A 144,179-nucleotide genomic window follows, 5' to 3' on the forward strand; every position below is an offset into this window, starting at 1 on the left:
AAAAATGAAAGTGGTATATTAGCAGAACAGCTGGTTGCATTGCCTACCACGCTGGTCTTTCATAGGTTTCTTATCAGATGACAAATTTATCCACAATGCCCATGGACAAACAACCAGAAAAAAGCTCATGGCCTCTTAGCTTGACAAAAGCTAAAGCCATTGGGTGATATGTACTCACCAAATGCTGGCCCAATACAGGTTCCAGTGCCTCATAGCATCAGGCAGACAGTGTTGGGAAGGTTACTTTTAAAATGTATTCCACTACAGATTACAGAATACATGCCCCAAAATGTATTTTGGAACGTATTCCGTTATGTTACTCAATGAGAGTAACGTATTCTAAATACTTTGGATTACTTAATATATTATCATGCTTTTTACAACTACATGAATGTACTATTGCTGTGTAATTTATTACGATTACTGAAGGTCCGCGGCTCTGAACCATATAGGGACCTCTGGCTAATACGTTGGGTTCATATCCGAAAAATAGCTTTACTTCGTGAAATTGAAAGGCTGCTCCAACGGAACTTATTGTTTCAGAGGAAAACACGAACACAGTGTACAGTCGAGTCTTAATAGCTTACTTACAACTGGGCTCGTCAGGCACTCTTCTTGGCTGCAGTGGTTATTATTATATTTACATGCTTCCAGCTCCCGTTTTTGCTCCGTGACAGCTCGGACTTTTCCTTTCTCTCCCTCCCTCGCTCACAGACACATAACGGGTATGGCAGTCCATTCTCCCTGCAGCACGGACTACACTGCCCATGAGGCTACATTCTTTAGGGCTATGCCTGTAGCATTCTGCCTATTAGCTTAGCACAACAACAACAACAAAAAGGTGCTCTCTCACCCAGGAAACACACAGTCGCAGAGAGAGCGTCACCCTGTAACCATGGCAACCGTAACGCTGCCGCCTGGAACAACAGAACAACAGAACAAACAAAACCCAAACAGTCCTGACCCGCGACAATATGAAACAGGTTAATACCGCCGTGTAATCCATTTATTTCAACAAAGTAACTGTATTCTAAATACCACCTTTTTAAGCAGTAACTGTAACGGAATACAGTTACTCATATTTTGTATTTTAAATACGTAACGGCGGTACATGTATTCCGTTACTCCCCAACACTGCAAGCAGAGTTAATTTTGCTTTCAGAGACAATGGCCAGCTGCGGCCATAAGACAACCTTATAACAGCTTTATAACATTAACATTTGAGCTTAAAGGAGAGCAATTCTCTTTACTTTGGTATGAATTAATTGCTATCAATTTTTAGAATTTACTAGCCAAGCACTGTTTGTCTTTCTTGCCTTGACAGAACACCACTCACAGAAAGCTTACACTTGGAAAAAAAAAAGGATATGTGAAAAGCCCAGTCTCTCTCCCTCTTTGGCATACATGCATTTAGTCAAGACATCATCACATTTTAACACACTATATACCCTTTAGGGTCTCAGACCAAACATGAAATTTAATGTCTTAGTTCATGAGAAATTGTCCCCTTTCTTTTATGACAAATTAAAGCTGTGCATTTCATTGGAGGTATGTTTCATACATGTTTTGAGCCATATATAAAGGTTGCTAGCATTTTCACAGAAAAGGACCTACTGAAACATTTCGTAATCACTGTACTTTAACCTATGATCTTTCCAAAAACAAGTTGTTATTGTATCTATTATAACTAAATAGTGAATGACAACCAAAGTAAACCTCAAGTGTGCTTAGTGACCTTGTGTGAGATTCATATTGTAGTCTAATGATATGGTAAGTTTAACTTACTGTAACTTATGGCACTGCCACCACCTCCTGCTTCCACATGTGGCATTTGCTGGCCAGGCAAATTGTAAGCTATATCATTTATGTCCATGATCATTAATGAAAGGATGATCTATGACATGATGATTCATGATTCCTTTTAGTTTTGAGTTTTGCTCTTTATTTCTTTTGAGAATTAGGTTGTATGTATTGTTCATATTTCTGTGCTTTATTTATTTTACCTCTTCTCTGTTTGTATGAGTCTTTTTAGGTTCTAGGTTATTCTTTGTTATTTTTGCTCTCTGTGTGCCTGGCTTACTTCATAGAATTGTTGTTCTAACTTAGTGTTGTGTGTTTAGAAGTTTTCAAGTCTTGTTTATTTCTCTTTGACTTCTTTTTTTCTATCTTAGGTGTCTAAGTCTGATCTCTTTTGCTTTTCTTTATACACTGAGTTTTCAATTCTTGTTATGGATTTCAATTCTTAGTTCAATTCTTAGTTATGGATGCGTCTTTCTGTGTTTTCTCATCTCTGGCTTCATCTGCAATGTGAGTCTCCTGTGTCACATTCAGTATGTTTCTTGTTGCTGTTGTTAAGTGTCTGTATTCCTGTCTGTGTCTGTTTCCTTTAGTTACTTCCTCTATTTTACTTTAAAAAGTTACATTTTCTTTCATATCTGGTGTATTTTTATTTCCTGTGCCTGCTCTCCCTGATTTTCTGATTGTTTTCAGCTGTTCTCATTACTCACCTGTTTTCTGTTAGCCCATGCGCCACTATATAAATAAATAGCACCAGTCCTCTTTGTTCTTCTTTGTCATGTTGTACTTTTGTAGTCTGCTTACATGTTTCCTGCCTACTCCCTTAGTGACTTCCTTGTATCCCTAGTGTTCTTAGTAATCCTTGTGATCCTCATTCAGCTTTTTGGTCTGCATTTTTTCACTCTCCAGAATATGCCACTGTACCTTTTTCCTATCTTCAGTGAATGCATTTTGACAAAAGTTTTCAATGCATTCTTTTTAATATATTACAGCTTTAGGGATCTCAGTTTTCCTTCTACAACAATAATATGATCACCGAGGCCTACTGTAACACATAAAACGTACGTTTTATGTGTTACATGTGTACGTTATGAGTACGTTTGCCCACACAATTAGTAAAACAATGATCTATGCATGCTGAAGACATTCATAACAATTCATATTAATTCTGGTAAATTTACATTTGGGGATTTATTACACACAATAGCTAGGTCATTTTAATTTTTTCATCAAGATACAGGTACAGAAGAAACAGTCAATATTAAGGTCTTCAATAAAATGTATCTCTCTCTCAGTATCAGTTACTGTGTAGCATTGTTCATATGGCCTCAAGGTACAGTATATTACAACTTGTATATATACTATAACATCAGAACAATAAAATAGGTTTCAGATAAGGTAAATGGACTACAATACTTCCATCCCTGGTACACTTAGGTGTACCTTCTTATTTTGACTGGTACATGATCTTGAACATAAAACATTACACTTCCACCACATTTATTTCTAACCGGTCTATAGTATACTATACCCTTGTATTGCAATCTCAGTATCATCCATAGCGCTGTGATTCAAAAAGATAAATATTATGTAAAGTAATTTCCAAACAGCACAGATTTAATCATTGGCCTTAAAAGGAACTGCCAAGGTTTTTCTTTGGTCTTAAAATGAGCTAAATTCATCTTAATTACAGTGTAATAATTTGGCTTCTCAGGTAAAAGCTAAACTCTTTTCTTCCTCAGTTGTCCTTATTTATGTACACAGTGGCATTTTTAGATGGCCTCTCACTTTTTTTCATGAATTTGATTAGTTTCTCATCCTTAATTGGTTGTTTCAGTATGACTCTTCAGACTCTTTCTGAGTCTCTTCAAAATTTTCCCAAAGGGCTGATGATACTTTTAAATTGTACGCTATGATATACACAGTTGTTAGATTGCTTAATTGCCCTTTGGGAAACATGGCGGCACTCCTGTCAAGTTAGAAGTGTGGCTCATCAGTAACAGGCTACTGACAACAAATTAGGAGTTGGTGTTAGTATAGGTCACAGATGCCCCATAGACCTGCCATGTTGATCTCTGTAAATAAATGTCTGATAAATAAAAATAACAAAAGCTGCTCTGCACCTGTCTCTGCCTGCAATGATTGTAACCTAACTACTCAATGGTCATTTGTCAGAAACTCCCAGATATCTTATTTTTGGTGTATCCTGAAATCTTTAAATCATGTTCAGAGCCCCAAGGACACATTAACCCAAACACCCTGGAGAGGACAAAGGAGAAAACAGGTGAGAGATTGCCAAAGCATAAATCCACTTGTACTAAAATCAGCACCCTTATTCACAATACATTTAACCAAACGTTTTTCCCCAACCACATGGTATTAAGTTACATTTGTAGCTAATATTGTCTTTTTATCTTACAACATCTGTCCACCATATACTGCTCACGCAGCCAGAAAACAGAATCATACAAATTACTGAAATGCTCAATAAGTGTGCCTTTCTCTTGTTTTGTATATATGCCCCTTGATTGTATATATTTCTAATGTTTGTTATTTATTCCTGCTGTCTTGCTATTTTATTCCTGCACAGTTGGTGTGGAGAATTTCGTTGTACATGTACAGCAACAATAAAGAGCTATTCTATTCTATTCTGTTCTATTCTGCTACTCTAGTTAGTCAAGTGTACTTATTGAGTTTTGAGTTTAAGATCTGCCAATTTATAGTTTGTAATGTTAAAACAGTTTTTTTCTAAAGTGCAGATTACCAACTAAAGTGTGAATATGCTGAGAAAAGTGTTCACTGTTACTTAAAACAAAATACAATTTACTCTGAACCCGTAACAAACCATTTCTTTGTTGCATTGCAGCGTGATGACCTTCTGTCTACCTGAACACAAAGGAAAGGAAAAAGAGGAGGAAAGGTATTCAGTTTTAAACTGGCTCTGACAGATGTGCCTTTTCAGAAAGAAGAAAAAGCACCTACCTGATGAAATGCTGCAAGAGAGAACAGAGCAAAGTGTGTATACGTTTTTATGTTTTAGTTAAAATTGTGTTTTACAAAACATAAAAACTCAGAAAGAGGGAAAAAATGACACTCTTATTTTTCTTAAACAACGCCGTAGGAAGTGGAAATAACACGTCAGAATCTCCCACTTTCTCTTTATCCTGCCAAAATGCAGCCTAAGAGATTTGATGCATTTAGAGTTGAAAATTTTCACAGACTCATAGAAGTGCTATTGAGGATGTTGTACCTCTGAAGTATAATAGCTACGGATAGCTTTAATGGCACAAAATGCACCACTATGCAGTTACGCAGCAAGTGATATATAGACCTGTCAGGAAAATATCCCAAATCAGGTCAGTTTTGCACTCAAGGCAAATGGACAGCTCTGGCCTAGACAAATTTAATCAGTGTCTGATTTACAACCTCTAACCACTTAATGTCCCAGCGCCACATTCACATCATATAGCCATTTGTTTTTCTATCAAACAACTACAATAAATCTATTGAGAGAAGAGGATGGGGATGCATTTCATTCTTTTCCTTTCTGCTCTCAGGTCAAAAAGACAGAAAGAGAGAACACAGCCTGACATACAGCATCATGATGTGCTGGTCTAAGGACTATCTTTTTTTTTTTTTACATTTGATACCTGGCAGTTACCTTGTCTTTGAACATTGGCAGCTAATTTACAGGTAGTGGAATTACAAGCTACAGAATACATTACCAAAAAAACACTGAAATGTGAAATGATGGATTCTAGTCTTTGTAGCAGTGTCCAAAGGTAATAATCAATTTATTAGCTTCTCTGGGTTTTTTTTTACTAACTATTGATGTCATATTTTATCTTACTGGTTAACTTGTGTGTAGCCAGGGGGGAAGGATGCTGCAGTTTTTAATCACACCCTAGATGGCACTGCTACATTTGGGATACCCCTGTGAGGAACAGTGTAGAGAAAGCACAACATTATTTTGGTATGAGATTATCATGATGTGCCTTTCAGGGTCCCAGCCTCTCACCCTATTGTAGCTGGAATCGACTTCAGCCCCCCACATCCCTGATAAACATAAGCAGAAGAGAATGGATAGATCGACGGATGGATTAACTTCATGTGATGTTTCTGAGAATCATGGTTAAATATCCTTTCAAACTGTCGTTTTCAACCAATAAACATTTAGAAAGCTGAATTTGTGCACACTGTAAGGTTATGTTAATGAATGTGACTATATTTGAGTGCTCTACTGCTTACACCTACAGAGCTCAAGCAATTTCTGATGTGTGGTGACTCTTCTCCACTGAGTCAAGAAAGCAACCCTTGAATTTGAATTTCATTTGATGGAAAAGACAAAAGTCAAAGGGAGACAAATGTGGTGCAGACCTGCAGAGTAGATAGTGAGCAATGATTGTTAGTGCAACAAAGATACTCCTGCCCTGAATGTATTGAAAGCAAGTGCAGGATAGCATAACTGTATGGTCATCTGTACTGAATTCCTCAAACCCTTCAAAACGTTACAGTATAGAGTTCATTAATGACAGGCATAATCTTTGGATCACATTTATGGAGTAAAAATATGTCATAAATGTGAATGTCCAAAATTGAGACAACCATGCTGTTGGTAATATGATGAGCAGCCTTTAGGCTTGGTTACTCCAGGTTCTTCCACTAAAACTGCTTTAGTCTGGAGACCCAGCTCAGTTTGGCACAAAAGCAGATGTTTACTCTCTGAGGTTTCAGGTCTGTTGTGAAATGCCAGTGGTTTAGAACTGGACTTCCAGAGAGTCATCCAAATATAGCTGTAAAAATAAATTTCATTACATAACTTTCACCAGAACAGCATGCTGTTTTTTAAATTTCACTTTTGCTCTAAAATTTGTATTTTGTAATTCTGAACAGAGCCAGCTTAACCTATTGATGGTTTACTGTCATCAGTCTAAGCTAATGACAGTGACCAATAACCTGTAGCCTTAAATTAACTGGAAAGAGAATGTCATTTGTTCATTGATCCAACCTTCAGCAGTAAAGTATCTCTTTAAGCTTTGATTACTACAATCACAAAAGTAATTTTTATGTGAGTAGGAATTGTTTGAACAACGTGCAAAAACTGGGATTAAATGTTGAAAACATGAAAAGAAGACACAAATTGTGTTCTTGTGAATCGTGCATTATTTGCCAAATCACAGATCACACTGCAGCTTATATTCACAGGCAGGGCCACATCAAGCCAGCATTAACGTGCACACACACAGACACACACACACACACCTGGAATCACATCAGTAAACAAAGACCTGGAGCAGAGCCAGCAGCTCCATTGTTTGAGATTTGATCATCTCTGCTGCTGCCGCTGTGACCCAAACCCATTCCGTGTCCTAATGAAAAGTCCATTTGGATGGCAAGTAATGTTGCCTCCTCCTCTTATGTGGGCTTATAAAATGGGGTTCTGCACAAGGGGATTGAGGAACACTTGTCCTCTATTTTCAAATAAAATGAAAAAGACCAACGCGATGCATCAGATTAGACATTCACTGCAGCCATTAGCAGCTGTATGCAGGGGAATCTCAACAGAAACTACTGGAGCAAATAGGTTAGACAGTATTTAAAAAAAATCCAGGTCTCTGGAAGTGAGTTTATTTCATTAGGGATCCACAGAAATAGCCTCAATTCAGGTGTGCCGATCAGAGAAAAATAATAATACAATTTAAATTTGATATTATGGTGTGGCACTACCAAATATCTTTAAAACATGCCTTAGATCACATGGCGCTCTTTCTGCTTCAAGGCTTAATATATCTATGGCTACTACAACAGTAATAGACTCATGGGAAATAAACTCAGCAGTTCCATAACCGTTTCTGCTTCACCCATGGCAGTTTGTTGGAATTACTCTCCATTTTGAAATAGGGTCATTATAGGCTGGTTTTTTGTGGGGCTTGATGGAACATCTGTGGCTTACGTGAGGTTATGTTTTTTTACCATTTGCCAGATTTAAAGAATTTAACATTCATTTAATTTGGTGATGGCTCATTCTGACTGAATTGCTATTTTAAGATAAAACAGACATTAAAATTATTGAAACATATACTAATGATCATTTCTGGCAACATTCACAGGTTTTTAGCTGGTAGTGTCACTTTCAGGATGCTAATGGCAAGCAATTTTCTCACATGAACTCTGGACAATGTTAAGAGAATCATTCACTGGCTGTGAATTTGCTGGATAATTGCCTTGGCTATTCTCACATGGGGGTAATCAGACATCACACCGATTCTGAATTAAGGATCTGGCAGGTTAAAAGTAGCTTAATGTCTGATCCAACTGCTGAGTAGTGCCTTTGACAGTTCAGGGCTGCAGTGTGTGCATGAAAGCAGCTTCAGGCTGTCCTTTAATCTGTCCTTTGGGCCCATGCTAAATGACTGGTAACTATAAATAAGAATGCATTTTTTTCATCATATTCCAAGGAAGATTATTCCTAATGAGTTTGTTAATTCCCAGATTTCTGACTAATATCACCATAAGGCTGGTAGTTTTCTCCTTTTTCAAAAGAAGAGACAAAAGAAAAAAAACAGCAATTCTGTTTTCAACTGATCTGCTAACAAAGTTGCCACAATACAATTAAACTCACATTGTTAAGCATTTGAGTGTGAAACAAACATCCAGTTGTAAACTGCACACACTTAAAACAGAGTTTGTAATTCTATCTTTGTGTTTCAACACTAACTGACCTCCAGTTCTACAGCATTGGTTTATTCAGTTAGCCAAGCCAAATAACACTGAAACAATCATACTAGGTTTCACTAATGCAAACAATGTGTGGTTTTAAAAGTAGATCTACCAGATTCTTTTCTTTTTTTTAAATGAATATCACATCCAATATCAAAACACTGTATTAATTTAAATCATTATTTTAGTCTAAAGAGTTGAGCAGATTTCACAGTATATCCAAGAGATGACATTACTGTGTTCAACAACAGATTTGTTTTCTATCACTTTTTACTCATTAACTAATTCTTATCATTTTCTGTGAGTTCTAAGTGATGACTTTTTTGATGTGAACTTTGATGTGTAGGATTTCTCTTTTCAGCTAATCACGTTTCTGTTTCATGAAGTATTTATTACAGCTTTTTGAAATTTGGATAAATTAAATGTAATTCCTGAAGCCTTGTGCCATTGTTTCAGGTTTGGTGTGGTTGTTGGCCTCGATCATATTGATTGATTCTGTTTTGCCTTTCATCGCTTCATCATGTTTAGGGTTACTCTTCATGTCTCATTTCCTTTTTTTACAGTGAAGATTCGTTTTCTTTTGGCTCTTGTTTTGATTTTACTTCCTGCCTTTGTTCCTTTCATTCCTTTGTGATTGTCCAGCTTCACTAGTTTCACCTGTGTTGGTTTATTTCCACCTGTTCTTTATTTATAAATATAAAGTTGTTCTGGATGAGGGAAAATCTTTTGGTGTTTCATTCTTTCAGTAAATATCCAGAGATTTGAAGAATCAATCCCAAGGTGCATTGAACCTGCCCTGGAGGCATGTAGTGGTCTAATACTCTAAGAGAATTCATCTTTTCCTTTAATTTGTCTTCTACAGAGTATGGAGTATGCACTGTCAGTTTTATATAATCCCCCTTTGAGAACTTTTTAGTGCCTATTCATCTCTCATTTCCCCAGTAACTTATAGATGAATGGATTCACATTTTTCCAGCCCACCTTTTTTGTGTGTATTTTTGTGCTGAAATCAATACACCCTTAGTGAGCTTTAAAAGGTTGATGATGCAGAAACACAATTGATCCATTAATAAAACTGTTGAGCTCAATCCATACTGAGCAAGAGAGTGAACACTGGCCTACTACATGCATTCAAGGACGCGTGCACACACAAACACACACACACACACACACACTATAGTCACACAAATTATTTCTTGACCCTGGTGGACCAAGCAAATGCTTGAATAATACATAAAAGGTCAATGATAATGAGATGTCCCGCCAATGTACACTTATTGAACTAATTGTACTTGTTCCCTCTCTTCACCAAGTATTCCCAATCTACCTCCCTCATCGACCTTCTCTTAATAAGATAAGATAAGATAAGATAAGATAACCTTTATTAGTCCCACATGTGGGAAATTTGTTTTGTCACAGCAGGAAGTGGACAGTGCAAAAGTTATGAAGCAAAAATTAGAATAAAATAAAATAAGAATAAATACAGTACACAACTGTACAGAATAGAATAAAATAAAATACTATATACAGTAGAATAAAATAGAATAAAATATGCAATAAGATAAAAATAGAATACAAGTGCTATATACAACTCAGTAAAAATACAACGATACCAGAAAAGATTATTGCACATGTGTGAATGTGTGTGTTGATCAGTTGGAGTCTTTGTTGTGCAGTCTGACAGCAGTGGGGAGGAAAGACCTGCGAAATCTCTCCGTCCCACACCGTGGGTGCCGCAGTCTCCCACTGAAGGAGCTGCTCAGTGCTGTCACAGTCTCATGCATGGGGTGGGAGATGTTGTCCAACAGGGATGACAGCTTAGCCACCATTCTCCTGTCACTCACAACCTCCACTGGGTCCAGAGGGCATCCTAGAACAGAGCTGGCCCTGCAGATCAGCCTGTTCAGTCTCTTCCTGTCCCCAGAAGAGATGCTGCCGCCCCAGCAGACCACACCATAAAAGATGGCTGAGGCCACCACAGAATCATAGAAGGTCTTCAGGAGTCGGCCCTCCACTCCAAAAGACCTGAGTCTCCGCAGCAGGTACAGTCTGCTCTGCCCTTTCCTGTAGAGGGCGTCTGAGTTATGAGTCCAGTCCAGTTTGCTGTTCAGATGAACACCAAGGTACCTGTAGCTGTCCACAGCCTCAATGTCCATACCTTGGATGTTCAGTGGTTGCAGTGGAGGATGTTTGTGCCTGCGGAAGTCTACCACCAGCTCCTTTGTTTTACTGGCATTGATCTGGAGGTAGTTCAGCTGGCACCAGTCCACAAAGTCCTGAGTCAGTCCTCTGTACTCCTTGTCGTCCCCATCAGTGATGAGGCCGACTATAGCAGAGTCATCAGAGAACTTCTGCAGGAAGCACTGGGTGGAGTTGTGGGAGAAGTCTGCAGTGTAGATGGTGAAGAGGAACGGAGCCAGAACCGTTCCCTGTGGGGCCCCCGTACTGCAGACGACCCTGTCCGACACACAGCCCTGAGTCCTCACATACTGTGGTCGGTCGGTGAGGTAGTCCAGAATCCAGGTAGTGAGGTGATGGTCCACTCCAGAGTTCTCCAGCTTGTCCTTCAGAACCGAGGGAAGAATAGTGTTGAAGGCACTGGAGAAATCAAAGAACATGATTCTCACAGTGCTTCCAGCGGTCTCCAGGTGAGCGAGGGAGCGATGTAGGAGGTGAATGACGGCATCATCCGCTCCAATGCCAGGCTGGTAGGCAAACTGAAGTGGATCCAGTGATGAGCTCACAAGGCGCCGAAGCTGAGCCAGGACCAGCCGCTCCAGGGTCTTCATCAGGTGGGATGTCAGAGCCACCGGCCTGTAGCTGTTGAGGTCCTTGGGGCGTGAAGTCTTTGGCACTGGTACAACACAGGAGGTTTTCCAGAGCTGTGGGACTCTTCCCAGCCTCAGGCTCAGGTTGAAGAGGTGCTCCATCACACCACACAGTTGGTCTGCGCAGGACCTGACGACCCTCGAGCTGATGCCATCTGGACCCGCTGCCTTCTTGGCTTTAATCCTCCTCAGTTCCCTCCTAACCTGGGTGGTTGAGAGAGACAGGCTGGAGCCTTGTGTTGATTGTGTATTGGATGCTGTTGTTGGGGGTGGGGAGGAGTGAGCAGGGTGAATAGAGGAGGTGTGAAGTGTCTGAGGTGTCAGAGGTGGAACAGCAGCAGTGGGGGTGGGTGAGTCTGCAGCCGATGTTGAAGACTGCCTCATGGCTGAATCAAATCTGTTGAAGAAATGATTCAGTTCATTTGCCCACCTCACATCCCTCCCAGGCAGAGAGTTCTGATGTTTGTGGCCTGAGATGGTTCTGAGGCCTCTCCAGACTTCACCAACGTTATTTTGCTGAAGCTGGTTCTCCATCTTCTGCCTGTAGCTGTCCTTCCCATTCCTTATCAGTCCCCTCAGCTCTCTCTGCACCCTTTTCAACTCCTCTTTGTCTTTGGATTTGAAGGCCCTCCTCTTCTGCTTGAGGACGGCTTTAATTTCTGGGGTAATCCAAGGTTTGTTGTTGGAGAAACACCGTACAGTCCTGGTAGGTACGGTGTTATCCACACAGAAATTAATATAGTCAGTAATACATGTAGTAAGGCTGTCAATGTCCTCTCCGTGGTCGTCACAGATCACCTCCCACACAGTCGACTCAAAACAGTCCTTAAGAGCCTCCTCGCTCTCCTCCGACCATCTCTGTACTGTGCGGGTGGCTGGTGGCTCCCTGCGCACTAAGGGCTCATACACAGGGACAAGGTGCACCAGGTTATGATCAGATCTGCCCAGGGGAGGGAGAGATGATGAACTGTATGCCTCTTCTGCATTGGCATACAGTAAGTCCAGTGTTTTATTGTCTCTGGTTGGGCAGGTCACATACTGGGTGAAGGTGGGCAGTGTGGAGTCCAGTGAGGCATGATTGAAGTCCCCTGATATTATGAGGAGGGCTCTCGGAGATTGTGTTTGCAGTCTGCTGACCACTGAGTGGAGAGTGTCACAGGCTGCATCCGCGTTGGCCGAGGGGGGGACATACGCTGTTATCGCGATAACATGCGAGAATTCCCGGGGCAGGTAGTACGGACGCATGCTAACGGCTAACAGCTCAATGTCTCTGCTGCAGAGTTGTTCTTTCACAGTGATGTGCCCAGGGTTACACCATCTGTCATTCACAAACACTGCCAGTCCCCCTCCTTTCCTCTTACCGCTCTCTCTCGTCCTGTCCGCTCGCAGCAGCTGGAATCCCGGTAGTGTCACGCTCGTGTCCGGAGTTAGCGGTGTTAGCCACGACTCCGTTAGCATCATGATGCTACATTGCCGGTACTCCCTCTGTGACCAGGTTAGCGACGTGAGCTCATCCAATTTATTGTGCAAAGAACGTACATTTCCAATAATTACAGAAGGAAGAGATGGTCGATAACGTCTCCTTCTCGGCCGACGGCGCTCCTTCCCAGCACGACACCCCCGTCTTTTCCTCCTCAGCTCACTGGGAATGTCAGGTCTGTCCGCCGGCAGTACCGCTGCGGGACGCAGCGCTAACAGCTGATCCTTACTGTAAACAAAGGATCCCTGCTCTGGGTCCCCAGACACGGGTGAAAAAAGTAGAAAAAAACTAAGAAAAACGACCAGAACTAGCACAAAACGGTAGAACATGGTTACAGAGTCTAATTACTAATACGTTAGTTATAGAAAAATTACGAGAAGAAAAGATAAGAAAGAAAGAAACTCAGAATGAGCAGAGCTGCTGTAACAGGCTGCCGCACACGGGGGGCAGCCTTTCTTTTTCCTTTATGGGCTGAGCCACACAGAAATAGCTGGCCAAAAGCTTCTCGTGTCTTATTCTGATTATATGCTTTTATAATAGTTCATATTCTATAAATGGCATAACAGCATGAAGACTACCAAAGCAAACTACTAAACATACACAGAAACAAAGCAGTTTTGTCAATTTAAAATCTCCTAATGTAGGCTTATAATAGTGCCAACCTTTACAATATATCCAACTATAATGATGAATGAGAGTATTTATTTATACCAATCTGATGGTTACTTTTTTGGTGGTGAATGTAGCTGTGCATCTTTCTGCTATGTCTCTGAGAGGTTTAGCTTTAATATGAGCTTCACAAACATCGACAGTGGTAAACATTGAAATCTTTAATGTATAAAGGTTATAATTAAGTTCATTAAAATGAGGAGGCGTTTTATTGTCTTTGTTTGGCAACTGACAGAAACTGTGGGGGAGGGGAGGGTGTTGACATACAACAAAGGCCCTCAGTGACAAACCAAGGGCATTGTGCTACATTATTCAGTTGCTGCTTAATTAGGCAATTTTCCAAGTAATTAGCAAGGCATTAAACAAGGTAACGTATATAGCTAGCAACCATCAAGGAGATACGCTTGTTATTTTCAATACTGTGAGGCAGTTTGCTTTCTACCAAATACTGATATTGTAAAACATTGATTTTCTCCCACCTTAATGTATAAAATCCAGATTTACATTAACTGCAGTAACATTTGCATTTATACAGATTCACAATGTAGTCAAAACAGGTGAGATGATATGTTGACAAAATGCCATCTGTTTTATATTTCTAAAGAAGAAATATTGCCATCCTTTTGGTGAAAATGTCTGATGACATCTTCCCTCAACAAATTTGAATTACAAGCAAGAGATGGACAATGTGTGTTGCTTTTCACTAAAAAAAAAAATAAAATCCCAAGCGTAGGAGGTCTTTCAACAGACAAAGTGCATTCTGAGAGGCTTCAGTCCTCTTAAGACACCACACAGTGGGAGGTCTATTTTCTCTCAATCTTCCCTCTCACCACAGGGAAGGTTGAATTCATATGTGTGTGTGCAGTGTATGTGTGTAGGTTAAAGTCTGGGCCAAAGGCGGGTGGCAGAGTCACTTCACATTATCAGATCCCTCTACAGATTATAAGAGAGAAAGTGTTTTCATTCTTCAATCGCTGACACTTATCGAAATGATAGGAAGTAAAGGAACAGGTCACACAGAACTCCTCTTATTGTGGCTTCGATGATCCAGTGCCTACACCAGGTAAAATATTTATCTCAAAGCAAATCTTTCTTTTATTTATTCAGATGAACTTTAAATAAGCATGTTACCTTCTGAAACATCTCTTTGAATATTAGCACAATTGCCAGAGATATTTTAATATTAATAAGTTGAAAAAAATGTGTAATAATGTAGTTCATTTTCAAAAGTAAAGTAACAAACCCTAAGACTGTTGTAATCTCTTATTGTAAACTCACTCTAATATCTCAAAAGAGCAGGACAGTCTAAATTTAAGCTTGTGTCACAGCACCATTTCACAACCCCAAGGTGAAGAGTGAGCAGGCTGGTTTGTGTGTGATGGTGGTGGCCCGTGAGGCGGGATCACGAGCTATCACAGCGTACCAAATATAGAAGTCACTTGGTCTCAGGAGAGGCCATCAAGACACTCACTCTTCTTTTGCTCTGCCCACTCCAGTTGATGAACCAAGCACAGAGGGCAAAGCTTTTTTTCCCCTCACTGCCTGAGAAGAAACACGGTGTGAATTTAAAAAGCGCCCATGTTGATGTTAAGACGAAAATAATCCCATGACCATATTGTAGATGTAGGTTATTTTGGTGCAGGTATAAACCAGCTTGGTTGTGGAATAGATGAGCTAGGCTTAATATTACATATATATATAGATAGATATATATATATATCTATCTATATAGATATAGATAGATATATAGATAGATATATATAGATAGATAGATAGATAGATAGATAGATAGATAGCTGACAATGGCCTGTGTGTATTGTGGCAAGTACGACTCTATCAGAAAAAAACAGTGATCTAATGTGATGATGGGCTTAAATTTGAAGCCCTCGGTTGCTCTATGTCTAAATACTTGAGGCTAATACTTTTAGGATATGCTGTATATCTCATTTGGTCATGATATAATATGTTGGTGTTTGCAGCAACTTGTGAAAATACACTGTACACTGCTATTTGGTTTGACTTACAGTGTTGTAATCTACATATCATAATAAACTGTGATGTTTAAGGTGCAATCTTATATTCGGTCATGTTTAATAGTGTCGTATAAAATCATCGATGGCACACAGTAGCAGCCAAGCCAGTGCAAAAGATCAGCATTACATCCTCTGAGTAACTTTGACACTCAAAGACACTGAACAAGTTTCTGTTTTGAATTTATCCTGGTAAATAGAAGGGCAGAAGTTCCCATCAGTGCAATGTGAAGTGTTTTGCTATGAAGGCTGGGCCTTTGTGCATAGAGCCTGAGGGCAGCAGAACATGACTCTTTTAGGGTTTGATTTATAATTGAAAGCTGTGTTTACATCCGCTCTCCAGCCACCACAGCACAGAGTGCAGTTCATAGCCTGGTGACAGAGAAGACCAGAAAATTGAACCCATTAAAAAGAGAATTTTGGGGGGGAAGTTGGAGGAAGGGGTGTAAGCTGGAGTGGTCATAGAGCCTGGTGTTTACATCTGGCTGTACATCACTATGTACACTAGTGTTACTCTGTAAGCAAGGCAAGGAAATGTTAAATCACTTCTGACAGCTGAGAAATTGACCGCTTCTTGGCTCTTATACTTGTCTTATGGGAAGTAAGGAGGCTTTCTGTGCTGAGAAGTTGCTGGAAGCTAATAAGTGAGCCTTACACATTGTCTATTTTGTGTAGTTACATGCATAAACATGACATTTGAGAACACACTGATATGTTTGTAATGCTGCCAGTGACTCAAAAATCCTTCCTAGTATGAAAAAGCCACTATCTCTTTGTGCATTATGGGCTGTAAAGGGAAAAAGACAGCCAATGTGCAAATATCAACTTGAAAGACTAAAATGCAAAATACAAATGTAGGTTTGCAAATCCACCAGTTTGTGACTCTAAGGTATCTGCATACGGCCTAAAAGGGTGTTCGTGAATTAGGGGGAAAAAAATGACCATTTCATTTGTTTGTTATTATTTACAGTGGAGAAAATAATTATTTGATCCCAGATAAATTTGTCAGTTTGCTCACTTGCACAAGTGAGCAAAGTCCTAACTATGGCATTACTTCATAGTCAACTATGTAGCCTCATAGTGGAGATGATGGGGTTGTACTTTCAGAAAGTCAGTTGCACTATTTAGCATTTCTCATTAATGAATGAATGGGAAATATGTTATTTATCCCATATTTGTAATATGCATTAAAGACATTTTGAATTGAGCAGTTGCCTCTAATAGTCACTGTAAAGGACCTGGGTCAAAATCAAAAGGATGTGACATTTATCCCAGGGATGAGTCCAGAGTAAAATGACCCTCAGACATCAGTCTAATGAACAGCTGACGTACCTGAAACAAGGTTTTGTGGTGAAATAGTTCAAATTGGACTTGATCATATCAAGAAGATAACTCGTTTTATCTAGCAAAGCCCAAATGGGACCGACATCAGGGCAAAACTTGCAGTCAACATCAGCAGGCCCTAGCATTCATGGAGATGGAGGGACTTTCATTTCAGGATGTGAAACTCACCCTAAGATGGCTGTCTTCTGGCTTAGAGAGACTAGAGTTAGCTTGAACTAATGAACAGTACAATATATAGCACAGCAAAACACTCTCTTTAGTGGCCCAAACAACAGGGTCTGATCTGACGGGCAAGTTAGATTATTGTTTTTATATTACTTCAGCCAATGAAATGTCATTTTTTCAATCCATGGTATTAACAAATGGTTTTCATTTGAGCCAGCAATAAATTATTTACTTGTACAAAGTAAAGGTATATACCACTTTCTACAGCACTAGCCAAGAGCAATGCAAGGCAAAAGGAAATAACCAGATATGTGTAATTTGTGCAGCATTCATCAAATTTTCAGCTTTGTTGTCAAATATTTATACTTAAGGTATAAAACATGCCGGTCTCTCAGTCAGTGTTTTGGCTGATGGTGTGCCCGAAGCAACAGGATGCTAAATAATAACAATAGTTGTACCCATGTTGGCCAGACAACATTAAACTGATAAATAATGCACAATAGTAAAGATAAAGAAACATTTATTAATCTGCAGGCTGTCAGAGTTTCCTGAAAATCTGTGTTTTTCCTTAAAGTCTAAATCAGCAAACGGAATCATGACGTTTCCTGTGGTATAAAGAAAAGTATCATCTATGTATGAGGTTATTAAGTATTAATGAGGCTTGCCCCATTACCTGTTTTTCTCTTTCTAGGTATTAAGAGTAAACAGTTAAACTGGATGGAGCTTAGGGCTTTGGTTTCAACCAGTTGGGGTGAGAGGAACACGGATAGCATAATAGTAGTTTCATTCACTGCTCTTCCCCAGACTCTCATTTTCTGTCTCTCTTTAACTGCAGTAAGCTCTCTTCTTATAATTTTACATATTGCGACATTCATTATTCTCTTGTGCAACAGTTGCGACCTAGACTCTAGACCCTCCCTGAGGCTGTGGGAAATATTGCATTTAATTAAATCGTTATTGCACAAATATTATTTATTTATATCAGGCACTAAATTGTCTCTAAACCATGTAATGGCTTTCCAGCTGCGTTGAAAGCCTCAGTAACACCATTACAGACAAATTCATTAAAGTCCACCTGAGTTCTGCACAGAAGACAAAACACTGAATCCCCTCATCTAAGATGTTTGGTGGAACAGTTAATCTTGATAGACGTTAGAGTCACTTAGCAGAAAAGGGAGGAAAAGAACAACTGAGTCCATTTTCTTGTTTGTTTTTGCTTAAATTTTCACAGAAATTCAGCTTATCAACGGAGGAAATATGTGTCCAAACGCATGAAACAAAAAACCCCACTAAAGATAAAGTGGATGTATTAATGCCAGGCTTAAATTTCCAATTTAAAGCAAAATAAATATCCATATGTTTATAACAAAATGGGTGGCATTCACCTTTAAACGCTTTCCATAACAAACACAGTTCAGGGTCTCGGTTGTTATCTTTTTAAGGCAGGAGTGCCACCAAGTGGTATGTCTGTGCATCAGGTAATGTCTTTTCTTTGTTTTTTTTGTTGAGACGAGGCGATTGTGTAAGCACCTTAAGAATTTTTTTAGGGATGTGCTAAACAATAGGAGGTAGTCATTTGTCTTTTGGGGGCTATGATGTGGAAAAGAAATAAATGTAGAGAAGTAATAAGCTTAAGTAAAGCAGATCATATTTAAAGTATATAATAAATGCTTCCTATTTCTGACACAAAGAAAACTCTGTAATATCTTTGGAGACTTTGAAATACTGAGAACTCTAGGACAGACTTATAGGATGATTAATATCACTTTTTTATTTATAATAAAATTTTCTCAAAATTGCAGTTCTTTGCCTTATGAGTCATACTAGAGATTATGAAATATTTAACACCCCCAAAATACACCCACATCTTAGCTAAACTTTGCCATTGCAGTCTTCCTTTGTACTTCCCTTCCAGTAAAAAATCTCCATCATAAATAGATGCTCTGTTTTGATGCAGTAGGAATCGACTCTTCCTCTGGTGTGATCCAGGACTCCTCTGAGATCATCAGCTCTTTGATTCCTCTATTCAACAGCACAGTGCAGCCAGATGGGCAGAGGAGCTCCTCTCTCTCCAAGGCCAGCAGATCTAAAAGGTACTGCTGGGGATCGTGGTCCATTAGCACCAGATTGATGCCATCACTGGTACCCTGATCAGACTCAAGGAAAGAATTTAATGTTGGGATGGCCTCAGCTGAGCTGCGTGTAAAAACCTAGAACTGAGGACGTTTGGAAAAGTGAGTAATAGAGAGTTATTTTTTAGAGATATTTTAATCATATTCTGGTTTAGAGTCCTCACTGTACCTGGGATTGCTTGAAGCCAGCGACCAGGATGATTTCCTCTCCAAGATCTGCTGTGACTGGGTCCAGCACCACTGTGATCAGTCTGCCTCCATGGGGCAGCAGACGGACAGAGCTGTAGCCACAGTGCATTCCCAGTTCCAGCACCCACAAAGGGCGGACACTTTTCACTACCTCATCCAGTATCTCACCTGAATCCACAGGAACAACAAACTTTACTTTCTTTGCACACGCCTGGGAGCATAGTTGACATTTGGAACATTTTGACATTGTGGAATGTAGAACAGTATGCACCCAATAAATAAGTTAGATTACATTACAATAACTTATATTAATGAATATAAAATACAAAAATGTATTAAATAATAAATTAAAGGAATGGTTACTAAACCAAAGGTAGGTACCTGCTGCCATTTCAGCCAAACTTGCTTTTTAGCAAAATATAGTAATTGCAGACTAATAACATTTAGTAAATGAAAGAAAATTAAATAAATGAAATGATTTAAAGCAAGTTCACGATTTACCATTGCATTGCTAAATGCTCAGTGTTCAAAGAAAGGTGTTATATTTCTGATTTTTGTGGAAAAAGCACAAGCAAGTTGGTTAAAATTGCAAGATGTTGTGGTATGAAATGCTCTGCAAAAGCAACATAGTTTGTAGAAACTGACCTAATGACTGCTACTTTGATTGTTTTCCTCTGACAAAAGTGGAAAATATCCAAAAGCATGAAAAAAAAATATTTTCCAGAAGTCTTAAAAGAAAGGCAATGGGAGGCATCTCCAGGGAGATGGCCACAGGCAGGAATGATTTCCTGTGTCGTTCAGTGGTGCTTTTTGGTAATCTCAGTCTCTCACTAAACGTGCTCCTGTGGCTAACAAGCATGCCACGGAGTGGGTGGGAGGTATTGTCCAACATTGTCTTAATCTTGAACAACATCCTCCACCACACCACCTTAAGGGAGTCCAGCTCCATCCCCACAACACTACTGGCTTTATGGATCAGTTTATTGAGTCTGTTGGCGTCTGCAACCCTCAACCTGCTCCCCCAGCATGCAACAGCATAGAGAATAGCACTGGCCACAACAGATTCATGGAAAATCCTGAGCATTACACAATGAGACTGAAAACACAAATAGCCTAAATCCACAAAAGGCCTGTAGCAAGTTTTATAAGAGTCTTGGAAATCCTACCCACCAGAAACTTCCAGAAAAAGGGGGAACTGTAGCAAAGAGAAAAGTTGCTGCTTTAAAAGGAAATAGTGGCCACACTAAATCTTGATTTAGTTCTTTTCTGTAGAATATATGTAATTATTCAGAATTTTGTACAATCCACACTTGATTATGTCTCTTCATAATTAATTAATAAAGGTTGTTTTAAAATTGTGTTTGAGCTTTACCACTTCTTAAACTCCCATTTCTATTACAGCACCATGCCCACAACAGGTATGTCATGCATTATATATCCCATGTGCACTCACCCTACAAGTGAGACACCTTCTAATTTAATGCACTATCAAGGTAACTGTTTCTAATGCTTACATACCAATCTGTGGAACAATGTGACTGATGTGTCTCAGCATAAAGGTCAAAGGACTCCAGGATGCTGTCACCTTTGCCGTGGGTGCAATTAGAGAACACAAAGGCGTGTGTGCTCTTGACACACGCTCCCCCTTCCACCAACCTCAGTGCCCAGGCCAATGCTCAATGGCACAGGATAGAAACTTTACCACGATAATGGCTGGACACTATGAAGATGGTGGGAAGCAGTGGCACCAAAAGAGCAATCAACCACATGTGGTCAGCTGCTGTAAAAAGTCTTCAAATCTGTGGGTCAAAAAGCTGTTATTCTATATTTTTTTTTTTTTTCAAAATGACCTTCGCTTTCAGTTTCATTGAGTGTAGTTTTGATAACAAATTTGTTTTTTTTTTATTATGGTCCTTATTAAATCACAGCTCTTACTCCTGCCATATTACTTTATGGGAAAAAAAACAACAACTTTTGTCTTGCATTGCTCCTGGCTAGTGATGTAGAAAGCAATCATATACTTTTCCATTCTTTCGGCACAGACTTCTTGTAAATAAATTACACAACCTTTACTATTTTACCATCAAGTCGCAAATGTAATTTTATATCTAAATAAAAGAGACTGCATCTTATTTATTAATGTGAGCATTCACAAACTTTTTTGCAACAATATCATCTTTATTAGAGGCCTTATTCTATAAATGTAGCCTACTGCATCATTGCATAAAAATAAACAAATAAATGAGTACAGCCTACATTCTTTATCCATTATATTTAATTATAACCATTATCACATCCATAAACATGTGATGTTCTGTTTTTTAGTTCAGTTTTCAAAGTCCTTGAAACTATTAACGCAGCTAATTAAAATTGGTGAAATAGCATTTTAAGCAATGAAATAAAACCCATTTCTTCATTAAAATGAGAAAAAAATAGTATTAAATGGTAGACCTATGTCCGTACCATCACCTTGACCGTTCCACTTCAAACCTGCCCACAGGTTGCTTGCATTGAAGCAGGCCGTGAGGATAAGCGGCAGAAATGAGGTTCTTCTGCTGCTGGGTGTCTGGTTGTATGGTCTTAGGTAAGGAGCTCATTCAACTCGGAGTAAATAAGTCAGCTGAGGTGCTTCGGCTACCTGTATAGGATACCTTGTGGACGCCTCCCAGTCCCTGGTCAAGTTTTTTAGGCTTGAGACACACACAGAGACACGCTGCTGGATAGAGTATGTACGTTTGTATTTATATGTATGTATTATACACGCTCCCTGGTTTGTAAAACCATTCGGGGATAATACCCCCAGGGAAAGCCGAAGACAGGACAGGTCTTGGCACCCCTGCTTACCCTCCTGGATAACGGATAGAAAACTGATGAATGAATGATTAAAGCAGTACTCGCCAAATTTCAATATTGCTCGTCCAGGAGCAGAGTCCCTCCTGTCAAACACAGGTGCTCTTGCCTCTTGTGGAAGTCAAGCAGGTGGTCAGCATAAACGGATCACTTTTTTTTCTCTCTTACAGATTCTCTGTATGATTAAAGTCTGAAAGACAACAACACTGTATGGTGGCATCCAGGAAGCAGGTGTGGTGAGCAGTAATGGGAATAACGGCGTTACAAGTAACGGCGTTACTTTTTTCAGTAACGAGTAATCTAACTAATTACTATTCCTATCGTTACAACGCCGTTACCGTTACTAACAAGAAAACAGACGGTTGAAGCTTACCGCATCTTATATCAGTTGCATGGAAGTAGCTGTAAGTAATCTGGGCGCTACAGCTTTAAGCAGCTGCGCGCGCTCCCGCAGGCGGCAATAACTTTCTGCCAGAGGATCACTTTGTAGGACAACACCTGGAGCTAAGGGGGCAAAACAATAGCATGAGTGCTGCTGTTTGACTGAGGAACAATAAAGTAGTCGTGGTAAGCCAATCACATGACCGCTTTACGATGACAAAGCAACAAGGTGATATATACCAGTTTTTAAATTGTGTTGATAGGCCACGTAAAACCAGAGTCATGATAAACAATATATACCTGGTGTTTGTTCCTGAATAGTTTTGTCACGTTTACAGTCTAAGGACAGCGCTAGCAAGCATTCTCTGCTTATGACAGAAAAAAACCCCAAACAAGCAAAAAAAAAAAACAGCCCTTTCGTGTTGGTGGAAAAATGCACCATGTTGACCAATCAAAAAATGATATGGCAACATGACATTTAGATGTTTAGAAAGAGGGGGAAGTTTTAGGAGTGACTGCGAGAGAGAGAGAGAGCAGAAAAAGAGAGAGAGCGAGTTTTGAGATGTGAGAGATTTGTGACGTTTAGCGTGTTTGGAGTGTGTAGTTAATGTGTTGTCTTGTGTAGTTAGTGTGTAGTGTTGTGGATAGTTTTGTGTCGTGTGTCAGAACAATGAGGTGACTGCTGTCTCCAGGTATCAGGCTGTGATGTTCTCTTTCATAGTGGACAGAAATTATTTTTTTGGAGTGGCACAAATAATTTGTGTGGCACGTTATTGAATGCAAAAGACCTGATTGTTCTGTAAATAGTTTGAAATGGTTATTTAAAAAAGGGTAAAAGGTAAATGGCTGCAAATAACTTTGTTTGAAAAACTTGTGCATATGATTTTAAAATTGGCAATTTATATTTGCATTTAAAGTTATGAAATATGATTAAATAAACATGTTTGTGGTTGTTACAGTAAAAAACCTTTTCTACTTGGAATTTATGTTTTTTGTCTGATTTTAGATCAATTTTGTTAATACAATATGTCAAAATGAAAACATAACTGTAAATTTAGACACGTGAGGTTGTGCTGAAAAGAATGATACCAAACAAGGCAAAGTAAATAGTTTTTAACGGCGAAATGTAGAGGTAAAATCAAAAGTAGTGAAAAATGGCCAATTATACCCTGGACCCCAGAGGGTTACAATTTTTTTAAAAGTAGTTACTTTTCAAGTAATTAATTACTTTTAGAATCTTGTAACTCAGTTACTAACTCAGTTACTTTTTTGAAGAAGTAACTAGTAACTATAATTAATTCCTTTTTCAAAGTAACTTGCCCAACACTGGTGGTGAGTGCACCTAAACTACAAAAAGAACATACAGTCAATGGTGCTGTCTGGAAACTCCTCCTCCTCCCTGTCTGCACCACTGCTTTTTTCCACAAGAGGTCAGCAGAGATGAAGGTTAAGAATGCCAGCAATCATTTGGAAAAAGAGTCTGTGGGGCTTTGAAAAGTTTCAAGGGGCGTCATCGAACTGACATGTCTCAAAGTATACAAGGCATGGGATGCGACTCCAAATGTTTTTGTGTGGGATCTGCCATTTGATGAATAAATAATTTCACTCATTGCTGGTTGTTTTGGCTCCAGGTGGACAGCTGGTGAGATGCCAAATTCAAGCTGGACACTCACCAGATTGCAAAATATTTTCCTAAGGGTCAAGGACGATCCTGCTTATGTTTTAGTGTCAGCCAGTGAATATTTGGTAGTACTGAGCAGTTACAACTTCCATTACAAACACTGATGTGGCAGAAGTAGAACTGCCTTAAGGAAAACTCTGACAAATGGATAAAATAGGTGAAAAGAGAATAACCCAGCAGTTGCAAAAGCATGGAAACATTGCTGAACTTTCGTTTACTTATATTTACAAACGTGTTCTTTTTTTAAAGACTAACACAAGTCTCAGAAGTCTGTAACAGAATTAAACTGATAAATATAAAGACATTATATCATAGAGCCTGTAGAGTTTTGTTAATGGAAAATTAAGTTAATGGATGAGCATTAATGTTGGCCCTCAGTTTCAGGCGCCTTTGCTCGAAATCTGTGCACTTCCTCTTTTCTAAGTTGCCCCATATAATGAAAGTGGGTGTGAGATCCCCAGCGTGCTGCTGCCCTCGTTGGCTGCCGGTGAAGCGGCGCTGCTCTGTGTATTTTTGGCCGTTGGAGCTAATCATACTGCAGTGTGCAAGTCCATCAGTCCAGCGGAATCAAGCTGCTGGATTATAACCGGAAGCAAAGCACGGTGCCATCAAAATAAGAGCAAACACAACATACCAGAGTGGATGGAAGCCTGTAACCATGGAGATGACCAGCTCTAGAAAGAAATGAAAGAAATGAAACATACTTGGCAACATATTGTTGAACCATTAATGCTATCAAAATGAAACATTGTATCATCATGTTTATTTGATGTGTAAATCATACATAAGTGAATAAATATGCACTTTTTGTGTTTGCATTGCCAAAATAATGATTAATGTTTACTTCTGATTGCCATTATGTTTAACTTAAGAAAGAGGACTGCGACTTTTTTAAACTTCATTTAATTTCAAAAGCTGGGTTAGTGTATGATGAATCAATCTATGTAACCGGATATTTATCTTTGAGAAACACATGCTACCTTACTCTGTATGACTGTAGTGTAGCACTGAACTCTGTCAGCCAAAGGTGGGATGTAGAAATTATGACTGAACAGTTACAGGACAGGCACGGACAACGTTTTCCCTTTAAGCCTGGTTAAAAGTGAGATATTTTTCAATCATATCAGTTTGTCATAACTCTCAGAAACAATGTTAATTTTGAAAATAAGTAGGCTGGAGTATAAATAAATAATTCTAATAGCGATAAATAATGCAATTTTATGGTGGGTTTATACTCAGTTTACTGGACTGTATTATTATTTTTTGATAAATTTGAATTTCCTGGTCCTCCACTAAAGCTTTTATTCTGAGATCTCCCACCGGAAGTGCTGTGTTGGACGACTCTCTCTGGCTTGGAAGCTGGTTGTTTGCCCACAGACTCTCAACAGGAGCGATACGGGAGCAGCAACTGGTTCGTCCGTCTTACCGGTGCTGCTTCTGCTGCTACAGCACCTTCTACAGTCGGGGGAAAACAGACTGGCCGACGCATTTGACGACCAATTTCGGTGGAATAACGCTGCACCAAGCTGCTTTCACACATATCTGCAGGCTTTGATACTTGGAGGACACAGCTTCTTCGCCAATGGCAAGTCCGGTTGCAGACATAGGACAGTCTCATCAGCATCACCCCGTGAACGAGTCGGCCGCACAGTCCGCGTTTCTGGAGGCGCAGAAATGGATAGAGGTGAGTCACGGAGTGCCAGCAGCGAGCCCAAACGTTGTGTCACCTCCCCACCACTTTCCTTCCCTTTCGCGCAGGTGTTTCGTTAATCGCATGGCCCTAGTTACTGTTTTTTACCTGCAGCGTCTGCCCCTTTAAAAGACAGTTTATTTTATTGCTTCGTCACCTGTTGAAAGGTGACAGTAATTTGACTCAGATCCTAAAAACACATCGTCACTGTGTTCCTGTGAAGTCCCCGGCATGGGTTAGAGTTCCCTTGCAGTTGTGCATATTATGTCAGTATCAGCTGTTTAAATTATTATTATTTTAACAATTATCAGTACATATGAGTTAAGATAACTGTCCTCAAAATAAAATGAAAAAGATAATTCTTTCCTATCTGCAATAATACAGAATTTTTCCAAGTGACACAGGCTATTTTTTGTGCGCATTTTCACCAGACCTTCCTAAATGTTGAAGAAGGCTTTCAGTTGTTTTTTGGTGAGGGCCTGTGTACAGTAGCTTTGGTCGCTATGAGGCCTGGTGCGTGTTTGGCTGCAAACAATGAATGCATCATGTGGAATGGATTTTTGCCTCATTGCGAGCCCGGTGAACAATAATCACACAAACGAGGTTTTGTTCTGGGAGAATTTCAATCACGACACTTGCCTACCCCCATTGCATTTGACTTTGTCATCATGAGCTGTCCTCCTGTCAGGCTTCAAAACACTGATGACTGGGTGGTTATAATTTGCATGTTGGTGGAGTGCAGGCGTGACTTTGTGTGTTTCCATAAAGGGATAACAGTTCGGAGTGGCACAGCGCTTTTTCTAAAGTTTGTGATTCAGGGTAGCAGGTGTGTAGACTGGGATTATGGGGCCTCTATATAACATTTTTGTCAGTTTTGATGATATGATTTATAATTTTTTTTTCTTTTTTTAAACATTTTTTCTGAAGGGTATCAATGTTTTTGTTGTTTGTTTTTTGGAATGATCACATCAGTTTCTTAAAGCACCTTCATGTTGGTCCATCATTGTCCTTAAGGTCAATAATACTAGATTTAAATGTCAGATTAACATTTGAATTAAACAATGAAAAACTACCTGAAACACACAAAACAGCATAAAAGTTAGTGGTAATGTTTTTCATAGTAAATGGGAAGCAGTATGAAGTGAAACTTCCTTTTTTAATACTTCTGTGCCCGTTGGTATTTTAATACACTGACTAACCTGCGTATGTCATTGACTTCATTAAAAGTGACAGATCCTCTTTAAGCGGGCGCCATTACAGGCCTATTTAGTAGTTCCAGAGTCCTCAGAGGCTCATATCACATCTTTAAAAAGCCACTACTGACCTAGAATTTCCAAGGTGGATCAGGGGCAAAAGCTGAAAAGGTGAGAGTGAAGTGACACCACTCCTGCATTTTTCCTCTTTCAACCTTTCCTCATGGGGACTGATTATCCACATACACCTGTGACAGTCCTTAAGTAACCTCAAGGAACAAGAGACCACTCACTAGATCCAGAGTGAAAACAGCAACACAAAACCTCAGTCCAGATCCTAATTACTGCTCATATTCAACTGCTGTGCCCTATATAATGTCCGGGCTTGAGGCTAGAGGTTGTAAAAAAGGTTCTCTGTTTGACATGAATTGTCAGATAGAAATTTACAAAAAAGCAAAGGGACTGTTAAGACCTGTGGTTTTTGTTTTGTGCACCTTTGCAACCACTCACCTCTGTTTGGAAACTAAGCCTTTGCTTTTTTTATACTTATTTTTGTATATATACACTACCAGTCAAAAGGTTGGACACATCTTTTCATTTAATGGTTTTCTTTATTTTCATGACTATTTACATTGTAGATTCTCACTGAAGGCATCGAAACTATGAATGAACACATATGGAATTATGTAGTAAACAAAAAGTGTGAAATAACTCAAAACATGTTTTATATTTTAGATTCTTCAAAATAGCCACCATTTGCTTTGATTACTGCTTTGTACACTCTTAGCATCCTCTCGATGAGCTTCAAGAGGTAGTCATCTGAAATGGTTTTCTAACAGTCTTGAAGGAGTTACCAGAGATCACAAGTACTTGTTCTGCGATTCCATCTCATCCCAAACCATCTCGCTTAGGTTTAAGTCAGGTGACTGTAGAGGCTAGGCCATCTGGTGCAGTACTCCATCACTTTCCTAGTTGGTCAAATAGCCCTTACACAGCCTGGAGGTGTTTTGGGGTCATTGTCCTGTTTAAAAAATAAATGTTGGGACCAACCATAAAGGCCCGATTCCCACAGTCTCCTCTGAACAGTTGATGTAGACATGTGTCTGCTACTGGAACTCTGTGTGGCATTTATCTGGGCTCTGATCTGAGGTTAACTTGCGGTTTCTGAGGCTGGTGACTCGGATGAATTTGTCTTGGTCTTCCTTTTCTGGGGCTGTCCTCATGTTAGCCAGTTTCGTCATAGCGCTTGATGGTTTTTACGACTGCACTTGGAGACACATTCAAAGTTTTTGAGTTTTCCAGACTGACTGACCTTCAGTTCTTAAAGTAATGATGGACTGTCATTTCTCTTTACTTAGCTGATTGGTTCTTGCAATAATATGAATTCTAACAGGTGTCAAATAGGGACGTCAGCTGTGTCCCAACCTGACTTCTGCACAACACAACCGATAGTCCCATTAAGAAGGCATGAAATTCCACCAGTAAACCCTGTTTAACAATGCCATTCATTGTTAGACCAGATGATAGAGACTTGTCTTGCAGAGCTCTTAATATCCTCCTTGTACTATTTTAGGTCCAAATATATAGAGAGTAATATATATTATATATATATTATATATATTATATATTATTTTCTTATGTTGTAGAGCAGCTGATATTCAAGTGTGGTTTGTTTTAGCCAGTGAGATTAGTTTAAAGTCTTTGCACAAGATAAGCATACAGAGGTCCTTGAAACTGCTGTTGAATTCCAGATTTATGCCTCTGTGTCAGCCTGTTCTGCTGGTCCCACCAAAAATGCATTAACAGTAAACTGATTTATAGTTCAATGTTGGGTTTTACTCTGTTGATTGCTGATGCAAGCACCATAACCATGTCGTGCATTTATTGTACACTTAAATTAATTCTTCGTGCATGTTGTGACATGGGAGGGCTTGCACTGACAATTACTTTGCTAGATAGAAAACAAAACAGTCTTTTGTAGCAAAAGAAAATGAATCAATTGTGATACATGTAAATATTTAATGAACACATTAGTGTTAGAAAATGTTTTAAGGGAAGATTAATGAATCCTCATGTTGTCACATGTTTTCTTGAGTTCACGCTCAACAATCTCCAACAGCAGTGGCGACATGCCTGAAAAAACGAGCAGACTCAGCTGAACAATCATATTTGAAGTGTTTTCCACATAGTTTATATATATAGTGTTAACACACTTTTGAGGACGTGAATTTCAAAATTCAATGTACTTAAGTATATTTTTCAATCACAGTTATGCTCAAAGGCAATGTTTAACTGGGAGGGAGGCATAATTTAGATTTTTTTTTTTCAAAGCAGCAAATCTATATTGTTCAATTTTAATGCATCTTCAACAAAGGTCCTATCAGATGGCATCCAAGAGTAAAAATCCAACATCTTAAAGAAGCATTCACACCTGCACTTATTGTTTCCTTGAAAGTGGCAGCCTCTCACCATCTGTCAGTAACACTGTTGCCAGTAATGGTGTTTAGGCTTCTCTGAACTTCAGAAGACTGACGAGCCCTTTGATGAGGGCGAAAGCTTTCAGTTGGTTAAGTTGATTGATTTCTGTCATGTAGCCACAGGCTGTTTGTGTGAATGGAGCCCCGATGATATTATCTGACTGGGTCTTTTTCTCAGAGGCCTCTTTTTGGTTTGATTAATTTGCTTCCTTGTTAACAGTGTTTGAGGAGTACTTTGCTGCTGGCAAATTCAAAACAAAGTGTAACTATGAGTGAATACCAGAGTTGCGTAATTCCATCACTTTCCTTATGTTTGAAGACAAACATTCAGCTGATAAATGAACATGAAGAGTGTCCACTGGAACAATTTGAGAAAAAAAAAGTTTAAATTATACAGCCAAAAAGTTGCCAAAAAAAAGTAAGCTTACTTTGGCAGATGGAGTGTAATAAGATATCCTGTCAGTTTAAAACCAATCCAAGTGCTTTAGATTATCTCACTGATGCTTTTTTGTGGTGGTGGATGGTTTTTCTTGAGGTGTTAGACACAGTAAAAAATTCATAGTAATCTATGTAAACTGGCAATTACCCCTCATCACCTGAGAGCTTGTCTTGTACTGTTTAGCACAAACTATATGATTTAAAACCTGCATAAACTGGAAAGACAGCTGGGTCCTTGGAAGGACCCAGCTGTCTGGAAGGTCAACGTGGACTTTACATTGACATTTACACTCACCAGACACTTTAGTTGGGTACACCTTGTCAGTACTGGGTTGGAATGTCATTTGCCTACAGAACTGCTTTAATTCTTCATGGCATAGATTCAACACAGTGCTGGAAACATTCCTGAGAGTTTGTGATCATATTGACATGGTAAGATCATGCATTTTGGATGATTTAAAACTGGTTTCCAATCATCACACCACATAATCCTGGACTCTGGATACAGCCATCAGAACATATGTAGATTCTCAGGTAGGCTGTAGTTTTTAATAAGTGCTCATTGGATAACAGTGGGCGCAAAGTCTGCCAAGAAAATATCTCCCATATATTGATTCAAGGCTGGATGGTTCTATGGTTTCATATTGTTTACACCAAATTCTGAATCTGCCATCCAAATGTCACAGCAGAAATTGAGATTCAACAGACGGGTAACATTTTTCCAATCATTTATTATCCCATTTTCATGAGTCCTTATGAATTGTGGCCTCAGTTTTGTATCCACAGTTGACAGGAATGGCCCCTGGTGCTTTCGCCCATCTGCTACAGCAGTAGATTTGACATGTTGTTGCTTCACAGATGATCTTCTGCATACCTTGGTTGTAACAAGTGGTTATTTGATTAATGTTGCCTTCCTATTAGCTCAAACAACTAGGATTTTTCACCCAGAGAACTGCTACTCACTGGATATTTTTCAGCAAGTTGTCTTGACCATGTCTACTTGCCTAAATTCACTAAGTAACTGCCATGTCATTGGCTGATTAGATATATGCATGTGGTGTTACTAATGAAGTGCTTGTTGGGTATTTTTCCAAGCACTTGTCTCAACTTGTTTAGAGTCTCTTCTCTCGTCTACTGCCTAAGTCATAACATGTTTAAGCAGTTGAGAATAATAAAATTCCATTGTGAAATGGAATTGGGAAAATGATATCATCTATATGTCAAGGGTTGATACCATGCCAGTGATACTACTGGGTCAGACAAATCAGCAGTCTAAGCAATGTACTCAGAACATCTTTACAGTATAGATATTACATCAGTGGAGATTTAATCCTAACTAACTAGCTGCAGTATGTATCTGCAGTGGTATTTTACCTCAGAACTTGGATAAAAGTGTTTTTTTTTGTTTTTGTTTTTTTAATGCATTCATTGTTAAAACATATATCTGTATTCAACAAACCTGCACAAAATTGCAAAATATCATTCAGCTAGAACAAGCATCTATGGTGGTGTTCTTTGAAATGATAACAAAAGATTTTGCAAAGGCATGATAAGTCCTGTGCAAAGGTTCAGTGGAAGACATCCAATACAGACTAGACTGCAAACATGTTTACATGGTGACTGATTGACAACGAGAGCCAAACTAATCCTACTGGAATGGGATGCCGTATATCAAGTTAAAATGCCAAACGGGACCAGACTTGATGACAGCTCTTGGTGTTTGCTATGGAAAACTTGAGTTAAACAGCAAGGAAAACATGAAACAAGACAGTGGAGGGGGAAAAAGAACGTAATAATTGTTAAAGAGTTTTAAATACTGATGATCATGCCCTCTGAGAACAGTCTCTACACACTTCTTAAGATGCCTAATTTGCTATGAGGATCATTAAAATTTGCAGAACGTTATTTTTAGACTATGATGGTAGTGTTGAATAAAAAAACATTTAGCTTGTAAGACTGTAAAAGATTTGAATGAAATTCTGAGTACTCTGTGGAACAAAACAGCCAAAAGGTGTTTTTAAAGTGAACCAAATTAATGTTTATCCCATCCAATAAAATGAAAGAGCCTATGTTGATAGATGTCAGAGATGGACAGAATGATATAAGAATGTTTACCAGAGCAGCATGACTTTTTTTGTAGACCCAAAGACATGGCTCCTGTTGAGTTATACAATATGTTGATAAAGTAATCAATGGAACATCTTAAATTTGGGAACAGTGTTGCTGCATCTCTTACACCTTTTCCATTGATGCAGTGCTGCTGCAAGTGTCCTGTCTGGAAGTAGTTCAATATATTGCCACCAAAGAAATCTGGTACTGGTGCCAAAGGTGGCACCAGAAAATTGCTCAGCCCGAAGTTGGAATTTAACCCCTTATTTGCAGATACAGCCGGCCATGATTATTTTGCCACTGAACATCAACATCTGCTTGTAACACTACATAATCAACAGGTTTTAGGACTGATTATTAAATGTGGGCCTGATCTCAAAAGGAACCAAGGCAGAAGCTTAGTTGCAGTGCCAGCACAGGCTGATAGAAGAGAGGCAGTTGAGAGCTATTTAAGACTGATGCATATTGAAGTTCCAGTTGTTATTCATCATTATTTGGATTTCTTTGTAGTTGTCTTTGCAGTCTGGATTAGCCACTTCAGAGTGTTTTGTTTTTTGCTACACAAAACTGTTGATAGGTACACATGGAGAAGCCATCATTGTCTTTCATAGTGACAAAAAGCTCTTATTAAGTCCCGCTCTCTCTTCTTCTGTCTGAACTATAAGATGGAAATCCTTTGAATCTAGCCTCCCAGAGGCTGTTGGCATTTTTAGGCATTTTGATCCAAGTATCTTCTTTCTGTGGCCCCAGGCTGTTTTGAAAAGCTGCCTGACAAAGGTCTGTACTCTCCTGTATCATTCCATGATGTCATTCCCAGTTTGTGGTCATTGTCATTCTTTCCTGCAAAACAGACTGAGATGTGTTTAGTTTTCTTGTCACTTTTTTTGCAGTACCTGCCATGCATTACTATGACTACAAGCTATGCAGGAATGTAATTTTGGAAGGAAGTATTCTGTTAGAGAAGGATTTAGGCTCTATTGAGGAAGTACCTTTCATCACTTACCTTAAGGATATGACAGTCTACCACATGACCTCTATGCTAACTGTAAAGCTTGAATGATGAGGTGTTATTTCAGGAGGAGAATAAAATTAAAGCAACGCTTTAACTTCTGTCTTGTCTATGATTACTGATTATGATTTTCTTAGTACATTTTATCAAATTGGAAAAAACAAACTTTGAGTTATGGCCTTTCAATTAAACGTAAGGAAATTAAAGATAATTCTATTATAGGCCAGCTGTTTTCAAGTGCAAGTAATATTACAGACAGATTCCCAAGTAGAAAGAGTCAAAGCTTATATCCTTTTGACATGGAGTAAAAGGTCTAAGTGAAGCATGCATACATGCAGCCTTTTCAAGATGCTAGTCACTGTCATCACACAGAAGTTTTTACTTAAAAAAAAAATCTGCTGTTTTGAACAATTTTCGTGAAACTATCAGGGCAGAGTAAATCAAGATATAGAAGAAAACTCAACCAAGTCCAGTGCATTTGTTGAAGTGTTGTTGGGCAGAAAAAAATGCTGTACAAATGGGTGAATACTGCTTGTAGCATAAAGTGCTTTAAACTGTCAAAAAGACACTGCCTACACTGCTTACAGAGAAGCATTAGAAATGCCACTGATTGAGCTAGTCACAACATAATTAACATGCAGCACTGAGCTATGGCTGTTACTACTCCCATACAAGATTGGATTCTGTAGTGTTGACAGTTTAATGCAGTCGCTTCAGTCACTGACACAAATGAGAAATCCCTGACGGTAAGATGCTAATCGATCTCTAATCCTGTGGTTATGATCTTCTTAACCACAGCCAAAGCCTTCTGAGAACTCGTGTGTTGACATGGTGACATTAGTGAAAGAGGAAGTAGCAGGAATTACACATTTGAAAGCGGTTGACTGATGGCTTTTCCATTCACACTTATGAATGGAAAGGTGTATCTATTGACTATAGTGTTTTTAGATATAATCACTAGCTTTCATGTGGATTTGTGCAGTGTATATCCATAAGTATGGACTGTTAGCAAAAATATGTATACTGGTAAACAAAAATCCAGATGGTAATGAAATTATAATGTTCTCAGCAAATGCCTGTCAGTCTGGGTACAGATGGGTCTTTATAAACACATGCACGTTTAGAGTGGGTGGTGATCACATGATGGTTTACTCAACTAGATGACAGATTAACCCCCTTTCCACTTCAGTGCGTCTGAATCCCTGTATATTTGTGCTCATATTGTTACTAAAAGTGGCTACGCATGCTGAGGTTTCAGGTTAGCTGAAAGCCAGACACTGCCATATTAATCAAATAAACTTGGGTAGGACATCAAGAATATGTAGGCTGTTTGATATCTACTGAATCAGGGCCGAGATGACTGTTATTCCTCTGCTGTTGGACTCCATGCTACCCCCCCTTGGCTTAGTCATGATAACAGCTGGAGGACACATCATAAAAACATGCTTCTGCAGCCACAACTCAACTAGTTGTTCTTCTTTGTTGGTATAACAATCATTTTCTCTCGCATGTATTATTTCTGTGAATTCAATTTTGTGTGTTCTGTTTTTGTTCTTTTGATTTTTTTCCCCCTACAAGTGGATACTACTTTTATTTTTTTATCTTAACATTATGGATAATTTTCCATTCTCATATGGACTTCCATAAATTTCCATAGTGGATATTTAAGGCTGTATCTACCAGAGCAGACTTACACAAGAAACATGCTGATGTGAAGCTTATCTATTAAAATCTGCAGGTACTTCATTTGCACAGCCAAATATATTCAAATAATGTCAGTCGTTGCACTTGGTGAAAGCAGCATTATCCAGTTTGGCCAATAGCAACTTATATTTACTCAGTGTCTTTATAGGTTGTCAGGCATCAAAGTTATAACGAGTGAATGACTTTTTGGTTTGTGAAGATGTTTCACAGGTAAATCTGTGTGTTAATTGTAAAAGTGTAATTCTGTTTAATGGTTGATGGTTTTTCATGGTGGACACAGACATGTATCGCTCCTCTGTCAAGCCAGCTGTTCCTGTCCCCCGTTCAAAATTTGAACAGGAGTGTCCTTGAAAGAGGGTATTTTAGGTGCAGATTTACAGCTTGTTGAGCTGGCTCCGCTCTGTTCAATTCAATTCAATTTTATTTATACACAGCCAAATCACAACAACAGTCACCTCAAGGTGCTGTTGTTCCATGTATCTGTGTAGTGTTTGTTGTTTTTTGGTATTTTACTTGGTGTACCCTTTGGGAGTTAGTTTAGCTTATTTTTTTCAAGCGTTAATAGTTAGTGGGTCATCTGAGAAATAGTTTTTCTTACAGAATGACAAGTTAGGTTTAGGAATCAGCTTCTTGGCTCTTAATGGGGGAAAAAACTAAGGTTGTTTTAGTTCTTAGAATATTTTAATGTGTCAAAGTGTTTCAAGGCCTCTTTAACCTTTATTACATTCACATTTGATGAGACTCTCTTATGACCTGCTCACGTGTCCAACTTAATGCTAGAATTATGTAATGCACTGTCCATCTATCCAGGGTGTGCTCATCTCCTCACTAGATGCTGTATATTCTAGCGGAGACATTAGTCCACTGCAACCTATAATGAAGTGCATATTAAATAAAATTGGTTAGAATTATTAAACAGCCATCTAGAATCCAGCAATGAGAATATCTGCTGCTACTTTTGGATGTCTCTTTGACTTTCTGTGTATGTTTATTTTGCCTGATGGGGCATGTCTGCCTATGACAAGGTGAACATACTCATCTTGTTCAGCTGTCAGTGCTGTGTGTTCATGCACTGAAAGAGAAAGGAGGAGAGATCAAGGCAGCCTGGCACTTAAACTGCAGTGTGACACACACATACACATTCACAGACAATAAGGACCACTGTGAAGAAGTGACAGAAGGCTGTGTGCCAGGGCTGAACAGCCACCCTCTGCAGGGAAGCTGTTGGTAACTGTTGTTACTTACCACGCTCACTCTGACAAGAAACATAACTGACAAATAATAACAGCATCTTACTGTCAACATCAAGCACTTTAGAGTATACTTAAAGTATCCAGAGTGCCCTAATAGAGACTGACATTAGAAAGCCAGTAATCATAGCTTTCACAATCCCTATAACACGATCATTTCCAGTGTGTTCTTGCATAAGTCCCCATTTTCACTCACATGTCTATTCTATTTTGGTAGGGTGCAGCATCTGCTGTTGCGTGACCTACCAAGAAAGTTGGATTGTGGCAAGTACAAAGTCAGACACTCAGCACCTTGATGAAGTGTTAAGTCTGAACTCTTTAAAAACACTTAGTGTTCATCGTAGAAGGATTGTGAGTTTTCAGGAGTAACATAAAAGCCAAGCAGACAGAGAAACTTTCCTTTTTGTTCTTTGCTCTAGTTTCCAGGAGACAGCTAGCTGAATGTAAGAATAGACAGCTGCTCGTTCCAAAAAATGTTCAGTTATCTTTGATAACCAGCTCCACACCCTGGGCGGGCGTGCTTTAATATTCCACATCAGCCATGCCAAATTTGTTGTTTGGACTGATGAGTCACAGCCCTTTTTTTTTAAACTTTCTTTTTTCTCTAAGAAAGGCCAAATTCAAAATGAAACTAGAGAAGAATATTTTGATCATTGTTCAGCTCAGTACTTGTGCATGGCTGACATTTAGCATCAACATCAAGTATGGGAACCGTAAAACATTTTTATTAATATTTTTAAAGGAAAAGGAAAACCATTCGAAGGCACTCTTGAAGTAGATACTGTTATGCAGTTGTCTTGTAATTTGCTACTTCGTCATGAAACCCATAGCTAGAGTTAATAATTTTCTTTTTAATACCCCATAAAATGAAAACATTTCAACGTTTACTTGCAGGTTTTGCTTTTCTTCTCATTAAATGTGAGATGAAGATGACAGGGATCTGTGCAGCCGTGCAAAAGTATAGTCTGTCAAATTATTCAGGTTAATTTAAAATATTCAGCACTTGCTTTGTGTAGCAGATAAAGGGAGAACAAAGTTACATGTGAAATTTGGCCTGTACAGACAGTACTGCCATCACTACTGCTCGGAAAGGATCTGCAATATATTTTAAATGTTATGAGATATTATCAAAGCTCTCACTGATCAAAGCGTCACAAGCGTGTCGTCTAATCGTTATTTATAATTACAGGCCATACCTCTTTCATGCAATCTCCCATTGCTCTATTGATTGCCCTTATTCACAGGCAAAGTGGGTCACTTTGCATGCATCCGTTTAACTCAAATATATTTACTGCTCTGTTGATTTTTGACATGGCCTTAGACTGGCAACCATTTGCAAATGTTCAACACTCTTCAAGAGATACTTGTAAAGATCTCTCTTTGGGTCATGTGCTGACCTCTCTCAACATCTTCTGGAACCTACTGGGTGATGTACAAAATGCAGATTTGTTGTGCAATAGGCAGCTTTCAAGGCTATAATAAAACTAAAATAAAACATGTTAATTAATATTAAGGCTTTACAAGAATTGTTAGCAGGATTTCTTTCTGTATGCAGTAATTGGAACTATTTGATAGATCAGGCAGAATGATGTTTCTGCACCGTCCAGGGATGTTTCTAATTGGGTCATGCAGGCTGAGCTGGTTTCCTAGTTTTCTTAGTTGAGGCGCTGGGGAGCTGGACTCTTTCTGACTATCAAGGGAGCAAGTGCGACCTGTGCTGCATGGCTGACTGACAGTCACAGTCACATAGCAACAGTTTCAGGCTGCTTTATATAAAAAGACTATGCTCAAGTTCCCTTCCTTTTGCTTTAAGCTTGCTCTGTAATGTACATGATTGGCTGAAGATCATGCCTTGGCTCTTGTCACAGCAGTGTTGGTTGGTCATCGGAGTGTTTATCGCAGAGCTGGTGGTTTGATTCCCAGCCTTGTTTTTTTTCCTCTTTTTTTTTTTTTTTTTTTAACCAACCTACTGGAGGCTAATTCAGGTGACATGGTGAGCGATAAGACGCACTCATAGACTCTGTATGAGGATGATGGCCAAGCGCTTTGAAGCTGCATTCTTGTTTTGTTGCTGTTTATTGCAGTAAGACATCCACAGGTAACACTCGGCTTGTGGTTTCACAGTTGGACACCACTAACCAATTGGTTATGGTGGCTGCTTTTGTCTGTGGGCAGACTACACGTTCATCATCACAGGGCTTACACAGAGAGACAATTTCAAATATAGACATAATTAGCAGTAACCTTACTAGGATGGTGGCTCCAGAGTACAGTGGTTTACGGGGGGGGTTGTGTCAGGAAGGGCACCCAGCATAAAAATCCCACTGTGGCAATGTCTCATGAATAAGGGAGCAGGTGACTGGTACCTTATACCACAGTGTAAAACAAATAGATACTTAAAACCCTCTCAGTTATTAGGTCACCTAACTTTGACTGGCGTCATTTGGATACATTTTTTTTCTATGATTGTTTAATTTTACACATTCTTGCTTTTCTATTTATTGATTCATTGGTTTTATTTATTTATTTATTTTTGTATAATAATAAGTCATTATTTGCTGATCGGTGCCCTTGGCACACAACACTGATTGTGATTAGGGTTTAAGGACCGTAGTTTGAGTTTCAGTCTGTGAATAAGTTTTATAGGTTCACTGCAAACAAATCTACTTTATGGGATTAATAAAGTTATCTGAATTTGAAACAGTTTAAAGTAGTTTTTAATTAACGTTACTTGCGTGTATTTGGACTATGGGAGGAAACCACAGCACCCAGATGAAACCCACTGAAAAAAGCATGCTTGAGAACATTTTTCATGTAGGTAAATGTTTTAATGACTAAACATCAACATGCTCGCATTGCCCCTTTGTACAACTTCCAGCTAAAACCACTAAATGTTAGACAGAGTTGACATTTACATTTTAACTATAGTTAATATTTAGTTGTTTTAGGTAGTTGCTGATGGTATTCAGTTTTAATTCAGCATAAAGGTTATGGAATTCTTGAATCAACTAGAAGCATCTGCTTCAGTCTCTTTTCTTTCTGTTGTTTAAAGCGAAAGGTAAAACTGTTAGTCTTGTTTCACTGCAGGGATCAAGATGACTCAGGTTCACCATGAATGGAGGCTTTTAATACTGAGTGGGATGGTTTTCATTGTCTCACACACAGCGTTGTACACATGACTCCGTTCCCACTCACCCCAACATTCCTAAACCCCTCAGTCCCCATCCCATTCAGACACCAGCGTACACACACACACACTATTACACACATATTGGTAACCCCCCAACAACAATGCATGCTGTCACCAAACTCTGGAAAGTGACACAATTGTGCCTCAGCTGACTGGCATTTGTCTGAACTACGCTGCATGATGCAGCATGTCAGTGTGTTTCTGCTATATCAGTGAATGTTTGTTTATGTCCAGTTTCATGTTAATAATGTTTGTGTCTATAAAAGATCTTTCTGTGTAGTTACAGTCTACATAAGTTGATTTAGATTTCTCACTTGAAGGGTTAAATGCCTGGTTAGAAATTCTTGCAACTACATCTGCTAACAACTAATTGTGGAAATTTCTCTTTGCTCAGCGCCACTATTAAATGACTCCTAAACAATATTCCTTTTATAGTGGGTTTTTTTTTTTTCAGTTGTTCTTGTTTTCCCATACTTTCAGGTCCAAGAAGTTGTATGGGAGAGGCAAAACCTTCAGTTTATAACAGAAGACCATAATGCTTGCTAGATAACATCAGTTTGTATCCCTCAGTGCAAACATTAAGTTTATTTGATTGATTGATTATTATTTGGTTGATTATTTGGTTTTCAGTTCAACCTATTAACTCATATTAGAATAAGTTTCAGAGTCTTTCATTTTCTCTTTTTTTATATTAGCTTTTCTCTTGGATTTGAATGAAAAGCTGTGTTTGTCAGCTCCTGAGACAGTGAGAGGGGTCCTGGTGGTGAATTTGAAACATCTATTAATTTACATGTAGTGTTAGAGAAATAAATACAACTGGGGAATATTTGGCTGGCTGGCTGTGTAAATATAGATCCTCACTTCTCAGTTTGTGTTGAGAAATTGGAATTTATTGGAAGATTGAAAACTCTAGGTGGTCCAGCTAATAGTGGCATATTGTGGTGATTTCCTTTCACCCATTTGGATCTCATCACAGAGCATGAAGTTTAATTGGCAAGATGAGAACCAGGGCCACACACATATACTGTCAGCAGATGTTACTGTAACTAGCTGTCTGGCAAATTATTCTAATAGCGTCTCTTGCACCTACATTAATAGATGCATAGTCATTCTTCTCTTAAGCAGGGGAGATGAAACTGTGAGCTACTGTGCTATGACTAAGTGCTGTTGAAGTAAACAAATCTTGAAATTAATTATCACATTTTATAAAATCAAACAATGTTTTACACAAACATGGCGAAACCTGATCATGTATTCGTGTACATCTGCTTAATTACAGCAGTTGACTACAAAAAAAAGAAAACCAATCCTAAACTCTCTGTCAGTTGCCTGTTGTTAGTATCTTATTGGCACTGCCACTAGCAGGGTAAAAAGTTCAGATTTCCCCTGGGCCCAGCCATGCTGAAAATACAAGCAGTCACTGTAGTGAAGGGGATAAAAGTTTGCGCTAGATGGCATATGTTTAGCTTGTACAGTAGGAGCCCTGTTTTCTCTGACTGCAGCAGGTCAGCCTGTGTGTAACGACAGCAGCAGGCAGAGGAGCTGGACCAAAGCCAGCCCTTCAATTCAGGGAGCCTGTTTGTTACAAGTTGGCAACAATTTAATTTTGGCAGGGTATTTACTGTACCCAAGCTTGGCAAAGGCAAGCTCTGCAAGAAATATTGTATATGAAGCCCTCAACTGACCAGATACTGTAACTCCCTCTATATTGGCCTCCAATCTACCCTTCTCCGCAGACTGCAGCTTGTTCAAAATGCGGCAACACGCCTTTTAACTGGAACTGGCAGGTTTGATTCTATCACCCCTATCGTTGCTGACCTGCATTGGCTTCCCATCAAATACCGTATTGATTTTAAAATTCTATTGCTTACCTATAAAATTATAAATAACATTGCTCCCAGCTGTCTTGTTGAACTTCTCAGTTTATACACGCCTAGGAGAGCACTGAGATCAACGGGCCACCTGCTCTTTGTGCAACCTAGGTCACGGCTGAAGACCAGAGGTGATGGCGCTTTTGCCATAGCTGCACCCAAACTCTGGAATAATCTTCCTACTGCTATTCACACATCTGAATCAGTTCAATCTTTTAAATCGCGGTTGAAAACCCATTTATTCAATCTAGCCTTCCCTAGTTAGTGTCTGTATCCAGCAAATGTTCTTTATATAGTTTTAATCATTTTATTCTATTTTATTGCTGAATAATCTATTAGTCGAGTTGTGTTTGTATTTTCTTTTACATATTTTCACTGCACTGCGGCTAATTAGTGCTCTCCACCTGTTGGTGTATTTATTCCCTGTTAATGTTTCTTTCTCTAAATTATTGTATTACTGTAAAGCACTTTGGTGTTTTAAATGTGCTATACAAATAAAGTTGTATTGTATTGTATTCACATACACACTGATATTAATTAAACTGACTAAATTACTACCAGACTACTAAAACATCTCTTATATAACTAGACCAGTGGACTTGTGTGTTCACTGTTGTTCTACAAGATAAATTGGCTTTGTGACATTTAAAAAAATATATATTATTCAAAGCCAAATAGCACCCTTACAATAGGTGATACTTTTATACAACTGGTATAAATGCTGTTTGTTACTTAAAATCTGCAATATTTTAGAGACCAACATTCAAGAATATGACTGTGTGTATATATTTTAAATGAGCTACATTAGGAACTAACAGTGATTGTAGGCTGGTGTATTTTGCTACTCTTTCATGTCACCTTTTAGAAAACAACTAACACACTGCTCATTTAGTTTGATACTACAACAATCATTATGCAGTATGTCTAGTTTTCATTCTCAGAACACTACCGGTTCCCACCCCGAGTCTGTCTCGGTAAGAATGTCAACTTAATACCTGCAGTGGAGTAGCTTAGCTTACAGTACCGGTCTTGAGTGATGTTATCCCCATCAGCTTGCTTGTAACAGAGGATAAACTCTAATCTTGACTAATCTAGCCAGCTGCACCTCCCTTCTTTGGGGGCTAGCTTGACAGCTCCCCCCACTTGGCTTTAGACCAACTTTGACACCATCATTATATGAAAACAAGAAGCTTATCAGCATATGGTGCAGTGTGATGTTGTGAACTGAGTTATTAAATGAAATTTTTTATCCTGGATTTGTTTTTCTCTGATAGATCTATAGCTCTGAGTACAGGGGATATTGACTCATGATACTCTATGATATAAGCGAACTGTCAAGATCATATGTTACTTGCCTTTGAAACCATTTCCCCCAGGGCAGCACAGGGCAAAGATGCTTTAAACTTAATATTCATTTTCACAGCATGTACTTCAGAGCTCAGTTCCATGTTAATCCTACTACAGCAGGAGTAGAAACAACCAGACCTGTCACCAGTCCATACAGTATCAGATTGCTGACAGTATGCAGGCTTGTGTATAAACAGTAAGTAATACAAGCTCTATGTAATAGAGTGTGGGCTGTCGGTTTACATGATCCTTTCATGGAAAATTCCTTTAAAGAAGTATTTACTTATAGGTTATTTGAGCATTTTAAGAGTTTACCTCCTAATTACAAATTACCTTTTTTCTCTTTTTTTAACAAACAATATGGCACCAGAGTACTATCATAGAAATGTCTCTTTTTTTTCCCCTTATTTTATTTTTATTGACATTTCACCATGTAGAAGATGTTCGCCCACACAGAATGATAGGTAGGCTCGTAGTTTTCTGCTTAGGGACTCTTGGTTCTTGGTTTGCAATTGTTACACCAGCTTTTGAACAGTTCAAACCTTTGACATTGAAATGATAGCTCCTCTAACTGTTGTCAGCATTTCCACTGGTAGATTGCTCCATTACATCACAACAATTACCTGAAGAGAGCAGCATTTCTACTCCACATTGTGCCCATCAGTTCTGGGAATCTGTCAATGAGTCACACAGCTTCTTTTCTCCAAGTATAATATTTGTCTCTGATCTGGCACAAACATCTACATTTTCTTAAAACAGATGATTTCCATATCTTGTAATATTACAGATTTTAAGATTTGTTTACCACAGTCTAGAAACCGACTCACACAATTATATATATATACTTATTATGTACAAAAACTGTTCTAGTCTTTTGTTTTTGTTTGCTACTTTTTTCTTTTTCTTTTGAGGGACTGACCCACCCGCAGCTCAACATGATTAACTTTAGTAATTTACTCAAATGTGACTGAGCTAGTCATCCAATTCATGGAATGACGTAAGTGCCAAAAAGATAAATCTGAGATGTGTTATCTCCAATATTTTGTCTGTCTGTATTATATCAACAGCAGAATTGACCCATATAAGACTTCTTTTTTTGCTATTTCTTGCTATTTTTAATATTTAAGAGAACATTACAGCCACAATGCTCTCAGCCCTACTGCTTTGAAAAAAGAATTTTGGAAGTATAGTCCATTATTTTGCTCTTTGAACACTACAGTATTGGTCCAGGGATTCTTTCTTAAAAAACACCCTGAACCCCTGGGGAGAGGTACAATGGCAGGATTTCTGTGCATTTTGGGAAAGGAAAGCTTGGCTTCAGTGTTTCATTTTCCTAGTGGAAGCTCACTGCTAACTTGGAATGACAAACATCCATGTTCCCTAGGGTGAAAAAAGCGCTTAGCTTTGGGAATCTGTCAGGGAACAGGGATTCCATTACCTTCCAGTTACCTATTGAAAGTTTGATTCCTTGATGTGGGAAAGTGGGTGGCATTTGTGAATTTTGTAGTCTTTGATGCTTTGTGTAAAGTACTCATCTGTGTTTGGGTAGTCTTAGAGGGTGTAGGCATATATTTAGCTGGATATATTTTTTTAAAAGTGTAGTTCAACATTCAAAAAAAATGGGGCCCTGTTAGAATCATATCATCATATAGATCTGTATTTTTAGATCTGCTAAAAATGGTATTGCATGATTCACAGTTTAAATTCTTATTTGTACAGCCTCTCAGTTAAGACTGTCTGAAACAGCCATTTTTTAGCTCCCTTCCTTGTAAGACGACCTTCTTTTATTTGGTTGCCCATTATAAACAGAAGGTTTGAACAGCAGATGGGTGGGACTTCAGAGCGGGTGGAAAAAACAACAACAACTGTCTCAAAACAAGTGTGCTCATAGCAATTTCTTAACTATATGTTTACATTAATACATTAATACATTTAAAGTGTTTTAGGCCTTTACCACGCTGTCTTTGTACATTTAACCACTGAGTCAAGTCTTTCAGTAGCTATTGGAGATGTTTACTTGGTAGCTTAAATGACCCTCTGTTTCAATAAAAGCACCTATTAAAACCTGTTCGATCTAACACTGGCGTCAAGATGTCCATCCAGCTAGACCAAGACCAAAGTGGCTGTCTATTTTACTACAGCTTCCAGTGTGGCTACTGGATAGATGTTTCCGTCATTCACAGGAAAACTGTAGCAGGCAGGATATTGGAGACTAGGAGAGGCCCCTGTAAAAACCTGAGCGCTTCCAAAGCTTAGGTCAGACGGCCAGTATAGACACGGAGGTTCTTTGTTTCTGATCTTACAGAGCTGTGGGGAGCAGTCAGTAAAATTCAGCTAGGTATGGTATGCATGGTATGGTAAGGCATGGCTCTGCATGAGATGGTTAATGTTTAACCTCAGTAACCACCATTATTGGGTTGTTTTTTTTATCTATATTGTATCCAGAGTACTTGGCCTTAGAAAGGCTAGACTATAGCTCAAAGGTCATATCACTCTTGTCACTCATTGTGAGCAACTTTGTGGTGTTTGTGTCAAACAAACTGGAACTCCATTTCTTCATTATGTTTTTTCCCCTTCACAAAGTCGTCTTTTATAAATGAATTCACCCTTTCGCTTGCTGTGTCTAACTTCACTCAACATGTGTGTAACATGATCTGGGTTAGTAGAATGGGGATTTGTAGCAGCTAAATTGAAGAGCCAGAATCTGTGCCACTGAGAGGAATTCAAAAGCCCCTGGAGTATTTCCTGAGTAGAGGGGGGTTTGAAGGTTTATTCTCACTCATGCTCATCCCATCAAGCCAGTTTTGGGGTGACAGTTAAGGGTTTGTATGCCCCTGTCCAACCCAAAAGGCTAGATGCAAATATAGAAATATATTAAATTCTCAATTGTAGTTCTAAAAAAAATCAAAAGCAGATTTCACATTCATAATTTTGTACCTAACAAAGATACATTGTTTTAAGACAAAAAAAGACATCTAACCCCCTCTTATCTTAAAATACTCCATGTGAGCAATCTTGCAAAAGTAGTAAATAGGCCTCTACTGCTGTCAATGTTTTTTGTTCTCCCAAGCACTTTAACGGCACAGTTGAACAAATATTTGCGAGTCAGTATACACATATCAAATGTCAGTTACAGCACCCACACCTGTGTTGTCCTCTAAGGACCTTGTTTGTGGGGCCAGTATTTTACTGTCTTGTATGTGCCATCTCTTTAATAAGTGCATTAAAGTGAGTCTGCTTGCCCTCAGTTGGGACATTTCTCTTTGCAGCAACACTGTAAACTTGTAGGATTGATATTAGAGTTTTACTTTAATAGTCCTACCAAATGCAATCAAGGCTGTGTTTCATTACAAAGCTCTAACCTATGGTAGCATGTGAATTTCCAAGTTATAGCCTTAACGGTGACATATTTCACTTCATGGATGTGTTGGTAAAGAATTTTGACTGATTTCTTTACAATTCAGCATTAAATTTGGTCTGACCTCGTTGAGTTGTGTGTGAGGCCTTTAGACAAATCCTCCATAAGTGTATACTATATGTTCTTTAAGTGTCGGCTCAAATGGATCACTGTAACGTCTTTCATTCAAAAGTGTTGCTGCATTAGTCTGCCTATTGCCCACTAGGCTACTGTGAACACAATTAAATATTGATTTAGGAAGTGTTTCATCCCTATGCCTGTGTAAACACACTCGCCACATGCACCTTTCTGAAGCTGGCAACCAACCCAAAAATATCAGCATCATCTTGCAGCTAAAACAGGACATTTTAATCAACTTAAACCTGCCTGTCATCTCATAATATACCTCACCTTGGACTCTACTCTGAGTTTCCTTCGTCCATTTTAGTCCCCTCTTCTTTTTTGTCTTTTAGCCTGACAATTGCCAAGTCATTCCCAGGACAAAAACATCTTCCCCTCATGTGGACTCAAAGACCCACCAAGCATAGAAGAGTATTGGAGGAGAAAACACTGGAGGGAGTTGGGGTGGAAGTGAGCATCTTTGGGGGCCAGGACTTCAGTTAATCCACAACCCAAACATTGTTCCATCATCTAATCTGGGTGGAAATGGGACGGACTGGCTGGAATACTAACATTTAGCTCACAGCGCTGCCATTTTACTTGCAGGAAATTTGGCATGTTTAATCAGAGGGGGCTTATCCAGAGTTGAGGAAAAAGGGAGGCATAAAGAAGAGAACTGGGCATTGGAATTCTGACAGTTAAAGCTCTTAGGAAAACATGTTTGGAAGAGAGCTGTCTCCTCTGCTCTAATGCAAGGTGTATAGTTTGAATGTATGTTATACTGCCACATTCTAAAGGGTTAGCAGAGTAACAAACTAAATAGAATTTTAGGTATTTTAAACACTGTAGCACTTTGAAAAGCCCCCTTGTTGTTATTCACAGCTAAATATACAATAGCACTGGGCATGCCTGAGTAGAAAAGGAACTGTCTTGTGTGTGAATGGTGTGTGGGAGTGGGTGGCACACTTGGTAAGCTGTTTTTCCTCATTGAGTAATAATCACAATGAGAGAGATTAATTTGTAAAAAGAAAACTTTTGATGGTGTATTTAGGGTTCAATGGAACAGTTTTTACAAACCTAATAAATACAACATATTTTGTTTGCATTCCTCCTGTTCTTCCTGCTTGTTCAAAGACATGTTTGAATAGTTAATCCAGAATATAAAAAAACAAAAAACAAATCAAGTAAAGTAGGTATATTAACCATCAAATATCTAGCTATCTAGCACCTATTTTCTTCTGCTGCTGCTACAACCAAATTCCCCTTGTGGGACAATCAAAGGATTATTCTATTCTATTCTATTCTGTGCTATTCTATAGCATAATTGTTTTCTGCTCTCTTGGTTAGAAATCTTTCTCCCACTGCGCTCACATACAGCTTTAAAATTTGCTACACAAACGATTTATTCTGCAGTTTCTCCAGTGTTGTGTAGTACTTCAGCCCTTACTTTAACATAATACGGTAGCTGCAGTTCTTTTTTCTTTCCTTCTTTCTTTCTTTGTTTTTTTCATATTAAATGCCAATGCTTTATTCTTAAGATGTTTGAAATTTGACCTTCTTGTTTAGTGTCAAACATATCTTTTGATGAAGCTTATGTGAATGCTGAGCCATCTTTTCATCCAGCATTTAATCTTTGATGTGAAAGGAAATGCCAAAGAACGGCTTTTACACCCAAATTTAAAGAACTAACAAAAACATAACAGCGAGTTTTCTCCTTGCTCGTGTCCCAATGGGATTAATGGGTTAAAATGCTTAGTTTTACATAATAATGGCTGTTGAATTTAAAAAGATCCATAGAAAAAAAAAAGTAAAATACTTTTTAATGTCATTGGTTATTAAATGAATAAACCTGTGCTGTTATACACCGTTGTTTACACCATTATGGGGTATTAAATGAACAGCTGCATTGGCATTGCCCACATTTCTATCATAATCCATGAAAAATATTCGAAATTTAAAGGGAAAATCCTACTTAATGTACCTATTTAAAATGTGATGACAACGTGTTTACTTTGCAAGAGGCCACAGCTTGCATGGTTTCCAGTTGACATTATGAGTTTAACTCCCAATGATATCTACTGACACCATATATTTAAAGATTTATGGATGCAGGAAAGGCTAAGACTGCATCTTTTGTAAGCACCCTTTGAAAAGCAAACTAACTTGGATGACATGTGCAACTAGTAAATTAAAAGTAGCTAATAGTTTTTGAATGCTCCCTTAACAAGGTAGTGGCAACAGATTAAATGTTAGTTTAAACTGTGAACTTAACTTTGTTAATATTGTGCCATATGTGTCACCTCTCTCATGAGTGGGAGTTGATTCATTGCTCTGTTGAAGAGAGATGCAAAAGTTGAGCCAAGTGTGGAAAACTTGCTACACTCCAAGTTCACCTACTTGTCTTTGGGAATTACTGTCACAGGGTGTTTAGCTGAATGTGAAAGATTTGGTGTGTGTGACTGTGTTTGTCTGTCTTTTTCCTGCTAATTGAAAGCAGGTGACAAGCGGTTGGGCGCTTGTATGCAAGGGTGAAAAGGAGAGTTGGTTACTATTAAAATTGACAGTCGCGTTGACCAGTGTCTCAAGAGTAGAAAATTATTTGTATTACCAGTAACATGTAGCAGCATCACCACCAACATGGGGCACTCAGCACTCAGGTACAGTTTTTTTAAAAAAAAGAAAAACATGAAGGTCCTAACACGAGAAAACCTTTCAACTTAAAAGCTGTTTTAACTTTGAGTGAGAGCGTCACTTTCTACTCACTGAAAACCAAAGAAAAAAATCAGAAAGACAGAAAAAAGCCTGATTGCATTTGGAAAGAACCAAACAGGACATGTGTTTTATATTCTGACATTTCAATTATGATATCTTAAAACTAGGGCCTCCAGTTAACTGACTTCTGTGTATCCAGCACTAGCGTATCTCCATAAAAATCAGAATAATTGCAGTCTTTAAAGAGCTGCAGTGTTTTTACAGTGATGACTAACAAATGTTAATATCAAAAACCTCTGTCATAATGTAATCAGGATTATAAACCCTTTTTTTTGAATCTGTGTCATATTACAATTCATAACAGTAAGACATATCTATCACCTTTAAATGAGTCAGCACTTTGCATGTGCAGTTTTACGAAAGTTATTTAAGGATTCTATGCAGTCCTGTGAAAACTAAGTACACCCTATGATTCAGTAGCAGCAATAATGTGAATTACTTACTTTATCGGTATCTCACATTGTTGGCCCACTTTTCATTATATCATCGCTTATCTTCAGTGAGGTTTGCCGGCAATAATGTATGCACAGCTGTCTTAAGGGCCCACCACAGCTTTTCAGTTAGGTTGAGGTCTGGACTTTGACTGGGCTTTTGCGACCCTTTGGCTAACAAAAGATATGAATCATTCTATTTTAGATTTGGTGTTTGTGGTAGGATCGTGCTGTATGACACAGTCTCAGACAAGCTTTAGTTATCAGACATATGGCCTTAGATTTAACTCTAGAGTTCTTATACATAAACGGTCAACTTGGTAACTTCAAGCTGCCCTGGTCCTGTGGCTGAAAAATAAGCCAAAATTATCGCCCCTTCACCACTGTACTTGAAAAGTACAGTATGAGTTGTTTGTGCTAATATGCTGTGTTGGACCTTTCACCAAAGATTGTCCTTTGCATTATGTCCAAGTTCTCCTTTGTCCAAAGGACAGAGAAAGGTTTTATTCAGCTCAGACTACTTTGCAAGCTTAAGCCATGCTGCCATCTTCTTTTTAGAGAGAGGAGGCTTGTTCCACACTTGTTCTTTTTGTAATTGTACTTATTGTACTCAAGAAATTCAAAATTAAACATGCTAACTGAGATGTGGCTCTTGGGTTTTCTTCAGTACATTTTTGTCAATTCTTGATCTTTACATATTTTTGGTTTCATGTGCAGTTTCAGTCTTTTGGTCAATCAATGTGAGCTTTCATTTTACTGTTTCCACTTTAGCATGAGATTGACCACATTTTTTTAATTTTTAACCAACTAGATTTGTAGTTAAATATTTATCTGGACCACGATTGCTCTTCAAGTGTCAGTTGACAGCTGCAGTCTAACATGTTAATGTGATGAAACTTCTTGTCAGAGAAAACCAGTGTGTCTTGCTGAGTAGGAGCAGTACATGACTAAGCATGGGTTTTGTAGGTTTCCCACGCCAGATGACTCTCGCAGGATCCACCATGTGCCTGGAAACATTTGTGCTTTTTGGACTGAAATGTGACAGTACTGCTGAGAGTGTTTGTGTTTTAAAAGGAAATCTATTGCATACTCGGGGGAGGGGGGGGGGGGGGGGGTGGAAAAAATTTATCGATACAGGGACACCAAATATTTAATATTTCCACCCATCCATCCACCCACCCATCCATCCATCCATCCTCTTCCACTTATCCAATTCAGGGTATTGATATTTTGATAAATAAATCTGAAATTGAATTGACTCAACTGAAAAAACATCCAACAGTGGACACACTTAGCTTGACAAAGCTACCTTCCAAACTAAAGGCACATTCGCATAAGTAAAAATAGGACCGCAACCTCCTTGCGTTTATAAACTCTATCTATAACAATATTTATGGCAGGTTTTAGTGCCAGTGTTGGTATTCTTAACAATATAATTTTGCAGCAAAAAAAATAAAAATAACTGAAGTGATATGACTTTCTTATTAGACACAAACAATACTGACAAAGTTTAACTTTTAAGGACAGAATTTGAAAAAAGGTGATAACTCAGCAAAATGTATTTATTTCATATTATGGATGAAGTATTGTGATATTATCATATTGTGGTGCGTCTGGTGATTCCTACCACTTTTGAAACTATTCTGTTTAACTGGTCTGTTTCAGTGTTTTTTTTTTTTTCCTTCTCTTGAACTGCACACTTTATTTATGCCTTCCTTTCCCTCTTTATTTTGCTCTGCATGACTATAAATCAACATAATTCATTGCTGCTGCCTACGGCGTGTGGTACAAAGGTCTTGCATAACATGCTGTCCCACACATATTTTTTTTCTGTTTTATCTTTGAGTTTGAAAATTAAGTGATGTTTTGTACCTAAATGCTTTCCTTCTGACAGCAGTCTTTATTGCATTTGTTCAGGGCGGTCTTTTGAAGATGTATGCATTCACAAGTTTTACTCTATGAAACTCACTCATCTATCAGATAAACTGAACATTCCTGCTCTATGATTGGACTGTTGCACTCCAGTGCTGATTCTACTATTTCCTATAATACCATGCCAATTAGTTTCTATTAACTGTCATTGCTTGCTTAATACCTGTTTCATAGTACTCTTTTGTTCATTGTCTCCAGGCTGGGCAGCAGCACTACTGCGGTTCCAGTTTGGCTCAATTGACTTAAAAACTTTAGCCGCTTCCTCAAAGCCATTTGTCTTAACTCCTGCCAAAAAGAAGGAAAAAAACTTGGGTGTTTGCATCCTGTAAACACATGCTGACATCAAATACATATACTGATGGGTTTGTAGAAGCCTGGGTAACTGAAGGCTTTTTGATGTGTTGTCCAATAGGGGTCCATGAATCTCTGTGTTTGTGTCAGTTGATAAACCGTTGTTAGTCACTGGCATTTAGGGCTAGATTGTGTGAACATGCTTGTTTGATCATCCCTCTGGCTGTTTTGCTCTGCAAACTGGATCTGGTGACGCTGTCTCCAGATCAGTCTAACATGGAGAAAGGCTGGATGTGCTGATGATTGTTGTGATTTAATGGGGAGCTGCCATGTCAGCTTCAGAGGCATGATCCAATATTATCCCAAATCTTATAAAACCTCTGCCAACTCATGGAAACCTCATGATGCATGCTAAAGATTAGGCATGGGGCTCAAAGATGGACAAGCTATTCTGTTTTCCAGATTCACATTGGCCCCAAATACCTTAAGTACCTCAGTTTGCTAACTGGAAATTAGACTTTGTTACAGGATTTGGAGCTCGTTCTTACACTGAAAAATGATGGTTTCTAGCAAATCCCTAATGATATGTTGATAAATAGATTTTTTTTCCATACTTTGAAGTTCAAGTTTTATGTGACATTCTCTTAAATACAACAGATGGTTTTTCTAGATAATACTTTATGTAGTTATAATCTCTTGTATTAGGAGCTATTCCAAAATGTCTTTTATGTGGGATAAAAGATGTTCCAACTGTCAGCTAACTGTTGGCTCAATGCTAAAGACATGTTTTGTTTTTTTGTTTGAAAGTCTGAAGTTCAGAGGAAAAAATTCAACTTAATTTTCACAATTAAAAAAACTCACATATTGTGCTCCATTGGATAAACAGTGCACAAAAAAATACACAAATGCTGACTTATCTCACTTGACATAAGTAAAAGTGCTTATTGAGAAATTAACCTAGCTTGCTCAGATCAACCCCGACCCCAGTTCAACTTCCCAGTTCCTTTTATTTCTCCCATTTATACAAACGCCAGCACACTGTGCACAGAGCGAAGGCTCTGTAGTCACAATGAAGGATCCCCGTGATGGTGGCAGTGATGGCAGGCACTGAAAAGGTCTGGATGACTAATCATAGTTAGATACCACTCCTTACCTTTGGGTGAACTTGTTGAGGCTCCTCTTATGAACAGTCATATGTTCGTAATTTCACTCCTTTTTAATGTATTTATTTATTGTCTTTGGAAGTCTCCCTTTTTTATCAAGTCCTTTATTTTCAAAAAAGCCAAAGGCAAGATTTTATCTTTTTATGATACTAAAAACTTGGCAGTTTACGCTCCATTTCTGTGCCAAGATGGTGTTTTGTCTTGTCCTGGAAAGTTGATTTAGATTCTCCAGTACTGAACACATTGAGTGGTTTTATTGTTGTGTCGCTTGCTTTGAAAAGACACTAGACGTCACAAATCACGCAGCAGCATTATTGTTTATTTCTGTTCCTCCCGCACTTCTTAGTGAATTGCTAGGTTACATACTCTTGCCTTTGTTCTGTTAATCAGAAGCATTTACAGATTAGGCCATCTTGCCCAGTTGAATTAACAAGATTACTGGCCCTAGGCCAGAAGACGTATTTACATGTGTTCTTGGACCTGAACACATAGTGTTGGATTCCACCAGGATTATGCAACACACTTAAGACAACATCCTGTGAAGCAGAATGTGTTTGACTACAAAGGAGGCATGTGGTTATAAAGCAGTCTGTGGGTTGGAAGCTCATGTCTCTGTTTATGTTCACCAGCTCCTGAGCTAGCAGCTTTCAGCTCTTTAACAGGCCGATCACACTTTGCCCAAGGGTCCTGATGTAAGTAATATTTTACTTTTACAAATCACAAAAAACAGCTTCTCTGTAAACCTTGAGCTATTACTTGATAATTTGGGACAGGTAGTGGTCCAAAGCAAGGCCTCTGAGATTACTGCAATGGCTTTGTTTTCATTGGATGACAGTCACAGTGGAAGGATTGCAGTAATCTGGTTGAGACAGGGAGCCAACACTGATAGAGTCTTAGACTCAATGGTTTGATGGAAGGCTCTTTGATATAGCTGTTGTTTTGACTGCCGTTCCTAGTTTTTCATTTTTCTTGGCGATATTTTTTTAGTAAATTGTTTTGAAATTGTGGTCCACCGTCAGATATGATTTAACTGTGGAGGAGACTCCTAACTTCACATGTTTTATCTCTCAGAACATGAAAGCAAAGTCTCCTGGGAGTTTCCATGCGAGACCTTTTATTGGGTATTCATTTTCAGAAATCGTTTCATCAAAGTAAAAAATAGATTCACACACACCAATGCTCCCTCAGGGATACTTGATTTGGCAAAAGTTTGACTCTGCAAGCTTCATTCATGCATTTCCAAACCAACAGGGACTTCTTTTATTTGTTGATGTAAGAATAATAGTAATGGGTGCTCTAGACATGAATCCATGAGAATTACTTTGGTCTGGACACATGAAGGGCTTCTGAAGGAAAAGGAAGCGAAAAGAAGGAAAGTAAAGCCAATCAACAACGTTCGATTGTGTGTGAAACAATGTGGGCGACATTCCACTGAAAACAACAAAGGCAACACATTCCTGTATTTAATTGAATACCCTCATATGACCCTGAAGGGGTTAGAAAACACATTCATATCCAGAAGCTTCCAGCTCTTTACAGCTTTATCTTTGCGTTGACAGCTTTTAAATTCTAAATGTTCTCATCGGAATATTTGTTTTTGTGATCAGGAAATAGTTTTTGTGGTATTAGTCTTTCCATTATAGCTGCTGTGAGTAGTGTTTTTGTTGAAATCTTTATTGCCCACTTTAAATGATCTTTTGTAGATTTCTGTGTCTTTATAATTAACCTGCAGGTAATAATATTTTAATAGCTGATGCAACAGAGATTCAAGGCCAGGCAGATAGCGAGCCCCTTATTATAAATAATGATTTTTATTTTTAATATCACCACTGGTATGCCCATTATCAACAAGTATTTTACCTAATATGTCCATTTGATTTTGTATTTTGCACAAATGGTACAGTCAAACTAAGAATTCCCTTGGGTCACAGAGGAGTTAGGAGTGTCTTCTAACAATGACACTTATTAGAGCCACAGATGTGCATGAATCAAAGTCCTTGGCTTGTGTGCGGACACTGCGAAACTGAAAAGCAGGATAATGAGGATACCAAACCCTTTACATTTTCTACAGTTCAAAACTTTCTGTAGCCAGAAGTCAAACATGTAATTGATATTAATGTGCATGAACCCCAAAAGGCAATATATTAATTGATTTACCCTTGGAGACACTGGTTTCCACTGAGGATTTTTGACCTACTGAAGGCCAATAAAATGAAATGTGGGATTTATTGGATTTGGCAAAAAAGCTTAAAATTCACGTACAGTTCTAAACATTTTTTTCATTGTTTCTTTTTTTCATGAAATTATGATAGTTTATGTGTATTCCACTGAAATCATAAAATACCACCTGTAAGGACATTATAAGTCAGCATAGAAAGTTTTTTTAAATTGTATTTTAAAGAATAATGGCCTGTGTTGTTTTTGTCTGTCTAGTCCACTGACCATGAAATGTTGCTGTCTTGAACCAAACCAGGGAATGCTATTTTTAATGTGCTGAAACCTGGGATTGCTATTCAGTAACGCTAATCCCCTGGGAAGGATAATCTCTCATGCACAACACTACAGTATGTTACAAAGTATTGTAAGACCTGGAAATTTCATTCTCAACTGTATAAAGGATGAAAATGCCATTAGCTAATAGTGGGATCATTTAGCTGTCCTCTAGTTGTAAAATCTCTCACAAAAGAATCTTTTGTGTTATAAAATATTTATTCGGTGTGGTTTTGGAATAGATTTAATCTTACTGTTTAAGTTGAGCGTGAGCACGAAGAGCCAAGACAATTTTCTGGCAAGGTAACTTTACCCTGAATCAAAGTGACTCCAACTACTACTGGCAGTCAATGAAGAAAATGTTGTACATCGATAGTTGTCTGCTTGACTAAACCAATTAACATTTGGGGAATTATTTGATTTATTCCTGAGTTAGATGTGACCATTCTAAACACTCTAATTTCTGTAAATTTTATAACAGATAATAATAAATATTGGAAACGGGGAGAAATAGCTAGCCTGGCTCTCTATAGAGGTAACAAAATGCATGTAGGAGGATCACAGAACCTCATTCTATAACATGTTGTATCTTGTTTCCAACTGCAGGACCATTTATGGGATTGTTATCGCAGTGTGCGTGTGTGCGGGCATGTCATTATGACACAGTGTGGTCCTAGACACATCTATGCACACTGGTGCATAAACACACAGGTGCACATTGGTTGCTCTTTATGTCTGTATGTACATGAACTATACAGCAGTGCAAATTAAGTTTAAAGATAATGAGATCCAACCCATGAACACTATCGTGGGGTGCCATTTTCCCACAATTTTTTTTATTTGTTAGGTATTTGTAAGAAAAATAATGCAAATACAAGTCTGCATATTGCACATCAGCTATTGTGCAGGTTAATCAAATAAAATCTAACGAACTGGCTCTATTCCCTGCTTGCAGATTAAGTTTAAGATTAAGTAAAATTTTCCTTGTGTCTCACTTACACAACTTACACGCTTTTAAAGGAACATGTTGTAATATTTTTTCTAAACCTTACCAAGTAGATGTTAGTGGCTAATCCTAACCCGCGAGTAAAAACGACATCAAACAGTGAGTGGGGGAGAAAAAGTAAAACCAAGGTCCAAATTTTGGTTTCCTGGCACATAATCCTGCATCTTATGCACCCCTACCCTGCATTGTATGTCTGTAAAGAGTGTCTAGGCACAACACATGTTTTAGAAAAAAACTTTTAACTCTTAGAATAGACCTTTGTCCGATTCATGTTTAATTCAAGAAATATTAGTTCTTTGTGCAGAGCAGGTCCGTTACAGTGTGGGTTTGTGAACCATCTGTTTGCACTGTAAGGCAGACTTTTAGGCCTCACACTCAGGCTTCACTCATTGCTTTTGTGCTGTCAACACCAGACACACAATGGCCTGTTCATAAGTGCTGCTGCAGTATGGAATAGTGGCAGTGAATAGCTAAATGTCAGCAAAGTGAAAAATTCTCTGCCACTTTCCTTTCACTGCTTATCTCTTTATCTGCCTCTCCTGAACACCAAACATCACGCCTCTCGTAGAAATGAGGCCTACTGTCGGCCCACTCATTGACACACAGCAGTCCATTTCTTTTGTAAGAGGTCCAGGTTCCCAAACTAGCCAAGAAGCTGCCAGAAAGATCCAGCCAGGCCAGATACTCTACATCTCCACGCTTTTTCTTTTCCCCACAGCTGTGCAAATAAATGTGAAAGAAATTCTCAGGAAATTTAATCTTGTAATTGTTTTGGCTTTTAAAAGAGCAGTCTAAAGGGGTCTCCTCATTTTACGCCAACTGTCTGCCAGCGTTTGTGGGAATAAATAGATTTTAAGTAGGCTCGGTCCTAAAAGTCTCGCAACAGCAGATTTTTGGAGTAGGAGGTAATTATTTCAACACTGGAGTTGTACTAAAGATTGTATTGTATAAGATTGCTTGTGTTTTATCTATCTGTCTATTTGTCTGTCTGTGCAAAATGCATGTATGTGTTTGTCATTGACCAGTTTTACACATAAAAGTAGCTCAAAAAGCTTAAGAGCTTTAAAATAGAAATAAAATAATTCAGGAAGCTTTGTTGACTCCAGAATCTCTTGCAGTAAGGAACATCCATCACTTCTCACAGTAACTGAAACAAAATATCACAACATCTGAGATTCATACATATGTGATGCAATATTTGTCCAAGTAAATGCGTGTTTTATGATGTACAGTAGTCGTGCACATGCAAGCTGGCAGCTTTTTTTCCTCAGAGGGTCTGACCAACTATTACCCGATAAATCCCCTGTCCCACCACATTAGCCTGCCAGAGCCACTTGGCTGGGATGACTGCAGCTTATGTCAAGCTTGTTAGCGTTTAGCGTTGTTGACTTGAGAGGGACTTGATATATGTCCGAGAAGTCTTTGTGCACCTCTCCACACAATCTATCCAGTTCAAAGAAAGATTTAAAAGGTGTGCTGATAAGTGTTGCTTTTTGGTTTTCAGCAGTGAATGCCACTAAACAGAATTTTTGGTGCACTTTTTATTTCGTTCTTAATTTTCTTTTAACCTGAAGCCCTCTTTACATGTTATATGTTGCTAACTCAATTCTTTTACTCCCATCTGCAGGCTGTGACAGGAAGATGTTTTGGTGACAAGGATTTCAGAGGAGGTTTGGAGAATGGAATACTACTGTGCGAGTAAGTTGTGACTATATTTGTTATTGTTGTTGTTTTGTTTTTTTCTTATAATGTAGTAGCAGAATGTTACACATCTCTTGTTTGTACGTTTATTATTCTTGAATAGTTTTCAGTGATTAGTCATCTTACCAATTCATTGTAATGTTTTTGTAATTTAATTGTACATATGCTATTTGGTTTAATACTTATAGTGGTACTGTATTTGTTTCAATATCACAATGCTCTGGTTGGTTATATGAATTTTGAAGAGGAAGTGTAAACGTAAAATAACCACACACTATTTAAAGTGAATAGAAAGAACAGTAGCAGTCAAGCAGGTTTTTGTTTCAAGTACTTTGAAGTGTAGTCCAGTGATCAGAAAGACTGGCGTCCGGTTCAATTGTCCTCTAGTTTGACTCTTGAACTGGTATACCCACTCATATTGAGTCGAGGTGCTGAAACGAGACTGAAAACACTCACATGCACTTGCACTTTCCTCTTCCACGTTCCAGTTGCTGCCAGTGTTGCACGAACCCAGCGTTTGTGCTGTCTTTATTGTGAATACAGATATCAGAGCCAATTTACCAGTGTGCCCACTGGTTTGGGGATTTCTGGGAAATCATAGAATACTTAGACGGGCAGTAGTACTGTAAGGCTCAAAATAAAAGCCTGACATTGCTTTCTAAGTGACTGACAAAAGCGGAAAAAAATTACAACCAAGTAAATAAAGACTAATTGAGCCATTTGTGCTGGATTAAAAGTGGCAATGCAAGTATTACTATGGCATCATAAGATTAAGTCCTGAGATAAAGTGACAGATGCTGTCGGAGAAATGGAAAGTCGTGCAATGTCTGGGAAATCTTGTGAGTAAATGGCTACAGATTGACTGTAGCCACTGTAGCAGATTGATTGCAGACTGGGGATCATTGAAACAGTGCATTTATAGAGGTCATTGGCAAGAGCTGTGATCAAAATTGTGAGTGCTTGGTTACTGGAGCATATGACATCCTCTTGGCCCCAAAACTGCACAACCAGTCAAGTAATTCATTTACATATAATTCAGGTAGAGAAGAGAACTGATTGAATCATACAGTTTAAATGCTCTCCAACCTCTTCCTCATTTTCCTGATATTCAAAGAATTAGGAAATGTCCCTGTACACACTCATAAGATTATGTGTTTATGCGTCTAGATTTCTTTTGACTGGGCCTTTGTTTTGATAATAGAGGACACGTCTCTCACAGTTCAACCATGTTAATGGCATATAAGTTTGAATAATTCCATCAAAGCCACGGTGGGATTTGAAAACCATTTCCCCCAAAAATGTTTGTAAACAAAGTCATACATTTTAAAAAAGCAGACAAACATTAACATTCCAGGCAATCTTCCGAGTGAAAATATTGTCTTCTCTGATGCCATTACTCATTCTCCCCACCTACACATCTTAATATATTGGCATGTAGGTAGGATTAAGAACTGCCTTCTCCTGGGGTCGTTCAGAATTATTCTTGGAAATATACAGTGTAGCAGGAAATCTTCAACTTAAGTAGGAGTACATGAGGCATGCTGAGGGAAAGAGAGTTCACTGAAAAGGTAAATTACAGCACTTCATCTCAAAATACCTGCTGAAATACTATGAACACCATAAGACTGTTGATATCTAATACCTCGTATCCAAGGGCGGATTTTTCCTTTATAGAGGAGAATCATTACAGCGCTTCCTCTGATGAAAACACGCACAAAAGATGAAACTGGAGACAGAGAGGAAGGGAGAGAGAGGCGGGAATGCTGAAACTGCTTGTTCATGGCTGATAAGCGGGCAGAGTTTGAGGAATGCAATGTACTGTACACTTCCCGCCAAAAAGTTTTTGCATCGGCGTAGGTCTGATGAGAGATGACAGCACCAAGACAAACCTACTCATGTGTGCTTCCCTGTGATATAACATTTACTGGAACTAGTTAACAGATCCCAGTGGGTGAAAGGAGCAGAAACGATTCTCCACTGTGATTTAGGATGCGTCGTCGTTATAGACGTTCCAGAAGCCACAGGGGAGTTTCAGAAATGTTTCTTTATCCCTTTAGATTCCCCTTTCTTTTCTCTGTAGAGACACCCACAGTTTAAACCTATTCATGTATTTTGCCTGCAGTTATTTCATTCTGCTCTAGCGAGGTTTCAACTTTGAAATGCATGCTTTGAAGTATTGAAGTCAGCTTGTCATTAAAAGAAGTTTTAAAGCCACAACTCTTCTGTTTTTTTTATGCGTCTTTTGTCAGGTTGCTGAGCTCAATTAGACCTGGACTGGTGAAGAAAATCAACAGACTTCCAACACCAATTGCTGGCCTAGTAAGTGTTTTGGAATCATTCTTTAGACTGATTTCCAGCATTTTAACCAAAACTGAAGACGAGAAGATGTTATTCTTGAGTATTTTTAACCATTTTATTGTTTGCTCCTTTTTCTTTCATTGTCACACTGTCCTACTATGATTCAAAGCTGTCTAATATCAAAACTTGCTGTCATATTCAAAGTCTTTAGACTACAGGCCACATTTAATTATACATTCATACATCACTTTTTTCATATGTTTCAAGATCTTTATCTTCCCCTCATTCTCAGGCATCACCAGTCAGCTTAATATAAATTTCTTTGAATTGTAGGAGGAAGCTGGGGTAGGCCACAGTTACCATCAAACACTCTGTCACCCACTTTGCTGATTAAAATAAAGATATGAAACAAATTTTCCGTAAAATAACAGCTTGTAAGAAAATGGCTTTTCTTCTATTCATCACCCCTCTCCCTCACCCAAGTAACTGTTGTGTCATTGTGGAATTTGGGTGAGCTGATACAATCTCCCAGTAAAAAATGTGTTGTTAAGTCTGCTTTTCAAAAGTTGCTGTGTAGCAGTAGTAGTAGAATTCAGTATCCTAAAGTTATGGATGTGAATTAGATGAAGTTTATGTTACATTAAGTTGTTTCTTTGGTTTGTATTAAGATGGTGATTATGTTTGTTGCTGTGGTGCACAACAGCCGAAGTGTGCATTAGCAGTCGCGTGTGACACTCAGTACTTAACAGCTTACTTATTGTACAGTTCTGCAGTGAACCAGATAATCTTGAGAGCCCTTGGCTATGAAATATACTGGATCATTGCAGGAACACAAAAAATCCACTTGAGGATTTTATATCCCAAAGTCATTTACTGCCTCAACATTAGTATTGGTTAGGTGCATCAAAACCAAAAGGATTTTTCAAAGATGTAGATGATAGAAACCTATTCCTGCTTCCAAAACCTCAAATGGAAGTTGTTCATTGTTGTCTGTGGTTTTACTGAAGAATCCCAAGTTTGGGTCTTGCTTTGAATGAGAGTCTGTGAATTGAAGTTGATCCGGACACTGATACTTTCCAGCTGAGTACAGTGCAATACAGTAGAGTTCTTTCATAACGACCTTAGACCTTAATCTGGATGAAGTGGCCTTTCAGGACCAGCACTCGCATGTAAACATAGTCACAGTGAAAGTTGATAGCATGTACTTCCATCTCTCTTCCCTTCATGAATAGCTTGTCAGTGTATAACTTCAGGCTGTCTTTGTATTTTTTTTATATTCACGTTTAATTTAACACCTTTTTTTGTAAACATAGAACACCAAGAGGTAAAAGTTTAAAAAAAAGTGACAATTAAAACTATGTTTTATTAGAGTCATTCTGAAAATGCATATGACTTATTTTGAGCCTTTGGCAAATATCACTGTATTTAAGAAATAGGCAGTCTATTCTTGTATTGATAAGAAAACAACTGATGCTTTGCCCTGTTTGTGTCATTGTGAAAGCTTTGCATCATCAGTTATTTAACTATACTTTACACTGATGTGTTTTATTAAGAAAACAACTCTGGCAGAATGTTTCCTTAATAAAATGGATTTTCTGAATTAAATGTGATGATTGTCTATGATAGCAGTTTAGAACAGAAGTTCTGGTACTTCAGCAACAAAAAATATGTAGTTATTTAGATCACAACATCACAGATGAGGCATGGAGGCCGTGGTTGGGGCGGAATGGCTGCTCTTGTCTCACTGTGCCACTAATAGCTGCCATTGAGTGCTCTGACTTTTAAAGAGCGTTGGATAATTACACTGTCTTCACTATATGTTTTCTACCATAAAGTAATAGGTGATGGATTTTTCAAACCTCTGTACTTGGATCATTGTTGCATTACTTGAGCAGAGTGGATATATTTTATCCACTCAGCTGATGGTTGTTTTTTTTTTCAGGGTTCAAAGATGCTTTTCTGCTGAGCATCAAACCAACAGTATCTGATGATGGAGTTTTTACTTTTCATTTCCTGTCTTATTTTTCTCAACAGAGAACAGGGGAAAAAAGCTGTAACACAAGGGATATTATAAATGAGCATTTTTAAGCTTATTTGCTGCCTTTTGATGATATAAACCACAATCTGTAATCTGAAGATTTTTTGGTTATTAATCTATTTATGACCGTTTACACGGTCATAAAACACCTACATAAAACACCTGCAGAAGCTGCTCACTTCATGGACTCCACTTCATGGCTGAGTTTCTGTGGTTCCTAAACACTTCCACTTTGCAATAACATAACTCATAGTTTATTGTGGAATACTTAGAAGGAGTTTCAATAGCAGGCTCTAATTGAGACTGTTTGTACAAACAGCTAAAGAGGTGTTACTTTTGTCCACATAGTGTATCTCTGGTGCATTGGTGATGCTATAGCTAGAACTGTTGCATCACAGTTCTGGGTTCACATTTTCTCATTGGCTGAGGCCTGTCTCTGTGAAGAGTTAGCATGTTTTCCTTTGCTTACATGGGCTTCCTCTGGGTTCCTCCCACAGTACTGTTGGCTACTAGTGTCCACTAGTGGCTACTCCATGTCCCAAAGTTATAAATAAAAAGAAATCGAATTAGCCTCAGGTGTAGACACTTAAAGGTCAAAAAACACAGCACAACCATTACTAATTAGCTCAAAGGGACAATCAGTAACCCATTGACTGCCTGTTTATACTAGTAGCTAGAGGATAATATATAATAAAAGTTGAAACAAGAAAACAAAAAACACGGCTGGATGTATATGTTCTGACTAAAGTAACTCGTTATACTTACAAAGTTTCATAGCTTTTAAGTTCCTGTGGCCTTGCAGGGATTCTTCTTCCTCTTGGCTTTGATTAGTGAGGTGAGAAATACATAAACAAGGGGGCTGCTGTTATCTGGACCATCGTAATAAAACACAGCCTACTCCCCCTTCCTCTTCCTGTTTGGGGGCTAATGCGAAAATGAGTCTCTGTGGAGTTTAGGCTGTTTTATAATCACAGCAGCTACCTCAGTGTTTTGGCAGGTCGAGCTGTATAGGTCAGTGTTCGCTGGCTGTGGCAGATTCTTATCCCAGGCATCTCTGGGTTGACTGGCATGCTCATGTCTTATAGTGTGTTAATAGACGTGCAACGGTGATCTCCTGGCAAGATGAGTAGTGGTAATTAATTAATATGAATAGTAGTAATTAATCTGCTTGAACAGGTGTTTCATTAGACATGACATTTATTAGATCAAGTGTTTTATATTATTTTTAATAATGCAAGTGGGGAAAAAACAACACTGGTATGTTACATAAATGCCTTCCAATTTGAATTTTACATATTTTGCATATTAATTTTAAAAATTCTATGACTCATTTTTGAAAAAATATAAAAGTGTATGCTGTCAACTCAAAATTTCGTCTTGATCAAGTTGAAGACTTTCTTTTTTCAGTTTGAAGCAAAATTAATTATCCTGTTGTCATTAGAATATCTGTAAACCTGATTCACCACTGCAGTAAAAACTGAGCCACATTAAACTTTGCAGCATTAGAATAATTTATATGACTGATAGCTCTGAAAAATGTATTTCATATTTGGATATTTGAGGTGATCTGTGGGTGGCTTACCAAGTCTTTTGCAGTGTTTTTCTTGAAAGGGACAAAAACAATTGTCCAACATCAGGCCTTAAACTCTGATCCGCTTCCCTGAGAAAGTTGTTGTTCTAATTAGGAAATTAATCAAATTCCAGTGAAGGCTAAGTCTGAAGAAATCCAAACATATAAAACTAATTTGACCTTTACGTCTCGGAATATGTGACCAATGTGTTAGCTAAAGAATATATGTTCTGATGTTTGTAAAATTAATTTACATTCCATTCTAATTCATGCTAATTTCACCACAATGCTGAGATTTTGAGAATGGACAGAGTGGACAGGGGCTTTATTTCTGAGTCTACCTCCAGACATCAAGTCCTCCTTCTAACACATTCAGCTGTCAGTCATTTCTTTGTGGTAGACACCCAGTTTCCTGTGGCAAGGACCTGCATATCAGAACAAAGTTATGCTCCCTTCCTTAAAAACGCACACACACACTCTTTCTAAATACCCACTAAATTACCCCTTTATCTATCATGTTAGTTGCTAACAAATGAGCCGGATAAATCCCCTTTTGTTATTGTTATTTAGTCTGGTTCCAGACTACATGATATGGGAACTAAACAGAGAAAAATGTGGGATGAAACTGCTTAATTGGAAACAAGATTAAGTTCCTCTTTCACACTACCATATCCCCTGCCGCCCCTGACTATAGATGGATGGACTATAGATAGATAATTGACAAGATGAGACACGGTTTATAGAAATACTGTGTATGTATGTGTCTGTATTTACCAACCAGGTTAAATCATTAATTGCATTATTCTGTAACCAAAACATTTCACCTGCAGCAGAAATGTGTGTTACTTTGTGTTATGCACAACATTGAAGTCACAAATCTACAGTTTACTTGCCAAGTGGGAGTACCATAAGCAGTGCTTGCAGCAGCCATTATCTTTGCTTATAGGTTAACACACACCTGTGAAAAATGTGATTATGCATTCCTTTAGTCAAAGGGTCATTCAGCAGTTTAGGGTGATACAGCCTACAAAAATAATGCATAACTGCTGTGATTTTCTGAGCTGTCTTTTTTCCATCTTGTTTGTGACTTCCTGTCACAGAGCAAGAGAGCTCTCTGCTCTGGCTGCAGCTCTCTAAAAACATTGCAGAACCAACTGTTAACCTGAAAGTACATGGGTAAAATGTTGATGATTATTTTAGCCAGTTACTTTCTATGCTGCCAACTTGCAAGCACAGCAACATCTAGTCAAGTAGTTGTACACTTCCCTTGTTTGCAATGCTTTTTGTATATATGCAACAGTTTATCTTGTGATTTACTTGAGTTGGATAATGCAATCATTGTTTATTCAGCTCAGCTTATCATATCTAAATCTAGCAAAGGATATTACAATGTTTGTCATTGTTAATTATTGTAAAGGTGATAATTAATCATATCTATGTATGCTTCTTGGTTCTTTTTTTAAAGATCTGTATTGTATTTGGTCTCATATTCAACTTTCTGCAATTTCAGATGTTAGGCAACAGCTCAAAGTAGACTCATTATGTCTGTTTAAAGATATTATTTGTGTGGGAAAAATAAACCATGCTGCCTTCCCTGTGTTACATCAGTATGATGATCATGTTCTTAGAGTATGTTTCACAAAAATTCTAATCCTCCTCCTTTGTGAGTTGGATGATTCCTTGTTCCAAGTGTTAACTCATTTCTAGTATCTGGAAAATAAATACTGGTATTAATCGAATGCAGCTGATGTGAAAACCCTTTGTTTTGAAGTTTAATATGACCATGATCGGCTTAATCCTGCGGCAGGTGTGTCATTTCAGAAGTAAAATTTCTCAAAAAGACCTTGCTGGTCCTGTTAGAGAGATATCCTAGCGTAAGTGTGTATATCTTTGGGTGGGGTTGCCTCACCAGGAGAGCAGAGATGGCACTGTCCCAAAAACACAGGAAGCTGCAGGGTGGATTTGGAGGGGTAGTTTGCTACAGTTGGAAAAGGATCGTGAGAACAAGTGCATGCAAGTGTGCATGTTTTTTTAATTTTACACTTGGTAGTGTGTACATATAAATAACACTCCCAGTTTTATGTGTCTGAATATTCCAAAAAGAGTTTATTTAAAGCAGCATTTTGTGCAAGCGCATGTATACAAGCACAGTGTGTTTGTGTTTGGCATGTGAGAGGGAGAGAGTGTGTTTGGGACAATTGGGGTGGAGAGGAAATGGTGACACCCTGAGAGAGAAAGGGAGAAAAGGGTTTAGGTTGTGGCCCTCTGAAAGACTGAGAGACATAGAAACAAAGAGAGAGGGAGAACCTGGGAACTGGAGAGGAGAGCCTGGCTCAGGTTGCGTCCAACAAAGAGTTTGTGAGAGAGCAAAGGAGAGCGAGGGAGAAGGACTAAGACGATGGGCAGAGTAAAACATTGAGGAGAGAAGGAAGGAAGGATTCGAGAAGAAGCCGATAAACAAGAAGCAGGAAATATTTGAACAGAGGAACCTGTCAAGAGCGAAAGCTGGAGTAATCTGAGAGATGAGATGTACGAAAGCTGGGCACAAAACCTGATGGTGTCACATTTCTGTTGAGCAGGTATCCTGATTTTTATGGCGAGACTCCTTGTTTGTGTGTGTTTCTGTGCAGGAAAGAAAGTATCTGGTCATTTCAGTTTGTTTGGCTGACAGAGACCTTGGAAATGTTTGTGGGACATGGTTCATGTGGGATAATTTAAGAGAATGTTGACATTTTCTCTCTTTAGCTGTTAGTGTGCAAAAATGTTTCTACCAGGAGTTCAGTCTATTTAATCGAAAAGAAAATATAAAACTGGGGGGGATTACTATGCCAATGAAAATAAATGAAGTAGACATACTCAGAAGGGCTAGAACTGTGTCAACAGAATCACTTTTAGCAGTTAACATTGGTTTGTATATTCATTCCCTTTATTTTTAGATGAACTTTGATATTATGAAATAATGAGCCAGGCAACATGTTGATTTAAATGTTTAAGTCAATAAGTGATCTGTCTCATCTGTGTGACTCACATGTTTCGAGTAGTTCAGTGTATATTCATTGTTAAATGATATGGTCCTTCCTGCAGAGTTTGCATTTAGAATAGAATAATAGAATAATAAAATTTGGTAATTATAATAGAAAGTGTATATTAGTTGAGGTCTTGCATGGTTTATCTGATGTAGCTTTTCTTTCTGTCTCCTAGTATTTATCCTAATGAAATTGTGCTTTCGCTCTACAGGACAACCTCAGTGTGTTTTTGCGTGGCTGTGAGGAGTTAGGACTGAAGGGCTCCCAGCTCTTTGACCCTGGAGACCTGCAGGACACATCAACACGCCCCACAGCCAAGTAAGACTCGACCACTTGAGTTATGTTCCACAGATAATATCTACCATTTGAACAAGTTGAGCCCTGCAGACCTGACTGTGTAGGTTTTACCATATATACTGTATGCATAAAAGTCTAATGTGATGCTTTCCAGATGGTAAAACATAGATACATAGATGATAAAAAATTTACTGTTTTTTGCGCTCTATTTGTTGACACTGTTACTGTGGCACTAGCTAAAGGTGACAATTTTAAAATAAAACTTACTAATGTGAGCTTTAAATTGTTTATAGCTTTGACATTTATTTACACAAGACTCCAACTTTTATCTCTCGACAAAACAGTGAGGGTGCTGTTCTTTCATAGTAAAGTGAAGCTTTGGTGAATGGAATTTTCCTAAATGTTTCTCTGCTTCAGAAGGTAAATATCTCCACATTTACCTTTGGAGATATTTTTTCTCTGTTGTTATATGACAGTTGTTTAAACGTTTTTTTGGTTTTTTTTAATTATTCTTATCACATTGAGGTTTAAATTTTCAAACAAAAAGACAAAAAAAACCCCTGTATTTCCCAAAATTCTTTGCTGGAAATGCTTTATATCACTAGATGGTGATGGTGAACACTTTTAGCCTGCTTGTCTCAAACACTGGTTGTGCTTTTCTTTGTCTCACTTTGTCAGTAACCCGTCTGTCATTCTCTGGATCAGACAATCAAGCAGTTCACTGAAACACAAATAAGTAGACGGGAGTCAATGGAAGTTTGCATGAGCCTGTGCCAGTGAAGCAACAATGACATATCTGTGAGACACAATTGGTCTCTGTCCAAATAAAACACAAGGGTGTGCATCACACACTGAACCATGACTCCTACTTTGTTGCTTGGTAACAAAGCCAACTGCATCTAGCTTTTCATACTGTATATGTGTTTGTGTGAATATGTGGGTGTTTCAGCGTTTTTGGCATGCACTGTCTGCTGGCTGTGTATTACCAAGGTTTCATTCACAGAAGGGTTTTAAAGGTGCTTCTGGAGATGGGGCAATGCATCTCTATTTTGTTTGCGTCTCTGTTTATTTATTCTTGATTCGGCATGTGCACATATCTACAAGTATAATAATTTAGTTAATGTAAGAAATGTTGGGTCTAAAATTGCCAATCAAGATTGTTAGATGAAGAGGGACATATAATTGTGTCATTTTCATAACACTGTTGACAACTGGTTTTGAATGATGTGGTTAAAAAGAAACATGTAGGTATATATCGAAATAAAGAACAGGGGCCCAGGATAGAGCCTTGGGTAACAACACAATTAAATTGGGCAACTCATTAGCATTCATAGTGAGCCTGTACCTAATATGCCACAGGGTGATTTTTTTTTTCTCTTTATGTCATTGATTGTTTAATAGCATCTTGAAAAACATGCAGGCAGTAGTATATTAAAAATGATGCAATCTGGATTCATATTTACTCAATACACCATTGCTTCTATTGACATGTTAAAATGGAACTTTGCTTTCATTGTTCAAGTAGCCCTGCACTTCATCTGGTGCGTATGTAACCCTCTCACATATAGAAGGTTATTTTCTACACCTTTACTCTTCTAGAAAACTTTGGACAGCTAGGGCTCAGACAAACAGATTGTAGTGCACTGTGAGCTGAGGAATAGAATTCTACTGTTCCTGTTGATGGTCATGGCTCATTTTCCAGGATAAGCAATGGTTTGCCAGGTAGTGGAGATGAGAGGAGATGACAGCTGTGTTTCTGTTCAGCAGTCTAGTGGATTTCACAGAAAATTTTGAAATGCTGTAAAATATAAAACACAGGTTAAATCTTTACCTCAGTTGCATTATCTGTAAATATACTGATTATGGCTAAGTTAATGCCACTGGCAGTAATTATGGAAACCATTTAATGCTTTCATCAAAAATAAATAAACATTAACTCATAAGCAGAAAGAATAATGTTACTATCATCACATAACATAGAGCTAATAGAGGGAAATGTCTTGGTAGTTATGTCTAACAAAAAATATAGTGTAAATAATAAATTATGACTTTCAAAGCCAGATTATAAAGTCTAATCACGTGAGAGAATTTTTTCAGAAATGACTAGCTAGCCAATTTGTAAAGGTGTTTTCAAATGTTTTTGTTTTTTCAGCTATAAGTTACTTTATATCAGTTTTTACAAAATTGATATTGAACTACTGTATATACCCATGCTTAGTATACATTTGACATATGTAAGAGAAAAGAATAAGCAGCAATATCATTACTAGTTTATCTATTTTTAGCCTTTACATTAAATACATTTTGTCATTTAAACGACAAAGACAAACATGCAGGAAAAATGTAAGAATATGACAGCTGTTTACATTAGCTTGGGCCTCTTAATATGATCTAATACCTTGTGGAATGTCTATTTGTCCGTTGATTGTGCACTTACAGCTAACAGCAGAGGAAAGGTACTTGTCTCCATGTTTATTTAGTCAACTGACAGAATGAGAGGATGATGAGGGAGGGGTTGCTGTTCATGCTCTCAAGCTCATTTCACCTTCTCCACCTTTATTTGTTTCTCATGTACCTGCTGCCATTCAAAGCCCAACTTTGAGTGTCACTTGCATGTTGAATGAGTTGGCCTAAGTTAAGCCGAGTCTCAGGATGTGTTGTATGAATTATGGCATAAAATAGTTGTGTTCTGTACCTGTAACATTGAAATCCCCACATAAGAAAATCCTGTATATAAGTACAAGATAAGCTATTTAGTGTCCTTGTTTATCCTTTCTTTTTGAATCCCTGGAAGTACAATATATATATATAGTAAGGACATGTTAAGCTGAGAGCCTTCGTAAAGATGTTTACGAAGGCACCAAATAAAATAAAAAATAAAAATGCTGTGTGCATTTATACATCAAACAAATGGGTTGGTTCAGCAGTCTTTGGAGTCTTGGGAAATATACTGTAGATGAAAACAAGTGTACTACATGAAAAGATGAAGCGCGCAAGCATCTCTGGTTGAATCCCTCTACATTTGCCTATAAGCAGCCCAGCAAAAGATAATTCCAGTCTAATTCGTGTTCACGTCTTGGCTATACATAGTTTCCTGGTATCCCTCCCATCCATAATGCTTTTTTTTCCAAATTAAAGGTTACTATTTTTAATTTTAAAAAACTGTAACATTTAAGCTAAATATGAGTTTCCCATAATTAATTGTTTTTAATATGTTTAATCAAGCATCAATTTGAACTTTTTATTGATCCTGTGATCCTCTCATGCTGCGCTGATCCAGGTACAAAGATTGTGGCAGGACATAATTGCAATCAACTCTAGTTTAAGAATACTTTTAAATGTTTTTGTTGTCTGTTTTTTTTTCTTTTTGTTATCAAAAAGAACATTTTTTTTTTTATCCATTGTTAGATTTTTTTCGCCATTCATCAGGCTTCACGTGTCTTTCACAGCTTAAGAAAAGGCAGATTGTGGATTTTATGTGATTGATGCTATTTAAGAAAACAAAGTCTCACACTTCCTGTATGTGTCTGTGTTTTAGCCTTTGTTTTCTCTGTCTGTGTTTTTCACCTCTCAGCCTAGAAATTTGTATTTCTACAACATGAGTGCATTTTAGTCAGGTTTACAATTGCTTGATTCCACTTCCCATTTATAGCTTACGTGGTAATCCGCAAGATTCACATCATTTCATTTTGGCAGCGTCTGTGGTGCTAAGTGGCCTCCGCTGTGGTGTTCTCTTAGAGACGCTCCACCTCCCAGAGATCAGTTGGCAGTCAACTCACTAGGCTACCACTATAGCACGTGTCTCTTCTATCTACTAAAAAAGTATTTCTCTTTGTGAATTCTGGAGTTACCATTTTAAATTTCAGTGTTTCTTTCCTTTCTATTTCAGCAGTTATTCAGCTGCTAAGACTGTTAATAAAAGGTTTTGCCAAAATGTTAGCTTTCTGTGCGTGGGCTACAGTTACTGCAGATTCTTATATTTCACAAAGTTTAGTTTTTTCTGCTGTTTCACATAGATATGTGGGAGATGGCACATCTTGAAGTTGTCTGCTGTTATCTTTATGTAAGGCACTTCACTGAATAGAACCAGAAGTCTCACTACCTCCTCTGTCTGTCTCTCTCTGTGTTTCATTCTCCAGGGGAAGTGACGGCAGTCGAAAGCTCAAGAATGTAAGTGATACTGTCAGGTTACAGTGGGATAATTTGTTTGTGTGCTAAATACATGTTTGGAAAGAAAGTGTTATTCTGGCCCTGTGTTTCTCTTTTTGCTTTCACTATCCATGATTTCAATGGTTCTTACTAATCCGTGATCCACCTCTGTGTTTTCCTGTTAAAAAGTTGTTCCTCTTTTCTACGTTCTTGTCCCTGGGGCTGGATCACTGGGGTTCTTTCTCTATATTGTGGGGCATTTACCTTTACATAAAGTACCTTGACACAACTCTTACTATGAAATGGTGTTAAATATCTAGTTTCTATTCTGTCTGTATTATCCTTTATTACCTTTCCACTTTACCCTATTTATGAGCATCTGCTCATGCATCTTACTTTGTTTGTTTTAGATGGTATGTTGGTTTTTCATATTTTGTGCTTAGTGTTTTCTTTCACCTTCGAAGTCAACTATTTCTACATATTCTGTGAGTCTAGATTGATTTCAGGCATCTTTATTCTTGCCCCTCTTACAGTCTTTTAATTATTTAGAGGCCCTATATAGTCACTGTGTGCTCAAATCAGCACCTTCCTATCCTTTTTCTAATAATGCTGCTTTAAGAAGTAGAACACACAATGCTGGCCCTGCCTACTCTGCAGTCAAAGCAGTTCTACTTGCGCTCTCTCTCTCTCTCTATGTCTCTGTCCTCCCCTCCTCTCTCTGTGATGCTGCTGTGCACTGTACAAGTTAATGTGTCGAGCTGCAGCACTGGTCAGGCCTGTTAGCTCATTTAGCTGACTAAACATGGGGGACTCCAGCATTTGCAGCGGTGGTAAATGGCTAACATATTCCCAGCAGCCAACACTTTTGCAAGGAACCTTCTGCTGTGATGTGCTGTAGATTCAGGACTAAGGACTAGGATTTGACAGCAGCTGTCTCTGCAACACATCAAATATTGAGAGGTGAAGAAACTGCATCGAGAGGAATTTGCTGATGTGATGACAAAGGTGTTGTTTAGCAAACAGCAGATGGGACGTTACCATTTTTAAAAGAGGTATGCCTGGATAAGATACTGCTGAATCTGCTGTGTTCATGAGACTGTTATTTAGCAGGTAAAAGTGTGAAGAAGAAGGCCTGATTATGCAGAGTGATGACTGTTAGATATATAAAACAAAATCTGTATCTGTATGCATGTCTGCATGCACTGGATAGTGCTGAGGTCCTGACAATAATAGGTGGATTTTTGGCTTCGTTCATGACCCTGCAGTGCGTGACTTTAAGTGTGTTTGCACATGAACCAAAAAGGTGAATGTTGTTTTCCAGTGGAACTTCCTTGACAGGTCTGTCCACGTGTGCACTGACAGGCAGCTGCTGAAATTGACAAGGCAAAGCATGTGTGACGCTATGCATCATTCTGCTGTCACGTCGTTTATTTTCATTCCCGACTGTCGAAACTCCACTGACATGTACTTAAAGTTTGCCTTTGAAATTCTTTAAGAATGCTCTTCGTTAAGTATTGGTTGGTTTAGTGCTGCATGTGTAAATCATACAGACAGAGTTTCGGAATGTGGTTGTGGAGTTTGGGATTGATAAGGGTGTGTTTACAGCACAATAGTAAGCAAGTGAAACACATTTGGTGCTGACCCAGTTCCAGTGGGAGTTGGCATGAATCTGCTATTGTGGTGACACAGAAACTCCATATTCTGCTGTTGAGAGAGCTGCAGTATGCAGCTAATGAAGCTTAACCTCAGCAGCTGTATTGTCACAGCTTCACCTCTGTAGTGTCAGGATATTAGATAAAAAATCTCGCGTGGTTCTGAAAATATGGCTTATGAAACTGAAATTGTATAATAGTTAGAGTCAATGATTGATCGATGGAACTGTCCCCAGTTGCAGCTCAATGATGTTTCACCCTTTAATAAGGCTAAAGGTTTAACATATCTTCATCGTCCAACACAGCTTCACATAAAAGGTCTCATTTAGCTTTGTGCTTATTCTGATCAGCAGACTGGTTCTTTTGCACTCCCTCCAACTGCGTTTGAATGGCAGAAGTTGTTTACACTGACAGTATGACTGAAATAAACACATTAAGCCTTGCTGAGCTTTCTTATCAAAGCGCTCCCTGTGGACAGCTCGTTGACATGGACACAGTAAATATAGCTGGGAGCTCTTTGCCAGCAGTGTTAAAGGTGCAGCTCTGTGTGATTTCCCTTTGGCTGGAGTCGGTGTGTAAATTTTGCATTTTAGACATTTAGCTGACAAAAGAACTTCAGTTCGTTGGTTCTTCAACCACAGTCAGTTACTTTGGGGCATTTGTTACAACCAGTGGTGCCAAAACAAAAGTAGAGGCTCTTTCAGCTGCTCATTCAGCTGCTGTTAATGTGTTTCAGAGAGTTAAGAATGACCGGGTAACTGATATACCCAGCACTAAGCTAGCTAACAGGCAATTATAAATCACTGTGACCACAGAAAGGTGGCTATATGTCAGCAAGAGAAGTGCCTGTGACCAGTTTTGGTGTCTGAACAGTGCCTCAGTGTTGTTGTGTTTCTTCCAGCTGCGTTTGCTAACTTATCACTTCTTTGGAAGAGGCTGGGCTGCAATTACCAGGAAACCAGCTGGCACTGTTTTACAAAAAGGGAAAAGTGAAAGCAAGAGAGTGGGTGTTTTGTTGTAGTTTTTTCTTTGTTTTTTTCTTTTTCCTTCAATGCATCCAATATTATTTATAGCTATTTGACTGCTTTGCTGCATGAACATACCAAAGATACACCTGTGTAGCATATTTTGAGTTGACAGGCTAATGAACAGTGTGAATCCAGGGTATCATTTTGAAGACTTGGGATGCCAGTGGCCTGTGAGGCTACTGCCCAGACGGCTTTTTCTCTGCTAGTGACGATTAGGATTTGAAAACTAATTTTTAATGTTATTTTTCTAAATTAATAAGTTTAATATTGTTGGATTGTACAATTTCTTTAAGGTGATGTAAGGCTGACTGGAATTAAGACAGAGTGCTTTGAGTTGGTATTGAAATGTGATCAAGTAGCTCTTCAGTTTTAAAAGGTAAATTTGTTTCATGCTTTACTTTTATTGGAAAGATCAGCTGATATTTTTTCATGATTTTTGTCTGCATTTCTTCTTTTCTTCAGGTTTTAATTACTATCTACTGGTTGGGTCGTGCTGCCAATAGCTGTACATCCTACAACGGGCCCACGTTGGACCTGAAAGAGTTTGAGGGCCTGCTGTCACAGATGCGAAAGGTTGGATAGCTCATGTTTATGCCAGCGATAAAAATATAATGGAAATCTCAAGTACATGGATAATATAGTCAGCACTTGCTTTTTCCCCCCATTATGTCTCTCTTAGTAACCAGAGCTATAAAGTGTAATAGGTAGGGAGACCATATGCTATATTAAATATTTGATCCCTGCAGTAATTCATTTCTACAGCCAAAGTGACCTGAGGCATGACACACAGCTTCTGCAGAATCGCTTATTTTGGAACTGAGATTCAGTAAATGTGTGTTTGTTTGCTGTACTGACATTACTGAGAAAACACCTTTCACCCGAGATCCAGTCAAGAAAATTTAATTTAACCTACCTTTTACCTTTTTAATGACCCAAGAAGAAGGAGAAAAGTTAGAAATGGCAAACCCTCAAGACACATACATGCATACACCCTCTGTGACCGTCATTCGTAGCCATGATGTCAGTTCTGTGCAATTTATTCCACTATGTGACGTCCTTTTGCTATTCTGTAAAACTGGGAAATTGCTGCCAATTCAGCAAAAATACTTTCCCAGATGTTCACACGTTGCAGACGGACAACACAAAGCCATAATTCCACAAAGCAAAAAAAACTTTGATAAAATGATGGAAAGCTCATCATGTGCAGGTGCATGAAATTCCAGAGTGACTATGCACTTCCCGCCACACTTCCAACAGTTACTAAATGGAAGCTGGACCTTACAGAAACTGATGATTGAAAAGCACTAAGCAGGTAAATGTGAGCTCAGCTGCACTCTTATTTACTTTTTGTAAAAAGCTTAGTTTAAGTGCTCGTGTTAAAGGGTGAGTTACGAGGGAGATGCATATTTTGTTACTTAACTGGTATAGTGGTATATAAGTTATAATATAGTGGTTTAAATTGTGTATAAGTGAAAGAAACAAATCACACATGACTTCTGCTGCTGTAGAGCGTGTTTTATAAGCATAACAAAGACATTTACGAGAGTTTGGGAGTTGCATAACAGATGGTAGAGGGGTCAGGGGCAGGAAGTCTTTTGGTAGACAGGAAAGGCCTTTCCCCACCTTCCATTAGCTGCAACAACACATTAAAGCTGTGGACAGAGAAAGGGAGGGGTCACTAAGGTGAAGAGAAAATGATGAAGAGTGATGTAAGCAGAAGAAGAGAGAGGTTATTGGAAAAATAGATGTGGGCAGAGTGGAGACTTGCAGCATGACGGCTGTAGTGGACACGAAGGCCAAACAACACAAGTTTGGGGGACTTCAGTGACGACTGATGGAATATGCAGCGAAAATTCCTAATTCATTTTCGGGTGCTTGATTACTTTCATTACTCTCCACCATTTGTTACCTGTCTTTTTTTGTGCTCATGCATTTTGTAAAATGTGTGTATGCATTCTCAGGAGACAGAAGAGGCAGAGAGCCCTAAACGCAGTATCCGGGACAGTGGCTACATTGACTGCTGGGACTCTGAGCGCAGCGACTCTCTCTCTCCGCCACGCCACGGGCGCGAGGATTCATTCGACAGCCTGGACTCCTTCGGATCACGCTCAAGACAAACCCCGTCACCAGACGTCCTGGTCGCCCGCGGCAGCAGTGATGGTAGGAAAAAAATCTAGTCTATACACTCTTCGATTCACACTGAACTGCTAGTTTTAGTTGACTATGAAAGAGTGGTTACAATGGACACCCTTTAAATCACAATTTGCAGCTTAAATATGTTCAGTAGCCATTGTGTTGTTTTAGCAATAGCTGTTTTTCCTGCGAGTGAGAAGTAAGTCTTTGTGCAGGTTGGGCAAGGTGCACAGATGCAACATATAGATAAATGAGGTTTATTGTGTTTTGAATGCTACTGTATGAAGGCTTGTTGTTCTGGCTGTGTTTTTGCAGGACAACGCCCAGTTCAAGTCAAAGGCTGTTTGAGAGAATAACATGAATAATCTCTGTACTGTTTTGAAGTCAATTTATGGCTCTTGTTATATTTAAGCCATGGTAATATACATTGTAAAAGGAATTCAGTAGTGGCTGGGCTCAGTTCCAGTGTCTGTTAACTCTCTTAGACCAAGGGCTACAATCGCACCACATTAAAGCTCTCTGTGTTCTTCACCTTATCTGACGTCAATGTGCAGTGTCAGAAAACATCCTAGAGTCTAGTTTCAATAACAAATCTGTCCACATTTGTTTTTGTTTCAAACACATTTCAGTTATGTAATATTAGCATATGCTCCAACAAGCAGGTGATGTAAGACCAAAGGCATTTCATTTATTCATCTTTTTGGAAGGGAAAATTCATAATTTATGAAAAGATGAAGTTGGCAAGGCAGCAACAGCCACACAGCTTCTGTTTTGTCCTTTTCTCTTTTTTTTTTGTTTAGAAATTTTGAAAAGCGCTTCCTGTTACAGTACAAATTAGAGCCTGTCTTTATGAAGAAGTAAGCAGGGAGACTTTAAACTGTAGTTTAAACAGTGAAACACTTAAACCCTGCTTATTCAGGGAAAGCTCTATGAAATCTTAGTCCTTAATTCCCCTAAAAATGCACAATGCAGTAGATTTATTTTATAACTCTATTTCTTTATTAACTCTGTTGCTTATCTAGTTAAATCCAGTATGAATGAAAATAGCCTCAGCTATCATACTTGTCCCAGCTCGCAGTCTTAAGGTGTTTGCACCTTTCCTCATACCATTGCCATCTGCACAAAAGTATCTCTGTGCTTGATGTTTGAACCTTTTGTCCTTAGTTACGGCTTTTTGATGATGAGTGACAGCACCAAAGACTAAGGAAGGTATGACATATCTCAATACAGTATGTGAGACAAAGAAGAGGAAGAGTTGTGGTTTCACGAAGGAGCTTTCAGTGGTTTTGATCTGACACTTGACTGGTATGTCAAGGATTATGAAACTAACAGCTCTTGGTTTTGAGAACAGAAGACATGGTTACTAGGGGTGCAACGATACACAAAATTCACGGTTCGGTTCCGTTCGATACTTTGGTGTCACGGTTCGATATTTTTCCGATACAAAAAAATGTTCATGCTTTTTTAATTTGTCATTTATTAAATTATAAATATATATTTTAACTCAAAAGTACAGTTTTTAAATTTAATGTTGCTGAAACGACAAAGTAATAAAAAAATAAATATCTCATGGAGAAATCCCTCATCTTTGGAAAAGAGAGTTTATTACAGAGAAATGGCTCTTTCCAAAATAAAAGCTATACTATACGCTTCTTCTGGGGTATACTCTCAGCAGCATATTAAACATATCAGGTCCCCATAAGGAGAATCATGTGCTAACGGCGGTCTAAATGACTCTGGTAAAGTCTGTAGCATGCGTGCTTGTTGTTTTTGTCTGCTTCCACTTGTCTTTGCACTAGGATGATGTCGGAGTAAATGTGCAGTCATATTCGTTGTGTTCCCACTAGTGCTGTCAGCGTTAATCTCGTTGAAATGACGTTAACGCCACAACACGGCAAATCTCCGTTAACGAGCTACCGCGGATCGCCCCGTGCGTGGGGCTGGACGGCGTCAACACGTTAACAAGCTAACTGCGCTAATGCACTAGTTCCCACCAATGTAATTGAGCATTGCGTGGCACATCCGACATACTGTTTTACTTTTGTCCATGATGCGCCCACCTTCAGGGTCATACTTCACATGAAGACCAAAATAGTTCCAAAGGCCAGATCTGAATGAGGGTGGGGGAGGTTCAATTTGCTATGTTGCAACGAGCTAAGCTTCTGTCTTGCTAGCTTGCGCTGCGCTCAGTGGATCTGCGCTCGACAGTGCAGCCTAGGCGGATAAGTCGAACGCAGATCCACTAAGCTCTCAACACAGACAGCATCGTCAGAAGAAAAGTTAAATAAATAAAATAAATTAAAAATTTTGTATTGTTCGATACATATGCGTACCGAACCGAAAGCACTGTATCGAACGGTTCAATATCGATACGAGTATCGTTGCACCCCTAATGGTTACATATAATGTATGTCTATATGTAAAAATATGGTCTTTGTAATTATTTGGAAGGCATCAAATAGAGATTAAATATTTTAAATTTGTCACATTCATTTCTGTCTTTGTCTCTAGATTTCTCTCAACGTGTTTACATTGCTTTGTTGTTTATTACGAAAAACGCTTACTACTGTATATGTGCAGTTTAAGACATCCGACATGGTAGCATGGCACTTGCAAGACCAGCATAAGCTGCAAAACCTTTGAAGTGGCTTTGTGCTGATGTCAGAAATTGAGTTAAAAATACATTTTGGTCTCACATGAGTATTTTATAATGCCAAACTGGCCACATGCTTTCATTGAAAGCTGCTAATTGCTAGACTGTTTGCGGATTTGAAGGTATTAAATTTTAATGGTAGACTATAAAAAAGATTACAGCGTTCGTCACACAGTGTGATGTACTTCTCATTGCTGAGCTGAATGTGGGAAAAATCTGAGAAAAACTGAGGAAAAGCATCCTGTCTGATAATGTTTTTGTTTTGAGGGAAGTGCAAAAGGAAACTGTTGCCCCTTGTTGTCATCAACAGTCAAACTATAGTACTTTAGGGAAAAATCCACAATGTATCCTGTTTTTTTTTTTTTTTTTAAGTGTTTACATTATTGTTGTAGATAAGTAGCTTTCATTTTTGGTTGTAGAAACAATATTTGCTTTAAAAAAAAGAAAAGTGCTAGGATGATGGTATCCAAAGCATCCTAAATATGGGCCGATAAACAAGTTTTAGCCAGTCTACTGAAAGTTGACCACTTACTGTCTTTCTCTTTATTTTTTTAAACCTTTTTTTCAAGTTTAACATAGGTTGTATTGCCTGCTGTCATTTTGTCTATTAAAAAATATGTACTGTGTAGGGCTTGGTGGGGTGCCAGGCGGGTGGAAACCCTTTTATTAGCAATCTTGTTAACCACATGCACACACATGCACGTGCAGCTTGAAAGAGTTAAGAGAACCAGGCAAATGTTTATTGTTGTTGTCTGTCTACTCATGTTTGCTAATAAAGGTAGGCAAGATATCACTATACAGGGTGTCCCAAAAGTCACTATATACTTTTAATAGATCCCTAAAAGTTCCACAAGAAACTGCTACTTTCTCTTCATGCTTGAAGTGGGAATTAAACATACAATAAGCAACACCAGCCTGACGACCCCCAAATCTGACAATAACTCAAGTTTTTCCGGCAGTGACCCAAAATTAGCTTTTCAAGGGTATTCCACTATTACGCAAAAAGAAACTTGATGGAATAAATGGGCTCTGTTTTCTTAAAAATAGCCTTGGGTGACCAGAATGCAAAGCTGCCACAAACATTCTTTCAACCTCTCTTGTTTATACTACAGAAGCATTACCTAATCAATTTTTCCACCGACACATGTAACCCACAGCTGATTAGTCACACTGTCAAACTGCTGACACCTACATATCATCCAAAGATTGAAAAGAACGAAGAGAGTTGATAGCTGATGAACAATGAGGAGGCAGATTGGAATTTAGCATACTGCTACCTGTGGTGGAATTTCCTTTGAAGTTTTGATAAGTTTATTTTATTTCAGACGCACTTTGTGATTCATACATGCTTTCAAAAGCTACATATTTAACATCACAATCTTATGATATTTATTATTCCTGGTTATCAAAATATCAGTGATCAAATGAGACCCACAGGTACAAACTGGATATTTTTAACCCAGGGGGCTTTGAGTACATCTAGGACAAAAAAATCCTTTTGTTAACATCCATACAAACTTGACTCCAGCAGGTTTTCCCTGCCCTGACCTTTAGACAAAGCCCTTTCTCTGTTCAGCACTGAAAACTGACTTCACCCTGACAGAAATTAGGAAGTTTGATTCAATCGAGAAATTCAATATTGGCAATGCCCTTTTGTTTGGGCTATGTGTGGAGATGGATACGGTTTTGATAAATGAGGCACTTTTGTGGGCTTCTATAGTAAAATTGTCCTTCTCACTTTCTCTGTTTACAGGGCAGCGCCCACTGCCAGTCAAAAGCTGTTTGAAAGAATGATTGAATGATGTAATTGAGATAGTTTTAAAGGTCTTGTAGAAAATATCTCTCCAAAGTATCTGAAAACTATATGTTTTCAGACTCCTGGCTTCATACATAATCAATGAAAAATCATCATAAACTGACAGAATAGCCTTTTTTTCATACTGCCACATAAACAGTTTACAATTGTAAGAATGATATTGTCTGTATTCAAACTTGGAATCTTTTTTTTTATTTGTGTTTTAATTTTAGTTTGCATAGAAGCGAAAATGGACATTTTATATAAAGGCAACAACTGTTAATTTTGTAAACTAAAATGTAGAGTGTAACTAACGCTTGTACGGACACGTATAGCTGGGGACCCGGCAGCTCAGTAGTCATTCCTGTTGTTCTTCTTTGAAGTTCCCTTGAAGGCTTGTGCCTCGGATGTCTGGACAGTTGGTGCATTATAATGTAAAGTCTCAGCAGTGTACGGTGTATCTGGTCAGTGTTTCTGATCAACTTCAAGTGGTCAGAAAAACAAGCAAGTGCACGGACATCCACATGGACACTCGCACTCACCGTCTGATGATAAAAATCACTCAGACAATAGCGGACTCACAGATGAATATAACAAAGCTGACGTTTGTTCACGTTCATTGGATGTCTTGGTATTGACCAGAAGTTCTTCAGAACCTGTAATAATGATGTACTTTCATCAGCAACTGATGTGCTTCCATGCACTGGAAATAATACATACTACGTATTAGTTACTTATTTACTACTATTGGTATTAATAGTAGTACATTTGTGTTATTTCTTCTAGTTTTTCTTTTTGCATTGTACAGTTATAATAAATGCTATCTATTTCTAGTTTGCAACACATTGTTGAATTAATTATTTCTCACATTGTTCTTACATTTTGTCTTTTCATACTTGGTGTTTTGGACATTCGTTGCAACTTTACTGCGATCGTTATTGAAATAGACTTTGTAACTTTTTCGTAATGCAGTATAACTAGATGATGATGACTATTGATGTCACTGTATTTTTCTAAAACCTTGGTACACTATGGACCTGACCCATGATAAATTTTCTCTCAAGCTTCACTGTTACCATATGTGCACAGGGAGCACATCATCCTGTAAAAAACATATGTTGTTCCTTAAAGATGGATCGACTTGGATGGTAGAGTCCCTCATGTTTCCATTGCATGGGTTAAGAGCCATAATTGAACCCTTCGTTGTTAGAAGTGCAGATTTCTCGAAGTCTTTTTTTGGACCTTGATCTATCAATCTTTGAAACCACATAAAAAGCCTTTTGATAGAAAAAGAAGCTTTTCACAAGTTCAAATGTGACAGCTGCTTCCACGTGTATATGCACAAAACTAAGGGAAGATTTTATTACTTAGATCTGGTTAAAATTCTGGGTTTGTACATATACATTTAGTCGTAAATCTATAGGTCATAGCCTGAGTACACATGCACTCAAAGGGAGGGGACAGTAGCACATGTGCTGAACATCTTTGAGAGGAATTTTTAGCGACCTTGAATAAAGCAAGGCTGCAGTTATCTATTTGCTGCGGGTTTTAACATATCTAGGCTATGTTTTGAAAAAATTGCCAATTAATCGTGGATGCAACTGGTATATCTTCAGTAAATCACTGGAACTGTAAACATGTGACCCGCTGAATGAGACTGAGTTTCATTTCTTTCTTCTATATGTTCTTAGAGGATCACAGTGGGCCATCGCACAGAGGAATTTAAGACCCCAAGTAGGGAAAGTCCTTAAGCAATGAACTTCTGCAAAGCCAGGTGTTACCACTGATATTACAAAGCTAACAATATGTTTAAAATCTGATTCACACAGGAAGAATTTACTCCGTGTCTAACTGCGTGCTAAAATTTAGTCAACACAAGCTGCACAATACAAATTTAGTGATGATTTATGTCACCTGCTTTGTTTCATAAAAACAGGCTTGCATCTGATTTATGCTCAGTGGCAAGAATGCACTGCATATAATAACACTATTAGACTACTGTAATTTTGTTATGTTTATATGATGGTTTAAAGAAATAAATCTGGGCTTACTGCCACGAGACTCCTCAATCAACAGTTTCTCCTCTGAACTTATTTTTGGGTTTAATCTCTTATGTCTCCCTCTTGTTCTCCCTCTGTCTCTCTCTGGCAATGACTCAGCAAGATACAGTTTTCTTGCTGTGTAGGATACTTAAAATGAAGTCATTTTTTTTAGATCATTTTTTGAACACATTGCGATTGAAAAGGGGCTTTAATATAACACATACTTGTGTTTACAAGTGTAAATGGGCTTAGAACTGTGCGCTTTGTAGAGTATAGCTGAGTCTCTGATTACTTCTACCACACTTTGAGTTTGCATTGTTCCTGCCATTTTGCTTAATTTCAGAACTTTTAATCAGCGTTTCTGTCATATCATATCAAGACTTATGGTATCATAACATGACCAATGCAAAAATGTTTATCTCATGCAAAATACTGTTTGAGGTGTAAATCATAGTGTGATTTACACCTCAAAGACACATTGCTGTGTAGTCTCTAAAGACACACAGTGCATATATAACATGTAGTATAAGTCTGTTTCTTCCATATGGGTTAAAAAATACCATTTTGATGACAAATGTGTCCTCTGGTGCCAGTGAACACTTATTTCCACCTCTGTTCGTCTCATTAGGCCGTGGCAGCGACTCGGAGTCTGATGGCGCTCCTCACCGGAAGCTGCCAGACGTTCGTAAGGATGACATGTTGGCACGACGGACGTCTGTCAGCGAGCTACGAACCGCCGTACCCTTTAACCAGTACCTGCCCAACAAGAGCAACCAGAGTGGATATCTGCCAACGCCACTACGCAAAAAGAGCAACGACAAAGAGGAGGGAGGACACAAGAGCTGGAGTACCGCCACTTCACCTGTAGGGGGTGACAGACCTCTTAGGTAAGTGTAACAGTAGAGAGGGCTTTTGTGACTTGGCTATCAAAAAGGCATTTAGTTTAGCCTAACTGAAAATATCATATAATATTATATGTATGGAATACTAAAAGGTGTCTGTTGTTTGTGTGTAGAACTTATAACAACATATGTGTCGATATATGCAATTGTTGTTAAGTTGGGCACAAAAGTCTAATAGCTTAATGAACAGATTATCAGGGGAAATGTTATACCGCTGTGGCTTGACACTGATTGGTGCAGATAAACCCTTTTAAAGCTTGTTTAAAAAGTTCTGGCTGAAAGCGCACAGATCTGGGTGCGGATGGAAGAAGTTTGACTGCCCAGAAATCCTGTTAAAACAGTTTTTTTTAAATAAGCCTGAAGATGATGGCTGAGATTAGTAGATATGGATGTAGACCATAAAATAATTTAAAGTAATTACTTTAATACAGAACCGATAAAACTGATCAGTGTGAAAGACAGATATTAAAACAAATCAGCTGTTGGAGATTTTTCAATGTTTTAAAATGTTGTGTGTGTGTGTGTGTGTGTGTGTGTGTGTGAGTGATGTTTAGGGGGGTTTTTTTTGTTTGGTTTTCTTTTTACAGTAACTGGCAAGATTAGGTGTTATGTCAAATTGCATATGTCTATAATAAAACCTCTCAGCTTTTGATTATTTTTCTAGTATTGTACAGATGGGAGTGGCTAATGGAGGCCAGATGTGGGTTTTCATTGGCTCTAATTCTGACTGAAGCAAATGTCTGAAGCAGATTTAAAACAAAAGGTCCTTTTTGGAATAGTCTGGCATGACACCATGCAAATTTCATCACAAGTTTCAGATTTCCGCTTGCTCAGCAGATTCCTTGATGTGCTTTGATTGTCTCTTGTAGCATCGGATGTTGCTTGTTTGCTATTGACTAGATTGAGTTTGGTGTTTAGGGACGTATACTTGTGGCAAAAATAACAATCGCAATTATTTTGGTCAGTATTTTGATTACTTAACATGATAATGACTTCATAGAAGAAAAATAATCTTTATTTGTTGTTCCTTGTTGGACTCCTGGAAAGTACATTTCTTCCAAACAGCTGAATTGGTTTAATTTTTCTCGCAAATAAAAGTTTTCGTTTCTGTTATCTTGGCTCAACTGAACTGAACCTGCCACAGCTTGCTTGGATTCAGAGTAGGACCCAAATGTGCTGCTGCAAAGGAAAGAGGATTTATAGCAATTTATAAGAGTAATGTTGGGCTGTGTTTCATATATTTATATATTTAATTTGGCTTCAATGACAGGAATCTCCAGGAGATTATACGTGTTTAATTAAAATTTTACCCAACAATGTTTGCATTTTTACAGCAGCTCCTTCACTTGTTAGATATACTCTTGGAAAGTGTGCTGAGCTTGTGTGTATCACCCAATTGGTTATTTCCTTAAATTTCATCCATCAAAGCTCACATATTGATTTTGCATTTATTCTTTTCCTCTTTCCCTCCTTCTCCATCTCTTTACTTCACCTCTTATTATTTTATGTCATGGTGTGTCCTTCACTCTTTCTTTCCCCAACCCTCCCCACATCTGTTTGTGCTTCATGTCTTATGACCATCATGTTGTGATTATCCTCATGTGACTAATTTTACTCCCAATGTGATTACGTATTCCTCTCCTGTGTGTGTGTTGCATGAATGGGTGATGCCTCAGTCTAAATGAGGTCTGTAGCTTAGAAATCCCTCCTGGAGAATCCCCTAGTCCATCCCCCACCCTGCCCCTTAAACCCTGTACACAGATTCAAAAGGAGAACCACATTAAAAAGGACAAGCAGGAAGGGAGGCAGTCTGCATCTCCGCCTTGCATTGAGATCCATACAGCAGGCAAAAGAAGGAGAAGTGAGCCTCTGCCCAGTAGTCTCCCCCAGCCCCAAGCAGAGCCCTCAAGAGAGACTGTAATTCATCTGATGGTCACCTCTGAGCAAAGGTCTTAACCTTCACTCATATTTTCTCAATACCAGATATCAACATCCCCATTCCTTTTTGTAATTACTATTTTTTTTTATGTTTTTTTGGGGTTTTTTGACCCGTCAAGTTTATTTTTGTGCTTTTATATATTGTTTCTCTAATTTTTAAGCAAAAATTTATTTTTTGTGTAAAGTTTTTAGGTGGCTGCAGAGAGCTCTGTGCAGTGTCACAGCTAAGGTGGGGGGTGGAGGTCAGAAAAGTAAATAAAGTAAAATTACCACACCACTATCCATATCTGCTTTAAGCTAACAGCTCCAAGGTAAATGAAAAACTAATAGCATGACACTGTTGTTATTCTACACTCCAGTTTGATAATAATATATAAATATAATCAAGCTGACAGTATATGGATTTGTTTGGGGTCAGAATAGGCATTTTGGGTGGTAGCGCAATAACTTTATGGATGGTATGGATTTTCTGACAGATTTGATAGAAATGTATACATTTTCTGTAAAAATCTGATCATTTGATTGACAGTTATTCCTGCTATGTTTGGAAAATCAATCACCAAATCAGCAAAATTGAACTTGTTTTTCAATACCGATGATTTTTCTTTTGGCTCTGCCTAAAACCTCCTGGCGAATGCCAACAATTGGTTTTTGCAGGAAGAAACTTTGTTGCAAGTCCATGATAGAAGAGTTTAGTGCTTAATGTGTAGAGATCTTTATTATTGTTGGTCATGAGTAGAGTCAGCAGTAATATTTCAGCTGAACTTTTGTTTTTTAAAAGGTTAGCTTATTCTACATCAAGTGGTATTTTGCCGTGTTTCATGTGCAAGTTTTGATATATTTGACTCTAATCCTCTTGAATGCCACAGAAAACACTGAAAAGTTGACCTTGCTTATTTCAGCTGTAGCGTATCTGTCCAAAACCAATGTTCGTGATAGTCACGATACTCAACAAACATCTCTAAGAACAGTTTTCTTCAGGACCGTTTCCATGGTAGAAAACTTGTGATTTTTCCAGCTGGTGTTTAATTTTGCTTTTTGGCATTGCTTTTATCAGATCATCTTTTCCACTGCTCCTTTTATCCAGTCTTGGGTAACAGTAAGTTAGCAAGAGGGTCACATCTTATTTAAACCAGTTTCAGACACACTGTAATGCACTTGCAGCCTTTTGCTTATAGAATTTCAGAAAGTCTGTACGCAGCAGGACAACCCAAAGTCTCAAATTATACATTTGGTGTCAGGAAACAAGGTGAGGATTATGAGCTGTCAAAGAACAATGCCATTGTATATTTTACAGCTCACACAAATCCAGTGTGATTGCAGTGCTCCTTGAAAAATGTCAGTTTAGGTCTCTTATGTAATTTCGCAGTCCGGCCTTATCCGGTGTTATTTCCTAGTCAAACCAACGTTTCGTTCACAGTGCTGTTGGAGAGTCACGCCTCCAGTTTCCAGCATTGTCTTCTGGCACAGATGTTGTAACATTGATTAAATATTGAGAATGTTAAGGGAGTGAATCCTCAATAGAAATCGGATGGTTGTCCAAGACAAAGGGGATTTGTAGGATATTTGATATGGAGTTCCCCATCTTGCATATTTCCTGAATAAAGAATCTAGAATTTTTTTTCAATTTCAGCTAATTGGTTTTTGCAATGTTGACACATCCTTTTTAAGAGCTTTTGCTGCCTCACTCAATTAGTTGAGTAGAGCAGATACCCAGTGCCATGTTTTTTAGCTGTTTTTGTAGTTGCAGTAATGACCAAATCTGTGTAACATCTAAAGTATTAGAAATCTGTTGTTCTCTAGATTTTCTTTTCAATCAAGCATAAATTTTGATCAAGTGAAAGAGGGAACAAAAGAACCAAGTGGTTGCTTTCCAGTTATATCACAATATATTTCTATCAAATCTGCAATCATATGCTAGGAGCAAAGCTGCATGCACAACTGAAACATGGACACACATAAATATACATATATATGTATATATAATATGCATGCACACAAGAATGTACTGTATGTGTCCACACACGAACAAACATTCACAGAGAACATGAACATTCGACCCACCCTCAGGATGTAAGGAAATGAGGCCTTCTTCCTTCCCTGACCCTGAGCAGGCTGGGACTGAAGCCTGGCCTTTTCACTGCCGGCAGCTGGCCAGTCTCTCCCTCCCTACCATGTATTCTGGGAATTTACAGTCCAATAATAAGCCTCCCAGAAAGTAGCTGTTCATCACAGGATGACAAACAGCAGACTGTTTTGTGAATTTTGCTTTGACTTTGTCTGCTCTGAAGGAATTTGTGACCATGCGCTATTTTCATAGATTTATGTCTTTTAAAAAAACTAGGCTTCTCCAGAGGAATGCTGTCTTATGATGTAGGATAATAACCAGGCAGCAAAACGGTTTAGTTTGCTTTGCTTTCTGCAGTACTCCAGCTCGCTCGTGCTCAGAGGAATTCTTCCACCATTCGTCGACTCTAGCAGCAAATGCCACGGCCGCCTCCGTGTTTCAAACGAGCCCCATCAACACAGCTGGGAAGCATTCACCTGTGACACACCAGGATGATGTCGCAATGAGGAAAAGAGTTGCTGGTTCTCTGGTAGCTGCAGATGCAAAAGGAGATGATAAACAGGCTTGTCAAATGCCGACCTCACCCAAATGTATCGTCACCCTGAGTCCGTCTAGCTTCCTTCCTGTGCCCACTGCCATGGCAACCGCATCAACAGAAACGACGGATACGTGCCGGCAGAAGGGAAAGCCACAGACTGAAAGGGATGATCCACATGAAGGCACGTCTTGGGTGGACAGCAGTCTTCCAGCAAAGTGAGCTCACTCCAACAGCTACACTGTTATTTAATGAAACTTTGCTGCATTAAGCTAAAACGGCTTAATTCACTTCAAAGTGAAGGGATCTTCTATTTCCATGATCCCTTTGAATTTTCTATATCAGCATGTGATCGTGACCTGAGACTGCAGTGCTTCTCTGTGGATGATGAATGTCACTATCTGAAGACTGCATGACCTTTTTTACCTGTTTTACATGAATGCAAATTGATAGTGCCAGCTAAAATCTGTTGATGAAAAGGGCTGCATGGAAAGTCTGAAAAGTTGCCTTTTTCTCTTATCCTTGCTTTTTTGTTACTGATTAATTTGGTAAAGTAGAAACATTTGAGAATGTGCTTTTTGATTAACTGTGCATGACTTTAGTTGGCAGCTTTTGAGCTGTTCAGGGATTTCAAATTAGGAAATAACTTTAGTGCATTCTGAAGTAAATTTGATCCAGTTTGAACCAAAATCGATGAGTAATTCTTCAGTCTATATCTTTGAATCCAAATCTAGATTGGCCCAACTACTCTTAAACAATCACACAGTGATAGTTCAAAGTGTGCCAATGAAATTCTATAGTAAAGCTGGCTTTAAAGCATATTCCCAGCCACACATCTATCTACCCCAAAACATATGGCAAATAGATGTTTTACTACGACATACCATATGACAAATACCATTTTTAGCAAACAATCTGTCTGGTCTTGATTTAGTCTTTTTTTTTTTTCATCTTGTGAGATTCAAACCACAGGCCACACTGTCTCTCACACCCCTCCAACATCACAGAGACAGCTCTGTATGAAGACCTTTGTGGTTAAGGCCAAACCTACAAGTGGTGGTCACAGACACAAAGACAGCTGCATCCTTGATGTTACCCTTGTGCTGTCTAATAAAACATGCATGTGCTTTTTTTTTCTTTTTCTTTTTTCAATAGTTTAGTGTCAACTGCATTCTAAGATCATGGCCATATAATGTGTGTGTTTTTTGTTTTTGTTTTTTTAATTATTTTTATTTTATGCCAGCAGTGCTTTTAGTGCTGCAGTAAATTTGTGTTCAGTTGTGTTCTGGATAAGACTGCCCCCTTGTGTCTGGCTTGAGGTTTGTCATTTAACCTAGGAGCTAACACAGCCAAAAATCACCACACATATTTGTTTTCAAGCATTAGTAATCAAATTAAGCTGGTGCGTAGTCATAAACTAACTCATTATCAGCTGCAAACATGGCTTTTTAATATTTGCACGCGTGGATGAGATGTTTCTCTCTTCAGAGTGTTGTGTTCATTTGTGATTGTGTTTTCCCTCCATGCTTTCTGACTTCTGTAGATTCAGCCACACAGATTGTGTGTCAGATGATCCGCAGTAAGTTGTCTTTTTACCCCTCACAGGCTCAGCTGCCTGGCATTGCTCTGCAGTACAAAATACAGCTGGCTCAATAAGTCATTAAATCATTTGTTCATTGTTGGAAATAGGTCATGGAAGTGGGGAAATCTGCCAGAAATTGAAGGAATTTAGAAAAATGTCGCCACTGACAGCAATTTATATTTATAAAAGTTCTATTTTTTTCCCTTATTAATTTCATATTGACAGTCTTGTGTTAAAAAAAATGCTGCATTATGCTGTCATTTAACCATAATATGCTCTTACCAGGGTACGGATCATGTGAAGTGGCCCATAGAGCCTCAAACTCTACTGGAATCGATACCCTAATGTCATAAATCATTCCTTTAATTCATCTTTTGGGGCAATTTTGACATGACATGTTAAACACCACATAATCTAAAGAAATGTGGAATGGAACCAAAATGTTTTCTGCAATGACAGTAATTTATCTGATTTCTGTTTTCGTGGAGGTATTAGTGGGAATCAGTGCAGCCAGTCAGTGCTGATGTATGACAGCATTTGTTACAAGGCGATCTTATGTGATGACTTTTTTCTGCATGGAAAACATAAATGTCTCACAAATAAGCAGATTTTCCTGCTTGCAGTTAAATGATTTGTGGTGGACATTTTTGGCTGTGTGCTTCAACAGTGTCAAACAGTGTCCCTGGCTCTTAGGCTTATCATAAAAAATATGGCTTCAATAAACCTAGTGCTTTTTTGCCTTTGCCTGGCAACAATCCATTTCTCTCAAATTTATTCAAAGTGCCTGCTGCCAAGGATGTGGAGAGGACTTGCTAAACTCATCCTCAGTGCTTCTGCGAGCCAGCTGCATGTGTCATGTAAAGCAGCCATTTCTACCAGCCTGCCAACACCCAGTCCCTTTAATTCCATACACAACAGCTAAAAGTGCAGCATGATGACAGGGGATGGCTTAAGTGCAGTTGCCCCTTGGTGTGAAAATACTCTCCTGCTGCAATGTCCTTTAATGCACACACTGCTCAGTGAGATCCAAAAAGCATTTGTGAGTGAGTAGCAGCCAAGTGCCACTTTTTTGTAACTTTTATAACTGTAAGCCAAGCGATACCTTTGAAAATTGACCTGCTGCCAGCAGATAAAAGTACTAAAAATAGACAGGTACTATATTCATATAGTTAAGACAGTTGTCATTGCTCTTAGGCTTTCTAATTCTGTGATGAACATGCATTGTTGCTGCATGCCTCTAACAATAAAGCTGTACTTTCTGTCTCATCTGTAATGTAAAACTGTTTCACCATTGCAGAACAAATGTAAAGAGAAATGTAAACTGCCTTTAATGAGTCAATGATTGTATGAACATCATACTGATTGTTGCATCTGATAAACTCACATTGAAACTGATATTAAATGTATTTAAATGTGTTTTGAAACGGTACTGAATCCATCAAAAGAGCAAAGAGGCAGAGATTTTTGTTTGATCTTCCGAGGGAACGATGGGCTGGATAAAATCTTAGTTCTGCTTACTAAGCGAGCATGAGGTTTCCTTTAAAAACATGTTTCCATGGAACGATGATTTTATTTTTGGTATCTCTCTGAGACACTGGCTCCAGTTTATTTACCTTTCCTCATTATGATGAATTGACGTAGTTTGTGAATGATGTGGTTTGTTTGATACATTCTGTTTGGACTGTTCCATGGTATACATGGTAAAGCTAATTTTCTGTTTATTTGACATTAACCATTTCAGTGGCTCCGGTAGTATAGTGGATTACACACTCGCATTATAAGCAAAGAAAAATCCCAGTTTTACGGGAAGAGAGAGAAATCCCTTTTGGGTTGCTTCATGAAGGGCATCTGGTGTAAAAAGAAATCTGCCAGATCAAATGTGTAGGCCTACTTGCTATGGTGACGTCTTATGATTAAGTGAGCAGCCAAAAGTAGCTTTTATTCAACATTAAACATGTTACTTCTTCAAAGTTGCATTGAAAGTATAGAATATGTTAAAGCTGTTTTTTTTTATATTGTGTTCCAGTGACAAAAAGAAAACACCATTACAGTAGCAGTACATCATGTACTATATAGTCACTAGTAGTATAGCTAATAAGCCCATTTTGATTTAAATAATTACTGCTTGTTTTTTCCCCTTGCCCCCAGGAGTGTGAGTATGATCGACATGCGTGGTGAGGAAGAAGCCACATCACAGCCGCACAGTCAGGTGCGTCATGAGCGGATGCATAACCAGTACAACAAAATGAAGGAAGAGGACGACCACTGGCAGGATGTGAGTTTCTCAGACATTAGGTCGCTCACTCTATATCTTTGGGTCTTTGTTTTATGGGACTGACATTTATTTGCATGCAGTTTTGTCACATCTTTGCATTACTTTCATTATTTCTTTTTAACTGCTATGGTTTTACTGCCTGTGGCCTGTTATACAAGCTCCTTCTAAAGTCATTTTAGCTGTGCCCCAGTAAAATAACAGGGAGCTCAAAGTGCTGCTGAACCAGGACGTACTTTGAATCTGTCTGTATGGGTGTCAGGACCTGGCCCGATGGAAAAGTCGGAGGAGGAGTATTTCCCAGGACCTGATCAAAAAGGAGGAGGAAAGGAAGATGATGGAGCGCCTGATGTCAGGAGACACCTACACCTCTCAGAGGAGAAGAAGCATCAAGACCTATAGGGAGATAGTGGAGGACAAGTAAGTTACATCCACGACAACCTACTGAGAACTGCTTTAATGAGTATACCACAGGAAAGCCAATAGCTCTTTGCGCAGTATGATATCAGAAGTAAAGAAAAACTGGGTCATTCTCAGAGAAGAGAATTATATGTCCCCTGTCATTGCTGTCAGCGGGCACAAAGGTGAATGCAGCTCCTCCTGGAGTTCACTTTAAATAGGTCTCCTTGAGAAAATAAAAGGAAGAGCAGATTGTGTGAGTGATTGTGAAAGGACTAGAGGAAACTGATCTTTTGCAGTGAAGGAAAAAAAAGGTTTCTTGAGTTTGATAGCAACCAGTCAGTAGCAATTACAACTGATTTCTGTATCTGTCTTTTTAGACAAAGCTTGGCTAATGCAAGAGTAGGTTCAAATAATTGTTATATCAACTACTTTACCTCTGCTATGCTTTCTCTTCTTTCTAAGGGAGCGTCGTGAGGAGGAGCTACGAAAGGCATACAGGAAAGCCAAAACTCCTGAAGAGGCGACTGCCATTCTCCAACGTTACGCCCAGCGTTTCTCCATAAGCGAAGCAGTCCTCGAACGCCTGCAGCTGCCAAAGTTGTTGGATCGCAGCATATCCGCTGACCCCTCCTTCCCCACCTCACCTTTCCCGCTCTCCCTCTCCCTGTCAGCCTCTCCCACGACACCAGACCCTTTCGATTCTGACTTCAATGGGCCCATGAGGTATCTGCGCCAGCAGTCTGCCCCGACTCCAAAGTTTACTTCTACATTTGAGGCGCGAATCGAGGAGTTTCCCAAAGACCCGTCCTCACACCAGCGGTCTCAGATACGCTCTCGCTCCTCTGAACCGCCATCAACCCGAGCCCTGTCACCCAAACCGGTGCCTTTGCTGATGCCCAAGCCTTATTTCCAGGCCCGACCTGCAGGAGGTGAAACTTGGAACAACAAGGTATGATTGACTCAGGCGAAGGAGGTCAGATATTGACTTGAATGTGAGAACACAGATGTCAGATCCAGTATATTTTTTTTCATTGCACCACAATTCACGTGTGGAAACATTTAAGATTAAGGCATAAGGTGACAACAATTAAAATGTTCATAGTAGTCTATTCCAAATGCTGAGTCCTATTTAACCTGTTTTTAGCTGTTTTTGCACGTAAACAATATCAGGAGGATCAGTCCAAGACATTGGCAGATGTTACCCTCTCTCACACGTAGGACACAGCAGGAAATAATCCCATTCATGTGTGATCTGTTCTCACTATTAGATATACCCAATTTGGTTTAGGCTAGGATGCTGCCTGGGTATAGAATAAAGAAGGAAGTACATATGACTCCCACTTTCTTAGTATCTGTTCATCGAACATGTACATGAACATATTGGACTACGACTATGCACTAAGCAGCTGACGATCCAGCTCATTTGCACTGCCTTCAGGTATTGTCACAGGAAACTTCAGGGCTGCTGTGGATATACAGTATAGTGCTTCTTGTTCAGGTTGTGTACACAGTGATTCTAAAGCTTTATTCATATATACAAAAAAGAAGATAAGATCTTGTTAGTCTAACGGTGATTAAGGCCTTGACCATTTCAAATGTGGTTACTTGCAAGTGTCGGTTTCCCTCCTTGTGGGTAAATTCCTCTCTGGGTCTCTTGGCATTTACATTAGAATACCACAGAACTGCCATGGTGATGAGCCGGCTGGTTTGTAGGAAAATGTAAGACATCCCCTCCCTGAAGAAGCATGTAATGTTTCAATTTAGCTCAAAGTACTCTCAACGGGATCCATTTCCTTATCTTCTAGAAAAAAATTACAAATGGGAATTTTCATGATGAGATCTTATGTTTTGGTGTGGAGAAGAGGGAGGGTAAGATTATTATCAGACCAAATGGAACAAAGCACTTTTCTGGAATTCCTTGTCAGGAGTCTGAGCAAAGCCTGGGTTTCAATGGAGCCCTCTGTTCCCTATTGACTTAAGAAGTTGACAAGTAGGACCCTCTCAATGTGAAGTGGGCTCCCGACGGACAAAGAGAGCCCACACAGGCTGCAAGGAGAGGGATGAGAAGGTGGAGGCAGAGAGGGGGAGACTGAGCCTGCATTCACCCATCTTTACCACCGTGTCTTGAGTTACCGCTCACTAGGAGCTCTTCGCACATATATTAGTGCCTCTTGTTCATAGAGGGCAGTGTGGTCTTGTGAGCTGGATGAATAGCTAATTACTAACTGAGAAGAGAGGTTCATAATGACCACAAATGAGGCCACTGGGTTTTTTGGCGTGGTTTATTTTACATTTTTATTCGCAGTCAGTGTTGTTCAGGATTTCTATATTTATCCATCTAATGAATGAAGAATAAATTGGGCAATAAGCGCCTTCTTATCTAGAAATTATTGGTTCAATACTGTAATCCTATCTTGAAATTGCATATGTTATGATTTAGAGCAAAATAAATAAAATTGAATGGTATAGCCATATCTTTCAGCTTGCTTTCTTAACATTAATGCACGTTGAAGCCATTCATTGAAAAGCGAAGGGTATAAACACTACACACAGAAAATTAAACATTAAACTTTTTCTTTTTTTACCTAGGTGGATGGTTTGCTGCGAGTAAATGGTGACGTTGGAAGCGACGATGTTCCCACCACACCTGAGAGTCAATGGAGGGACTCGCCTCCTCATTTTCAGGCATCCCCTTCCCAAAGCAAAAACAGCACTGTAGATGGTGCTGTAGATGCTCCCTCGTCAGAAACCTCACTCCCTCACAGTACCCACACCTCTTCTAGGGAAGGAAGTCCAGTGTCAACAAAGGCAAAGGAGACACAAGATGTTACAGAGATAGCTTCTGAGGACACTCAGGAGGTCCAGGACGAGAAAGTCACTGAGTCAACACCACCCAGCCGGCCCACCTCACTCCCATCAGTGAGAATTCCGATGTTTTATAGTTATTTACATTTTTTTTTGTCTTTTAAAGAAGCATGGTTAGTGGGTATTTTACTCCAAGCCCAGTTTTCTGGGTGCAGAGTATTTTGCCTCTCTCAATAATGCCGTATATTCAATACTTGCCCTGTAATCTGTTCCTTGCCATGCATTATATCATGCATCTTGCAATGATTTTGCCCAAATTTAGTTGAGATTGAACTCTTAAAGTCTGAAATATCATGTTTCGTTTGTACTTCTTACACAACATAGGCCCTTTGCAGAATTTAGTTTAGCATTCAGAAAGAAATCCATATGTGACCCCTACAGGAGCTGCAGAAGCCACAGGAAAGCTTTGGAAAGACTGGAGACCAGACAGCAGCTGCTTCAGAGGAAGAAAAGCCAAATGCTGTAGCTCATCAAAACCCACCTGCAGGTAGTAGTATGCTGACACCTTGTGGTTACTTTTAGAACAAACACGTGTTACTGAAGTTCATGCAGCACTGTGCAAATATATTAGTAGATTTTAAACTTCTTGTATGTCTTTTTTCAGAAGCCAAACAAGAACAAGAAATGCCCAAACCATCTAGTGAAGAGCTCTCTAATCTTGTCCAGTCTGGGGTTGATATACAGTCATATCAGCCAGTAGGTGATATCAAAACTCAAATTATGAGCCATCTGTCGAGTAGATGTCTAGTGGATAACATGCACACATGTACTCATAACACAGTTCCACCCCCCAGTCCAAGGACTTCCCTCTATACACAGACTACACAACTACCATCACCACGGTGCAATCCTTAATTTGTAAATATATAACAATATTTATTTATTTTTTTTTCCCGATTTGTATATTTGTACATTTTAAATTTTGAATACTGTTCGTATGTATATAGTGCACCTCACCCCTTTCTTTTCCTACATATCTGCACTGTGTAGGAGATGCTCTGTATCTCATTGTACATGTGTATACTGACAATAAAAGGCGTTCTATTCCATAATCTCAAATCTACCTGCAGGGCAATGATCCCTGTTCCCAGGAGCTCTTACAGAAGTCAGAGATGGCATCAAGCTCAGCTCCACCAGGATCATCTGGTTATCACCAGCAATGGGAAACAAAAGCAGGTATGTACATGTTTAACACCCAGACATCTGGCTTATTTATTGTATTGTTTTGGATGCTTGATCAGAAAATCCCTGTTGGTGCCTGTTTTTCTTTTTGCCTTTCAATATGTCACTTTGCTTTGCTGCTATGATTAAAGGGGCATTCAAAGGTTTGCGATCATGATGAGACTTGTTTAGCAGGAACAAAGCCTCGCCTCACTTATCATATCGCTGTAGTATATCCCATTTTATTTCATAAAGGAGATGGACATGCAATCCAACAAAACATCAATCAAAAAAATCTGCCTTGCTTTATTGGGATTTTTTTTTCTTATTTGTTTTTATTCATAATTTGTATAACCAAACTGGGATAACTTTTTATGTGGGGAAAAAGTGTTACTCTTTAAGGGGCTTTTTTTATTTTAATTTTTGTTTTTTTTTATACCAGTTTTCCAGTTTCCACTTATCAGTCCTACAGTATCACAGGAGGAATGCTGCAATCTGCACCCTCTCCACCTCCTGGTTTTGACATTTATCCCTTATTGTTTCCTCCTTTCTTTCCCTTTCTCCCCTAATTCCCTCTTTTCCTTTCACCTGCACATTTTTATTTTATTTCGCTATAGAGCTTGCAAACAGTGTCAGGTCTTCGTTGGCAACCAGCAGCCCTAAATTACGCTGGGAGTTCTTCGCTCCGCAAGGTAAACTCCCTCCACTCGTGGCGATCACATTTCCGCCCTTGAGTGCTGGTGCACAGGGCTTCCCTGCCGTTTCTCCAAGGGCTAGACCACAGACCCATCTCTTGTTTATTCCTTCATTTCCAACGTGTTTGTGAACGAACAGTGACGTTTTCTGTGTTTTAAATGTGTTTTGAAGTTTCTCAGTCTTAGTATTACTGGCTCATCAGTGTCTTGTTATTGTAAAAGATGTTCTCATCATGTTTACAGAAGATCTTAATGAGAAGAAGTGCCCTTTGACAATGTATTAAAAGAAGATTATACACATTTTTGACCTGCTTAACTTTTAGTTTCATGCTTGCCTCAGTGTGCTTCACATTATGGGGCTTTTCCACCAAAAGCTCTAACATCTGGTGTGTATTAGAGCTCTATTAAAGTTGTGATCAGCGTTAATCAGTACCCACTGCAGTGGGAAAGCCAGATGTTGGGTAGGGGAGAAATATATTCTCACAGAACTGTAGTTACAGCCTGTAACTAACAGAAATTTATTTAATTGTGTAAGGTTTATCTGTTGTTTTAATCATTCGAACATTTGACTGTTATTTATAAGTTGTTGTGGACTCCTTTTGCGTAGCAGTCTTTCTGCATAAACAAGTGTGAATTTCAAAAAAATTATCTCCAAAAGTTGATTCTGTTCATCTGGACGTAGAGTTTTCAGTGTTTCGTCACTCATCCTAGTGACGTCTTCAGTCTCAGCTGACTGCAGGTTTCCCCAATCTTATAAACAGTACATTTGCATAATGACTGAAACCAGCCCACTGAAGGAACAATGGGCTGTGAGGTCAGTTCCTTCATCATAATTATGCAAATTCTCATGACCATTGATCAACAACCACTGATCAATGGCCATGAGTACCATTCACAGAGAGTTGGGGAATGGCTGCAATCACAGCATTGTAAGATGCTGAAAGATGTACCCTTAGGCCCCCTCCTCGATTCAGAGATGGTCTTTCCCTTTTCACGTAAATGGCCACCTTGACTCCGCGCTCAAACCAGCGTTCCTCCCTGTCCAGGATGTGTACATCCTCATCATTGAAAGAGTGTCCACTGGCCTGTAGGTGTAAATAGACTGCAGAGTCCTGGCCAGACGAGGTCAAAAAAAATAATGTTCTTGGCCTACAGTTGTTTTCCACACACTGGTTAAACCTACAAAACCTGACCTAGTAAGAGGCAAAGTTTCAATTTATATCAAAATTTTTCTAACTAGAAAGACAAAATAAAACCTTTGAACCTTTGACATATTATTAATTTACTGACTATGATTGTTGCTTTTGGTGGACTCAGCTCTGTCTTTGTTTTCTTTCATCCCCATTTTACTCCTCAGGAAATCAGCACTTGGCGTGTTGTCTTTTTCCTCAATATCCGAGTGACTTAGTTTGATCCCCTGTATCCAAATATCTCATTTGCTTTAACCGCTTTTTCCTTTTTCTGCAGAAGAGGCCGAAAAGGATCGCCGTGGAAATGTGAGTAAATTCACAAAAACCCTTTTAACTGCTTCTCATCTGGCTTATCCCCTCCTGCAGTACCATGGGTACACCAATAGTTTAGCTTAATGTTATAAAAGTAAAATTATCCGGAAGGGAGTTAATACACAAAATACAACAGGTAAGAGTGAAAAAAGGTGTTTTAGACTTTAACAGAAACACAAAGCAAGAAAACCATTAATATGACTGCATGTGAATCTTTCAGTTTTGTTATTCAATGCTCACATACTGTCATATTTTAGGCGCCTCAGCTAATTATTATAGGACACACAAAGCTGTTTATGTAGCATGCCAGATGATGATGCTGTAGTCGATGGCTGAGACTGCTTTTATTTTATTTTCATTTAAGCTCATCTCTCTCTTTCTCTGTCTCTTCTCTCCTTAGTAGGAGTCCTTTGGCTAGCATTGGAGTAGTGCTGTTGTGGTAGACCAACTATTTCTGTCTCCTCCCTTCTCTTCTTCTACTTTTTTTTGTGGTGGATGTGTGTGCACTTTGGTGTTGATCTGTGCGTGAATGGGTTGTGGTTGGATGTGAATGTGTGCATGGATATTTGTATATGGTGATATGTGTGGGTGTGTGTGTGTGTTGGGGTCTATCAGGTGTCAGTTCCGGTGTTACCCCAGGCCAAGCGGGGAGACCGCTGGTCTTGGGACCCGGATGAGGAGCGAAAGCGTCAGGAAAGGTGGCAGCAAGAGCAGGAGCGCATGCTGCAGGTACACAGTATACCTAAAAGAGTGAAGCATGGTGCATGAGGCTGCAAAGTTAGGGGTTAGCTTTCTTATAGAGAACAACATACCTACAGTGTGCTATAATAACATATATTGTGTTTTAGCAGCACAAACCAGTTTTGTGGAAAGTTATGACAGGTTGTGGTCAGTCTCGGCCTGTGAGGGTTTAATGACATTTAATTGTGAGACCTCAGACTCATTGCTACAAATGAGGTGATTTAAAAAAATAATAATAAATTGCAGCGGGTGTGGAAAGCAGGTGTTATTATTGAATTTTGCTATTAAAGATTATTTCTAATATGATTTTCTGGAAAGCTTTTTTTTTTGTGACTGGAACTAAACATGAATCCAGACCACACTGCTGCACAGCTGCACAGTCACTGACTTGCTCCGCTTACAGTCGGATGTATTAACCACATTTCATTGCTGCTCGCAAAGCTTGCCTCCATATTTGTTTTGTATTGAACACATCCTCCTGTAAAGGCAAACTCACCCCCATCCCCCCCAAGCTGCGTCTGTGCACACTTTAACCATTAGGTGGCGATTTTGTGCAGTGGAAGAACCTCTGTTTTGGTTTTATTCCCTCACTGTCTCCATCTCAAGCCACAGACAGAGGCAAGGACTCTGTCCAAAGCTGCTGCTGTTGCTGCTGCCCAAGTCACCCTCTCTCTCCTCGATTTATAACAGGTGCATCTCAAGTCCACACACTTGTCAACATTTAATGGAGTTGCAGTGTCCATTATTTATCAAGCTCATCTACAGTGTTATCTTGAAAAAAGATGAAGCAGTGATGAAAGCCGATTTCCCTTCTTTCCAGTTGTTGCAGGATGGTTTGAGATGAGATGCGCTGAAATGGATGAATGTCTGGTGCATCAGTGTACTCATTACTTCCTTCTAGCCTCCCTGTGTCTGTGTTGTCTGTGTGGCCCAGTCTTGATCTGCTGTCCGTCTTGCTTAATTTTCCTCTTTTTGAATATCTGATCTTTAAATGGCGCCTTCTTTTTGGGGTTCTTACACAAGTCTAAAAGGTTAAAAAGGTCATCTGAGAAAATACGTTTGTGTTTTTTCTGCTTTTATTGGATATAGGCAGTTATAAACCATAAACCATACTCCAAACCAAAGAACATTTAAATGGAGTTTTGAAAATTGTGTAGGAACCCACTGTTTGAGAGCTTCTGCATGATGTGCTTTCTGCTTTTGTCTGCACTGCCTGCTTTTAGTCTCCTTTGTTTGCTTTTTATTCCTAACAAGCAGATATAAAATCTGAACACGTTTTTAGGCATAACAGTGGATAGGAAGCTAAATTTGCCTTCACGTATGTCTATACATCAAGATTCATATAGTTCATAATGAGGGTATTCTGCATGGAAATGTTGTAGCGTGTGCCTGTTATTGCAGCTCTCTGCCTTCTTGGACCAAGTTAAAACATTATCACAAGCAGAGAATTTTTAGCATTTGGTTGGCCTTTTGAAAAGTCTCTCAGTACTCTGTTGATGTCGGATATGTCTGCGCATTGCCTTTGTTTTCCAACTGCAGACAGTTTAGTCTTCCTCTCTGCTGTGCCGCATGTCATGTGTTGTGTTGCCATGGTAACAGGAGAAGTACCAGCGTGAGCAGGAGAAACTGAAGGAGGAGTGGGAGAAAGCACAGAAGGAGGTGGCAGAGGAGGAGAGGAAGTACCACGAGGAGGTGTGTGGGTGTGTTTTTTGCTTGACAGCACCTGTGATGGGTTTTTCTGCTTAACAATATCAACTGAATTACATGTAATATGTGTGTGTGAATTTGAAGTTTAAACGTAGTATTTCAGCTAACCTTCGCCCAGCTGACCACTAGATTGTGGTTTAAAATTCATCTATGTTCATATTACAACAGGAGCGTCGGATACTGGAGGAAACCGTGACGCCTCTGACGCCCCGCTCTTCCGCCCTGCCCTCCCCCAGTCGAGGTGAACTCTCCTCCATCTCAACTGATCCTCAGGACACTATCGTTCGTTCTCTGGCTGACTGGGAACGTAAACAGGAACTGCTGGAGAGGCAGTCGGTGAATAGCGCATTGATCATAATATGAGCTGTGTACTGTCACACTGTATAAATTCACCCTCATATGAACAGTGGCCAGAACACCTGCATGCGACATGTTTTTTGTTTTGTTTTGTTAATAAAGTATTTTCGTTTGCTACCTCGTTTAGCTGAGTTCAGGTAAAAAAAAAAAAGGTGCAATTTACAATTTACAATATAGTCTATACATGAATATGTTTATGATGCTCCTTGATGCATGCACAAAATTACATTATTAAATTTGGTCTTGATAGTATGTGGCTGTAAACAAGCCACAACCACATATAGAGCACTTCATTGGATTTTAATAGCATATATGATAAGTATAAGTTATTGCTAAATTCATTACTTTTTAATTGGCTCAAGTTGTTTTTGAAAGTCACTTAAGAGGACATCGAGGCTGTTCAGCTAACAGTTTGCTGTTTCTTACTTGCTGACACAGAGGGAGAGCACAGAGAGCGTGGATCTGAAACGGAGAGAAAATGACCGGACTAGTGACATCAGCACCGCTGATGACAGCATGAAAACAGCCAGAAGGTTAGTTAAGGTGTCTCCATTAAGTAAATGTTCCAATGTTTTTTCAAATAATAAATTCTTAATCCACAGTAGCACTTAATGAGGCTTAAATGTTAAAATACTGCTCTATATTTGGTCATAAATAGGAGGGCTTTCTTTGTTTTGTTTTTTGCAGATGAGTTAAAAGGTTCAGTTTTAAATTGAGAGCCACTTTTGATTTTGATACTTTAGGTAAAGGTAAATCAGCTTAGAAGAGAACTGCTCTCAGGTTAAAATGATACTAAATGATAAAATGAGATCAGTGAGACTGATCAGCCTGTTTCTGTGTGATGAAACAAATCCTGCAGGCTATGGCCACGACAGTATTTTGTTTTGTGTCTTTGTCTGAATTCTGTGTATTTTTGACAGTTGACCAATCATTTCAACACATTTCTCTCTCTCTGCTGTCATCAGCTCAATGAGTCAGAGCAGCAGTCAGGCGGAGAAATTTGGTCACAGCCTACAGAATGGCCAAAAGGTTCCTCTGGTGCTGGCCAAGTCTTCAACACCAGTCAAGAAACAACAAGAACTCCCAGCAGACGGCAGCAAACCTCCAGGAGGACGAAGGTGTGTGAGAGAGAACAAGGCTTCAGTGTAGCTTCTGCCACAGTTCCTGAATATTATTCTCTAATAGCTTCCATTTGTTTTCCTCTTCTAAATAGAGGTGGGTTAAAAGCATGCATGCACATTAATGCAGTTTCTTGTCCTGACACATATAGTCTCCCAATATGCCATGTGTTCATGTTGCAGTGTGATTCTTTAACATTATTTTATCCTCTCATGTCCATTGTCTTTAGTTTATAAAAAAATGAAATTTTCTGCTTTTTAAAAATACATATATATATATATTTTATCTATGTTATAAATGCATATTTTAAATAATCACACCAGAAACCAGCAAGTTTCTATTGTGTTGGAGTAAAAACTCCTGTTATGCTGTTTGGCCACCAGGTGGCATCTTATACCTGCATTTGCTTCATAGTCTTCCAGCACTTGAAGCAGCGTTATTGTTTGCCATGACCGAAGTGTTATGAACCTTATCAGGAGAATCATATACTATAGTAACACATAACAATACATTTTAATGGATGAAGTAATGCTGGATCTATCCAAGCATCACTGAGCAGATTTGACTGTTGTTCTGTCTTGGATTGGCTCGTGTCTGACTCTGACAGCCAATAGTGTCGCTGTAACTGCGAGTCATCGTCATGTTGCATGTTGCTGTCCATTTCCAGGAGTGGCCCTATTGATAATAACATGGGCCGCAGCTCATCAAAAACCCCTGCAGCATGCCCACCACCCTCTGACGCACTGCCTCCAGCACCCAACAGGTATTGCATCACAAAAGGCCCACATGGAGGAAAGGGAACTTGTGATTCATTTCTGCATTGTCATTTTCTGCTTTGCTGCTTGCATTTCTCCACCCAGCTCATAACATGTACCAGCAGCATTTACCCTCTAACCTGTATGGAATTTGAATAGAACCAAAGAATGGTGGAGTCAAGGAGAAGTAGCAGTTTATTCATTCATTTTATGTAGTTTTGTTTTTTATGTTTCATCGTCGTACAATGAGCACATTCACATAAACTGCTCCAAATGATCCATTATCCAGCTTTAAGAAATTATGTTTTCTTTCAGTTAACATGTTTTTAAAATGCAGTTAACAGCACGCAGAGGAGACCAAAAACATACATGTATACCATGATGTCAGCAAACAGTCTCTGCTGAACATCAGTGAAAGCACAAGACAGCACGTACATTAATCTCTGCCACAGATAACTTCCTGCAGAATCTATAGGGAATGAATAAGACTTCTGGCTTTCTGGTTTCTGTTTGCAGTTTTATTGGCAAATCGTGTTTGAGCAGGCTTAAGTTACACACAGGTGAGCAGTCCTTGTAGAGATCAAAAGAGGGGATGCATTTGCTGAAAACACATCTACTGTCTGATGATAATGTTGTTTTTTCAAATGTGTTTCCATTCAAAGACAGTGACTGATAGAAGGAACAGAGAGTCTGGATCTCTTGGCTACACCAAAACCCCTGAAATATTAGCTTTTCCCCAGGAGCTAAGTCAGCATACTAGTCAATGAATTTTCAATATTTTAAATATACAGACTGACAAGTTAGCAGGGGTCAAAAAGAGCACCACAAAACATAAGAGTGGAATATACTTCACTACCACACTTTTTTCACCCTTTGATTGAAAGAAAGATAGAATCTGGTCTTCTGATAAGGATATTTATGCTTTGAGAATTATTTTTTTCTTTCAGTCTTTTCTAATTTTCCAGAATGAAAACAACATTAAAAAATAAACTGGTTCCTTTTTTTATTGTCAAAGTAGCTTAACTGGTGGTAATTAAACAGATGAGTGTTTAATATTGGTGATTTTCCTTCTATGTGTCTTCCTACTTCTCTCTCTCTCCTATAGGTCTGTCAGTGGGAAGAAGCTGTGTTCCAGCTGTGGTCAGCCATTAGGGAAAGGGGCTGCCATGATCATAGAGACCCTCAGCCTCTATTTCCACATCCACTGCTTTAAGGTTGATGAAAGAGAGAGTGCTCATGTTTGTCATTCTCGGTTTTGTGTATTATCCAGATTAGATTAGATAAAGTGAACAGCAGTGTTAAAAGATAAGAGTGGTTAAATTATTGTTGTTTTTCTTCATTTTTTACTTCAGACAATAGTCTACAAATATTTCAGGTCAAGTCAAGTGCAAACGATTTTTAAATCATCAAACACGTGTAAGAGTATCAGTTGAATCGATGAGGCTCTACAAGGCTTTGCTTCAAAGACTGCCTGGTTACCTCTGCTCTTTGATTAAATTTATGTACAGCACTTACAATAACAGGTCACAGGACATTTTAAAATTAGCTGTGTTCCATATTCAGCCTGAACTTGGAAAAGGACAGCCTGTATAAATAAAGGATTTAATAATAATCAGTCACCCATCTGTATGTGATCTGTCTTTAAAAATGTCCACCTTTAGTAGAAATAATTGGTTTGAGGCTCAGTACCACAAAAAGTGAAGATTTGAAAGCCAAAAAGATTTAATGAAGTCTTTCATGGGATTTGTTGACACTTAGAAACATTTAGGGGAACACCAGGCTTCTCCTTTAACCTCCTAGGACCTGGCGTCCACATATGTGGACATCACATTTTGGGTTATTTAGACCAAAATACTCAATTTTGCTCTACAACAGCCTGATATCCACTTATGAGGACATTATACTGCTACTTTTCTATTGAAATGTTAAACGAATATCCTCATATGTGGCTCTCATTTTTCTTAGAAACAAAAATTAGGTAAAAGAAAAAAAAATCTGGTAATTCTTTGTTTTTACATTCATCAGACCCCAATATGTCCAAATATCAAAGAGAAATTAAAAATGCATGCTGTGGAAGAGTTCGGGTCTTAGGAGGTTGAGATACAACAGTTGGTAACAACATTTGCAATTTCCCTCTGTCTCTCTCTTCAGTGTGGCGTGTGTAAAGGACAGTTAGGCGATACAACCACAGGGACGGATGTCCGAATAAAAAACGGCCTCCTCAACTGCCACCAGTGCTACATCCGCTCCCGCTGTGAGTCCTCCTGAACCCTCTCCTATGTCTTCCTCCTCTGTCTCCCCCTACATTATATCTATGTATCCCTGGGAGAATGGAACATTCGCGAGGAATGTTTACATCTGTGGTCAGGGTGTATGGAATTTAAAAAAACACCACCATAAATAACTAAAAATAACCAGAAATAAATAACTCTTTTTACATCACCCTCACAAAACATAAAGTTTAATCTTTGTATAAAATTAGAAACAAAAAAGGAAAGGTATTCTTCTCCCTTATTGTTTGCTAATGTTGGCCATATGTCTTATTTTCAATGATGAATAAATGCAGATTTTAATAATGTGAGCAGCAGCAGTAAATACGGCTCTCATGAACCAGGTAGAAAAACAAACCAAATTTATTTTGATTTATTGTTTTCAAAGTAAACTTGACACTATTTTATGCTAAAACTTTTCAGTGTGTTTCAAAACTTAGACACTTTATTGCAGCGTAACTGTGAGGCTGATAGGACAAGTGTATTTTAATATGAAAATCCTCGCCAGCGCAGCTTAATACAGGTGCGCCAGATGCAGTGAAGCTGAAACAGGCACAAGGAGGAAATGGGGGTGTTGCACTCAGAGGAAGAGGAAGACAGTAACTTTCTGTCCCTTTCACCTTTACTGCACAACAGCAAAACTTTTTAAAACAACACAGCTCATTTTTCAGTAACCTCTCAACAGCCGTTATCATTCGGGGATCAGTAAACTGCAAAATCAAATCATGGCCTCTATCAGAAGACTCCTGAGTCTTTATCTCAAATTAAGAAGGTCTTCTTTCATTAAACCTCCATGTCCTTGAACATGAAGTCCCAGAAAAACAATTGTGGTTTATAAAAATTGTCAATTTGATTCTCTTTCCCCTCTTTTCCTTTCCTATCAAGCTGCCGGACAGCCAACCACATTGTGACGCTCGACTGACAAGCACAAGGTTCAAAGGAAGAACCCCCCCCATCCCTGTTTTAACCTGATTATCTGCAAATCACGTCCTTCGCAGCGTGTCAGAATCTTTGCATCTTCTGCAGTTCGATAACCATTCAAGATTCATCATGTGGCCCAAATGTGGGGAAAAAAAAAATCTTCATATGTGTGTCATCTGATGCATGAGTGAAATCTGGATTTGATTGGTCCTCGTGCCACCACAGACTGTGTTTCATCACGCAGCAGCGAGAAAAAAAGACTGCTCTGAGGCGGCAGCCATGTTGAAAAGAAAACACATCTGCAGATGCTTCAAACACAGGTAGACTATGTTGATGCCCTGTACTGTCTGAATGAACACACAAAAAGCAAACAAGGTGTTCAAAAATGTGAATTATTGCCAGTATATTATATCACTTTTTATCATTTAAGAGAGATTTTCTTAATTTGGAGGGATAAGCATCCAAAAACTGGAAAGAATATAGATTATGTGGTAAGGCAGCTAAGCAGACAGAGAGCCTAAACAGGTTTAATCCGAAACACATTAATAAATGTATCCTCCTTCAATTAAGTGATAAATTAAAGCAAACAGATATAGAAAGTGCAATAAAGGTGACTATTTAGACTCAAATACAATATAGAGCAAGCCACTATTTTTTATCCTTTGGCCCTCGCAGTGACCTCCAGTGTCTCTTTTTCTGTACAGAATAAAATTAGCTTCGAGTATAAAGACATAGTATGGATGTAGGTTCATCATTAGGGCAATAACAGGACTTAAAAGCTGGTTTTGTGCTTTTGGGTCACAGCAGGTTGTTCCTCTTCCAATCTATCAGCTTGGAAAGTCAAGACTTCAATGTGCCTTAGGAAAGCAATGTGATGCAGGAAAAAACACCAGCTGTATGATGGTGTTTTATTTCTCCTTTATTTTCTGTTGTTTTATTTTATTTTTTTGGAGGGATCTGGCCAAATTTTAAACTGCAGACAAGAAGGCTGCAGCTCTCCCTCACATCACGCTTTATTTTAGTTGATAAGTACTGTTTATTTTCACTCAAATTTGATTTCATAATTCCCCCACCTCCCTTCCTCTGTGGTTTGCAGTGCTATAAAAAATGCAAAGACTGGAATAAAATGAAATAAAGCGTGTGATGTCTACTTGGTAAAAGACAGATTATGTATACTGCAGGGGAAAATTTCATTTAATTTGGATGTTTTATTCTAGAGTGATTTAGACTTCTCTATGCTTTTAATTGAGGTAATTTTGATAATGGCTCAATGATAGAATTCATTTATACCTTGAAAATTAAAAAAAAAATCACTAATACACGTTATTACTAGGTAAAGAGCAAAAATACTATAAACATATACCAGCAGCAGCTGCACCTGTGCAATATTTGGTTGGATGAAAACTAAAGATTTGTGGCGCTGGCTGCACATTTTCAGTCACTTGCTTCTTTTTTAAGGTGTATGAGAAGAGCTCTTCCTGTTATGTGTTGTGGATGTAATGAAAAAAAGTGCACGTTTAAGCCTAAAACCAAATGATTTGCTGTATGAAAGCAAACTAGCAAACAGCCTCCTTTTTCTCCTCCTGAACTGTGTCCTATAGCCAAGCTTCCCCTCCGGGGTCATCTCTTTGATCTACAGTATTTTTAAACTTCTGTTATGATTGTGTATTTTTTTTTCAATTTAGTTAACGAATAATTGTCAAGCCCAGTCTCTTATAGCGGGATCTTTGAGACGGAGCTCTATATTCAGACGGTCTTCTTATCGCAGGATAGTTGGGGAATGAAACCTTTTACGTCTGTTCTGTATTTATTGTAATATTCACCTGAGCACTATGCGAAATATAGATTAATTTGATGTTTAAATGCATTTGCATTTATAGCATACTGTATGTTTATAAATAAAATGTTATACATTAACGCCCTGCTTCTGTCTGGTCATTTTGCAATAAAAATACAGAAGAAAAGTAAATAAATGCTTTAAAATGTATATTTAGTAAGATGCCAGTTTGTTAAAAGTGTCACAAAGCGAAACTCTTCAGGTTTGGAATCATGAATAAACTGACAAATATTATGCTCAGTCATTTCACCTGTAATCACAGCGTATTCTTTTTTTGTCCTTTTTATGTGTCATGTTACTCCAAGAATAAAAAGGCTGACCGTTTCGAGTGTTATTTAAAGATTTACATAGAAATTGTTTAAAATGTGGCTTCCTATTGATAAACTATCAAATAATATAATATAATATCTCATTCTAACCCAGTGAGAGTAGAAACCTTTTTTTCCATGTGCGTTTTTATGACAGCACCATAAATTTCTAATGATAAAACACAGAACAACCATCTGTAGCCTAATGATGTTTTCAGCTGATACTAAAATAATACTCAAGTTGGGTCAGAATAAAGCGAGAATAACGACTCCGAACATTTATTTGGCCTTAAATTCAAAGAGGTGCCTATTAAGGTCCTGAGTTTTTGATTAGAGTGCCTTTTTAAAATGTGACTTCATAAAATTAAAACATTTACCTCGATGGAGTCTCTGGCTTATACATGAAACGAATTCTGTGTTCAACAAACGGATTTCCGTATTATTTTTGATCTCACCTAAAATCTGGTAGCGATTATTCCCAAATTGTGCCTTGAGTCAGAAAACTGGATTCCACGGATGTTTTTTAATAAAAGAAAAAGTGTCACCAGTTTGTTTAACTCCTTATTTACCATCTTAAAAATAAACCTGATTGAGTTTCATTTCTTGAAAATAATTAATTTGTGTCTTTTAGTGTAGTGTAATTTCAAGTTCGTATACAATATTTCCCCCGAATTTAAACATTACCTTTAAATAAGAGTTTGACTGTTTTTTGTTTGTTTGTTTTTAAAGAAACATCCTGGTTTCATAAATTAAACTAAAGGCCGGATTACCTTCTCCCATTCTTTTTCTTTTTCCCAAAAGTCAATCGGAAAGAACGAATTCTGAAACGTCGCGGTGCTGTCCGTGGTGCTGAAATCTTCGCCCTTTTCAAACCACCGTGACAAAATATGGTTTTTCAAAATTGTTCAAGAATCGTATACTACAAAAAGAATAATAACCGATCATTTCCACGATTTCTTTCCCAAAGAAAAACATGACAAAAACAATATGGACTATTATTTTTTTTTATCATCAACAATCATTTCAATGGTACACCTGGAAAACTATGTGCACATGTAGAAATATTTCCTTCTTAAATATAAGCATTCATTACCTACATATAAATAACTTTCAGATCCTGGACAAAACATGTTACATAATGCTCACAAAATGGGAGGGAAATCATTGTAAAATCAGACAAAAAGACAACATGCAAATTATATAGAAATAAATACAATGTTTGCATCCATTCCCCTTTTTTACCCAAAATAAATTCTTCCGAGGGAATTTTGTAAAACATCAAAAAGACTTGTATGATCGATCTACGAGGGAGTATGGCCTATGGTTCAACTATAGGAGACAATAATACGTATTAACACTATACAATTTTGAGCCACAAAAACATTGCCGTAGAAAGACACACAAAACATACAGATTTCCTGTCAGAGGTGAACATTGCAGTAAGTTTGTGCCTTTTTTCTTGAGGAAATAATTGTGTTTATATCGATAATTTAAAGAAACTAAACTCTCAGCAGCCTTAGAAACCAAAACACAGCTGTAAGAGGCCATTTCCACACAGCAGGTTGTGTCTGCAGAGAACAAAACAGCAAAATGCGTCAGCGTCTTGTTGGATATTGGTTGTTTCATACCATATGTTTGTGGAAAGCATCCTCAGTCGTGGAGATTCAACGTCTCTGAACGAAACAAAGCATCTGATGAACACTGACATTTAATGTGACTAAACGAGGCTCCTTTGCTCACTGATGGCACTACGCCTTTCCAGCGCGGCGACGTTTGTTTATGCTCTAAATCTGAACAAAATATATTCATCTTAACAAGTCAATTGATCCGATTTTAAGTATTTATTTCAAGCTTAATGTGTTTTTAATTAATGCATGAATAATGGATGTTTAGATAACACTGGTGCACGTAGAAAAAGACCTTTTTCTGTCTTATTTCTCAGTGTATTTCGTCCCGAGACATGCTTGAAAAGATTTTACACAACTTGCACTTGTTTGTAGAAAATAACTTTTTTTTTTAATTATAAGACGGTCTGACTTGTCAAGATGGATATGTTTGCCGCAAACTGCCAACTGGCCACAAGAAACGACGCAAGGCGTAAAATTAAAAGATAACAGTAGTAATCTTTTTTTTCCTAACTGCTTTTTGTTGTCCTTAAGTCAGTCTTGGGCGATTGCTTTTCAGTCTCCAGAGAAGGAGGAAACGTATCTCTCTTCCCCTGCTCTGCTTCTCTTTCCCCGATGTGAAGCTTCATTAGAACATGCTGGTCTTTACTAACGTAGCTTTGGCTCCGTTCTGTCTTTGCAAAGACGACAGTACGCTGGCGAAGGGCCCGCCCAATGAGTCCGGGATAGAGGTGATGGTCCCCGGTGCGGTGGCCCAGCCTTGGCTTGGTGCTGTCACTCCCATGCCGGTGGACACGGAGGTCTTCACTTGGTCCGCTTGTCCGTTCCCGGTGGTGTTGACTTGGCCTGCAGTAGGGCTCGGCCCGCCGCAGTTGGAGGTGGGCACGGGGTTCGGGCCCGGTCCTCCTGTGCTGTCAGGGTCGGTGGTTTTGGTCTCTTTGCTGTCTTCATCTCTCGAATCGGACTTTTTTCCAGAACTGGACTTGGCAGCAGCTGCAGCCGCTGCTGCAGCCCGCTCCTGCTTGCGGAATTTGGCACGTCGGTTTTGGAACCATACCTGTTTAGTTGTGAAAAGGTGGAAGTAGAAACGTTAAACGACCGTAACTTAAATTTCTAGAAGACTGACAAAACAAAGGGCGACAGAAAAGTTGAGTTCTCTAAATAATTTTAGACTTATAAAGACGTTTTAATATCTGAAAGCCTCTAAAGAAAGGCGTTGTCTATTTTGCCAATGTGTACACAGCAGTAGTACTCAGCACTTCACATTGTGAAAGCAGTTCAACTTTTGCTTAAAATCTAGTGATAATGATTGATTTGACCCAGTATTTTGAAATAGTTCTCATTTGTATCCACCAGTGCGTAACTGTGCGTAAAGGGAGCCGGTGGTTATGTACCTGCACTCTGGCTTCTGTCAGATCGATTTTGAGTGCCAGCTCCTCTCTAGTGTAGATGTCCGGGTAGTGTGTTTCAGCAAAAACCCGCTCCAGCTCCTTCAGCTGTGCGCTGGTGAAAGTGGTCCGGATGCGCCTCTGCTTTCTCTTCTCGTTCAGTCCCCCGTGATCCGTGAAGAGTTTGTATGGAACTGTAAATGAAATGTCATGGTTACACGTGCAGTGGTCTTATCGGTGCAGTAATAGGGAGATATGAGGGTGTGTAAATGTGATGTTGTCAAATGGAAGTAAATTCAAATTCAATATTTTGTTTAAAATCCGGTTAAGGACGCTGGGCTAAAGCTTCCAATTGTATTATGCCTTTGATTACCTTTGAATTAGTTCAGAACTGATAACGTTGCAGACCTGTGATGGGGTTAATTGTAATGTTAAACTAATTGTTCTCCTCAGATTGAGGCTCAAGTTTGAAAACTTGTCATAATGTTCCCATCCGCCCCGCTTGTTGCTACTGTAACTCCAATTCGGTGTCAATAATGAGCTTTAGTCTTTGGTTATCTAATTATTTTCGAAGCTTTATGTCTCATCGCAAAGTAAATAAATTATGCCTATCATTTTGGCAGCTTAAGATAATTCTGTTGGCGGTTTTGGGTGTGACTGGGATAGTATAACCCCGTAACCGAATTACCGCTTGCCTGCAATCGCTTCTAACGTGATAAATTCTTTCATTTGTGTAAGCAAATTTCGTTTGGTAAATACTAAACACATTTCCATTTTCAAATGCAATCAAGGCGTCCTATAATACACCGGGTTGAGGCTCTGGAGCCGCTGCTTACCTGCGGCGTACGGGCTGCTCTGGTGGTCCCGCAGGGTCCCCAGACTGCAGGACCCCGGCGTGAGAGACGGACAGCCGGAGGTGGCCCCAAAAGTGGTCCTGATGGGATTGTACTGAAACCCACTGGCTTGACTGCACGAACTGAAGTCCGCATAGGCCGATGCCAAGCTCGAAGTGTCCATCCCGGCCATACATGACTCGTAGGCAGAGGAATTTAGGTAAGAATACTCCATTTTATACATTTGAGAAGGCTCGGTAGAGTTAGAAAGCTGCACTTCCCTGGAAAAAATGTCAAACAAAAGCACCCAAAAAATGGGTTTGAAAGAAAAAAAATAATAAAAACAAAAATGAGGAGGACGCGCGGTCTGAGTTTGGGGGGAAAGATTACTTGTTTGGTTTGAACTGGTTGGAAAAAAAGGCTGGACGGTGGGTAGATGTTCACTGCTCAGCGCCTGCTCCAAAACTGGCCTCCTTTATAGGAACCTAGCCCTGTTTTATGAAAAGCCCCCTAAGAGCCGCCTAGCCCGAGGTCTCTAGAGCATATAGTCCTCATAATAAACTTGGCTCTTTCCGCTTGGACAATAGCAAAGCGTTTGGTCTTATTGCTAGCGCTTTTTTACATGACAATAACTCATCAGTCTATTGGGCTGGCACTGGGGGCCCGGGCTGTCCAACCTCCCTATCATTGATCCCCTGCATCTCTAATTAGAATTTAATACCTCGCCATTACGCACCCCTCCACCACCACCGCCGCCGCCGCCCACCCCTCTACCCATCCACCCCACTCCTCTCCAACCACCATCTTGCCCTTTAATTCAATCACACCACTTGGAAATAATGAAAGTTGGGTGACGATTCTCCCTGATCCAATTTTCTCCAAGCTTTTAAGCCTTTTAAGCGACCGTATACCTTGGGCAGGATTTCACATAGTATTCCCCCTCTACCTCTTCTTTCTGCCCGTCTGCTCCGACTGTTTTCACTGATCCTTACTCTGGTCTTCTGCAGTGAAGCCAAACGTGTCGGCTTTTATCTCTTATAACCGTCTATATTTTTATTGGGGCTAAACAATTTGTTTCAAAAGCACCTGGTTTAATTTTTTTAATTACCTGTTTGTATCAGCTTTAGAGAAAAAGAAACGAGATATGCATTCACGTATATGATTTTATATCAGTGGATGATTTTTAAACTGAATGTGTGCTACCTGCACGCAGTATCGCCTGTCTGGATTGCTTCGGGTTTTATTTAACACGAAACTCTTAGACACAGCTCGAATTTAAATCCGGACAGTATCATTTGTGGTTCACGACTTTGTTGCTGTTATTAAGGGGGGAGGTAGAAAGAAAGGTAGAAATTGTCTCCATGGGTTCAAAGCCCAACGTGTTGGAATTTATGCGCGGTAATAAACGTATTTTCCGGCTTCGATTTCATACTAAATTTTGCCTTTTCTGCCAACATTTTTCCAAATCTTTTCCTGCTCAGCTGCAGTATAATCTCCCCGAAACTTCCGGGTGTATTTTTATGATTCAAATGAGTTTGTAATTGTCTTTATTACTTTCATTATTCCGTTTATTTGGCAAATAACATCTTTCTAATGAAAGTAACGAACTGGCGAGGCAGTCATCGGACCTCTTAGGCTCACAATATTGGCTGAGTGGTTAATTTGGTTTGTGTAATAAGGTGAACCATTTTGTATGGCGCTTACACTCTCGATGTGTTTCTTCTTCCTCTTTTTTTCCACTGGACCGAGTTCAAGTCCTCTGTTGAAGCAGCGAGTTTTCCCTTTCAAATGATCGAAACACAAAAAGAAGAAAAAGCAATTACGGTGCATTTATTAAATTTAGCACATAAGTGTTTGATTATTGAATTTATTATTCTGTTCATGCTTGGGTGATTGATATGAGTAGTGGCCCTACATCGAAGTGTTACAATAATATTCCTATAATAATCTGAGGATAAAATGATCAATAGAGTATGTTAGTATTTTCTATTATTATTATTATTATTATTATTATCTTGAGGCTATCAGCTTGGACATTACAAAATTTTGTCTTAAAACCTATAAAACGTCATCATAAGATTTTTATGGATCTTTGTTTCTTGTAACTGTAGTACCTCGGAGATATTTGATTTTGTCATAATATTGAGTTTTATATATAATAATTTTTATAGGCTGATATAAAAACAATGTAGACGTTTACTGGAAAAATGCTAGCAGGTCAATATCTGAAGACACTCATAAAGATTTCATATTCTAAATAGCTGCACTAAATAAAATAAGATATATTACCTATAGCTATATATTCTTATAGACTGTGCACCATTTATACCTCCATGACATAAAATATACGATTTTATTTTTTTAATTGTTGCCTTTTGGTAAAAATATTGACTTGCTTTGTTATTTAAACTGAAACAGAGGAGAATATGAGGCTGAATGTGGCACCGAACACAACAAGGTGCAGCTCCCGCTAAATAAAAAAAATAAATAAATAGAAAACCTGCTTGCATTCTGCCATCAATTATTTTTCTCCACAATTGCTGACGTGTTGCAGTGTGTTTCTCCCTTTTCTTCCGTGTGTACATTGTCTTCCCAGGGATCAATGAGAACAGAAAAAAGTTAATTCTTTCTTGACACAACCCGGTCCCTATTATGTAAATGTTTTCTTTTTTTATTTTCTCTTTCTACACACGAGCTGGGACCCAAAAGTTGTACCAAATGGTTAATTTGATTATTGAAACCAAAGAGCCAAATGGTTCACCGTCCTCCCTCCACGCGTCTGGCAGCGAGAAAAGAAACCATCTCTGGGAATTAATCTAATAACGCTCAAAGAAACGAGAAGTCTTTTCTGATATTTCGCCGAGGCAAATACAATTATAGCTTTTAGCCATCGGTTTCTTTCACTGAAGCTGCTCTTTATTCTTGTGGTCTATAGTCCCTCCGCCATAGACCAGCTATTGAAACGCCTCCTTTTTTATAGTTTCAACATCTTTTAATTCTTTCAGCTGGTTCGGCTGGCACCCAAAGCCGCAGTTTGATTTTGTTTTGATGTGAGAATATAAAATTTGAAAGGGGAAAATCTGCAATGTGAGCTGACTTCAATGACTTTTTAAAAGATTTTGCAAGATGCAAAACGTGCAATCAGCTTTTATGTGGATGCACAGGGTCTGTTGGTTTCAGGTTGAAACACTCTCCATACAAAGCATCTTTTCCAAACACAGTGAGTGAGGAAGAAACAGTGATTTACACTAACATAATTGTCCTTTAATTCGTAATTACGGTGCAAATAAAGGGCCTCAACCATATGTATTCACTTAAATAAATCAGGAAAAGGCAATGTGTGCAAGACCTTAAATTCCCTTGGCAAGTGCCGGACAATAGAAGGGATATGGGAGGAACTCCTCTCCATTTAGTGCACACTATCGTTGCTCAGCAATATAGGAATGCGGGTCGACAGGAGGGACAAAAAGAGGAACAAAATGCCATTGTCTCTGGATGGATTGGATGGATCCACTCCCCTGAAAAGGCAAAGTAACAGAGGAGGATAAAGAGAGAGAGAGAGAGAGAAAGATGGGAGGGTCCCGCTGTCACATTTCACCTACAATGTCTCACTCCTCCGCCCGAGGAAATCCTACGCTTATCAAAACGGTTATTAATAAGGCCGCGTGTTGCAGGGGAGGGGTTCTGGAGCAGATAAAAAATTCATTTTGGGGACGATCTCTCATGGCAATTTAGTCTGATGTCTCAATTTGACGGGATGGATAGAAGGTCTCCCTCTAGTTGCAAAATGCGTGAAAAATATCTGAGAAAAACGATTACAAGATGAGAAAGGAGGCTTTGCTACATCTTTACACTAATAATTCGGGTTGTTATTATTAATGGGCGGCAATTATAATATTCTGTAATAAATCACATTCGTGTTGGATATTTTGTCTAGGTGTACTTCCTTTTCACCATGTAAAACTGAACATCGCAAAATATGTTAACTCAAAAGGATGGGTTGGGGTGTGTGTGTGTGGGGGGGGATCAAACATCAGACTTTAAGGTGTTCCAGGCTGGTGCGTAAAAGGCGCATCGCGTTTCCAAGCGCACAGATGGAAAGTGACATCTGGGAAAGAGGCAAAATTCAATTAGAAGCTGGTGTCTTTCTCCATGTCTGCAGAAAAAAAAACGTTCAGCCAGCACAAAAGACGCCAGGGATACAGCCTGCTGCGGGCAGGCTCAGTCCCGTGTTGTTGTTTGTGTATTTTGTATTTTTATGGAGAAAATATTATGTGCCTTTACAGCTTGTTAAAAGCTATGAAACAAAATCACCAGAGGTCACGGTGATCGTCAGATACAGTAAAGGAGAGGAAGGGAGTGAAAAAAATCAACTTAGCGCCATTTCATCTCGCCTTTATGGGTTTACAATGATCACGTAATAAATTGTGAATGTAACTGTTTTGATTTCGTGGACTACAGGTTGTGTTGTGTGTAATTTTTCCCTCTTATCTTACGTTAACTGTCTTCCAGATGCTGCAGCCAGCTCCAGCAGAGCACAGCTCGTCTCCTCTGGCCTCTCTGGCCCCTCTGAGCCTTTATCTGCTCTTCCCAAGTGACCAAGAGACCAGCCAGTGGATTAACATAAAAATCTTATTCCAGTGGATAAGATTAGGAAACATATTACCCTCAAACGTGGCCTTGGCACGGGCGAGAGCCAGGCAAGGAATCAATTACTAAATTACTCCAACCTCTAAGTCGACATTAACGCAGAGAAATGCCATCGACCGGTCCTGAAATAAGATTTCGCAAAGATGTGATCATTAAATCTCTTGCCAGTGTTCAAGAATTTGATTCATAAAATCGTCTGAAATGAGATGGAATTAAATTCTTATCGGAGCTCTTGTCATCGTTTCATCCCGCGCTGTTTAACGTTGGTCAATGGCCTTCATGAGATTTTCCCTGTAAATAAACTTGGTAATTGAATCCGCCTCTCCACGACACATTGTTTGGTTGTTATTAATTTATTGCAGCCATGCAGGCGGACGGATGGGGTATGCAGGCCGGAGTCAAGCTTAGAGTCAGAGTCAGGTCCCAGATAAATGTTTTAAGTCACACAAGCCGAACCAACGTAGTGATTTAGACTCAGTTAAACTGCAACAAGCTTTTTTGGGGAGGGGGGCAATCTGAAAAATCATCTGTCATTTTTTTTCTTGCCTCCTCCCTCCCCCCTCACCCCCACCCCCCAGTGGGGTCAAAGCATATTTTATTTAGCATAGTCTACTGGCATTAACCCCCTTCCAACCCCCGCATTAGCAATTGACAATTATTAGCCTGAGCCTCATAAATCAGCTGCGTGACCCGTTATTATTGTTGAATTGAATAGCTGTTGGGGAAGTGAGGGTCAGTGTCATTAACTTGCCTCCCCTCTCACCCTCCGCACCCACCCCTCCTCTATCCTACACCACCCTCGGGCCCCCTGAAGGCATTTGGCTCTCTATACAAGGACCTGCTGGCTAATAATGCCGTGTGGTCGGCCTAAAAGCTTAATCACACATGCATTAAGCAGCAGACAGGGGCCTTTTGTGCGCACGTAGGTTTACTGGAATTAAGCGATTAATGGTCATCTGAGCGGCAGGCGACAAGGCGGCGCATCGAGGATGATGGAGCGGTTTTTAATGTCAAAAAAGGGAAGAGAGAAGGAGCGGAGGCGGCAGGGTGAAAGGAAGGAAAGAGGGAGGGAGGGCTGGGCAGCAATTACAGTAGGCCGTGTCTCCCAATCCATCATAAAACGTCAAGGTCATTGTGAGTTATATTGATTATTAGACTATACAACGCTTTGTAATGTTTATTACACACCCCTGCTTCGACATTACAATATGCAAAAATGCCGCATGTAAACACCTGCTATCAATTTCTAAAGCTGCTCATTTGTTTAGCCTCGTGCCCCGTTCTCAATTTCATATTCTTTTGATGCGCTGAGACTAAACACGTGGCCCCAGTTGTACATTAGACTCTTTATTTTGCCCCCAGACTCCATCTGCATAAACCACCAGGCAGCTCATATGAATTATTATTTCCATATAGTCAAAAGAGTCCCAACAAGAGACAATAACCCTGCATGCACAAAAACAGGTCTTCTCAAATCTATTGTTTCTTGTACATCTGAGGTCACAAATGGTAATGAACTTATGAATATCACAAGCTGTCAGGGTGCTATATTGTTTCTGCTGTAACAAAACTTCAAACAGTGTCTCTCACAAACATTTTGTAAGACAGATTAAATAACCATTTATTTAAGCTTATGTACAGCCATCACCTGATCATACAGATGATTTGAGGTAGGTTTAGTGTGCAGGTGTGTTTGACTGAACTCTCAACAGCTTCAGTCTACCCTTATTAACAACTAATGAACACCATACTTATAAACCCCCACAGTCATGTAGGTTAAATTAATATGGCTACTTTACAATTCATTCATACACAAACAGTGTTTGAAGTTTATTACTGCAAAGTAAAACAGTCTAAATCTACCATGGCTGGTGTTTTTAAGCAAGTTTCTCTCCACTTTTTCCACTGAGATTAGGTACTATATAGTTTTAATTTTACACAGTCCTTTTTTCTTTTGCAGTTTTAAAACAAAAGCTTTGAAATAACAATAAAACAAATAGATCTAAACTTATATGCAAAGAAAGCTAAACATAACAGCAGAAATATTGAAGAAGCTATGCTCAATGGTTTGTTTCCACATTATGTTTTAATAATTTCTCAGTTGAAGAAGTTTACCACACGGGGTGGATATTACAGTAGCTCCCATTAGTATCACCCATAATAAAGATGGTATCACGATATAGCAGTTTTATAATTCTCAATACATGAAAATCTATTATGATAAATAAGGAGTAGGATCATATCACTTTAGTTAATTAGCGCTCTAATTTATTTTCCATTGTCATCCCCACCATCACTCATTTTCCTCCTGTGAGCTACTTCTTCACTAGAAGTTACTTAACTTCAGTTCACTTTAGATTTAGATTAGATAACCACACTATCTATTTTCCACTAAAGCAGTTCCAGTGCCCAATCTAAAACTTGTTCCATGCTTTTCCATTGACATGCAGTGGCGAAAAGCCTGCACTGGCATGGCTAGCACAAAATTGCCAGGCCCAAATTTGAAGTCACTGTTTTCAGTGGCTTTAGAAGGTGAAACAACAAGAAACTCACCAATGGAGATGCATTCTGCAGATTCAGCATCTGCACCACATAATGTACCGATTGTGCTTCATAATGCTAGGTAGTAGAACAGTACAGTACAGTCGTGACTGATAAGTTAAACTGCCTTTGTTTAGAGCTTTTGGCTACAGCTTATTGATAAGATATTGAAAGAAGTGAATAAAATCTATTTTAATTAACCATGCCACCATTTTTAATGATTTGCTTGTTTGTTTTTTGTTGATTTGACATGTTTCAGTCTAGCACTTACTACTCCAACTGCTGTTTGTGCATTACTTTGAATATTTTAATGGTATTGAGTCCCACATCCAATTTGTGAAGCTCTATTTGGCAGCGTTTCCTCATAAAAAAAAGTTGTTAGTGAATTAATTGTTGAATACCAGATGGATGCTAAATTAAACAAACCTTGGTTTCTTCCCAAACAAAATGTATAGCTGTGTTTTTTGTACGTGTATCTTGGTAAGTGCATAGTATTTGATATTTTATAATCAGTTAATAAGTAATGATTAGCGCATTCATTTGCATGCTAGAAAATCATTTTATAAGATAACTGTGACGAGTTTTTCATGCGTAAATCCAGAGTTCATGTTGAATCACATCCATCTTTGAACAGCAAGATCCTGATACCATCATCTCTCTTCTCTCCAGCAGCAACCTCAAATTTACTAAACTGTACAAGAGGAAGTCAACTTCCTCGAAATTCATGCACACTTTGTCACCACTGCTCATCTTCAATGAAGCCATCCGTATTGATGGGAGAGGGTGATTTATATTGCCATGACTACCATCCAATGGCAGCACTTGTTGATCAATCAAAGCTAATTTGATTGGATGGAATCCTTAAAGAACAGCCAGATGGGAGCCATCAGAGTCAGTCTGTCCACTGCAGACTCTGATTCACTTCCTGTTCCCAGAAGGCCACTGTCTGGGCTCTGAAGGATGATGCTGCACTACAGAGCTGGAAGACAAAGATTCGGCATTCTGGCTGAAATCAATAGATGCGGATGGCAAATTGGTCGGTAAACAGAAAGGGTGCTTTGATTTATAATGTTTTCTAATGTTTTCACAGAGGCTCTTGTTAGTGGGCTTCATCATTAGAGCCCATATCAAGTCACTAGAAGATACAGGCATAATTTTTTATGTATTTTTCATAATATGAACAAATCAAAAGAACACAACAATGATTTGATCATTATGATATGTTCTCTGTAGCCAAAATCTTGTTCATTTGTTTTGTCAAATTAAAAATATTGCAAAGCCACCCTGTTGCTTCATTAGGATGGATAGATACGGTGTTTAGAGTCCTTCCAACATTCCCACTTCTGGAAATAGTAAAGCACAAAATGTGTATTGATCAGCATTTGAAAATAGTCCATAGCAAATGCACTATTTACTTCAGCTTGACTAATAATGATGCCTGATCATTTTAAGAAATGCTTCAGCCTTTTTAAAAACACATTTGTCACCCATTTACTGTTGATGCTTTTGCAATTTTCATGAAATTTTCTCAGAGAAAAAAACAAAACAAAACACATAACACCAGCTTTATTTTTTAAATGACTTTTCAGCAGCAGTTTTGTTGTAGTTTGTTTGTTTGTTGGTAAAGAACTTTAAAAGAAAAAACACCTGCACACCAAACTAATCACTACATGAAGCGGGTAAGAAAAATATAAAGGGGCCTCGTGAAAAAATGGTCAAATATATGACTTTGTATGGAACAACAAGTCTGCCAAATAAGCCTGCCTGAGACAATCCATAGATTGTCCAGAAATAACACGCTATAATACACTCAACAGCCACTTTGTGAGTTCGGCTACACCTGTTCAGTCAGCCATGGCATTATCTTAGACATGGTCAAATAACCTACTGAAGTTCAGAGCATCAGAATGGGGATAGTTTTAGTGGCTTTGAATGTTGTTGCCAGATAAGTTTGCCTGAGTCTTTCAGAAACTGCTGACCTACTGGGGCTGTCCTATACAACCATCTCCAGGGTTTGCAGAGAATGTTTAAAAGATAAGAACAGGAAACTAAGGCTAATTTACATGTGCTCATCACAATTGGACAACAGAAGACTGGAAAAACCTTGCCTGGTCTGATGAGTGATGCTGTAACATCTGAATGGTGGGGTCCAAATTTGGTGTAAACAACATGAAACAGTTCAGGCTGAGGGTGGTGTAATGGCATTGGGGAAATTTTTTGTGGCAGATTTTGGACTCCTTAGTACCAACTGAGCATGCATTAACCCTGTAACACAAGCTGTATTATATATGATACATATTCTTGTGGATTTATAAGAACATCTGCATCATCACTGTGATTTTTTTTTTTACCCAAAGCTTTACAAAAATGGCACAATGCATTTTACGCAATCAATTGCACAAAAATGCCAGATATAGTAAAATTTACACAAATGAAAACTGCTAATTGATCATATTCTTTCTTTTTCCTTCTTTTTTAGTAATTTAAGGCACCATATTATGAAGGTTTCATAGTGATAGAGAAGTCTAGGCTCTCTGTGAGACTACTGCAGCACAGTAGGAGTCATGTCAAAGCCCAGTATAGGATAAGTAAGAGTTATTCTGAATGGGTAATGATGCAAAGCTACACCAGTTCAAGAATAAACACAGGGAGCTAGAAGTGAGCTGGAAATCATCCACTTTACTCTTGAAGTGACAAAGTTCATGTTAAGGAGGCAGGTAGCATGTCAGAATTTGACCAGATGGCTGGAATTTGAATATTTTGTTACTGTCGTTAGCTGTTCTTTCATTTGCATTTTGATTTAAGGCACCAAAACCCAAACATTACTGGTTTGAAAGAGACACCTTTGCAACACAAGACACATCTCAGAAAGCTCATTTTTAACATTAGGGTGATGACAACAGCTCTCATTTTACATGAACTTAGTAACACAGCCCCCTACTGTTTGCTTTACTTTAATGCATAACTAGACTGTAATAATAGCTTTCCCACGTGATCTTTGGGGCCATATTATGAAGGTATGATAGAGATAGAGAAGTCTAGGCTCTCTGTGAGACTACTACAGCACTGCTTTTGGAAAATGATTACATTGTCATGTTTAGCAAAACTGGGACCTCAATGTTCATAATGCCTGCTAAATACAGGTACTGAGATTTTACTTTTTCTTTATATAACCAAGTAAAAAGAAAAAAGAAATCATATAGTCAAATGTCAACGTTACTTATTTAAAAGCATGTTGAGAATATGTGAATATATTTGTACCCAATTTCATGTCAAATATTCAATAGATGCAAAGAAATTTTACCCCAGTCACAGACGTCCCAGAGGTAGCGACATATGAGTATGCATTACAAAATGATAATGATTTGTAGGGAATATCCATTATTTTTGGAGCCAGTTGTGAGTAAAGACCTCCTGTGATGTGCAAGAGAGGGAACACAGTTTCCAAAATGAAATCTTGAAACCACTGGCTATTGTCATACGGTGATTTATTATTATTATTATTATTATTGTTATTGTTATTAGATTTGAACATATATCTACATTTGTAAACAATGCCCAGCACAGAAGAGAAAGTCTTGAATAAGGTATCCTGTGTCTACACCTTATACCCCAAACTACTGGTTGTTCTCTAGTAGTTTGGTCTATAGTCTCAACTATAGTTGAAAGGCATCAGGTAAAGGGAGCACTAATGTCAGTAGGCCTGTAAAACATTTCAGACAATCTACTGTTTTTATTTTAGACTAAAGTGGTAGATCAACCCAAACTACAAGGCTAAAAATGTGTATGTTAGCTGAGTAAAAACAGAGTGCCATGATACACCTTTGAGCTTCCTTCCCCTCTGCAGTATATTATTTCTGTGCAGTGCATCTTCCCTCCTCTGCCTCCCCTTTGGTAGCTTGACGTGACAAATAGCTGGATCTGCACTTTTCTGCAGCAAAACCAACATGCCCCTCATCATCGCTGGGTGCAAATTTGATCAGAACACACCCAGAATCCCCTGGCTGCCTGATGATGAATTGGCATATTAGGAACGATGTTTATGCATCAGCCCAGCGCTCTCTGGCAAATGACAGTAAATTGCCTCTCAGACAAATCTCTGGTCTGGGATTCCACTGACTGGCGATGAATTGAGCCTTCTTCCTGGATCCCATGGGTTCCAGGAAACCTTGTCAAAGAGAGCAAATGATGACTCCTCTTTAATCAGCTGGGGTTTGCAGATAGTTTACAGAGAAATTAGAGCTTTTCAGCTCATTTGGTAAAAAAAAGGTGAGATTAGACACAAATAAACTGCACAGTAGCTCTGAGATAAATAAAGATCGATGCAGAGCATCACTGAAAACAACCATCTTTTTTCTACATGGTATTGTGATCAGATTTTTTTGTATGTTTTGGCATTTTATAGAAATGAATATGACATCAAGCAAACCTTAATATAAAAAAGTACCAGAGGAAGAACATCAATTTACCCTTATTGCTTTGAGGGATTTGAGAAAAGCTACATTCATCAACAAATTACTATTACTGTATATTTACCTTTTAATGCACTCTGTCAGTTGTAATGCCCCATTGATGGAGTGAGCTTGGGAAGTCAGGAGTTGAACTTGGCTGTTCATATAGCTTTTATATGAATTAACGTCACTGTAAGCTGGTCTAGCTTGGCCTGGTCCAGGTCCAGATTGAAGCCACAGAATGAAAACCAATAGCCCTGGGCTGATATAGAGTAGCAGTGAGAAGACAGAGGGAACCATAAGAAGAGCAATAAAGCTAATGTGATCAAAGAAAATGGCTCTCTGAATAGAGGTGGAATGAAAGCCATACCCCTGAAATCTGGGTTTGCAGGCCCTGGTAGAGGTGACAGCATGATGAAGTTTCTATTGGATTTTCTGAGAGCAGAAGCAAAGTAGCCCTAAACCACTACTACTCATGTGTTGGATATGAAATTGATAGGCAATATGTGTTCATGAGGTAAATTGCATTGGCAGACTTGCTGAGATAGGCTTATATATGAATAACATCCCAGACACTAGGAAAGTTGACACAAACTTTAACTGAATTTCTTAATGGTTGGTTGAAGCATTCGAAGGTCAGTTAAAAAGCAGGTTTCACTAGTTTTAGTTGAGGGTTGTCAATGTTGTTTTTCATGCTCTGTTATAAATGTGGAAAGAAAATCTGTGGACATGTTCTCCGTGGTTCTCAGAGAATAACCAGGCTGCTGTGAGCTGATAGGAAGGTAATAAGAACAAAAATAGCCACTTGTTTTAACCAAAGTATGCAGAAGAGCATCTCTGATTGCGAAACCTTGAAGCAGAAGAGCTACAGCATCAGAAGACCACTCTGGGGCCCACTCCTGTGGAGTAATAACAGGAAATTTAGGCCACAAATTGTATGGGCTTTACAAAATTTGACAGTAGAAGACCGGAAAAATGTTCCTTATTCTTTTAGGTTCAATCCAGTGCTAGCAAGGTCTAACTAATCAAGTTTAGATGGATTTTAACTTTCTCCCTTTAATTCCAGTCTTTACCTTAAGCTAATCTCAATATTCTGCATGAATTCTCAGGTAGAATTCAGAAAACAGTTGTAAATCTTAACAAGTAAAACAATCCTGGTTGGGGTTTTATGTAGGTTTTAGTTTACGTCTTGCATCAATAAGAATAACTTTTTTAGGAAAGCTATGGAGTCTATTCATTCTTTTTTGGCAACCAGTTATATATTAGGTGGGGTGGACTCCAGAAAAAGTTCAAACATGTGATTAAAAATGTATCATGGTGGATTTTAGCCACAACCTACACTGTCTTTTTCTAAACCTAACCAAGCAGTTTAGATGTATAAACCTAAACTTTAATTCATTTAATGGTCACCCACTGGATACAAACGTCAGTCTCCTAGATGAAAGTTCTCTTTGGACTGTATCTGTCCCTCAACACTTTTGCTTGCTTTAAACGAGGACTTTGTTGCTTTTTATTCTACCTCAACTGACTGTCCATCCTAATGAGGCACGAGCAAATCTGCAAACTAATATTAGCTGTTCTGGGCACCACTGGCAATCGACTTACTCTGCTGTGTAGGTGAAAGGATCTCTGATTCCAATTCCAAATTCTCATGAAAATATCTGTCCTTATTTGCTCAGTACTGTCAACATTATAGCCATAAATGTGTTTACCATGTCTTCAGCAAAGCCAATCAGTCAGCAAACCAAGGCCACTCCTACAGGCATTTATTAGCATGACTGAAGTGTCTTTGCTGGTTGTGTTTGCATTGATGTACAATTTGATGGGGAATTAAATCAAGTAACCAAGTTGATGCATGTTGTGATTTGGTTAGGGTAACTCAGCTAATCTCATATTCTTATTATGACACACCCAGTTCATACAGCTGGTTTATTATGATAACACACTTTATTTTCAGAGTAAAACAAGACTCAATTATATGAAATAAGTGACAGACAGAAGCATTTAAAGTACCAGCCTCAATTTATTTTGCTACAAATGAAATGCTGCTCAGTTAAAGACAGAAATATATCGCTTAATTATATTTAACGAACTATTTTAGATGGTATATATTGTAATTGAATAAAGTCTCTTGTTAAGTGGTTTACTGCAGAGGTATGTCCATATAAGCAAATTAACCTGAATATTACATTTATCTGAATCGTTGACACCTTTTGATTATTGCTTTTAATACTTTATGATTAAAAGAGCTAATTGGTATTTCCTACCCAATCCTATCCTGTCATCCAGAGAGTGTTGAGGTCTGTTTAAAAGCAATCACAAAATGCCCACCCGTTTGATACCAGCGTTTGTCCGCCCTCTCCTTCCCTTGCCTGCGTTTGCAGGTTTGCATTTGAATCAGTGGACTGGTGGGGGCCCGAGCGCTCGGCCACGTGGACCAGATTGATGTCATTGTCTCGGCACACTGACCTTTGCTGTAATACCCACGGCAGACATCACAAACTCTCACATCAATTTAGCCCAATTGGATGTGGCATGTCTTGGCTAACTCAATTTGTGGAGAAATGCACCTGTCTCTGCCTTCCCTCCCTATAGATTTCCTCAAGGGGAGGGGGTGGTATTGCAGGGAAGAGAAAGGGAGAGTGAGGGGAGGGTTTTGGAGTGGAGTTGGCCGCTGATCCGCTGCACCCCTCCACCCTCATCCGACCCTCACCCTCCAAAACATTCACCCACATGCATATAAACACCATACACCAACTTCTCCCTTCTTCTCTTTCTCTCAACTCTTTTCCCTCTGACATACTTTGCAGACGTAGCGCCTCTGCAGCAGCACACACCCTGAACAGTTTGTGTGTGTGTGTATTTTCCAAGGTCTGGGCAGAGTGTCTGGGAGGAGCAGAAGGAGAGCCATTAGCCCAGTGGTAATCAGATTAGAACGATGTTAAAGGGGGATGTGAATTTAAACAGCCAGCAGAGAGAAGAAGAGGAAAAGTTGGAGGTGTTATTAAGGTTGTTCATTACTCATATGCTCTCAGTGTGTGTGTGTGTGTGTGTGTGTGTGTGTGTGTGTGTATGTGTGTGTGTGTGTGTAGCATACGTTTACGTTTGGTCTGCAAGGTCACTTTTATATGCAGCATATGTTGATTTGAGCAGCTGTGCATTATGTCTGTGTTCAGCAAAGCATGCTAGTTTTTCTTTCTTGTGTGTTTAAGAGGACGCGTTTGAATTTTAGAGTTACTGTTACCTTTAGAGTAAAATTTTGGGAAATGCACATCCTATAAAACTGTTTCAAGGTCAAAACTTAAGAATCAGGTTTAAGTTAAGGTTAGGATAGTGGTTAGGGATTTATTTGGGATGGGTACGGTTAGAGCGAGGGGTTCAGAAAGGCATTCTATCGGTGAGGGTCCTCAGAAAGATAGATGTACAAACATGTGTGTATCTGTGTGATTATGAGTGTGTGTTTGTTTTATGCAAAGTGCGCAAGCTGTCAGAGATGAATAATACGTGTTGGGATCTGAGCATTAGGTAATGAGCTCCATGCTGTGAGGTGAGGCATGAACCCGCCATCTGCACCGATAGTGCTTACTTGTAAACATGCAACAACACACGTTTGTTTTACTATCTTTGTAAGGACCTGTAGTCTTGTACTTCCCTCATCCTGAGCAAAACTGAAGTCCTAAGTAATATTTTACTTTCCTTAAAAAATAAACAGATTGTGCATGGAAATATACAGACTAGTGAAAAGAGACAGAGCAGTTGACAGCTTCTGCTGTCATTTGTTTGAGTTTGAGGCTATTATTCAAGTAGACTTTGGGATTATGTTGGTAAAAATCCATGTGAAGAGCAAAAAAAGGGTACAAACAAAACCTCAAAAATACCAGCTATCATCTGATGAGGATTTAGCAAGTTAGCATTTTATTTTCCAAACAATATTTAGTCCAGTCAGTCCAGTTTTTAGGCTCTTGATTTGGTTACATAACAAATTTTACTGTATAACTGAACCTCTTATTAAACCCATTTTCATAAACAGCAAAAAGAACCCCCAAAAAACCAAATGGTTATTTCTTATTATTATAACAAGAAGAAGAAGAAATAACCATTTGCTCAACGTATCCTGCAGTTTATTCTTTGGTGTCCAATGTTCCAGTCAAGAAAGTCTTCATTATATTGCACAATCCTCCACTATCGCATTTCATGCCTAGTTATAAGTTTATGAGAGCTGCACGACTGTCACCTTATTTTAAAAATCTAATGTTACCGAAGGGCAAAAGTTAATTCTTACAGTTTTATCAAAGGTCTTGTTGTTTTGTTAAAATCTATACATATTTCTGATCTCATGGAAACATTCTTCCCATCATTCAATGACACAGTACATTTACACCATACACTAACAACATTTCTCCAAAACAGTCAATTTCAAGCACATTCTACTAAAATATTTTGCAACACCATTAAACCCCGGCATGCATGAGTGAACATGTACACCCACAAATGGATGTTGAGATAACATTCTTAGGCTTTATAGATTTTCCCTGCAGTGGCATTGACAGGTGAGTCAATAAGCCAGCAGGGTAAAGACGAGCCTAACCTTACTATTCACTTAACATTGACTTACTTGGAATCTCCTGGAAAACACAGCGAAAAGAGCACTGAGTTCCACAATACCAAGATACCCCAGCATATTATACTGTTAGTGGTTTTCAAGTGATGAGTGTCAAAGTATTTACCGTTTCACCATGATTAATAGTGCTCCTATTACATCAATAGTTAATTTGTATAAAGGGTTTGCATACATATGTGTTGGAATAAATGGATCCACGCCAAAAAATGTAAATCTTTCATAATAAGTGGTAACAAACTATACAGAAAACCGATGTTGAAAATGATGGCTGATATAGAGTCACTATGCAGTTTATACTTAGTTATCCTTCATGTTTTCTGTAATGCTCTTTAATACTTTTGCTGGTAATTAAATGATAAAACAAATTGTGTCCCAGTAATTAAAGACTTTATGAGGGAACTGCTTCTTTCATAAGTTAAAATGCACAGTCAAGTCTTTTTTAGTAATTTTTCTGTCTAATAGAGTATTGTGATTATGGTTTTAACCCTTTAAAACCCGAACCATGAAATACCTGCCAGAAATCTTTAATTTTTTGATAATGGAGTGTTCCTATTTTCTTTAAACAAAAAATATAAAAATATATAAAATTTTAATCTGCGTAAATGAGTTTTAATTTGTATCACATTTGCTACATTAGCCGTATTTTAGCAATTTACTAATTGCAAATGTGTCATGCAATTTATATCATTTTTTGACTGTAAAAAAGTCACGCTTATGATGTAGAAGTCTCACAACTCACAAAACTCACAAAAACACATGTATCAAATATGATGCACTTGGCTTTAAAGTGTTAAGGGGCCAGTTTGACTCCCACCAATTTCACACTGTGATTGTCCTAGAACCGATTTGATGTAATAATACATTAACCAGCCAAAAAGGTCCTTTAGCTGCTCAATTAATTAGGGATCAATACCATTTATCAATTTATTACTAATATCTAAAATTACAACTCTTGCAAAATGCAAACCTCTATGAATTTATAATACATTTATTGCATTGAATGCATTATTACTGAGTATGGTATTATCAAATGATTTTATATAAACAGACTACAATTACTGACACAATTGCAGCTTTCATCAAACAAGAATAAGGAAACTTCATGCTTTGTAATAAAACAAACAAATTTTTAAGCAGCAACATCATTTACCATATTAATTTCTTTATATTTGTATGACATTAAAGTGACAGTGGTTAAGATGACCACTGTAGTTGTAATACAGTTGGTGGGACTGTCCAAAAATGGTGTTGTGCTGGATGGCATCACTTCTGTTTTCCTCATAACCTAGAAACTGCAATCAAGACAGCACATGGAGCAAGAAAACAAGAAATAACCATCTTCACTGAAGACGTAAAGTAAAATTATCATGTGGGTTTTATGTATAATTACAGTTCCTAAAATTTTGTTTCCTCCAAACAAGTGGTTACAGCTACTACCACATCACAGTGGAAAGGGAAAAACGTACATAAAGAAAGCACACATTCCTGTAGTCTTAAAGGAAGACATTACATCAGAATTATTTAGTATGTGAGGAAATGTCTGTCTAAATGATTGTATTACTAAAATCTAATATATTCCAATAATGTTCATATATCCGCCATGCCAGTTAAGGATAACCACTGATATCAATCAAGATAAATCACTAGCGCTATCCACTAGGCTGGTGGCAGGAATAAAAGAAACATTAATAGGTCATCGATCTAAGCTGTTAAATGCAAATAAAATTTCTTCAAAAATTTGAAAAATACAAACAAAACTCAGTTGCTAACTGCAGGTTTACTAGACACATCCTAGCCAATCAGAAACTGATATTTTTGTTTCCATGGTATGCTGCCTCAAAAATGATTTCACTTTGATAACGTAAAGATGTTTTATTTCTCAGATGTGAGCTCAAAGAGGCTTTGAATTGCCGGTCATTACAGAGCAGGTGAAATTACAATATAAATCCTGTGTAACACTTGTTCACCCATGTCCTGTGTTGAAGTGGAAACTATTGCAACATGTGCACTTAAATTGAAGCACATTTTTAAAGTAAGTAAAATAAAATGTCAGAAGAAACTTACATCACTTGTGATCTGTTTCCCCTTCTTTGAAACTTTGATCTGATGAGTAGATGTGCATATTTTTGTGTAGGCAATGAATAAGAGTTTCCTCTCACTTCACATAAGCTGTCCTTGAATTTTTTTTACATTTTTTTTCTTCCCACAACACAAACAGTTTCATACTGTGGTGCAAAAAAGGAATCACTCTCCAACACAATAACGGGATAGAAAAGGACAAATAATCTGATTCTGTTGACTAAAACTTCTTGCAGCTGTTTCAAGCCTGCAGGGGCAGTGTTTAATGCTTGAATCCATCACTTAATGCAGCAGGTTTATCCTTCGTCCAACTTTCTTTAAAGGATGACAAGAAAGGCATTCTGGGAAATGTAGGAAATTGCTAACTGAAGCAGAATGTCCCAAAAACTGGGCGTGAAAAAGTAAATTAGAAAAAATTAGAAAAATGCGTGAACGTGACAGATTTATAATATCTTATAAACAGTCTCAGCACACCTTAGTTTTGTTTTTGTTTTGTTTTTATTTGTGAAGCCCATGATTAGTTAACTTTCACACAAAGTCACCGAATCACAAAACAAACATGTCTTTTCCCTCCTGTTCCCAGCCAAAGGTCCAGTCAGTGACCTATTCCAGCCAGGCTGCACAGAGTGACCCCCACTGCCCCCTCACACCAACACCACGACCTGTCCCTTTGCCCTGCTCCCCACCCAAATGCTGAGGCATCACTGCTCCTGAACACACAGTCCTGTAGCACCCCCTGACCCCGTGCTGTCCCCCATTATAGAGCAGTCAGAAAGCTTTTAGGGGCTCCGGTAACGCTGAAAGATTGATGGCGTAAAATGAGGTGGAGGAGGGGGGAAGAGCAGGTGGTTAAGAAGAGAATGTCCTGCTTAATGGGTTGCCAGGAATGTAATTCAATAATTATGAAAAGTGACTCAGGAGAGCTGGCTAGATGGATGGATGGCTGGATGGCTACTGAGGGAAACAGGGAGGCCGCCAGCCCTCTGCACATGCCTCAGCATCCTCAGCCTCCTGGTCCAGCGTAAAACAGGTGAGGGTTATTTGTCAGCCACATAGCTTTGACTTAAAGGAAACACAAATTCACCTAGTGCAACCCCAATTATCCCAAAGACATGTTGTATTTTGTGAATATAAATTAAACTATTCCACTTGGATCATCAGAGAGAAAGATGAGCACCTGCATTCAAAATATCAGGCTTAATTTGAAAAAAACAGAGCTATGTACATATATTGAGGATGAATTAATTACAACTTTGAAGTTACATTTCACCCAGAAGCATCCAGTAATGGATGGGTGGGTGCAATCTAAATATTATGCTAGCTGATGATACAGCCTGCAGACTAGAGAATTTTGCCTTTCGTGTGTTCAAAATTAGATTTAAACACATCAAAATATGTGTAGGTAAATGCCCTCATTCTGAAAACAATTCATTTTCCAAATATTTTACTATATTATTTGATCATATTAATTGATACTAATGTATAAAATTGCTTCAGTTAGTAAAGCATACTTTTGTTAACCTATAATAAAAAACACTTTTTTTGTTTATTATATTTTTATTTGCATTTTGCCCAAAACCAAGAAAGAAATCAATGGAGTCAAAACATAAGGACAACATTCAAAGGTATTCAGGTAAGCTCCATTAAACCCCCAAACTGCAGCCATGGTACTGCAGTTTGTTTGTTTTTTACCCTAGTGCAATTCAGTTTTAGATTATCCATCTGTTTAATGTGTTTTATTGTTCCTATTTTCAAATATTATGTTTCTGTTTGCTTTTACTTTGTATATAACTACTTGTAAAGCATTTTCTAATTGCAGAATACAAACTTAAACCATTAGCTGATGATATACTAACTGAGTGATTGTCCAGGTGAAGTCTGGAGACCTCCAGTGGTCTATAACTATAGCCAAAAGGTTCACAAAATAATTTGCTATAATTCAAGAAATTGTTCCAAATCATTAAAAAGTGATTATATGTCAATGAGGACTATTTGTGCCACCAAAACAAGCAAATCGTATCCATTAACCCCTCTCCTGTTGTGTCTGTGCCATTACAAACACTGATATGACTGTAACACATCATCATGCCTGTCTGTCCTTACACCTTTTTCAGGATGCAACAAACTGTCCCTGCTACTATGTGACTTAACTTATTAAACAGCTAGCTAGCTGGTGAGCATGTAGAAATATTTGGGTCATATCCCATGATATCATCAAGTGATACTGTGACCAGTCTAGATAAATGGGTGTTAGAATTGTGAGAGTATCCTTATAAAATTGTTCCCTAGTCTAAGGAGTCCCATTAAAAAGTTCCATGGTAACATTGCATCATCACACTCATATTTTGCAAACTAGTCCACCTGATTTGCAAGCTTGTGCTATAGCAGAGGAGCACGACGCCACAATGAGTCACTGTTGAAGTGTTGCTCTAATGCCAGTTAACATCTCCCTGGGCTTGCATGGCTCTGTAAACATGGAAGCGTTTGATTGGCTGGCGATTCACCACATCATTTGATTTGTCACTGGCTGTCACTTTGGAGCTTCATATCACTGCCTTTCACTGAAAATGACAGCAGCAGTGTTGCCTCACAGCAGAAGTGTCCCGGGGTCAGAGTCAGTGTGAGGTTCTTGTAATGGCATTGGCTTGCATTTATAAATGGCTTTCCTCGTCTTACTGACCGCTTTTAATGTGTGTTTTCTCCATGAGCTCCGGTTTCACCAGCTATTGGACATGGAAGGTTTCCCTTCTTGGTTAAATTAAGTTAAAACAAAAGCAAATAAATAAAGATAAAATTGTAGCAATTGTTTCTTCACTGTTAGTGTGAACAAAGGATTACTAACAACTTCCAAAGACACAACTTTAACAGTGACTCACTGGTCCGTCCTGCACCCTAAATATATCATTGGAGAAATGCTGTTCTGTGAAGGGATACCATGGAAAGTTTAATGACATCCTGGGAGGAAATGTCCTTCAGTTTATTCTGATTTAAAATAATATTTGTCTTTGTTTGTTAGAGCAAAATCCTCACTGGATGGTTAAAATCCCCTCAGAACATGACCTCAGTGTTCTCAGTGCCAAGATAACACACCGAAAACATACAACGGTTTTATCTGAGGTTTCTTTTACATTACCAAAAATAGAAATACTTTACATAATTAAAATATTTTCCCAAAGTAGCCTCAACAACAAGCAGGTCTTTATTTATTTAATTGTATGGACGTGCTCTGGATTGCAATTAACCATTATTTTCTTTTATATTGTAGGTGTCAGGGGTCCAACAGACACACTATCAGCCGTCTTCCTATAAAAAATGTGCAATATTCAAACAAAAGAAAACCAAAGTTTTGAGTTAAGTCACCCAGTCGCAGATGATTAAAAGTAACTAGAAGCACTACAGTTGTTTGTGTGAACCTCACCCTACTGCAGATACATTTATGTATATTTCAAGTATTAAAACACAAAATCCCCAAAGGCACTGCTGCTTTTTTTAAAATCTCATTTCAGGATGTATTTCTTCAGCTGTCTGTGTTTACTGTCTGAGTTTACTGATCAAATTAAAGCTATTGGTTTCCCTCAAACTCTGTGTCATCAATATTTCACAGGACAGATGCAAAGCATTGCAGACCTGCTGCATCGCCTTAAAGTGTAAGCATAATTCCTTTTTCTCTGAAGCTGTCAGAATCATTTACAGAGTGAGAGAAAACAGAAAACTGTTCAGAACTGAAGCTATGTTGGAGCATCGTTACTGTTATTGTGTTGAGCGTGAAAACAAAGGACAATATCCACTGCTGCTTATTGCAATATTGTTTTTTGTCTTGTTTAAAAGTTGTCCCGATAATTTATCTTTATAACTTTAGAAACTTTCAGACAAGTACATGTGCTCATTTTTGTATCTCTGAGAATGTTATTTTTGTTTTGTTTTTTCATTCTTAGCAATAGTGAGATTGGGTTTTTTTGTACTGAACGAAGCTTCCTTTCCACATTTCAATATATATATCCATTTACTTACTGGATTTAACAGGCACACAATAAAGTATCTGGTGTGCAGAGCACTATTTTGCAGTTTTTGATGTGATTTGCAAACTGTATCATATACATCTGACCCTAGTATGTCAATAAATCCCCTTTTCCAGTTGGTGAAAGTCTTCCCATCAACTCCCCCTCATCTTTCATCTACTACATCTACCCTCTCACTCTACCCAGGGTCTACTTTTGCTCTGTGTCTTCTTACTTTTGCTCTCCAAGATGTATTGATAATTTCCAGCAAAAATACGATTTCAGTTTATTCTACAGAGCAAAAAATCTAATAGCTGACTCCTCAATTCAATTGTGTTTTACCGGAGTGGAGAACAATAAACAGGGAGGAGGGCTCCGTTTCCAGACGTTCGCCATGAGATTATTGTTCAAAAGAGATCTGATACGATTACAGGAAGCAATAGATGATAATTACATCAGAACATGACTTTTCCTCAGTGAACACTTATATTCATCTGGGTTATGCATCGGCCCAAAACTGAAATGTGGCAACGCATGAGATGACATGGCCTGTTAGTTTCGAGGAGTGGGGGTGGGTTGGTGAGGAGGTGTTTCCAGTCATCACAGGGTCATGAGGCCATTTATGATGTTTGCTGGACTTCTTTATCCAAAATATCACATTTGGCACCACTGTGTGTATTTCTTAACTAAATAAATGTGTCATTGTGACATCATTTTCAGAACTATTGCCAATGTTTCTACAATCACTTCTGTTTATTTATACCCTCTTTTTCTGCATTTGTTTCTTATTTGACTGCATTTTTGACTAATTGCTGGATTATGGGGTTTACTGTTTCCACAAGTTTTGTAAAGAACATTTGTTGGAAGAAATTCAAGTTATTATCTTTTCTTTATTTTCCACATGGTTTCATAAATGGTAAATAATCACGCAACTGCAGTGTGGCAATATATCATTCATGTTCCTCTGTGGTGTGTTTTTTCTAGATTTAGTGGGAAAATTGGAATCTAACCAAGTCTTTTAAAATTCAAGCTAAACATATCTAAACTAAAAGAGGTTTTCGAGTGCATGTGTGTCAGATAGACTGTACTAAACTGTTAACGGTACTTAAAGTACATATTTTTTTCGGCAAGTAGGTGACAAGAAGGGAGTCCATTCAAATAATTTAGTCAAGTAAAGTGGAATTTATTAAAAAATAAATAAATATTTACAAATACCATCAATATAAAAATGTAAACATATCAATTTCAGTATTAAAAAAACCTGTTCGTACTGTGCAAAGTTAATATACATAAACATAAACAGTAAATACTATATATATATATATATATATATATATATATATGTATGTATATATATTTGTATGTATGCATACATATATATGCATCAAGTTGGTCCCTCAGTAAGCTGACCACACAGTCCCTGAGAAAAACCTGTGAAGAAAAAGCAAAACAAACAGAAAAACAAACTTAGAGTAATGACACTTAGTGTTTGCCAGACTCGGCTATTTGGTGCAGAACGAGTGGTGGTGAGGGCCAGGCGGTGAAAGATGGCCACTTTTACAAGGCGAGACAATGCAAAAGAAAAATAACAAAACTGGCCAACTTTGATGGCCACTGAATATATTGGGCACTCTGCCTTTGCTCTGTGTGTGTGTGTGTGTGTGTGTGTCGTGTGTGTGTGCCTGCAGCAGCGGGTGGGGGGCAGAAGGGTTAAGTAGGATAGAAGGCACCCATACTTCAGATTGGCAGCAAGCTGCCGCAAGGATAATCTAATCAGGGGATGCAATTCAATTAGCCAAGGGTCTCTGGGGCCACCGAGCAGGCAGCCGGTGGCAGCGCTGCAACCAAGGGGGCTGCTTCCTCCACACCCGACACCCCGACGCTAGCCTCCGCCGGGGCCCTGGCTGCTCCACATGAATGCAGATGAAATTTGAAATATGAAAATCTCCAATAATTTATGGAAGTTGTCAGGAACACAGAGCCAAGCTGCTGCTGTTGCTGCTGGCTGAGGAGAGAGAGGAGGGGGAGTAGTGGGAGAGGGAGAGAGAAGGGTGTTATTTTTCTATAGAGGTAAAATTGTCTCACAGCTGCTGCTGCTGCTGCTGCTGCTGCTACCGCTGTGTGAATACTGATGTTGTAACACATTATACAGCAGAGTCTATCAGTAGGATAATAAGAAAAACCTCAATACTATTGCAATTTTGATGTTTGTCAGGACTTTTAGAGAAGGACAATTAAAAGGAAATGTATGATATTTTAGATATATCTTTATTTGCAGAAAGATAGATTGATAGCACTCTAATGTCTCTCCATTCATTGTGAAACTACAGTCAGTGAGCTTGACTTATAACAAAGACTGGAAATAAGTAGAAGCAGTTGGCCAGTCTGTCCAGAGTTATCAATGCATGTCCACCATCACATCTAAAAGACAATTAACAAAATAGATAAATCTTGTTTGTTTAAGCAGCCTTAAAAATACATTTAAAAATGTTTTTTTTCATCTTCTTCTTTAGATTAGAAAATTATAAGCATTCATTGTTTCTAGAAACTATTTCCTTTCTACTGCCAACTAAAAACAGGGTATAGCTTAGTCGCTGTATATAAAAGTTAGAAATATCTAATGTTAGAGCAGCATTAAGGCACAAGCAGATTAACCAGTTGCTTAGGGCTCCCACAGCAACTGGGGGTGTCCAAAAGTGCTTAAAAGTCATACAAGACATGTGGATAAATGTATATTTGCTGTGCGTGTCATACATCACTACCAATTGTGCAAGACTAAACAAAATATGTTTATAAGTATGTTAGCTGTCTGCAAATTTAATACCACTGGTCTTATCATTTCTACTGCCTTTGTCAGAGCTGAAATCATGTTCATATGCACTGTAACTGTTTATAAGAAGATTTCTGCAAGTATGCCCCCAAAAATGATTTTTCCCTCTGAGGGAGAAAAGCAAAAAATGAATGCACAAGCAGAACAAGCATAGACTGGTGGTGCCCAGACAGGTGGGGGCGAGGACCCCAGTTCAAAAACTTAAGGCTCCATAACACCTTAAGCTGGTTCTGGAAGAACATTCACCAAACATTTCATAGTTCAAGTTGTCCCATTTAATATGACCAATTTAAAACCGACCAAGTGAAAAACTCTATATCTAAAGAATGAAGTGTGGAAGTGACAATAACTGCAGTTCCTTTAGGTGCCATTTGAGGCTGGCTCCGAAAGGAAGTTGATCCTCATTGACACCTTTGTTAAAATCTCCAATTCTAAAACAGCAACGTGCATATTTTCCAGCCTGGTAGAAAAGCAGTTTTGACTTCTATGGATAGTTTTACACAAAAAGAAATCTAAACTCCATGGACAGGCTCTTCTGCATAGCAAGCCAGATACCTCATAACAATTCTGAATGTGGTGACTTTTATATACAGTAACCCATCCCCGTCAGCATTTGTTTGGCCTCTGCTACTCAGAGCAAACTGGAACTATTCGCTTTGTTTGTGTTGTCGGTGCATTTGGAGCAGGTTTAATGGATTATCTGATTGATATTACAGCATGCCAGTGGTGCAGACCACCCAAGAGGTAACTTCTGGCCCCAAAGTACAGCAGTGACTAAAACTACCAAACTGTAGATGTCCCAATGTTGCATGTTACACATCTTGTGCTTCATTTCACATCTAACTTGAACTTTGGCTCTTTATCATTTAAACTGAGATGTTTGTGCTTCATTATGTTTAAGACACAAAGTGAACCATAAACTACATGTTGCCTATTTTTGTTGTTCTGAAGATATTTTTGTGAAACAAATTCAAGCCATATATTTTTTGCGTGAAGTGTAAAGTTCTGTAAAATAACTCCAACAAATGCTCTTATCTTTATTTGAATCGGGGAAAAAGATGTTCTTTTTCCAGACAAAAAACCTTGTTTTTAAGACATTTAAAACATTTAAACAGCATATTGGGTTGCTAGAAGATGCCTTTTTTGTTTCGTTTTTATTTTTGTTTTGTTTTTTGTTTTGTTTTGAAAAGCTAGTACTTACTTCTGTGACCTAATGGTAAGAAGAACAAACACATGGCAATTTCCTGCAAAAACTTTGACATAAACATATAAAAATAAACGATAAAAGAAAATCATGTGCCATGGATATGTTGTGTAAACCTTTTCAACAGACTTTTATATGAATAAATACCAGTATTGTTGAATAAATGAATTATAAACATTTGATATTTGTCATGAAGGAAATTCTTGGTGTGTATGTGATATTGAGATACCCAAGAAATTTAATTTGGTTCATTTGGATGCAACTTTTCCACCGCGAACACGTTCTTACCTGGATTATTGAACATTTACAAAGGCATGCTCATGAGATACTCTCAATAAATACAGCCTCACTCCCTCCTCTTTCTTCCATATCTGTGTCACACAGCTGTTACATGCACCTTCCCAAGAATAGGGAAAAAGCTGATGAGAGCTGGAGAACTAGGGGGAAGGTGGGAGGAGGTGAGACAGGATGAGATAGAAGATGGAGGGAGAAACCAGGCAGTAGAGAGAGAGAAGCTCTTAGACAGATTATTGCTCATTAGAGGCTGCCTTGCACCATACCATTATGTCAGGAGGAATCCTTTTTCATTTGCACAAATTTGCCTGGAATTTTTCTTATTTAGCCTGGCCTCCATTATCAGAGCTGGAAATCAGATTAGCCTATGATTATTCTCTGGCTCGCTTGCCAACATTTCCCCATGCGGCCAGCGCCGGTGGCTTGGATTTGTCTTGGCCTTTTGTTAACCTCTGCCCACCAACAATGCACACAACAACAGCAGCAATATGAAATAATTCAGTGCTGGATAATAGCTCCACCTGAGAGCATGCATATTGGATTTGTCCGTGCTGTACAACCATTTCCAAAAACAAAACAAAAAACAGAAAATGGTATGCTGAGTAAAATATAAATGAAAATACATATGCATTTTAAATTTTACTTCAATAACACTTTTTAAAAAACAATTAGGACAGGGCCCAAAAAAAGACTATAAAAAGCGGCAAACCTGCAAAGAATTAGGTGATTTTATCACCTAAAGTATAAAATATCGTTAAAAGACCCTGACCATCATTAAAAACATCCATATCAGCAGTCAACTTTTTGGATTTACTTACTTGGATGATCAAGCATGCATTGAGACTACTGTGCATAGAATATACGTATAAAATACTGAGAGAAGATTCCAGAAATAGCATTGCCCTTTCCAGGCTTGAACTTCTTCAACATGGATGGAGTGAAGTGGAAAACTGCCCTGTGGCAATGAAAATTTGAAATTCGTTTTGGAGTTCATGGACAGAGAGTACATCCCAGCCAGAGATAAGGGGGACTGTACTTCATGTTACGAGTGCACATTTCAAAAACTATTACCAGGGATTGTATGGGGGTGTACACAGTATGGAAAACTTAACATCTCTGAAAGCACCATTCATGATGGTGGAGAAACATATGCAGCAATCAAGTCAATATGAATTTTCTTATTTCAGCAATAGAATCCTGCACCAATTCTGCACATAATGTAACAGGATGGCTCCATGGTGAAAGAGTTCAGGTGTTATACAAGCCCACAATCTAAACTCATCTCACGTTAAAGCAATGAAGACATTTTGCTTTCAAAATTAGACCACCTGTTCTCATCAGTTTCCAAATGGTTACAGGAAAAAGTGGGAACAAACCTTCTAATTTGTTTCCAGCACACAAGCATCAGTGAATACATTGCATGTATCCCCCTGATTTATACCCAAAACACCATAAACTCCAGCCAGCACCACTGAGGTGAATTTGTGCTAGTTTCCACTGCCCTCCACTTACTTTGGAGTCTGACATCTGACAGATAATTTTCCAGACATTGTTTGAGGACAAAGAACTAAATGTACTTTCAGTTATAATTTGGAAGATTGTTCTCTGCCACTACATTAACATTTCAACCACAAATATGAAAAGAGCACAGCAGCAGCCAGCTTTCGCTTTGAGTGTATATTGACAAAGTCTTTTTCAGCTTTTATTACTATGAACAACTGAGACCAAATTTTGGACACGCACCATAAAAATAAAAAGTCTATCCAAATATTGCATTTTTATGACAAAGGGTGCATCTGAGGCTTTCCTTTTTACTGGTCCTTTAAGATATCTGACTAAAGATTGGACCAAAACACCAATTGCTAGTAGGTAAACTAGTTTAAATCAGATTAACCTCATCCAGCTAAAATATTAAATTATGAATGGATGTCACATAAAAATAATTTACTGCAAAAGGAGTTTAGAAGCAGGATTTGAATGCAGGGGCTTTTATTTGTAATGCAGAACTTGTAACTGTATGCTTCAACATGACTTTCAAACACTGTTGACTCGTCCACGTGTACAGAGGGGGGAACAGGTGGATTGGTTTCCCATTGCTAAATAATCACTCCAATTAAGCAATTAAAATATGAGACAAAATCAAGTTATGGATACCCCACGAATGAGCCCCCCACACTAATCACAAATCAATAAAGACACATTTGATTGTTATCTTTCATCAACCTATTGCTTTTGAACTGCTAACACAGATTTTTCTTGTGGCTTTAATTGACTGTAAAGCAATAAGATGTAATTTGTTGCTAGCTAGGCAGTTTTAGGTTCATTAGTAAATAGTACAAGTCATTCATTCACATCATAAGGAGATTACAAAACCCTAATAACAGGCCGAGGATAAAAGGGGTTGACAGAAAAGCCAAGCAGCTTCACACTCCTGAACATTAGTCATTATGATTATTGTTTATTTCATAAACCTAGTTTGTTTGTTTGTTTTTAAACCAGTGATTGTCTTCCTGTGTTGTTTGTACATATTTGAATCTTGAAACCTGACCAGTGTTTTCTAGCTTTGCTATCTCCTTTGTTTTTGTTTTTCTCCTTGTTGTAAGTCCATCCCCAGAGTTCATACAGTTCATCTAAAACCCCCGAAGTCCTGTTTGATCAGACAGTGTGGCCCTAAACCTGCTTTAAGAGGGTTTGTGAATTTTTGATGTGTAGAGTAATTGACAGTGTTTACTTCTCCCTCTGAAGTAAATATTGTCAATTACTCTCTCTCTGAAACAGTGGCTACATAAATAAGTAAAAGCTCACCCTGTGCAATGCTGCTAAAATATTAAACAATTTAAAATGTTCAGTGTCCTGATATAATTGGTGCTCTATATATTTTGAATTAGTTAAATACATTACATTAATAATTAACATACAGCAAAAGTTGAGTACAGGTCTCATTTACAATTATGTTGCTTTATGTTTATTTTTAACATCTGTACGTTCACCTTTATTTCAAATCAATCCTTACGTGAGTGGATTATACCGGTCTGTCACCACCCATATGGAAAAGATATATATAAATCTTATAAAGTTTGTATCTGTCTTGTGTGAAACTTGTATGAAAAGCATACAAGAGTGAAAACAGATATAAGATCCGTTGAAAAATTATATAAATGAAACTTGTATGTTTTGGATACTTACTAAAACAATATATGAAAGTAATGAGAAAGTGGCCACTTTCATGAGTCAGTCATATAAGCCTTATATGATTCACTATATGAAGTAGGCCACATCTTATGCAAGTCTTTTATAAGTTTTTACTATTTCTTTTCCATATGGGCATTTTTGACAGAAGTACCTCTTCTCTAGTCTACTTTTAATTTGTTAAAGTGCTCTTAAAATGTATTTTAACTCAGGGTTAATTCTTGGCCAGTTAAGTGTTTTTTCTTCTTTTAAAAATTCTTGCCTGGTTATTGCAGCACTGCAATAGAAAATTCCTAAAAGACAAACTTAACTTTTTCTTTAGTGTTTAGGTAAGAAAACATGTATTTGTAGTGCTTCTGTAAGACTCATCTACTTTTTTGCACCTTTAGCAGTCATTTCAAATGCTCAGTCCACTACCACCTTTGATTCAGGGTGCAGTCTGTGTGGGCATTCTGGCCAGGTCAGCAGCAAGGCATCATTGTTCAAGGACAGCCCCTGCATCTTCTTTCATTGTTTGACTCTTCAGCTGACATTCATTAACTCTTCCTTTACCTGCTAATCCACTGCTGGAGGTTAGGTTCTGTAGGGTTTGATGCTATTTTGCCTTTAATCACTTTAATGAATCGCATTTCTTTCTTGTTCAGGCTGTTCTACTCAGTTTACAGATGGAGTTTTTTCTTTAATGCTTTCAGCTTTAATAGGAAATTGCGTGATTTTTGTTTCAGTATGTATGCCGTCTGTCTATTCCTGTTTTTTAAAATTATCCTTAGGATCAAATATTTAAAAATTCAGTGACTGATACAACTCTGATACAACTTCTCTAATCTACTAAAATTACAATTTGCTATTAAAATGTTGTTGACTTGAATCTTCTGCTTAGGTTCACCTAAAATCACCCAGTCGACTACTGCTTTGAGGTCTCAACAGCCTGAGGACGTTAGACTTGAAAGCAAAAACTTGATTAGTTTTGACCTCATAAGGCAATAAAAACTGACCTCACAGTCAATGCCTTCATTCACAGGAGAAATTTGTGCTCTGGGTTACTAGTAAGATTTGGGAGATGTGTGTTTATTCTGTTATTGTGATTCCATTTTGGACCTCCATTGTTTTGACCTCCGATGCTATCCCCTCCTTTCACTGTGCTGCAAGGACACATCAGCGTTAACTATGTCCCGGGATATGTTGTTCTTATTTGGCTTACAAACCCTTATACCTTTCCTTGAATCTTCATGCAGGTGAGAGTCCTCCATTCAATGTCCACTGCCAGATAACCTCTAAATTTAAACAATTTGCTTATAAAATCTTGACTTCCTTTCTAAAATTTGTGAGATATGGCTTGGACATGTGCTTATAAATATTTTTTAATTTTTTTATATTATTACATGGTGTGCAAGAACAGATTAATCAAAGAGCAGATATAGTTGGTGAAAACTTTGGTAGATTTATTATTAGAATGCGTTAACACAAAGATGTTCATGAACATACAATACAAATCCAACTGAAGAAAATGCAGATCTGAATGAGTTAAAATCTGTACAAAGTATTGTTGGGAGAAGCGCATTCAAAACAGGCCGCAACTGTTATGAAACTTTCATTTATTTGTAAATTGATAGCAAACTTTTTTTTTTAATATTTGTCCTTATTAGCCCAAGCTCTGGAAAGTGTTTCCCTGCAACTTTGATCTTTCCAGACCCTCATCACGCCAACAGTCATCAGGCCAACAGTCCATTCTCTCAACTCCAGCCAGGAGGGTCTGCAGGACATCGTGTAGCCATGCTGGAGCCGCTGAAAGCTGGCTTGGTAGGAGCAGATTATTGCCTAATTGTGCTTTTCAGAGTTGCTGTGAACTAGGGGTTGCAACAGGGCTGCATGGGGCCACAGCAGTGGACGCAGCACCGAAGGAATCCAACCTAGCAGGGTCTCATTGATTTGCTGAAGCAAAGGTCACCACAGTTATGCATCTGTAGGCTGAATAATGGCCACCAGAGTGGCAGCACTGAGGTCAGATCAC

General features: G+C 38.6%; 2 protein-coding genes and 1 pseudogene across 9 annotated transcripts; 1 reads left to right on the plus strand and 2 right to left on the minus strand.

The window, feature by feature from the left end:
- Positions 1-18,961: 18,961 nt before the first annotated feature.
- LOC134633633 (uncharacterized) lies at positions 18,962-21,383 on the minus strand (annotated as a pseudogene).
- Positions 21,384-25,632: 4,249 nt separating this feature from the next.
- LOC134641219 (LIM and calponin homology domains-containing protein 1-like) lies at positions 25,633-108,237 on the plus strand. Of its 8 annotated transcripts, none has more exons than XM_063493517.1 (27): positions 25,633-25,950; positions 57,774-57,844; positions 60,097-60,166; positions 66,991-67,097; positions 71,216-71,246; positions 74,368-74,478; positions 75,867-76,065; positions 83,157-83,415; positions 85,107-85,379; positions 91,702-91,828; positions 92,088-92,245; positions 92,690-93,176; positions 94,817-95,146; positions 95,474-95,582; positions 95,697-95,788; positions 96,163-96,268; positions 96,871-96,945; positions 98,416-98,444; positions 99,066-99,179; positions 100,791-100,883; positions 101,067-101,234; positions 101,694-101,788; positions 102,221-102,373; positions 103,042-103,137; positions 104,235-104,343; positions 105,281-105,383; positions 106,285-108,237. In XM_063493517.1, exons 1-27 carry the CDS (start codon positions 25,849-25,851, stop codon positions 106,308-106,310), a joined length of 3,693 nt encoding a protein of 1,230 aa, XP_063349587.1. In that variant the 5' UTR covers positions 25,633-25,848; the 3' UTR covers positions 106,311-108,237. The 8 variants fall into 8 exon arrangements, with proteins under 8 accessions (XP_063349587.1, XP_063349595.1, XP_063349613.1 ...); XM_063493525.1 differs by having other exon boundaries at positions 25,634-25,950; positions 95,474-95,579; XM_063493579.1 differs by lacking the exon at positions 25,633-25,950 and adding an exon at positions 53,318-53,342.
- A 2,481-nt stretch (positions 108,238-110,718) lies between these two features.
- phox2bb (paired like homeobox 2Bb) lies at positions 110,719-112,555 on the minus strand. Its single transcript, XM_063485254.1, has 3 exons — positions 112,315-112,555; positions 111,485-111,672; positions 110,719-111,147 (listed from the first exon to the last, which is right to left on the minus strand). Exons 1-3 carry the CDS (start codon positions 112,553-112,555, stop codon positions 110,719-110,721), a joined length of 858 nt encoding a protein of 285 aa, XP_063341324.1.
- Between the last annotated feature and the right edge of the window lie 31,624 nt (positions 112,556-144,179).

This window comes from Pelmatolapia mariae, linkage group LG2, assembly GCF_036321145.2.
Source record: "Pelmatolapia mariae isolate MD_Pm_ZW linkage group LG2, Pm_UMD_F_2, whole genome shotgun sequence".
Taxonomy (NCBI): domain Eukaryota; kingdom Metazoa; phylum Chordata; class Actinopteri; order Cichliformes; family Cichlidae; genus Pelmatolapia; species Pelmatolapia mariae.

Bases quoted from the DNA above. Each gene is read 5' to 3' on its own strand.
- phox2bb (XM_063485254.1), bottom strand. From the start codon at position 112,555: ATGTATAAAATGGAGTATTCTTACCTAAATTCCTCTGCCTACGAGTCA. The intron at 111,673-112,314 runs GTAAGCAGCGGC...TTTCATTTACAG, and splicing joins GAGCAGCCCGTACGCCGCAG to TTCCATACAAACTCTTCACG. The intron at 111,148-111,484 runs GTACATAACCAC...ACAACTAAACAG, and splicing joins TGACAGAAGCCAGAGTGCAG to GTATGGTTCCAAAACCGACG.
- LOC134641219 (XM_063493517.1), top strand. From the start codon at position 25,849: ATGGCAAGTCCGGTTGCAGACATAGGACAGTCTCATCAGCATCACCCC. The intron at 85,380-91,701 runs GTCTTAACCTTC...CCTTGCCCCCAG, and splicing joins ATGGTCACCTCTGAGCAAAG to GAGTGTGAGTATGATCGACA. The intron at 99,180-100,790 runs GTACACAGTATA...CCATGGTAACAG, and splicing joins AGCAGGAGCGCATGCTGCAG to GAGAAGTACCAGCGTGAGCA.